The 143,185-nt window shown below is 44.1% G+C and overlaps 8 protein-coding genes across 16 annotated transcripts in view; 1 reads left to right on the top strand and 7 right to left on the bottom strand.

The window, feature by feature from the left end:
* The window catches only part of LOC135552667 (unconventional myosin-Ic-like), a 65,884-nt gene extending 49,885 nt beyond the window's left edge, over positions 1–15,999 (bottom strand). Inside the window, exon 1 of one of the 4 annotated variants that reach the window (XM_064984418.1) lies at positions 15,437–15,999. In XM_064984418.1, coding sequence (XP_064840490.1) covers positions 15,437–15,529 — 93 coding nt within the window. In that variant the 5' untranslated portion in view covers positions 15,530–15,999. Of the gene's footprint in view, positions 1–11,434; positions 11,913–15,436 lie in introns of those variants that run through there. The other 3 variants (XM_064984417.1, XM_064984421.1, XM_064984420.1) reach the window with 3 other exon arrangements.
* A 5,372-nt stretch (positions 16,000–21,371) lies between these two features.
* On the bottom strand, positions 21,372–27,501 carry LOC135552671 (14-3-3 protein epsilon-like). 2 transcript variants are annotated; one of them, XM_064984428.1, is made up of 6 exons: positions 27,278–27,501; positions 25,788–25,987; positions 25,443–25,549; positions 24,703–24,909; positions 24,437–24,573; positions 21,372–22,403 (listed from the first exon to the last, which is right to left on the bottom strand). In XM_064984428.1, the coding sequence occupies exons 1-6, from the start codon at positions 27,339–27,341 to the stop codon at positions 22,348–22,350; spliced, it is 771 nt and encodes a 256-aa protein (XP_064840500.1). In that variant the 5' UTR covers positions 27,342–27,501; the 3' UTR covers positions 21,372–22,347. The 2 variants fall into 2 exon arrangements, with proteins under 2 accessions (XP_064840500.1, XP_064840499.1); XM_064984427.1 differs by having other exon boundaries at positions 21,372–22,406; positions 27,278–27,500.
* Positions 27,502–30,266: 2,765 nt separating this feature from the next.
* On the bottom strand, positions 30,267–35,276 carry LOC135552666 (adapter molecule crk-like). Its single transcript, XM_064984416.1, has 3 exons — positions 34,745–35,276; positions 33,803–34,371; positions 30,267–31,447 (listed from the first exon to the last, which is right to left on the bottom strand). Exons 1-3 carry the CDS (start codon positions 34,962–34,964, stop codon positions 31,310–31,312), a joined length of 927 nt encoding a protein of 308 aa, XP_064840488.1. The 5' UTR covers positions 34,965–35,276; the 3' UTR covers positions 30,267–31,309.
* Positions 35,277–41,864: 6,588 nt separating this feature from the next.
* Positions 41,865–68,845, bottom strand: LOC135552665 (leucine-rich repeat-containing protein 75A-like). Its single transcript, XM_064984415.1, has 4 exons — positions 67,432–68,845; positions 60,039–60,176; positions 54,258–54,370; positions 41,865–44,522 (listed from the first exon to the last, which is right to left on the bottom strand). The coding sequence occupies exons 1-4, from the start codon at positions 67,684–67,686 to the stop codon at positions 43,700–43,702; spliced, it is 1,329 nt and encodes a 442-aa protein (XP_064840487.1). The 5' UTR covers positions 67,687–68,845; the 3' UTR covers positions 41,865–43,699.
* A 1,369-nt stretch (positions 68,846–70,214) lies between these two features.
* On the bottom strand, positions 70,215–84,222 carry LOC135552664 (polymerase delta-interacting protein 2-like). Of its 4 annotated transcripts, none has more exons than XM_064984413.1 (12): positions 84,001–84,054; positions 80,537–80,608; positions 77,413–77,494; positions 76,969–77,066; positions 76,746–76,845; positions 75,161–75,236; positions 74,760–74,867; positions 73,839–73,984; positions 73,451–73,477; positions 73,158–73,283; positions 72,803–72,882; positions 70,215–71,533 (listed from the first exon to the last, which is right to left on the bottom strand). In XM_064984413.1, exons 2-12 carry the CDS (start codon positions 80,587–80,589, stop codon positions 71,419–71,421), a joined length of 1,011 nt encoding a protein of 336 aa, XP_064840485.1. In that variant the 5' UTR covers positions 80,590–80,608; positions 84,001–84,054; the 3' UTR covers positions 70,215–71,418. The 4 variants fall into 4 exon arrangements, with proteins under 4 accessions (XP_064840485.1, XP_064840486.1, XP_064840482.1 ...); XM_064984414.1 differs by having other exon boundaries at positions 77,413–77,488; positions 84,001–84,051; XM_064984410.1 differs by lacking the exon at positions 80,537–80,608 and having other exon boundaries at positions 84,001–84,222.
* A 15,818-nt stretch (positions 84,223–100,040) lies between these two features.
* On the top strand, positions 100,041–102,220 carry LOC135552663 (transmembrane protein 199-like). The gene is made up of 6 exons (XM_064984409.1): positions 100,041–100,627; positions 100,708–100,781; positions 100,878–100,967; positions 101,104–101,146; positions 101,253–101,365; positions 101,617–102,220. Exons 1-6 carry the CDS (start codon positions 100,444–100,446, stop codon positions 101,710–101,712), a joined length of 600 nt encoding a protein of 199 aa, XP_064840481.1. The 5' UTR covers positions 100,041–100,443; the 3' UTR covers positions 101,713–102,220.
* A 6,547-nt stretch (positions 102,221–108,767) lies between these two features.
* LOC135551498 (homeobox protein SEBOX-like) lies at positions 108,768–110,179 on the bottom strand. Its single transcript, XM_064982708.1, has 3 exons — positions 110,080–110,179; positions 109,495–109,697; positions 108,768–109,388 (listed from the first exon to the last, which is right to left on the bottom strand). Exons 1-3 carry the CDS (start codon positions 110,177–110,179, stop codon positions 108,768–108,770), a joined length of 924 nt encoding a protein of 307 aa, XP_064838780.1.
* Positions 110,180–112,371: 2,192 nt separating this feature from the next.
* LOC135552661 (smoothelin-like protein 2) lies at positions 112,372–137,379 on the bottom strand. Of its 2 annotated transcripts, none has more exons than XM_064984407.1 (10): positions 137,262–137,379; positions 136,095–136,984; positions 118,972–119,053; positions 118,620–118,862; positions 118,416–118,478; positions 118,238–118,304; positions 117,951–118,094; positions 115,693–115,816; positions 114,433–114,584; positions 112,372–113,342 (listed from the first exon to the last, which is right to left on the bottom strand). In XM_064984407.1, the coding sequence occupies exons 2-10, from the start codon at positions 136,635–136,637 to the stop codon at positions 113,216–113,218; spliced, it is 1,545 nt and encodes a 514-aa protein (XP_064840479.1). In that variant the 5' UTR covers positions 136,638–136,984; positions 137,262–137,379; the 3' UTR covers positions 112,372–113,215. The 2 variants fall into 2 exon arrangements, with proteins under 2 accessions (XP_064840479.1, XP_064840480.1); XM_064984408.1 differs by having other exon boundaries at positions 115,693–115,813.
* Between the last annotated feature and the right edge of the window lie 5,806 nt (positions 137,380–143,185).

Here is a 143,185-nt window from a genome sequence, read left to right as displayed (position 1 = left end):
ACGTTAAATCCTTTGCTTACCGTCACAGACCCAGTGTAAACCGATTGAACCAGAAGCACTTGCACGAGTTGCCAGAATGTCGAACGCGGCCTTTCCCGTTCTCAGTATGGTTTCTGGACGGCCGATTCCACATCAATAACAACTGCACTGCTGCCTGACACAAAAGGACTAAATAATGGATTTCGCATACTGCTGCCAAACATCCTCTATCCAACTCCCTCTAGTCCTCTCAATCTATCCGACAGCGTATCAAATGATGGAGCCAGATCTCCCATCCCATATATCTGCCATTTCTCCTCACTGCGCTAACCGAAACATTGTTACAACATACCGCATTGACTCCCAACAGCAGACAGTGTCAGCCATGCAGCACACCCAGACTCCGATTATCGTTTGGGGTGCTCAGCTGCTCATAGGAACATATAGGACAGCAGTTTATGGACAAGGGGACAGGAGCCTAACAGAGCAGGGCCCGTACTCATCCAGTGTCTCAGTGTAAGAGTGCCGACCTCGGATCAGGTCCCCTCTCATTCATTACGATTTGAAAGGAAAAACGGATTGTAGAGCAACACTCCTACTCAGAGCTGCTTTGTGAATATGGTTCGATATGAGAGTGGCCATATTGTTCAAAGCAACGACAGACACCACACACACACACACGTTCACCCATTGGCCGACACTAGATAAAGAACGACTGTACAGGAGGGAGAATAATAATTAAAGCCACCATACGATGGGAGTTTGTGCGGGGTTTGACGTCGGAATAAATTCAGCAGTCTAGGAATGATGAAACTTGTTTGGCACTGGGCCTAACAGAGCACAGTGTAAGCATAAGCAAGCACAGACCTCTTTCCCAACGGAAGATCTCAACAGTCTGGGGACAAACACACTTCACGTTGCAACATCTCAGGAATCTTGTTCCTAACCACCCCCAGGGCAGAGACAGGGGTTAGAGCTGCTGAGATGGAAAATACACAGACAACAGCTGAGGCAATGACACACACACAGTTATTTCTCCACACACACACACAGGTGTCCGTGGCAGGTCTTTGGGTATTATTACTACCCTCGAATGACCAGACAGCACTGTAATCATTAAAACACAATGGCACACAGACAGACGAGCGCCCTCCCCACCCTCTCATTCTACGCATCACATCCCCCTAATTACTGTATACCACCCCACCCCTACACAGAGGACCTGAACACACAGGGCTTAGCTCACAGCTCTTCCAAGGGACCAGTTGGAACAGCGTTATTAGAGGATCAGATGACTGCTGACAGGAGCTTATTGAGAGATGCAGTCCTATCGGCAGCAGCGTGCGGGTGAATCGCACTAAAAGGAACAGCACCGTGCACTCAGCAGCCTATCCATCCAAGCACATAGTTGGACATCGACTTGGGGGCGGTATGAACGTACGTGTCCCATAGAGAGCTGAGACTCGTGTGATTGCATGGGAGTTCCGTGCGGACAGAGACAGACACATAGGTCATCGGGGTGAGGGATTCTTCTAAACGACGCCAGGTGTCAACTCCACCTCTTATCAAGCCCATCTCGTCGGCAGTGTTTGCATTCCTTCACTCGCACCGACTTCTCCTCCCATACGGGCCAAGCTCTTATCATGCCCTGCTCCCACACATCGGTTGCAGCCGAATGAAAAGCAAAAACTATTTAAGAGTGTGTGATATTACACTGGAATGGAGGTTTTGGAAAGTCTCGTTTGAACAGACAATACGTCAAGTCCAATTACATGTTTGAGAAGAGATAAAAACATTTTTTTTTAAAGGAGGTCTGTGTCGCTGACAGAGGAACTATGCAACGTCCTTGTCTAATTCAGAGCCCTACATTTAAATGGAGCCAATCAGTGGTTAACTCATTGTGAATTGATTGGCTAATGGGTTTGCCAATCCAGAGGCTCTATTGTAATTGCATTGACATTCAGCAACGAATTAACTGATAGACACTTCCTACTATTTTTTACTACTACCTCCCTCTACACTGCCACCGGTGGGTGGGTGGGTGGGTGGGTGGCTGGCGTTCAGATTGAAATATATGACGTAGAACAAACATGCTACACTGGTGGATCGCTCAATGCCGCGGCCAGGCTGCAACCATGCCTCTCTGACATGTAGCAGATAGAATCGGGGCAGCTTTATTTTTGACCGCTATCTGCAACATGCCACAATGTTGTGTCCTGCTGAACGCAGCCCTGTTCCGAGCCATCCGCCCTGAATAGTTTTTCCCCCTGTGACCCATACTCTCCCTTCCTCTACCACGTTGAGTCATTGACAGTACAGGGTTGGGACAACACAAGGACACACCTGGTTGGGATTGCTGTCAGCTTATGGCCCAGGCAGTCATGGAGTAGACCTGGGTAAAGGTTAACGTGCAGGGCTGGCAGGCAGGCCAATCAGGAAGGGGGGGGCAGGCAGGCACAGTGCTGCTGGCCAAGGTCCCAGCACTGACAACCACTGAAAGGAACTAAGTTTATATATACACAGTCACTGTGTACAAATGTTAATGCTAACCTGGTCCCAGATCAGTTTGTGCGGTCTTGCCAAACGTGACATGACAACACAAACAATCTGGAACCAGGCTATATCCATGCCAGGTTAACTTCTCAGGGAGAACCACAATACACACAACAGGAAGGTGAACAAGTCGGGCTCTAGCTGGTACAAAGAGTGTGTGGGAACCAACACACACAGTGGGTCACAACAGGTGGGTGTGCCAGCAGAGAGGGAGGGAATGGGCCATTTACATACAGACAGACTCTCAGGGTATGGGTGTGGTAAAGTCACATTCAAATGGGTAAAGGAGGTATGGCCGGGACAATACCAGTACCGCGATACTTGTTAGTATCGTGGTAAGAAAAAAAAACTAAACAATGGAGTTGCCTGCATCGTGTTTCCATTTTTGCTACGGACAACAACAACAAAAAAATTGTGAATCTGGTATCGTCACAGCCCTATAAAGATTTTTTTTTAAAAAGGAGGTGCAGGTCGACAGAGATCGGTCCATAATACGACAGGTTATCTACCACAGAAAGGGGCCATTTTTCTGTGAGCACATACCTCGTTCATCGGAGTGGAGCAGGAGGGCTGGAATACAACGAGACACAAGTTAATGAAAAGCCGTTATGAAGTCTCATACATGCTTATAGCAAGGAATAAAAGCATTGTACGAGCAGGTTTTAGGTAAAGTGTTGCTGAAACTACAGGAGTCTCCAGTCGGGATAGAAGGCATTGCATCCAAGTGTTGCCAACTTGTTAGAGAAGGCGTGGTGGTTATCGTGACACAAGGATATACGCACAAACCATCACTAAAATGCTTTTACTTTGTACTTCAGTCAGCGAGGTCAAAGTTAACCTTGAACAAAATGTTCATTCATAAAGGCTTTATAAAAACACCTACATCACAATAATACCACAATTCAAATCATGAACGTTATGGGCTTATTAAGTCAGATACCAATTCCTGTGTTCACTTTCAAAATGGAGTAGAAAAACCAAAGTGAAGGATTAGCGATGGAAAGAGGATCTCTAAGCCCCGCCCCCTTTTCCTTTCCCACAGCCCTTCACTCTACCCGTCTGTCTGTCCTGACGGTGAAGGCCACGGGGAATGAGAGAGGATTAACCAAATATCTCACACCATCAGGTTAATCAGTGTGAGTCACAGTGTGTGTGTGTGTGTGGGGGGGGGGGGGCAAAACAGGGATTGACATCTAAAACATGCACTGTCAGCACAGTGCCTGGGCTTAAACAGGCAAACACGGACCAGTGACAGCAGTCGGATAACCTACTGGCCTACCTTAACATTGTCTAACTTTTCAGGCAACTGTGAAGGTCTTGAATTCTGAGACATCCTACCTTGACTAGTCATGGTCACTAGGCACGAAACGGAAGAAAACTGACCGAAACAGGAAGGTACTACCCGAAACCGTATTAATAACAAAAGCACATTTTCTGTTCCAAATCATTTTGAAACGTTTTGTTACTGTGTGCCTTAAAATGAACACAACCCAGGTTTGCTTGAGCCAGTTGGGTTTCCCAGTCGGATAGTAGTTTGCTCCTGATAGGAAGCAGCAACGAGGGCAGGGCTCTCTAGTCGAAGGCCGGGACATTTCTGGTGGAAAAGCCACAGCTCGGAGACAAAACCCCAGATCGTCCAACCAGCTCAATTCATGACTCGCCGGTGTACATGCAGCACTCTACATTGACTCACTACCAGACACGCATTCTACCAGACTGACTCACTCCATATATACACACACACACACACAAACACACACCTCTCTACCCAATGCTTGACTTGGACTGAAATAGGTGCCGGTACTCCACGTTGCATGTTGCCTAAGAACATCCCTTAGCTGTGGTACATTGACCATATACCACACCTTCTCGGGACTTATTGCTCAAGCAGGCTATGGATCCCAGATATGGCATCCTCCACTGGCATCCTCCACTGGCATCCTCCACTTCTACCAGGTTGTGAAACACATCAGTTTTGCCTCACTATCGATCACAGTATTTGGTATGTTATTAGGATCCCCATTAGCTGTTGCAAAAGCAACAGCTAATGTCAATGTGTCAGTTAAGTCAATGTGGCTGTTATCAGGGCAGTTTGTCCCAGACATGCCCTCGCTCGCAGTCGCTTGGGTTTCAAACTCTGGGCACCAAGACCATGTTCAAAATAGTCACGGTCAGGGAGTGTGACACGTCATGCCTGTGAAACCATAGCAACTGAGAATGTACAGTACTTTTGCAAGTGGTCCCTAGGTCCACCAATTCACAAGGCCTGGATGAATGTTGTCAAGACAATACATTATTTGACCTAGCATGTTCCTATTTCTACGACATCTCCCTTCTCCTCTCAATCTTTGTTCATTAGTCTCTCGGACAAATCCAACCATTCATCTGTTCCAATGAACAAGGTTACCCAATAAACTGCAGTGTTGGTGACAAGTGTTTAGTGGGGGTGTCGTCAGAGGTTGACGAAATAGTTTAGAGCAGTGGTTCCCAAACTTTTATAGTCCCGTACCCCTTCAAACATTCAACGTCTACCTGCGTACCCCTTCTAACACCGGGGTCAGCGCACTCTCAAATGTTTTTTTTTGCCATCATTGTTGCCCTGCGTCACACACTACACGATATGTTTAATAAACAGAAGAATGAGTGTGAGTGTCACAACCCGGCTCATGGAAAGTGACCGGGAGCTCTTATAGAACCTCTTTATTTAACCATCTTACATACAAGAGCTTATTTGTTAATCGAAAATTGTGAATAACTCACCACAGGTTAATGAGAAGGGTGTGCTTGAAAGGATGCACACACCTCTGCAATGTTGGCTTGTATTGGAGAGAGTCTCAGTCTTAAATTATTTCACAGTCTGTGCCTGTATTTAGCGTTCATGCTAGTGAGGGCCGAGAATCCACTCTCACATAGGTACATGGTTGCAAAGGGCATCCGTGTATTAACAGTGCGATTTGCCAAAACAGGATAATCTGAGCACAGCCCAATCCAGAAATCTGTCAGTGGCTTCTGATTCAATTATATTTTCACAGAACCCCTTGTTGCAATTTTGATGAAACTCTTGTTCAGATATCGTTAAGTGGACTGGAGGCAGGGCATGAAAGGGATAACAAATCCAGTTTGTGTCGTCCGTTTCGGGAAAGTACCTGCGTAATTGTGCACCCAACTCACTCAGGTGCTTCACTATATCACATTTGACATTGTCCGTAAGCTTGAGTTCATTTTCACACAAATAAAAGATCATACAATAATGGAAAGACCTGTGTGTTGTCCTTGTTAATGCAGACAGAGAAGAGCCAAACTTTTTAATCATAGCCTCAATTTTGTCCCGCACATTGAATATAGTTGCGGAGAGTCCCTGTAATCCTAGATTCAGATCATTCAGGCAAGAAAAAACATCACCCAGACAGGCCAGTCGTGTGAGAAACTCCTCATCATGCAACCGGTCAGACAAGTGAAAATTATGGTCAGTAAAGAAAACTTTAAGCTTGTGCCTCAATTCAAAAAAACATGTCAATACTTTGCCCCTTGATAAGCAGCGCACTTCTTCTGTATGTTGTAAAAGCGGTACATGGTCAGATACCAACATGAGCAGCAGCTAAGTTTGGCTACATACGGACCGTTTGCGGGAATTCCCGCAGAGAGTAACCGTTCATGTGATTGGATATTCATTATTTGACCAGGCTACCTGTATTTGACATTGTGTTGTTATTTCTCTGAACTGTTTTTTATTTATTTTTTTGGTTATGAAACGAGGCTGCTCAGGCAAGAAAGAAGAAAAAAAACTCGCACAAATGTTTAACCCCGCTGGAAAAAATAAATGGACTGTTTGAAATGTGAAGATGAAAAATATATATTTTAAAAACACACCACACACAACCGTTCAAAAGTTTTGGGTCACTTAGAAATGTCCTTGTTTTTCAAAGAAAAGCACATTTTTTGTCCATTAAAATAACATCAAAATTATCCGCAGTTATCTACAGTGTAGACATTGTTAATGTTGTAAATGACTATTGAAGCTGGAAACGGCAGAATTTTTTATGGAATATCTACATAGGCGTACAGAGGCCCATTATCAGCAACCATCACTTCTGTGTTCAAATGGCACATTGTGTTAGCGAATCAGAGTTCACTATTTTAAAAAAGGCTAATTGATCATTAGAAAACGCTTTTGCAATTATGTTAGCACAGCTGAAAACTGTTGTTCTGATTGAAGAAGCAATACAACTGGCCTTCTTTAGACCAGTTGAGTATCTGAAGCATCAGCATTGTTGGGTTCAATTACAGGCTCAAAATGTTCAAAAACAAAGACCTTTCTTCTGAAACTCGTCAGTCTATTTTTTGTTCTGAGAAATGAAGGCTAGTCCATGTGAGAAATTGCCAAGAAAATGAAGATCTTGTACAACGCTGTGTACTACTCCCTTCACAGAACAGCGCAAATTGGCTCTAACCAGAATAGAAAGAGGAGTGGGAGGCCCTGGTGCAAGAGGACAAGTACATTAGTGTCTAGTTTGAGAACCAGATGCCTCACAATTCACCTTGCAGCTTCATTAAATAGTACCCGCAAAACCCCAGTCTCAACTTCAACATTGACGAGGCGACTCCAGGATGCTGGCCTTCTAAATCAAATCTTATTGGTCACATACACATGGTTGGCAGATGTTAAATGCGAGTGTAGCGAAATGCTTGTGCTTCTAGTTCTGACTGTGCTGTAATATCTAACAATTTCAAATCAACTACCTTATACAGACACACACACACAAGTGTAAAGGAATTAATAAGAATATGTACATATAAATATATGGATGAGAAATGACCATTCAACATAGGCAAAATGCAGTAGATGGTGTAGAGTACAGTATATACATATGAGATGAGTAATGTAGGGTATGCAAACATTATATAAAAAGTGTTGAGGATGAGCGGGGTGGAGATGTTTCCTACCCTCACCACCTGGGGGAGGCCCGTCAGAAAGTCCAGGACCCAGTTGCACAGGGCGGGGTCGAGACCCAGAGTCTCGAGCTAAATGACGAGTTTGGAGGGTACAATGGTGTTAAATGCTGAACAGCATTATTCCATAGGTATTCCTCTTGTCCAGATGGGTTAGGAGAGTGTGCAGTGTGATCGCATCGTCTGTGGACCTATTGGGGCGGTAAGCAAATTGGAGTGGGTCTTGGGTGTCAGGTAGGGTGGAGGTGATATGATCCTTGACTTGTCTCTCAAAGCCCTTCATGATGACGCAACTGAGTGCTATGGGGCGATAGTCATTTAGCTTAGTTACCTTAGCTTTCTTGAGAACAGGAACAATGGTGGCCCTCTTGAAGCATGTGGGAACCACAGACTGGGATAGGGATTGATTGAATATGTCCGCAAACACACCAGCCAGCTGGTCTGCACATGCTCTGAGGACGCGGCTAGGGATGCCGTCTGGGCCAGCAGCCTTGCGAGGGTTAACACGTTTAAAATGTTTTACTGACGTTGGCCGTGGTGAAGGAGAGCCCACAGGCTTTGATAGCGGGCTGTATCAGTGGCACTGTATTGTCCTCAAAGCAGGCAAATAAGTTGTTTATTTTGTCTGGGAGCAAGACGTCAGTGTCCGTGACGGGGCTGGTTTTCTTTTTGTAATCCGTGATTGACTGTAGACCCTGCCATATACCTCGTGTCTGAGCCGTTGAATTGTGACTCTACTTTGTCTCTATACTGTCGCTTAGCTTGTTTGATTGTCTTGCGGAGGCTGGGCATGGGCATTTCCTGTTTTAGTTTCTGTCTATAAACTGGGAGCAACAAAATGGAGTAGTGTTCAGATTTGCTGAAAGGACGAAGGAGGGCTTTGTACGCATCGTGGGAGTTAGAGTAGCAGGGAACCAGAACACAGCCAGCCCGGGTCACGCATTCAATATGCTGATTAAATTTAGGGAACCTTGATTTCAGATTAGCTTGGTTAAAATCCCCAGCAACAATAAATGCAGCCTCAGGATATATGGTTTCCATTTTACATAGAGTCCAATGAAGTTCTTTCAGGGAGGTTGAGGTGTCTGCTTGGTGGGGATATACACAGCTGTGATTATAATCTAAGTGAATTCTCTCTGTAGATAATGTGGTCGGCTTTTGATTGTAAGGAATTCTAGGTCAGGTGAACAAAAAGGACTTGTATGTTGTTATGATCACACAACGACTCGTTTATCATAAGGCATACACCCCCGCCCTTCTTCTTACCAGAGAGATGTTTGTTTCTGTCGGCGCCATGTGTGAAGAAACCAAGTGGCTGTACAGACTCTGATAACGTATCCCGAGTGAGCCATGTTTCCATGAAACAGAGAATGTTACAATCTCTGATGTCTCTCTGGAAGGCAACCCTTGCTCAAATTCCGTCTACCTTGTTGTCAAGAGACTGGACATTATACTCGGGAGCAGTGAGCGATGTGCCCGTCTACGGAGCCTGACCAGAAGACTGCTCCGTCTGCCCCTTCTGCGGCGCCGTTGTTTTGGGTCGCCTACTGGAATCCGATCCATTGTCCTGGGTGGTGGTCCAAACAGAGGATCCCGGGCAGAGTTCCTCTGTCCAGTGTATGTTATTTGGCCAATCCTAATCTTTTATTTTTATTGGCCAGTCTGAGATATGGCTTTTTCTTTGCAACTCTGCGTTAGGTAGCCAGCATCCCGGAATCGGGATGAATAGATGTTTTTTTTTTTTTATAGTTTCGAGCTAAAATAGTCATTTACAACATTAACAATGTATACACTGTATTTCTGATCAATGTTATGTTATTTTAATGGACAAAAACTGTGCTTCTTTCAAAAACACGGATATTTCTAAACACCAAACTTTTGAACGGTAGTGTACACACATATGTATGTATACATATGTATGTATACACACAAACACATTTGAAGTTTGAAGTTTACATACACTTAGGTTGGAGTCATTAAAACTTGTTTTTCAACCACTCCACAAATTTCTTGTTAACAAACCATAGTTTTGGCAAGTCGGTTAGGACATCTACTTTGTGCATGACACAAGTAACTTTTCCAACAAAAAAAAGTGAGACCTCCACAAGTCTGGTTCATCCTTGGGAGCAATTTCCAAATGCCCGAAGGTACCACATTCATCTGTACAAACAATAGTACGCAAGTATAAACACCGTGGGGCCACACAGCCGTCATACCGCTTAGGAAGGAGACATGTTCTGTCTCCTAGAGATTAACATACTTTGGTGCGAAAAGTGCAAATCAATCCCAGAACAACAGCAAAGGACCTTGTGAAGATGCTGGAGGAAACAGGTACAAACGTATCTATATCCACAGTAAAACGAGTCCTATATCGACATAACTTCAAAGGCCACTCAGCAAGGAAGATAGGAAAATAAATAAAATCTGAAATAAATCACTCTATTATTCTGACATTTCACATTCAAATAAAGTGGTTATCCTAATCCTTTTACTAGGATTAAATGTCAGGAATTATGAAAAACTGAGTTGTATGAAATGTATGTAAACTTCCAACTTCAACTGTATGTATTTTTTTTTAATGTGAATCACATTTCTATTTGGCGTACCCCCGAGGGGTAGTTCGGGAATACCTGGTTTAGAGCAATCAGCCATGTTGGCCAAGTTTGAGTAGTAAGCCCTGAGAGTTTCCTGTCAGAGATGGAAGAGGCCGAGGCAGGTGTATCCTATTGAGTCTCCTGGGGTAAGGCTCTGCAGCATTGACAGCTGGCTCTATAACAACAGGGCCACAACAAGACAAGGTCTGCAGAGCAGCCCATGTCACCACCATTCTGTTCACACACACACAGGTCACATGTAGCAGCAGATGACAAAGATGGGGAGGGCTTTAAATAACAAACAGAATTGCCCAATGGCAAAGCGATACATGCAAAAAGGATATTATGCAAACAACTTGGTGGGGTCAAGCAGTGGGTTATGTTTGGCTCTGTGAATGTCACTCTTAAGTTTTGTGAGACAGAGCTGGGAGATGCCTAATTGTCTGTAGAGTGCAGACAGCTGGGAAAAAGCTCAATCCCCAAATTATTCTGCCGTGGGCTAAAACTGGAATCCTTGTTGCGATGACTTATTGTTTTGGAGGGGGATCATAGCATCCCTCCGAGCTGGTCGAATGGAAAGTCTTGGTTACAGGTAAACAGCAGACAAAAAAAGATCTCCAATAAGTTTTTGTGGGAAACCGTATTGACAACCCCATGGATTGGTTTTAGTGCTTGCCTAATTCAACAATTGATAAACAAAAACACTATTTTATTACTGCATCTACACATACAGCCACAAGATGCGAGTGGAGATCCATGACAAATCTGAACCCTATACCCAGTTGGGTTTGGACACTCACAGTCTGCTTGACATAACCCCAGGTCACCCAAGAACACACACAAGTCAGGTCAGGGCATGGATTGGCAGCTGTTCAGGTGGTCAAGTTGTTACATCATACATGCCATTGCTTCCCTGACTGACAGCCGCTCCTTATAGCCTCAGGATCCCATACATTGACGAATTAAAACATGTATGGTAGTAGTTGCCACCAGATAAGTGTCACTAAATAGGCTAACAACCTAACTGGACTAAGCTACCTGGTGGTGTGGGTGGAGGCCTATCTATTAAAGCACCGTTTTAAACCACTATTTAAATGTTAGGCTACAACAGGTGTCTTCAGTTCAATTCATTCACCTTGGTTAATCAGACAAACTCTAAAAGGTTAGTGGTTGTTTTCACAGACTTGTTTGCACGTACGGCACGAGCACTTGACTTCAACCCAGCGTGCGACTCGTCGCAGACTTGCTACATTGTCACAAATATGACGCACGCAAACTTCCTCCCGCTACAAAATAACTTTGTTAACAGCCTGTTTCGGAAACGGAGGAGAAACAAGGTACCTGAATATATAACTTACCTACCTTCAATGAGTCGATGTCAATGCGACACAGTTGACTTCTTCGCCCTGATGTCTCGTCACCAGTAGGCTACAAACAGACAGCAAACTGCTCTCTCTCGTTAGACCAGCGCAGTAGTGAAAAGCCCAGATTCAACTGTCTTGATGTTGACCAGTCCTGTTAGCGGTTACTGATCTCACAAGCAACTCCAATCTGCGGGGCTGTAATTCTACAGGGAAGGTTTCTTCTCTCAAATACAATAGGTTAACTCTGTCCACAGCCTTTGTCGCCTAGAATATCCACCACTATTCATCTATTTTAATTAAATGAACTTTTTTTAAAGAATAACGATGTTTAGCAAATATACTTAAATTATACAACAGTAATTTTAAGCTATAAAAAAAACATGATTATATTATTCTGAGACACCGTTTTTCAGTCCCCCGGTGAGTCGTGGAACAAATGTCAGCAATTTCCCCTCCCTCTTTCAAACACGCAACAGCGCTTATGCTGCATTCATAACCAATTGGGAAGGTGGTAATTACCAATTGTGTAGTCGTAAATAATGTTGGATGACTTCAACTGCTTTGAACTCGTAGAGAAACGCCGATTGGCTAATGATCAACAATGTGTATTAACCATAAACTAAAAAAACAGCTATCATGCTTGTAAAAGCAACGCGCATCCCAAATGCCCATGAAGCCTTTGTATTTTTGTATAAATGTGTATACCCCTGTGTATAAAGGTTGTCTGTGTTATTTGGTATATTGTGTTATATTAGTTGTTAATAAAAAAATGTTTAAACAAATTATAGCGTTGAAATACCATATGAATAGATTGTTGCATATATTTATAAAAAGCATTCACATGCTCGTTGGAACTCGGAAATGGTTCCGGTTATAGTTATACACGTGCCGCGTTCAACTGGTTAGCAAGTCAGATATTTCGGAGTTTCCTAGTTCCGACTAGCATTTGACTGCGACAATAGAAGAGTCCCACTTGTAATTATGAGTTGGAGGGTAGTTCAAGTGGATTTTTACCAGGCGTATATGTAAATACCACCTTCACACTTGGTTATGAACGTATCATTGATTCCCAGGAAGTTCTCAAAACCCATCCCACAGATTTAAGGTGGGATATCGTTTGTTTTACCTCGTGCTGTCACAACTTTCTTTTAAAACTATTTTCAACGGGTGTAACACTTAATTAATAGGCTACATGGGGACTAGCATATGCAACGTTTGCATTTGATAGCCACGTGTGAACCTAATTTTGCACTGTGAGAGCACACTTCCTTGCTTTGATTAGTCTATTCAATGTGTACCTTTAGGATTGTATGCCTATAGCTCATTCCCTACGAACAACAAGGGTTGAGTGTCTGTAAATATTGTTGTACTGGTGAGAATATGCAGTTGAAAATTAACCTGAACGAGAAAAGGAAAAACCGCCGACGGCATTCAACTCACTTTCCCTTCGCTGACTTCGTAGGAGTGTTCTCCTACCCTCTACTGTCAAGAGACCTGTCACTACACTAGTCAGCGTACTGCCATGCGTTGCATGGTTCTTGAAAAGGGTATGGCCACATGCGCGTTTTTCATCAGCTCTATTGCAGAGAACTCATCAATTTGCTATTGCTGTAAATGTCAATGTTATTCAAGTCTATTATACAAAATCTACTGTCATAGTAGACTATAGGTCTGAGGCATGTACACTGTACCAAAAGTCCACTGTCAGCATGGCCTTATTATTGTCAGCATTTCTATTGGTGCATATTACACGCCCTCGTCCCATGTGAAGGTGACCGTTGCAGTTCAATTGCCTGCCTGTATGTGATAATGGACTGTAATAGCACCGCTGCCATAGTGATTGATTCATTTCTATAGCCCACCTCCCTGTTCTCTCTCAATTTTTCAATTCAATTTCAATTTGAGGACTTTCTTGACATGGGAAACATATGTTTACATTGCCAAAGCAAGTGAAATATATAATAAACAAAAGTGAAAAACAATACAAATGAACAGTAAACATTGCACTCAAAAGTTCCAAAAGAATAACATTTAAAATGTCATATTATGTCTATATACAGTGTTGTAACGATGTGCAAATAGTTAAAAGTACAAAAAGGAAAATATATAAACATAAATATAGGTTGTATTTACAATGTTGTTTGTTCTTCACTGGTTGCCCTTTTCTTGTGGCAAAAGGTCACAAATCTTGCTGCTGTGATGGCACACTGTGGTATTTCACCCAATAGATACGGGAGTTTATCAAAATTGGATTTGTTTTCAAAATCTTCATGGGTCTGTGTAATCTGAGGGAAATATGTCTCTCACTCACTCACTCACTCACTCACTCACTCACTCACACACTCTCACACACATACACCCCACCACCCACACACACTCTCTCTCTCTGACACACACACATGCACACTCTCTTAAAAAACACACCACCCAACTGTGCTATCTCTCCTCACTCTGCTTTAACTATGCTGGGAGGAAAGGTTGTATCCTGTTGACAAGGCCCTGTTCAATGGTAAGACAAACTGTACTCCAGGGAGTGTCTCTGTCTCTCACCACAGAATCTGTGTGAAACTGGAAGATGGCATTGTTCCTTTCTCGATAAGGAATTAGAAAATAGTGCATATGCGTACTTATTAACTCGTGCCTTCAGTTCACAAGTCCACATGTTCAATCACACACACACCCAAAATCAGAGGCACGCGAGGGTGATGTGAATGTGACCGTGGCGGAATGTTGGGATGTCTGGGAAATGCATGTGCTGTCCCGGAATGTCTCCATCTTTTCCTCACCTACATTCCATATACCGTTCCCGTCATTTAGCCACTCCTGCTCGCTGAATTAACATAAAGCTCAAACTAAACGTATAAAGTTAACAGCGTCTCACTGGTTGTACATTATTGAATACAAATCTTTCTTAAGATCCAAGTTGGTCGAATTTGTTTTGTGTACTCGTTCAACATTCCATTAAGCTGCACTGCTTTCTATGGCAGAGCCTGTAATTTCACCATATGCTGTCTGATTTAAAGCCCCACACCCTGCATTCCTTAGGTTGTGTGAACTGGAGAACCAGTCCCACCCACTCTCATATTCACCAGGAACTTGTGCAACAGAGATGGGAAAAAACCGTCTTGGCAGAGAATAATGCTCTCCCCATTCCATAGAGAAACATGTAACCCTTCTTTAAATTGATCATACGTTATGTTAATATCATTATTGAAGTGGCAATCAACCATTCAGTTGGTTTGGATTGTCTTATGGTTTATAATTAGTTTACTCAAATTACGCCCTCTATCTTGAAATGAAGACGGAGCCTCTCCACCGTTCATTTTTGTCTTGTATACTTTTCTGAATCTGCATTTACATTGGATGATCTGTTCACACCTGAAAGTAGCCAGCACATTATAAGCCACATGTAACTTTTTTCCGCTTGGCGCTCTGCTGAACCAGTATGTATAATCAACATCAATGGCCTAGCACTGAGTGGAAAAATCGAATGAGGATGATATTGATTGCACTCTGTCAAGCCAACTATTTGGCACAAACAAATATACCGTACATTGTCGAGCCGCTTGGATGCTGCTGAGGGGAGGACGGCTCATAATAATGGCTGGAACGGAGCGAATGGAATGGCATCAAACACATGTGTTGGATTTATTTGATACCATTCCACCTATTTCGCTCCAGCCATTACCACGGGCCTGTCCTCCACAATAAAGGTGCCACCAACCTCCGGTGGTCAAGCGAAAAAACAGTGTGAGTGGCCAAGGTAAACAACTTTTTCCCCGTGCACAGTGAACCTCTAAAAGTATACATCAGCTCTACTTCCACACAGGCAGATCCTAGCCTGGTCCCAGACATGTTCGTGCTGTCTCGCCAAGGTTAGCAAAGTTAACAAGACAGCACAAATAGATCTTAGGACCAGGCTAGGAAAATCCTACTCGAGGATAGCTAGTTATTTCAAGTGTATGAGGAGTGAGCAGGTTGAATGGATGGACTCACCTTGGTGCAGCTGTGGCAGTAGCTCTCTCCATTCTTCCCAGGGGACAGGATGATCTCACCTGTAGGGATCAACTGGATCCTCAGCTCCATCATGGTCGCTTTCTCTCTCTTTCCTTCTCTCTTTCTCAATCCCTTTCTCTCTGTCTCTCTCTCTGTCCTCCACCCACTTACTCGGTCCTTCTGACGGCGTGGCAATGACTTCACCCCTCTCACGTTTGTACAAATTCCTCCCCTTAACGTCTGCGAGAGGAACGGGGCACTTTCTGTTACACTGTCAATAGAAAGAAGGAAAGGAAAACTAAAGTAGAAAAACAGATATTTTACTGGCAGCACATAGTCATTTACATGTGTGCTTCTTTTCTCAGTTATCTAACGAGGCCAAGACAGTCAAAGCACAAGGGTGTTTCCTGCGTCTGTTCAGAGTGCTCTAGTGCGAGTTTTCCCAGAGCAGGCAAAGGATATGTGTAGATAGTTAGTGTCAGGCTCTCTTTCCACAGCCGGCCCAGCAGTATAATTGATGTCCATGCACACCAGATCGCTGTGGCGCAGTGCACTCTGGGTTAGCCCGGGTATCAGGGTTTCCTCCTGGACCCATGCATCCTGTCTCGGACGTTCTCAACATTCACAGGGTAAACACCGGAGGAACCCACTCTGCTTCCCCACATTTCCCCTTGATATACAACTGGGAGGCACGCGTACACACCACATGCCTCCCCCACCTCTCCAAAAATAAATAAGGGACTTGTGCTTCTTGTGTTTCTAGTGTCTTCGGTTTCCTCTCCCCAAGGGGTGCACTAATTAATGAAGACAGGCAGAGGAGAGTAGGCCAGGGGGTATCAGAGAGGGGCTGGAAGCAGCGACATTGTGACCATATCACTGTCTCCGGTGACAGAATGGTGTAAAAACACACACACAGATTGATGACCCCGTTGATCTTTGCTGTGACACTGACTGCCCTCAGTGCCTTGTGACCCCTCCCAAGGTTCCTGTTTGTTCCCTCGACCAGCATCCTCTCAGAATCACACCCTTTAAAAGCTGCCCTGCCTGGACCACTGACATCTTGGGAACTCAGCCATGCCACCACAAAATATGAATTATCAACACTGATACGGATGGAACATGAATGATAGATTGTGTTTTGCTGAGTCTGAAGTCACAGCATGGTTTTGGGTGTATGATTGGGGAAGGAATAATGGCTCTATATTACTGTATGTTTTGGGTCATCAATACGGTCAGTCAGTGGTGCGATTTGTGGTGAGGGCAACTGAGAATATGTATAGGAACTGATTGTGGTTGTGTTGAGTAGTGTTTTTGGAGAACGTGTTTGCGCTCTAGTGGGCAGTCTCTTCTGGAACGTTACTGTTCCTCCTTATCCTCAATCACAGTGTTCCCTAGATGTGTGTGTTCATTTCAGCCTTGTGAACATACAGCTGTGTGTGTGACAGCACGGCTATTTGTACATGTGGTGGTCGTGGGCCGTTGGTGTGTGCCTTCCTATAGTGTCTGGGGGGCTGCTGAGAGGGGAAGTGACAGTGACACACATCCTTTGACCCGCGCTCAAGGTATTCCTGATTGCTGGGCATCAACAGGAAACAGTGGCGTTGACGCAGCAAGTCCTCAGGCCGGGCTCAGCCTAGCAGACTGTTGTGGACGAGGAGAGAGAGAGAACACACACAGACGTCCCTGAAACATACTGGGAAGAACGAGAACTGCTACAGAAGGCAACCATGAATGCCCTCTAAAGCCTTAATATACGTTGTAGTTTGTTTAAAGGGTGATCGTTAGTGTACTTTTGGGAGATGTTTTTCAAGGGTATGGTTTGTTGTTTATGCTGATCACCGATCAGATCTTATATGTTTCCAATTAAACAATCCAGAAGATGGTTATTAATTAACAGAAGACAGGTTCAAGGTCCTTTGGCCGAAGGTTTATAAACACACTTCCTCCTTCTTTTTTTCTCTCAATGCAGTCCATCCCTTAACACACAAGGTGAAGGAGGCCCATCTCTCTGGCTCTATCTATCCTTCTATGCTGGTCCAAACTGTCTTTCATGTCCTATCCGCTCACACTGGAAGGGTGATATGAGGTGTGTTTGTGTGTGTGTGTGTCAGAACCTGCAGCTGGTGTTACGGTAGTGTGTGTCAAGGTGAGCCAGGCGCAGTGGGAGAACTACACAAGGGGCCAGTGTTCCTGAACTAGGCGCGGACACAACTTGTCACTGACAGAGAAGTCTGTAAGGAAGTAGAGAGGGAATTGCATCCTGTTTGTGTGTGAGAGAGAGTGAGTTATGGGACAATCTCTGCGTAAAGGGCACGTGGCCATGGCGACGAGAAAGGGCAGGGAGTGGTAGGGCAGAGGTTCAAGAACATACTGTGTACTGAAGTTAACAAACTGGGGTAGGCTAGTGCTATATCACAGTGTTGACTGGAAATAGCCACGTCTACTTTAAACCCTAAAAAAGGAAATCCCTAATATTTCCATCCCGTTTGTCCCTTCAGTCTGCTCAAAAGCAGTTATCAGCCTCCGACAACGCAGGATTCAGCAGCGCCGTTTCCACAGGAAAGCACGGGACGCCGATTAGGCTACCACTCAAACACCAGCCCAAAGAACTGTCCTCACACTACAGCGCAGACTTCACTCTTATTTCCCCAGAAATGTTCTGATTGTACTTGTCCAAAAGATGACTAAAATGTGAATTTTAATTAGATTACACAGTATTTTGGAACTCTATTTTTTTTAATTATCTTTCTTACATTTCCCCTACAGTAGGTTATATTTACCATAAAAACTTTGAGCCGATTTGAGCGAATCTTTTTTTTTTTTATCTAGCTCTAGCAATTGCTGCCCTCTTGTGGTTTCAGATAAAAACACAGATTTAGTCACACGATGAGTCTTACAATGAATGTTGGAATTAATGATGTTGTCATGGTAAATCCATTGTGCACACAAATCTGAAGCCTCCACTGAAGTTAGAAGAAGGAAATCACACCCCGCCAGTTGAGACCAGAACCCACCAATGTATAGCTCAAGAAGACTACAAGCAACTATAGGCCTAAGCCAAGCAGTTAGTAGCTAGGTGACTGGTCTCCATACACACAAGGTAAGCAACACATTACACACAGAAGAAAAAACAGTGTTTCTAATGAGAAGGACTGAAATATGAATGCTGAGAAAATCAATTTTAAAAAAAAAACTTTGAAAAGGCATATTTTAGTTCCGCAGTATACCAGGTAATGATTCTATGAAAGAACAGTGTTCCCTTTTGGCCCAATGCATAAATGTTGCCAGCACTGAAGAGCCCGGTCTTTGAGTGTTCCTCTGCATCATGGAAGGCATATTGAAGAGAAGAAGTGCAAAAAGGTGAATGAAGTACCTCTTAATCAGGCTCCATTCAAATGGTCTTTTCCGTTTTGCTCCATAGGACATTAGAGTGAATCACTCACGTATTGACCGTACACATCAGATACATAGACTGAGTGTACAAAACATTAGGAACACCTTCATTATATTGAGTTGCACCCCGTTTTACTCTCAGAACAGCCTCAATTTGTCCGGCATGGACTTGACAAGGTGTCGAAAGCCCACGCCGGCCCATGTTGACTCCAATGCTTCCCACAGTTGTGTCAAGTTGGTTGGATGTCCTTTGGGTGGTGGACCATTCTTGATGCACTTAAATCTTTTGTCTTGCCCATTCACCCTCTGAATGGCACACACATAATCCATGTCTCAATTGTCTCAAGGCTTAAACATCTTTCTTTAACCGGTCTCCTTCCCCTCATCTACACTGATTTGAGAAGTGACGTCATAATGTTTTGATAAACTGTGTACAACATGATTGGTGATAAAAATCCATCTCCTATTTTACATGTCAACTATCATCTACAGCAGTCCTAGGTCTTAATGTTTAATGTACAGATCTCCGGTGGAAGGGGGAGTGTGGAAATGAAGAGAAAAATAGAGTGCGAGGAAAAGGAAAGGATTCTGCCTGTCAGTCCATCGATATTTGACCCTCAGGTAAGGTCAGACCTATTCCTAGCTTGGGATCATAATTACAAAATATTTCCACAAGTGTCAAATTTTCACAAATGTCTTACCTGTTTTCTATTTCTGACAACGTAATATACGCACAGTCAATGGATCAGCTTTCATCTCTTCTCTCAAATATCTAACGCAGTTTAACCTGAGTCTCAGTGGAAGCAGCCTCTGTATGTACACATCTTGTCCTCCAGGGGGTGCTAAAGAAGTTGCTCTTGGATCACCCTGTGACCAGTGAGGCGGGAGAGGAGAGTCTGGACAGCATACGCACACAGTTGTATGAGCTGGAGAATGCTGTAAGACTGCCTTATTATACATTGAATACTCACTGAAGAGTTGGCACTGTCTTTAACACTACTGACTCACATTCATCCAATAACAGAGAGGTAAACACCAACCAATGGAGGCAAGGGTGTGTCCATCCAAGACGATATGTCGATTTGACCTGCCAATGAACTTCAGACAGCTGGAGAGTGGGTTAGATGGATGTGCCCCAGATCAATTCAGAATGTGAGATCTGTCATTCATTCATTTGGTGGAAGTGACAAGATTTTGGAGGTAATTCTCTTGTCTTTCTCTGTGTCCCAGCCAGGCCTCTCTCCGTAGTTTCTGTCGAGTGTGTAAGCGAAGAAGCAACCCCTACAGGAGACTCTTTGAGAAGTTTGATAAGGACAGAGATGGACTGCTTTCTCTCAAGGTAAATCCAAATCAAATGGCAAAATATAACGTGGCTCCCCCCCACCGCAGCGGGTGGCCCGAGAGGAGCCCTCGCCAGCAGGCGCCGACCCAGCAGAAACAATAGTTAGACCGACTCGTTCATGGATGAAATGTGAGAATCTAAATCCGTTTAAAATGTATAATCCTGTTACAAAATATCATGTGCAAAACAGCAGCTGTGGACAAATCTATATCGAATCACAATTTACAGACCACGTACAATGGGCTGTGTCTCTGTATTGCAGGAAATGGAACGTGGTATATGCGACCCGTACATGGCCGATGTCACCGCTGGGCACCGCCGGTGGTATTGATTGACGCAGATGCAAAATCACACTTTGACTGTGTGTCATTCTGCGCATTCATGTGCCCTGTCTGAAAGATTATTCCACTCCACTTTAAATGTCAGTCAGTCTTGTGATTGACACACAACCAACTGTCAAATGACAAAATAAACACACCAGGTGCATTCATATGAATGAGATGAACTCGCTCACTTTCGCATAAAGCACAAACAATCAAGAAAAGACCAGCAAATATATATCCTTATATTCTTGAAGGTTACTACTATTAACACTGGGTTAAATTAACACTTGAAATATCAACTTAAAATTAGCACTGGTAATACATCTGGAGGAAAAAGGTGAAAATGACCATTTGGAAGAGGCAGACTTCAGCTCACTGATGGGGAAGCTCTTCTACTACAACATTTCACCTCCAACGACTAGACCGTTGTTAATGATTTCAAGACTTAACGTGTTCAAACAAACCTAGACCAGCACCTCAAAGGGAAGTTGCAGACTTGATGGGGCTTTCTTTATAGACACTGGCTGTTGGGACGAGGGCCCCTGTAACCTAGTTGGGGTCTTACGGTCGGTCAATTTATATAAAGCGTTTAGTAGGATTATGTGTCCCCTTTCATTTGAATAAACGTATCATGTATGTTTAGGCCTACCTGTTTCCCTGGTATACAAGTATACAATTGTTTGACTTCACGTGGCCTACCGAAAGCCAATGTGCATACATCCAACAGGCAAGTATCCATTTTGCGAGTCATTTCCAACCCATGTTTAAAACACCCAATTCCATGGCTTTACGCCGACCATAAACATTCAGTCAAAAAAAAAAAAAAAAGAGTAGCACGAACTCAATCGCTTGATGAAATCAACACCAGACTTTTAGGTATGTTTAATTTAGATTGTTTAATGTTAATTCCATGCTGTGTTTCAGTACGAACAATACAGGTGCTCTATCTGTGGCTCCAGTCAGATATCCAGTAGTACAAATTAGCTTTAAGTTACACATAATGCAGCAAAAAGAAAAACATGAACAATGTAAAGGAAAGAGGCAGAAAAACTATTCATTAACTCATCATGCAGGCTTGAAATCATCTACTTAGAACCCTGTCATTTTGCAACAGAAGCCAATCGAGAGCCGTTTCCTCACTAAACGCCACAATGCTCCCTTAGATTTTAAAACCGCTACCAGCCACCATCTGAAATCAGCAAGTACGCACAATACAGTATTTTAGCACAAAGTACAATCCAAAACGTCACAATAGAATCACTATGGTGTAAAAGTTAAGCATTTTTTGCTCCACGTGGATATCAAGAATTTTGCCGACTTCCTCTGAAAAACTCAACTCAAGTTAAGAAGAGCACTTTGTTTAGACTTGCCCTTCGAAGGTTTAATGATTTGCATCTCTTTCACTAACAGAAATATTACAGCTCCCACAACTAATAGACATATCAGTAATAAAAGTTAATTTCTGTAATTACATTAAGAAAAACATTCTCAAAATACATCCAGCAACTGATAAAATATTGAGGAAAGAGCAAAAACAAAAATACAATAATGAAGATAAATCAGAAATGCTTGTACCAAGAAAAATAAAATTATCCAGGGACTCTTTCCAAAATTGTACGTGTCTCAATTAAGTGGTATTTATATTTAAATTGAATTAAAAAGGGCAACAACAAAAAAAATGTTAATGAAGAGAACTGATTATCTCTAAGACCCTGGGGGTCAGAGCTGCAGAGAGCCGCTGTCACTTGGGCGTGGTGGCTCCTGTTGGGACTGGGTTTTTTTTTTTCATTTTGGGGGAGGGGAGTGTGTGGAGGCGGGGGGGGGGGGGGGGGTCTCAAGTTGGCTGTGAGGTCTTACTGGGGCTCGTCCTCCACATCTTGCAGTGCCTCTTTGTTCTGTTGTTCTTCACCTGCTTGAAAACAAGAGAAAACGGACGGTGAGGGCTGGGCTTTCACGTTATTTATAAGAGACAACCCTCAGTCTGTGATTAAAATCAGTGTCCAAACAGAGATGCTATGGAAGTATGGCATTACTCCTGTGACAGTTTTAACCTAGTCTCCAAAGTTGCAGGTGGACAAGCCGAAATGAGCCCAGTGGTGGTTTCATTCAGTGTGCCACATGTCACATCTTAGCACATGCAGTGAAACTTCAACCACTAACTACGACCTCGTAGAGCATATCAAAACACACTCGTGTGGTGCTTCAAACAAAACAGGATATCTCAGAGTAACTAAAAAGCTTTTGAATGAAAAGTCATGTTTGGGCAATGCTTGACGAGAACCTAATAGATTGCTTCCATTTATAATTGAGAAGCAAGTTTGATTTGTGAATTTCTCCTTAGCCATCTAGCTAATGCAGTAACATACAATATTTAAATCCCTCTTAATAAATCTGCCCAACATTAGCCACTATATTGTACTGGCGTTCCGTTCCTAGTGAGACAACTGTCTATTTGTGTCATGCTACAGGACGCCAGGCAGACAGAATGACACAGCGATTACGGGACTCGATGTAGATAAATGTCACCCAGTCAAAGACAGACGGGATATCCCATACAGCCGCTCAACAACTGGTGCCATGCTGTTAGTCCTCCAGTCTCCACGATACATGGCTCACACGATAGCTACGGAGATCAGGCACCATCCATCAAAAGACCAGGCAGGCGACGACAGAGCGTCAGACTCTACACACAAACCAATGTGCTAACTTGGTGAGACACCTTGCAGCCCCACGGAGAAAGATCGTCACCTTGTACCCACAGAGCTGTCCTACAGAACCCAATAATCGGTCAGCTGTCTGAGACAAGTGGAAATCAGCATGTGAAAAAGACAATTGCTCCAAATAAGTGCATTACTGATACACCAGTGATTTTATTTAAATCTTTGCATAGAAGGAAAATTCATAAAACACACAGTGTGTGAACATACAACTTTCCCCGTGACACAAACTGATGATGGGTGAGTGGCGTTGCTGTGAGTTAGTAGTGAAGGGGGACAGAACACAAACTGATGATGGGTGAGTGGCGTTGCTGTGAGTTAGTAGTGAAGGGGGACAGAACACAAACTGATGATGGGTGAGTGGCGTTGCTGTGAGTTAGTAGTGAAGGGGGACAGAACACAAACTGATGATGGGTGAGTGGCGTTGCTGTGAGTTAGTAGTGAAGGGGGACAGAACACAAACTGATGATGGGTGAGTGGCGTTGCTGTGAGTTAGTAGTGAAGGGGACAGAACACAAACTGATGATGGGTGAGTGGCGTTGCTGTGAGTTAGTAGTGAAGGGGACAGAACACAAACTGATGATGGGTGAGTGGCGTTGCTGTGAGTTAGTAGTGAAGGGGGACAGAACACAAACTGATGATGGGTGAGTGGCGTTGCTGTGAGTTAGTAGTGAAGGGGGACAGAACACAAACGAGTCAAACCAGATGCAGAAAACACTTACAAAGTACAGATTATGGGAAATAAACGGCTGTTTTGTTCCGTTAGGATTCTACACAAACGGAAAGAGAGAGATGAGTCCGACATTATGATGAAGGTTGAAGAAGCTTCAACTCTAGAGGGGGGGGACCACTAAGCAATGCGGAAGGAACTGCAAGGTGAGAGGCACAAGGTTGGGTTAGAGACGGACGGAGAACGGAGACATTAGCGTAATGATCCACGCCAGCAGCTCTGAAAATAACCGAATAACCAACAGCACACAACTCAACAAGATTGAGGGCTACACTCTTGTGGTAGGATAGCATCCGTGTACAAACATATTGTAATGGACCAGCTTTTTTTTGTTGTTTAAATGGCAACGGCTAAGTGCTGTAATATTGTAAGCATACCTCAGACTGGAGGAATTGAGCATGCTCTCAAAAAGCCATTTCCCCCCTTCGTAATATGACCAACTTCCTCCGTGCATTCTAAAAAGTCTGAGTGAGGGGGCCTCTCACTCACGCTTACCATCTCCCTGCATGTCTGAAGTCCATAGTGTCAGGTTGTCACGTAACAACTGCATGATTAGTGTGGAGTCCTTGTAGCTTTCTTCGCTCAGCGTGTCCAGCTCTGCGATGGCGTCATCGAATGCAGCCTTCGCCAACCTGCAGTCCAAACACGAGTATTATGTCACACTTGTATCAAGAGAATAGGTCACCGTATTGAATCCACATTTAAAAAACGAGATATTTTAAGTTAGAAGCCTATCAAGGGAGAGCGCGTAAGGTACTTGCCTGCAGGCGCGGTCGGGCGAGTTGAGGATTTCATAGTAAAATACGGAGAAGTTAAGAGCAAGGCCTAGGCGAATGGGGTGTGTAGGTGGCAGTTCAATCATGGCGATGTCGCTCGCAGCTTTGTAGGCGACCAAACTGTTCTCGGCAGCCTCCTTCCTGTCGTTCCCGGTGGCAAACTCAGCCAGATACCTGTGGTAATCGCCTTTCCTGGGGGAAGAGCAAGGCGGAGGAGTATCAGTGGGCCACCGTGGTGTAAAAGATGAGCAACAAATGGATGGAGGATAAATGTCAGACAAGCCGGAATTCCTGATTTAGCAGGAGGACGCACAATCCCTGCTCTATGCTTTATTCTAGAGCCATTAAGAGTTTTTTTAGATGGGACGTTACCGGGGGTCCTGACTCTGTGGTCACTAAAGATCCCATGGCACTTAAGAGTAGGGGTGTTAACCCCGGTGTCCTGGCTAAATTCTTAATCTGGCCTTCATACCATCGAGGCCACCTAATCATGCCCCGGTTTACAATTGGCTCATTCACCCCCCCTCCTCTCCCCTGTAACTATTCCCTAGGTCATTGCTGTAAATGACAATGTGTTCTCAGTCAACTTACTGGGTAAAACAAGGGTTAAATAAAAAATATATACAAATAGTTGTGGAATACTATTCTAACAGAGTCTTTAAAAAAACACCAAGAACCATCTACCAAGCATCTATTCCCAAACAAGTGAAGAGGCTCGTTCGTACATTTTGTAGTAGAAGACCTTGGACTCTCCTGTGTTGGCAGCTGGAATAAGGTGCTTGTCCAGCACATCCAAAATGTCATTACAGATTGACTTCAGCTCGTTCTCAACCTGCAGGAGAAGATGACTCAATGAATAACTAGCCACTGGCACAATGTTAGGCACAACAAGCAACACTCAACAATACACAAATGGTATCATTCAGGCGAATTAGCCTAAATGATTTTTTATCATTCACAATTTTCTCCAGTAGAAACGCTACTCAAATGATTCTCCCATCGTGTCAGATCTCTCTCGCACCAGTTCTACACGAATGCACTCAGTGACTCAGACTTCGGGGCTTACTCACTGTTTGCCTGTATTCCCGGATCATTTTCAATTTGTCTTCTCCGCCCTTGTTTTCTTCCCTTTGTTCAATACTGCTGATTATCCTCCATGATGCTCTCCTCGCCCCAATGACATTTTTGTAGGCCACTGATAGTAGGTTTCGCTCCTCGACTGTTAGTTCCACATCCAACCCGGCCACTCTCTTCATGGACTCCACCATTTCTGTGGGGAGCAGAGAGGAAGTCGTAAGTAAGTGGGGCTGAAAGATCATAAACAAAATAAAACCACGGGACAAAGTTTGAAGACTTCAGAGATTGTTTTTCTTCCCTTTTCTACAGATTTGAATTTCTCAACCTAACAATACAATCCCAATCATACAAAGTCCTATTTACAAGCGTCTCAGTTTCTGGGCCTGTATTCACAGAGGCTCAGAGTAGATCTATGATAAATTTTGCCTAATCGATCATAATGAATGTGAATAAGGACAGGTGAGACATGATTCTAGGTCAGTATGCCTACTCTGATGTGCCAAATAAATACAGGTTCTTGATCATAAGATCTTGAAAGGTAGTGTCTGCTGAAACATTTAGGCTTAATTCTCCCATGCCGAGGCATTCATTCTACAAGACTACATCTATACTCAATCAATGTATACCCAGGGACAAGGTACATAACCATACCTTTCAGAAACAGATAGTTACATCAGTGTCAAGAATGAGAGCAGCATGTCTGTGAATAATCGCATTTAATTTGAGAGTGAAGTAAAGCAGCTAAACTGGTTTTACTTCGGGGCAAATCAAAGCTGCATGTGGCCAGCCAGACATGACCATGCCCTGTAATAACACATCTAAAAACAGCTTCTGCTTCATGCCAATTGACAGGCACGTTAGCTAGCTTGCTAACGTAGCTACCTACGTCAAAAATTGCTTATCATTGGGGCAGGTTTTGTTTCAGGTCAGTCTTCGATACGTCACACCCAGATAGCAGGCTATGGCTAACGTTGGACCACGAGAAGTTTAGTAAACTAGGGTAGGGTATTTGGCAGGCCAACAGGTTTACATATTTCGATTGCTATCTAGTACTGTAGTGTATGTTTACATTGGCTGACATTGTTTGGGAAAAGTAATCCCCACGTAGCTAGTACATATAAACGTTAGTTGGCTAACGCGTTAACTAACTACCACCCCACTTGCTTGCTAACGTTAGCAACATAGCTCTCGCACCATCAATAATCCGCCATTTTGTATTCTCTTTAAATGAATCATATATTTAAACAAATCTGGTTAAGTTGCTATCGTATTTGCTAATTAACGTTAGCTACACAGCTAGCTTGTTACGCTAATGCGATAGCTCACGTTAGCGCACTGACTTCACCGTCGAGGCCCCCCCGCAAGAGGGAGGATGAGTGAGTGCAAGTGGTAGCTACTAGCTAGCTAACGTTAGCTAACTGGTGAAGAAAAAAAATCCAGGAACGAACATGCCCCTCCATCGAATAATACAATTGTCTCTTACCGTCATATCTCTCCGCCTGTTCGGCGAGTTTTGCCTGATATACTAACTCATCCCGATCGCCCATTTTGTTCCGAGTGTCGAATAGTCTAGTTTAACTGACAAATTACTATAAAGGCTCGACAGTAGCTGCTACTAGGTCAATCTGTCGGTGGTTTCTAGAAAATCAACGGATAGATCAGTGGCGTTTCCACCCCACCGGTTGTACTGGAGTAAAAAAAAAAATGGCGAAAATCTACATCCGGGAACCTTTCACACCACACACGCATTACCTCCATTGAGGATCACCCCTAGCTCAGAAAAACCCCTCCCATTTTTACACGGCTTGGCAACCAGTGACTCCAGACATTTACATTTCCACCCACGGCACCATTATCACGATGAGCATGATCACGTTATTATTTTTTAAAGCATGATACGGCTCTCTCATTCTGTCTTAACTAGAACACATTAAACAGGCTGGCTGTGATATCTTTAACAAATCTGGGACCAAGTTTTGGTAGACAGGCCTGCAATAATAATCAGCTGTCTGGATATTTAAATACAAATACAAAACACCCAAATAGGCCAACTGGCTTTCTGTAGGTCTATGTTATGTGTAACAGTATAACTTCAGTCCGTCCCCTCGCCCCTACCCGGGCTCGAACCAGGGACCCTCTACACACATCAACAACTGACACCCACAAAGCATCGTTACCCATCGCGCCAAAAGCCGCTGCCCTTGCAGAGCAAGATTATTGGCATGCTAACGCTACTAGCTAGCTATTTCACGTCGGTTACATATGACAAGTGAGACGGGGCGGCAGGGTAGCCTAGTGTTTAGAGCGTTGGACTAGTAACCGGAAGGTTGCAAGTTCAAACCCCCGAAGTAACCGGAAGGTTGCAAGTTCAAACCCCCGAGCTGACAAGGTACAAATCTGTCGTTCTGTCCCTGAACAGGCACCCCACCGGTTGTACTGGAGTAAAAAAAAAAAAAAAAAAAAAAAAAACTGTTGCTAGGCCGTCATTGAAAATAAGAATTAGTTCTTAACTGACTTGCCAAGTAAATTAAAGACAAATTATGGAAAAAAAAGACATTGCAGTTTGATCTCACATTTATGACAATCCACAAGATTGATAGGGTACAGTATTTTCATTTGCCAATCCTTTGACTTTATTTACTATGTAGATCTTAACACATTACATGCTACAGAAAATAAATGGCAATTTCAATTGTCTTGAAAGAATATAGTGTTATAATACAATGGCACATTTTGATATCATCACAATTTCCATTTGCGGTTGCCAACCAAGCCCCATTACGAAAGGTAATGACTTCCACAGGGTTACAAAAATACAATACTTTAAAATATTTATAGGCCTGATTGACAAAACAAAATCATAAAAATAAGAGCAGATTACATAAACGGGCATGCATTGAGAGAATGAATGAAAAAGCAGACATGATTTAACAGATGTTAATACTGGAGTAACTGATTACAAAGAAACTAACTGTAATCAGTTACATTACCAGCTAAAATATTGTAACCAGATTAGTTACTTTAGAAAAACTAGTTTATTACTTGTAAATTCAGAAAGGATGTTTGCGGGGAAAAACTACATTGCCACCTTTCTGTTTTCTCAATGACATTCAATTTCACATTGAAAAAAGGTGCAAGTTTAGATTTGTTATACCTGACCGGGTCTGACCACAGGTCAGAGACCACTATGACACCCCAAATGTGTTTGATGGTTCCTTTTCATCTTTTAATGCTTATGAAGGGGAAAGTAATCAGATTGTTACTGAGTTTGGGTAATCCAAAAGTTATTACTGATTACAATTTTGAACAGGTAACTAGTAACTGATTACATTTAGAAAGTAACCTACCCAACCGTGCCCTTAAACTTAGATTGTGGCATAAATTGGCTATAAAACAGTTTGTCAGTCGGTCCGAAAGCTACAATTATACAGAGAAATGGTACAAGTTTGAGGACAATGGAAAAACCCACTGTGGTTTCATGACAATCCAATTGTCGAAAGGTTATAGATTCTATTCCTCTGGATTTTGCAGCATCTAATACCCAGAACCTACATCTGAGGACAGCAGACGGCGTATTTTGGATGAGGTACTACATAATTGGAGTTTAACTCATATAACCATACTCAAGTCTTCACACCCTGACAATTGCATGCATTTGGATTTTTCACAGCTGCATCATACATTTTGGGCTAAATTACCTTAGATTATATATATAATTTTTTTTTTAAAGCCAGCACAAGTTCTGCAACAGACAATGAACACACAGCAGAAAAGGCAAGAAAAGCAATTGGAAAGGGAGGGGCCTGAACTGGCAAGTCATTGTAAAAATGATTGACAAAAGTGCATTCTGAAAATATTTCACCTCCAGCATCCTCAACACAGACAACTGTATTGATCAACATGGGCTAAAGCTTGGAGGCAGACAAGCACTTCGGTTCACCCAGCACCTCTCTGCCTAATGCTGTTGCAGTGCACCCTAGTGGCCAGTTCTACTGAAGACGAGGTAACCCATTTCTCAAGTCACCTCTGCCTTAATCTATGGGAAACCACTCTAGGAGATGACGTTATCCAAGTGAATTTCAGGGGCACATTCAGTGGGGCGCAAAGCGTAAGAATGGTCTGTATGATGCTGTGCCAGGGAGCAAACTTAGCCAGTATCCTACATGATAGGAATAGAAAGATCATCGTCATGTGTCAACAGGTGGACTTAACTGTGATCTCTTATCAACAGAGGACACCTATTCAAAGTTGACAGTCTAAGTAATAGTGTGGTGGTTTGTGGATGAATGCAAATTAAAGTGTGTTTTTCTCACTCTATTACACTAATGAATACAGACAGACACCAATTCTCAAAATATAGTGGATGACAGGAATCTAGAACGGAAAAGTGAGAACTCACCGTGTCAATTACATTTACATTTAAGTCATTTAGCAGACGCTCTTATCCAGAGCGACTTACAAATTGGATGCAGTGCCTTGACCTTGTAACCAACGTGTACAGGAGAACAAGTACTACCGTAATCAGTATAGAATCTAAAAGCTTCCCAGGAGAAAGACAATTCATGTTACCATTGAGCTTATGTCATACAAAAGAAAATGTCATTTTAACCATCTATCCTTGGCTATGGTATTATATGATATGGCAGAACGTTTCCACAACCCTGGCAGATCATACAAAAGGCATCTCCAATATTTAGAACTAGTTAACAGCCGTGGGTGGGAAAGAACGACGTCTCAGTGATTCAGAGTAGGAGTGGAGCAGACAAAGGCTTGTCAAAGAGCACAGACAAGCAAGGCAAGACAGACACAAACAAGTAAGACAGAGAGGGTCAGCGCCTGACAATACCGCAAGCTCACAACATAGCTGACACATTTGACGAGATCGCCGCAATAGTGGTGGACTGGCAATCTTCTCAGAAAAACGAGGCCAAAAAAACCAACAAAAAAGACATGATTTTAGCATGTAATGGTTCTCAATAATTTCATAACGATATGTTCTTTTTTTCCCTTACAAAAAGACTACTAGTTACTTGGTCGTGGATTTGTAGTGAGGATGATAGTTTTGTGTACAGTGTAGTGTCATTCTAACGGCTCTCTTCGACAGCCAGAGAAAAGTGTTTCTCCATGGATCTCTGTGTGTACGATTCCAGCCCAAGAGAGCATTTCGACCACACACTCCCCATCTTCCTCTTTGTATTACACAGCCGCTGTCCTCATCCCATCAGACAAGGCCTGAGTCTTTCTTCTTTAGAAGGGGAATGTGTGTGTTTTGATAGAGCTGGCCATGGTGCTGAAGTGGTATAAATAATGGTGGTGTGTGAGACGAAGACACAGCGTAATGATGATCTAACAGGGCCAACTGAGGAAGAGGAAGTGGTGTGTGTGTGTGAGTGTGGCCATGCGGAGGCTGCTGATTGGCACAGGGCTGATGGTGGCATGTGAGGGAGTGAGTGTCTGTGTGTGTGTAAGGGCAGGGTGAGGGATGGGAGGAGCCCAAGGAGCCCAGTGTCCACTCTCAGCTCACGTCGTCCTCGGGGTTATTATGGTCCAGCAGCTTAACATGTGTGAAGGGGAAGTGGCCTCGTTTGCCCTTGCACTCGCCCTCCCACTGGCCGTTCACATTGATCTTTGTCACCTTCACCATGTCGCCCACCTGCAGGAAGAGAAGGACTCGTCAAACAGACAGACCCGGGTCATGTTCATCAGGGCAGGCTACGGAAAACATTTCAAAACACTTTAACGGAACACAAAAATGTGCATTGCTTACTGGACAAGTCCAGGGAGACGCTCCCCGTTTCAGTCCGTTTGGTGCCCAATGAACACGGTGTTCACCCTGTAATGAACTTGTTGCAGTAGTTGCAGCTTGATAGCCACTTGTGAAACTTTGTCTATGTATCACAGCGGTTCATTTGGCCTCGCAAAAACACAAACCGTGGGTGCAACTAAACACAAACCAGTATTCCAGAGGTTCATTTGTTGGTTCACCCTGTAGGCCTCTTCATTACAGTTGGACAATCCATCTAAATAGAGTGAAGTTCTCTCATCGACTAAGAGGTGACCAGGAAGTATGTGCAGGGGCTAATCATTAAACCTATATACCTCCTGAGTCATACCACTGGCAAACACCTTTATAGAGGGTAAATATCCTGTTTGTTATCATTGGAGCGCTGTGCTGACTGATTCTTGGGTGGATAGAAAATATAACCTGTCTGGGACCCAAAAGTGTATAACATTTAGCCAACATTTTCACACAAGTCCTTGACATTACTTTCCCGTCCTTGTAAGTAGCTTAACACAGAGGACAAACAGACTACTTCCACCCTGTAGCTGATTCCATCAAGACAGAAAGGCCAGAAAGTGAACATTGCGTATCTGTTTCAATGTTACTGTTCCTTCTCTCCCGTCTTCCCTCTCTCCAAGCAGGTTAGAAGGAGAGGGGGGGGGGGGCTGAGCCTAAGACCGCTGGCTTGTTGCCCAGAGGCCGCTCTGGCTCAGAATAATGTCCTCATGAAAGGAAATATTCCTCTACACAAAGTATTTCCTTCCCACAACGACCTCTGCTTTGGAAGCCCTCTTTCCCCTTCCGGACAGTTAGTTAAGACAGTCAGGGAGGGAGGGAGCCTCTGGCAGCATTCTCTAATGAGCTTTAGAGCAGTTGGCCATTGAGTTCAGACTGACTGACCACCACCCTGTATGCACTGGGTCATATTCATTAGGGCAAAACGTTTTGCTTCTCGGACAAGATCAGGAAAGTCCCTCCCCATTTCAGTCCATTATGTGTTTGGTGACTAATGAACAAGACCCAAACTACCTTCTTTAACAAGCCTAGCGGCTGGGACACAGAGGCATGCAACTGGTTAGGAAGCTGAGTAGGAAGTCACAGACAACAAGTCACAGAGGCCACATACCAACTCTTTCATTCCTTCCAGCAGTGAGCGGAAAAGTAAGACAACTTGGAATGACCCACTGGGAAGGAACCTAGGGGTAACTTGGAATGACCCACTGGGAAGGAACCTAGGGGTAACTTGGAATGACCCACTGGGAAGAAACCTAGGGGTAACTTGGAATGACCCACTAGGAAGGAACCTAGGGGTAACTTGGAATGACCCACTGGGAAGGAACCTAGGGGTAACTTGGAATGACCCACTGGGAAGGAACCTAGGGGTAACTTGGAATGACCCACTGGGAAGGAACCTAGGGGTAACTTGGAATGACCCACTGGGAAGGAACCTAGGGGTAACTTAGAATGACCCACTGGGAAGGAACCTAGGGGTAACTTGGAATGACCCACTGGGAAGGAACCTAGGGATAACTTGGAATGACCCACTGGGAAGGAACCTAGGGATAACTTGGAATGACCCACTGGGAAGGAACCTAGGGATAACTTGGAATGACCCACTGGGAAGGAACCTAGGGATAACTTGGAATGACCCACTGAAAAGGAACCTAGGGATAACTTGGAATGACCCACTGGGAAGGAACCTAGGGATAACTTGGAATGACCCACTGGGAAGGAACCTAGGGGTAACTTGGAATGACCCACTGGGAAGGAACCTAGGGATAACTTGGAATGACCCACTGGGAAGGAACCTAGGGATAACTTGGAATGACCCACTGGGAAGGAACCTAGGGTCTTCTCCAGATTATGACTTTACAACAGATGAAACCAGTCCCAGTAGCGAGAATGGCCAATTAGACACTGATATTGGCATTACAAATATAACAGTACAGACAACAATTCAGAAATGTCATTAATTCAATATCATACTAAAATCAGTTTTTTTAAGGCGTAAAAAAAAGTGTTTTGATTCTCTGGCCTCAATCTTGACATAATGCCAAAGAAAATATATGTTGTACAAGACCAGTCATTATTAGCTTCATTGCACTGAAGGCTGAGGACAAAGGAAAATCCATGACAAAATGAGGAGGATCAAAGAATCTGAGAGAGGGATGATGAATAAAGGGAAAGAGGAGATGAGAGAATGAAAGAGCACAGCTAGGTAGGTACCTCTAATGCAAGGGCGGTCTTGTCGTAGGCATTGGGCACCCTCTTCTGGATGGCCCTGGCAAAGACGGGTCCATTCTGCAGGTTGGGCAGAGGTGTGGGCTGGGCGTACTGGCTCGGGTCTAGCAGAGGAGGGCCCTGAACACTTGAGCCGTCTACCGAGCCCACCCCACCTGGACACCCTGTTCCAAGGCCCCCCGAGGTGGGAGAGGCCGGTCGGTACTTCTCCACGTAGGGCACAGGGATCATCCCGGCACGCCCCTCTAAATTCTTGGCGTTCCACCACTGCTCCTCAGGCTTCTCCAGGACCCGCAGGATGTCGCCCTTTTTGAAAGGCAGATCTTCATCGTCGTTGCCTGGGAAGTCGAAGAGGGCACGGACCATCTCGTCTTCCTGCCGCTGCGGCGGGCCTCCAGCACCTGCGTTGACGCTGACCAAGGGAGAGTGTTTGGCCTTGTTGATGGGCTCTATCAGAGTGGTGGTGTCCAGGTAGTGGATCTTGTAGAACTCCAGCAGGGAGTGGAGGGCGTCAAACTCCTGGTCCCCTATGCGGAAGCGTGGAGGCGCCTGGCCTGGGAGAGGAGGGTGGGGAAAGAGGGATGAGTAGAAAAGAAGGAAAGAACAACCGAAACCATTTCACTGGCCAAAGGTATTAGGCTTTATTAACTGCCGTGTGATTTACAACATTTCTGGCCGATTAAAAAGGCAGCAGACTATATATTTGACGTTTGGTTGAACCAAAATGTCCCTGTTTGGTTGATTCACTTGTAGGAAGTTAATCTTACATTATTTTCCAAATAAAGCCAAATGAACGTAGAGTGGCTTGCTGGATGAATCTTTATTAGCTTGCATGCATTATAGTGCATCTGGTTGCATTGAAGTCATACAAGAACGTACACCCTGAAGGTTCCTTTATTCTGCAGCCCCAAACCATGTCTCTCTTACCTGAGCCAGACTGCCGGTTGTTGCTGATGCTGTTGATTATGTAATGCGAGACTTTGGAATTCTCTGAAACAGACAGGACGTAGTCGCCAGGGCTTGTAATTGAGTCTCTCACCAAAAACACTCCGTGTCTCTGTCCTTGTAAAAGTGAAACTGCCTCCTGTCTACTTAATCTTCCCCAGTACCAACTTGCACGATCCTCTGCGTCAAAATTTCCGGCCATGACTCCCACTCCAAAGCCGAGGCTTCACGGGCCTTCCCTTTGAATCCCCTTATCCACAACCAGCATTCAACTCATACAAAAACTTTAGCGCGTAGAACACGTTTGGAAAATAGGCGACATCCGCAACTTGCCAATGCCCATCAAGTTAAAATCCAAAAGCCGGTCCTCGTACAAAACGTGTCTGATCACCCGATTAAAATATGTCGATTACAACTTACCCAACCCAGTTGTAAAACAATACGATTTTGATCAAATCTTGTAACTTGTCACAAGTAACTTCAAAAAATGAAATGGCGGATCCGGGGAAACAAAACTGACCCCATTAGCCGGATATGACGTTTTTATGCATTACGTAGAAACGTGTCAGATAAGGGTGTCCATGTTGATAAGGTCCAACATTACTTTATTTATGATAGGATATGAGATAATAATAAGAAGAAGAACAGTACACATTGTATATATTAATCCAACCCATGGATTATCTAAATTGTGGTCTATTTGATTGCCGGTCATTGTAAATAAGAATTTGTTCTGAACTGACTTGCCCAGTAAAATAAAGGTTAATTAAATTTACAAAATTAAAAACGGAATGGGGGCAGCACATATAACACACAAATAGTAAAACAATATCATACAAACAACAGTCAAAATACACATAATGCACAATCAGTAAAACATTCAGCAATAGGCAGCATTTAAGAGTCAGGGGGAAACATGCAGTTATCAGTTAAAGCTGCAATGTGTAACTTTTTGGGCGACCAAATTCACATAGAAATGTGAGTTATAGATCTGTCATTCAAATTGAAAACAAGTTTAAGAGGCAGTATATATGTTCTATGCATATATTTCTATGCTTGGTGTGCTTAAGTTTAATTTTTGCGTCTTTTACTTTTGATATTGTACACCAGTTTCAAATGGCTGAAAATACAATATTTTTGGCTATGGAAAATTTATTTCACAGCAGTTTAGATGGTACAATGATTCTCTACAGTATACTTTGTTGTTTTGTCACATTAACTGAAATTAGGCAATCTATTAGAAATTGTTTTTAAAAGTACCAATGGACACAAAACAGCTTAGTTTCATTTTTTTTTTATAAGGAAGGTCCAGTCTCCAGCAGCGGAGAATTGAAAATCAGTTTCACCAAAGATACTGAGTGACTTGAGGATTGCCAGGTTTATGTAATTGTTGGATCTCAGGGTGCTGTTGGTGGTGGGGAGTCTTAGTAGTGAGATGGGATTTGTATATGAATATGAGCCTGTGGGTTTGACGTCATACGTGTAGGGATGGCTAGTAATAGGATTAGCATGTCACAGTGATGGGTTTTGTTAAAACGGCCATCTTCAGTTCGGTGTTCGGGCACATTCTACCTGTGTTTTTTTTTGCCAGTCAGCTCAGCCCCCATTCAGAAGGTCCTACACTTATTTGAGTTCTTATTGGTCAAGGTCACACCAAGTATTATTATGTTAGCCTATCAGCAGCCTAGATTCCCGTGACATTCAGTGCAAGACCCCAGCATGGACAGGGCGGAAACTTGCTTTTCCTATCCAGACGAGCACTACGTTTTCCCTCCTGCTACTCGTCCGCCTGCGTGAGGCCTTTTGCTGTTCTGATGATTTATTGTTCGTGCAGCTAAACAGCCATAAACTGTCAGTTTCAATAGTGGTCAGACCTGTATATGTGTGTGGATACTTTCTGTCCATTAAAACCCCTTAAACTGGAATTCCTTGTTGTTCCAACCTGACAGTTTGTAGTGGTTACTACCGGCCTAAAACCAGCACTTACGTTTTTCCTCCTATTTGAGTGGTCCTTTGATTCTACAATCTACCCATATTTTTCAGGTTTGGATTGGATCACTAGTGACACAACGTATGGCAGAGTGATAAAGTAAGTCCAGTTTAAAGGAGGGCAGACTTTGGGGCCATCCCGTAGATGACATCGCCATAATCCAGCATGGGGAGTAGTCTCAATCAAACCAGCGTGTGTTTAGCAGTGTGTGAATGAGGATTTGTTCCGGATTTGACCTTTACTTGAGGATTATTGGTGTGAGTGGAATTACAGTGCCGTGTCCAGCCAGATACCCATGGATTTGTATGAGCTGACAGATCCCAGGGCAGACCCATCTAGTGAGGTTAATTGGCTCTAAAACGTCTCAATCACCAAGGTAATGGGCTTGTTTGAGTGGTAAGGCAGAAGCAATCGACTGCAGATGAAATTCGAGGAGTGAAGTCATGGGAGGTACTTCTGTGACAGCCGAAAGACGGACACTGACGTGGCTTGCCAACAGTAAGGCTCAATGTAACACGGCAGGGTTGCCATTGTTTATAAAAGTTTTTCTTTGTAATGTCTCCAACCTCCCATATCCCACACACACACAATGTAGCCTAAATAGAGAGAGCCTCAAATATCACAAATGAATTTGTACATATCCACTGTGAACATGAGCGCTCAAAGTTTGTTCTTGTTTGCGTCCCGTCTTTGCTCACGTCCTCGTGGGTCAAACAAAAACACACAAATGATTGGTTGACAATAGAGCCTTCCACAAGGCAGGCGATGGCTCAGTTGGTAGAGCATGGCACTTGCAATGCCAGGGTTATTGTGGGTTCAATAGTCATGGGGACCAGTATGAAAACGTACGCTCTCTCTACTGTAAGTCACTGGATAAGAGCGTCTGCTAAATTACTGAAATGTCATGGCTGCAAGTTGCAGCTGGGGATGAGCAAATGCAGGAGACTGAAGTTGAAATTTCATGGCCTTTGATCACATGGAAAGTTCATGTCGATGCAATTTGGACAGGTTTTCATCCCCATAATGCATCACACTTTGAAAGGCATTTGTCACCAACTTGACAAAAGTGATCCGCTCTAATGAGCCCATAAAGAACTGCAGACTGTGCCCAAGATGTCCGACCTTTGTTGGCATATGCCGATTCATGGACCATCTATATCTGTCTACTAGCACTCAGTGAGCACAGGAAGCAGCGTGAGCAACGATGTCATCACGAAATCCAAAAACATAGCAGACATTGGATCAATGTAAAATGTCAATGGTTGTGTTTGAGAGCATCAAAACCATGATGCATCATGGGTAAATTGTGACCAACTGATTTACAAATAATAATGTGTCGTTATTTATGATGCAAGGATATTCATAGAACAATCAGTTGATGGCACTTTCTTTGGGTGAAAGTGATGGAAAAAACATTGGCATAGGCAACAATTATCTGAATAATTCAATGGGAGTTTTGTCAACAAAGATGACGACTAAAGTGTCTTATTAGGAATTTTCAAATCTGACTTCTTTATGTGGCCATCTATGGAAATTGTCTTTCTGGGCCGGGGCGTCAGTTAAACTGCAGTACCGTAGCAAGGCTGCAGGAGTAGTCGAAACCTTCTTGACCAGAACTCTGGCCCCCTTGGTCTCAATTGACTTTTCAAATCAAATCAAAATCAAATCAAATCAAATCAAATCAACTTTTCACTTAAAAGGTGGCTGAACGTCCTGATATGGCTTGGTCATTAAGAAATGCAGCAGCCATGGTGAAGAAGCAAGAGTTGCCTTGGGGAGGGGGTTAATGCGGATGTCTCTTTTGTGTTTGTTCGCACTTGGCAAGCAGTCTTTGGTTTGTTCTTTCACTCTGCCAAAACAGTACACAGTTAGTCACCCTTCTCGATAACTTGAGTCTAACCAGGTCTTGTGTCTTGAACTTCTTTCGCCAATTAGCTTCAACCAGCTTGTGTGCGACTGTGGCAAAGTTAGTTTGACATTGGATAGAGGGGGTAATTATGGAACGTCAATAAATGTAAATGGAACAATATTTGCTTTGTATTGGCAGTCACTCTGTTTTCAGTTTTATGATGTTTCCAAAAGTGACCACCAGATGTCAATCTAATACCTGGGACCCAAAAGTGTATCATTATCAATATCGGATCTGGCGGAGTTCAGTTGGAGTAGTTTGCTTCCTAGCAAGTGGCACTCACAAATATCCCTTGAAGTAGCCACTTTGAGGGGCGGCAGGGTAGCCAAGTGGTTAGAGCATTGGACTAGAAACCGGAAGGTTTGAAGTTCAAACCCCCGAGCTGACAAGGTACAAATCTGTCGTTCTGCCCCTGAACAGGCAGTTAACCCACACCGTTCCTAGGCCGTCATTGAAAATAAGAATTTGTTCTTATCTGTGTTAAATAAAGGTAAAAAAGTTATATATATTCTTCCCTCCATTAAGAAGGCATTTGGGGTTTTCCCAAATAAATATCTTAGGCATCTGGGGTTCTCCTGAATTTGTATATCTGAACAGATGCGAAGGAAACTAGCTATGGTTATTGCGGCCACCTAGTGTGTGATGACCCAGATTGCCTCAGAAAACCCTGACCGTCCTCTGGGCAGAAAATCACAGAACAACTGGTTTGCTCGGGGGTCAGCAGAGCAGCACCTCCCAAATCTGTTGCCAACTAAAAACTGTACGTCTAAGTGTTTGCTCATTGTCTGTGTGAGTGGGAAAGACAGACTGCTCTAGTTATTTATCCAAGAAATAGCACTGAAACAAAATATACGTGAAGTTATTCTGGTAAAAGTGCTTTGGAGGAAATTTGGAGCTGAAGTCCAGGGCAACAATCCTAAATATTTCCAGGCAGAGAATTAGGGATTATTTACTGCAGCTCACTGCTCAGGCGTTTTCTTCATAATCAGTTACAATACAATGAGTCCAAGAAGAGGGGAAAGACTGATATTATAATAAAGAAAACATGCAGAAAAAGAAGGAGAAGGTATGTTTTCCAGAACACAGTATTTATTGTTTTTATTTCATGGCAAGACAGCAAGTCACTTGATTTTCATTTCATGGCAATACACAGAACATCCCTTTCCAATTCATCACCTAAACTGTGTGTGTGAGTGTGAATGTGAATGTGTGTTTGAGAGAGAGCAAAGTTGCATACAGACATGCTTTTAGAATCGTACAACCATTTTCCCTTTCAGAGCGAGAGAGAGAGAGAGAGAAAGAGAGAGAGAAAAAGAGAGAGCGAGAGAAAAAGAGAGCGAGAGAAAAAGAGAGAAAAAGAGAGAGCGAGAGAGAAAGAGAGAGAGAGAAAAAGAGAGAAAAAGAGAGAGCGAGAGAGAAAGAGAGAGAGAGAGAGAGAGAGAGAAAGAAAGAAAGAAAGAAAGAGAGAAAAAGAGAAAAAGAGAGAGAGAGAGAGAGAAAGAGAGAGAGAGAGAGAGAGAGAGAGAGAGAAAGAGAGAGAGAAAGAGAGAGAGAGAGAAAGAGAGAGAGAAAGAGAGAGAGAGAGAGAGAGAGAGAGAGAGAGAGAGAAAGAAAGAAAGAGAGAGAAAAAGAGAAAAAGAGAGAGAGAGAAAGAGAGAGAAAAGAGAAAGAGAAAGAGAGAAAAAGAGAGAGAGAGAGAAAAAGAGAGAGAGAGAAAAAGAGAGAGAAAAAGAGAAAGAGAGAGAGAGAGAGAATCATTGAACTGTGGATGATCCTTATGAATACACGATATACTCAATATCATAATAGCAGAATTCAAGTACACATAAAATCCTTTAATTCCAGTACACAACATTTGTTTATTTGTATTTTTAACTGTTTAGTTTGCTCCATTAACTCAGGCACATTTTGCTTATTTTGTTTTCATATTCCACTAATAATCATCCACTGGTTTGGGAGGGGAAATTGCAGCGCTGTGGGCAGTGACGAGAGAGGTGCCAGAGATGCCCAAACATTCAAGTATACAAAGAAACAAACTGCATTGTCACATCTTCTCAATATGACAGATATGGACTGAGTTCCAACGAAACATCCTCCAGTAGAGTTTTTCCTCCCAAAACCAGCCATCGAGACACAAGAGACTGCACCCAGACAGACAAAGCACTCTCACAGAGAAATCCATCAGAGACACATAGTGGGACACCGTGCAAATACAGACAGTGTACTCGTCTATTACATCTCCTATAGACCCACATACACACAACCCTGTGTTCAACTGGACCGTCTCCGGATGAAGAAAGACTTGAATGAACAAGACATGTCTCAGATAGGAGTAGACCTGAGAACAGAATACACACTTCAGGAAGTGCTTGCGAGGCAAGTGTGCAATGGTGGATCGAGTTCTGGACATGAGACCCTGGAAATGGTGGTTCTAATTGGTCTGTTAAGATACAGTATATCAACGATCTTCTCAGTTGAATACAGTATAACAGCCACACTATCAGCACAGACATCTATCTTTGTTGGGGGTGGGGGGGGGGGGGGTGGTATGATAATAGTGTTGAGGAATTACACTTCTGAGAACTGACGTTGAACCTCTGGACCCTATTGCAATCCCCTCAACTGACACATAACCCCATGTCACTGCCCTTAAAGGCATCAGGTACCTCATATACACAATTAACAAAGAAGATGAAGAGCATAATCCTAATTCTTAAAGCGTTGATTAGACCGTTGTTACAAATGGGAAAACATATGCTGAGAGCTACATAGTTACTGAGAATAAGGGCATGTTCTATAGCTGTAGCCCAGAGACAATCCCTGTAAGATGGCATTGTTGTAACCACACAACAAAATACTATGAAACGTTTTGATACGACGGTGTTAAGTGATACGTTCACTCTACATGACCAGCAGGGACGAAGGGAAAAAGCGAGGCTACTAAGGCTACCTGTCACCATATCTCCTGTCACCGTATCTCCTGTCACCATATCTCCTGTCACCATATCTCCTGTCACCATATCTCCTGTCACCATATCTCCTGTCACCATATCTCCTGTCACCGTATCTCCTGTTACAGTAGCTCCTGTCACCATATCTCCTGTCACCATATCTCCTGTCACCATATCTCCTGTCACCATATCTCCTGTCACCGTATCTCCTGTTACAGTAGCTCCTGTCACCATATCTCCTGTCGCCATATCTCCTGTCACCGTATCTCCTGTCACCGTATCTCCTGTTACCGTAGTTCCTGTCACCATATCTCCTGTCACCGTAGCTCCTGTCACCGTAGCTCCTGTCACCGTAGCTCCTGTGACCGTAGCTCCTGTCACCATATCTCCTGTCACCATATCTCCTGTCACCGTATCTCCTGTCACCGTATCTCCTGTCACCATATCTCCTGTCACCATATCTCCTGTCACCATATCTCCTGTCACCATATCTCCTGTCACCATATCTCCTGTCACCATATCTCCTGTCACCGTATCTCCTGTTACCGTAGTTCCTGTCACCATATCTCCTGTCACCATATCTCCTGTCACCATATCTCCTGTCACCGTATCTCCTGTTACCGTATCTCCTGTTACCGTAGTTCCTGTCACCATATCTCCTGTCACCGTAGCTCCTGTCACCATATCTTCTGTCACCATATCTCCTGTCACCATATCTCCTGTTACAGTAGCTCCTGTCACCGTAGTTCCTGTCACCATATCTCCTGTTACCGTAGTTCCTGTCACCATATCTCCTGTCACCATGTCTCCTGTCACCATGTCTCCTGTCACCATATCTCCTGTCACCGTATCTCCTGTAACCGTATCTCCTGTCACCGTATCTCCTGTCACCGTAGCTCCGGTCACCGTAGCTCCTGTCACCCTATCTCCTGTTACAGTAGCGTAGCTCCTGTCACAGTAGCGTAGCTCCTGTCACCGTAGCTCTTGTCACCATAGCGTAGCTCCTGTTACCGTAGCTCCTGTTACCGTAGCTCCTGTCACCATATCTCCTGTTACAGTAGCTCCTGTCACCATATCTCCTGTCACAATATCTCCTGTTACAGTAGCTCCTGTCACCATATCTCCTGTCACCGTATCTCCTGTCACCGTAGCTCCTGTCACCGTAGCTCCTGTCACCGTAGCTCCTGTGACCGTAGCTCCTGTGACCATATCTCCTGTCACCATAGTGCTTAAGCCATATTCCTTAGCCAAAACACTGCTTTTCCTCACAGCAACAAACTCCCCCCTCACATGCTTTACAATCATGAGCCTTATAGTCAGCATCTTTTCCTTTCATATTCAAAAAAATCGACACACTAGAGCATGCATATGCATTAAAAAAATGGGTAGTTAGGATTGGTGAAGAGAGCGCTGGTCAGAGAGATTCACAGACAGACATACTGTGGTATCAGAGAGAAAGATGCAATCTTGTTCACACACCAAAGCAGTCCGTGTCTACCGCTCTTCTTCTGCCTTTCTACCTACCCGTCTGTATGTCCGTCCATCCATCAGTCGTCTGGCTGTCTCTCTCTCTGACATACACAGTCTCTCCACCAAGAGGGGAACAAGTGACAGGCACATAGGCATTCATCCATCTATAGGACAGGATGAGCAGGCAGTAAAACCTGAATGAAACATCTCATACGTGCCAGCGTTGACATACTCACATGTACATTCGAAAAGGTCAATATTTTCTACATTTGATATATAATATGTCTATTACTCTTTACTACAGAGGATTGTAATCCTAATTCATAATGAAACAACAACAAGAGTTATCACAAACCTCCTCCTCTTTCAACCTGGATTGTCATCTCCCTAAACTGTACATCTGTGGACGAACAGTCCACCCAGATCAGTTGGTTATTCCAGATCCATTCCAGTAGGTTGAGATGAAAGAGTCCCTCCCCCAGATGTCCAACCCAGAAAACAAGTTCCGGTTACCAATGCGTTATAGCAACGTTCACTGTTTGCTGGTACTGCTCTCTTCTCCTTCTAGACAAAACGTGGGAGGGGAAGTTACAAGCAGAGTGGACCGGGGTTCTTGCTCAGGTTAGGTGGTCTAAGTGATCAGTCCCCTCCTCCTTCATCAGCTCAACCACTCCTGAGGAATGCTGCGATTGGCTGGAGCACGACAAGTGGGAGGACTCACTCTGTGTGTCTTCCTCCTCGAGCTCCGCCCTCTCCACCATCTTCCTAATTCCCTGTCCCCGTGTCTCCTCCTTCCTCTTTCCCTCCCTCCTCTGCTCCTCCATTGTCCACATGCTGTCCTCTATCTCGTTCTCCTTCCCCTGCACCTCCAGGTCAAAGTCCAACAACTCTTCCATCATCTCCTCAATCTCCGTCTCTCCCTCCACCTCCGACCTCAGTTCATCCATGCTCACTGTCCTGTTGGTGTCATCCCTGTCATCGTCATCATCCCCCACCCTCCCCTCGGGCTCGCTGGCCTGGCTCTCACCAAACTCCAGGATGGTGGGCAGGTTGCCCTGCTTGGGGCAGCGCTTCCTCAGACTCACCAGGAAAGGCTGGGGCAGGGAGAAGATGTCCACGTTGTTGCCCAGGTCGATCCACGTGACACTGGGGAAGCTGGCCGGGTCCTTCAGGCTGTCCGTCAGCTCCTTGAGGACGGCACGGGTCAGCCGGTTGCCGTTGAGGGCCAGGGTCTCCAGGCGGGGCAGGGCGGCCAGCGTGGGCAGGAGGAGGAGGTAGGCGTCGTCGGTGAGCTCGGTGAAGCCCAGCTCCAGGTTGCAGATGATGGGCGCGTGGCGCTGCAGGTAGGCACAAAGGCGCTCCATGTCACGCACCGTCAGGGGGATGCCCGAAAGGTCCAGCGTCCCGTTAGGGGGAGGTGTCGACAGCATGACCTTGAGACTGGGGTGGGGGGTGGGGGGGGGGGAGAAGTAATCAGTTACAAGTCAGGATGCGTGTGTTAACCAGTTATGTCCAATCCAAAATATGTATGTAAATTGTATTTTTCCCTAGCACGAAACACGGCAAAGGTCCATATATCATATAGTCGATAAAACAATAAGGGTGACGCATTAAGCTTTCAATGAGAGCCACATCCTCCAGACAGGAAGGGTATTACACAACTACACCATTATAAGAGCCTGTGATGAGACAAGGACAGCGATGACAGACAGCAGGAGCCCCAGGCGTAGCGACAGGTAGGTAGACCAATTACATTACTATCTGTAATACTGTTGTTGTCACCATTTCCTGACACTTCATGTGCTGAGGGGCAGAGAGGTGAGAAATGGGTTCACCCGCTTACATGGAAAGGTTTGCACAGAGATAATTAGAGAAGGAGAGTTGGGGAGAGTGACAGAGAGGGAGAGAGAGGTTTTAGTTTCTACATAATTATCAGTCTGCCAGTCTGTGTTGCGTTTCCATATCTGTCCCTATGATCCACACAAACAAATGCGATGAGAGTGAACAGAGAGATTTTCTGCCGACCTCATCGAACCAAACAAGTGGATCTACGTGGCAGAGCTAGAGTGTTCACGCGTTTTGGCATAAGCTTGTGTCTTAATACTGTGGGTGACACCCAGGTGTGGAGTGTCTTTGAATTTGGTCACTATGAGTCACATAATAACTGAATGATTCCAGCGATGTGAGTTCGGATGACTTCGGAGGAGATACACAACGGTCTTTTTGCCGTCAGTCAAAACACAGTAAACAACTCAGCGGCCTTGTGGTTAGAGTGTTCGCCCTGAGATTGGAAGGTTGAGAGGTCAATGCCCGGCCAAGTCATACCAAAGACTGTAAAATTGGGACCTGATGCATCTCTGCTTGGCACTCAGCATTAGGGAGACGGATTGAGGGTACGGCCTTGCGATAGACTAGCGCACTGCCCAGGGGGGGACATAGGCTCCCACTCCTATGAGCTGTTCTGGGTTTCCCAAGGCTACTTACTTTACAACAAGCAGTAAAACGCTGACTGGAAATGAGGTAGTGTTGTTTGCTCAGAACAGTATCTGTGTAGTATGGTGTGTCGGATGTGTAAACCAACACTCGAACCCTAACAACGACCACAGAGTCAAATGAGAGCTTGGAAGAAAGTGGGGAAAGACAATGAAAGAAGCGTGTCTGGATCATCCCAGACCTCAGGGGGTAGAAGACCACAAACAAATGTTCCAAAGTCAAAATGTTAGACATGCGCTCACAGCACATGGTGAAAAGAAGCACAGCAGGACTCTCGTGCTTGGCAGTGAAGGAACTCAGCAGAATGAAGGCCTGCTCTGCATTTTATCCCAATAAAAGGAAAAGTGAGATCAGACTTGAATGCCTTCCAGGTACAAATGGAAACAATACAAAAGCATTTGAGGCACAATGAGGTCCGGACCCCAATTATTACTCAAGAACCCAATAGTAAATCTCCCTCCCAATCGCTGTGTAGTGCCAGGATGTGAGCCAAAGCAGAGATTCATTTACTAGTTGGTCCAGGCATAGAATTACTAGAAGGGGACTTGTCACTGAACGTTGACTTGAAATTGAATGTCCATTATAATTATAATTCTATGGGTCAAGCACTCTGCTCTAATCCTTCAACAGTGAGACATGGTGCAGTCCCACATATGCTGCTAAATCATTCCAAATTTGGTTTTGTTATTAATAACTTTTTTTTTTAAGTTTCAGAACTTCTCTCTTGCTAATGACTTTTTATGGGAATTGGGTCAAAGCAAACAAATGGAATCACTAGAACGGGAAAATCCTTCAGACGGTGTACAATTGATAGTACAGTCACATGGCTGACGGCCCACCAAAACACGGAATGTTGACTTAAATATCCGTTCTAGTAATTCTTGGTCTCTGGGTCGAAGTCAATGATGCCTGGGTTATGACCTCATGATGAATCCCTGGCTCCCTCTCAGGATTCCCCCTGTGACTTCTCCCCTGATAGTTTTAACTAACAAATCTAAAAAGCAGAGCAGAACATAAACAAAAACAGAGGAAACGTCATACACGACATCAATCCCACACTTTCAGATTGGCTTCCAACCAGAATCCCACGGTTTAGACGAGACAAACGCTGAGCCGAGTTCTGTCCCTCTCAGAGACAGGAGTCAGGACCTTAGGGGCATAGATACTACATACCACATGGGGACCGATCTAGAGTAGATTGGCTAACAACATACATTAAAGCTCAGTTACACCCATTTGATAGGCAGTTTTATGTTAAAAGGATGTTTGGGGTGTGCAAAAGAACGACAGTACTATAGGTTTTCCTCTTCTACTGAGTGTTATGATTAGCATGCTAACTGCTGGCTGTGATTAGCACGCTAACTGCTAGCTGTGATTAGCATGCTAACTGCTAGCTGTGAATAGCATGCTAACTGCTAGCTGTGATTAGCATGCTAACTGCTAGCTGTGAATAGCATGCAGAAAGCTAGCTGTGTTGGAACAGAGGCTCTTTGATGAGGCTCATTAAGGGGGACACCAGTGACTTGGCTGTGAGGTCATCATCATGCAGTACCATCGATGCGGGTGAGACAAATATCAAGCCAAGGCCCTGCATACAAATATTCTACAAGAAATTAAACCTAAACAATAGCTGTATAATGTCCATGAGGCCACGATAATTGGACTTTAGATGATAAAAAAAGAATAGACATTTGGCAGACACTCTTATCCAGAACGACTTACAGTAATAATCTCATACATTTTCATACTGGTCCACTGTGGGAATCAAACCCACAATCCTGGCGTTGCAAGCATCCCACTATACCAATTAAGCCACGAGACGTTTCACATTAATTGAGTTCCTAATGTAAAACACAGTGAATCTGTTCATTACCCAATAACAAATAAATTATATCACATCCATGTGTGTTAATGATAACAGAGTAAATCAAAACAGTTATATCAAACTGTTTACCTTGCAATGAAACTGGAGACAAAGTGAACGCTTCTAAAGAATTTAGAAGTGAATATGGCTTCAGTTTTCTCTGTATTTAATGAACGATATCCAAAATGATGACATATCTAAACAGACAAGCACACTTGAGGTTCAACAAGGTTCCTTGCCCTGGCCATCCCTTTTCTGATAGAGGCCTTAACCTTCTCACCTACTAGTCACCTCTCCTCTCATCTAATCACTGATGTCCCTGATGTTTTCCTTCCATCCCTCTACTGTATCTATTCCTCGCTCTCATCTCTTCTTCTATTATATTTGATTCTATTCCATTCCATCCCCCCTCTCTCTCTTTCTTTCTCCCTCTCATCAATTATCACCAACACAGCAGGTGTGCACACAGTGGATGACAGTAGCAACTCTTATCTCGCCTTCCTCTTTCCTGTGAGAGAGGTGAGAGAAAGCAGACTCTCCCCACTTCTCTTTCCTCCTCTATGTGCTCACTGTGAAAGAGCAAGTTGACTTAATTTATGCATCATAGGCAGCATTCCGATTCTAGCACCCTTCTCCCAAAGTGTCCACTTGTTCAACCCTCTACGTGCATTTAAAAGCATTAGATTGGTGCGCGAATGGCTGACGGGAGTGTGCCCCATATTCCACACGAGTCCATTTGTGAACTCAGCCACAAGTCAGTGCAATGAGACACTTGAGTGCCCGGAAGGAAGAAGATCCTCTGAAAAGGAAGCTTGTTTCACTGTCTCCTCTCAAGGATAGACAATAGATGCCATCTCGTCAATCAAGTCATCCGCCTTGCCCCCTCTCTCTCTAATCTGGCTCCTCTCAAGTGAAGTATGTGTGGCAGTAGAAGTCTCAGTCATAACGGAATGGTCTCTGAAATCAGTTCAATGTTAAAACAACCTTTCACAATGTTACGGGTTAAAGTTAAACGTCATCCACGGCGAGAGCAATGTATCATTTTACACATCGGTGACTGAACGGTTGGGGACCGTGCCTTACATGATCAAAGATATCTGAATAAAAGGTTGCTTTAGCATTGCTATCATGTCCCTGATCTACAGCATATCTCTCCTTTGCAAATCCAGTGATCACAGATTAGATATGAAGGCATAGGTCTAACGCTAGGTGTGTGTGTAAAGTGTGTGTAGGTGTGTGTGTAAAGTGTGTGTAGGTGTGTAAAAGATAGATCTGATACTGATAGCACAAGAGCACACATGCAAATGAGAGGAGCCGACAAGCAACAGCCTCTAGGCAATGGTAGCTGGTCTGAAGAGGAAATGGGATTCATAAGGAAATAGTGCCAAGCAGTTTAAGTCAGAAGAGAGAGAGAGAGACAGAGAGAGGAGGGGGAGAGGGAGAGGAGAGAGGAGAGAGACAGAGAAGGGGGAGAGGTGAGAGAGAGAGAGAGGAGGGGGAGAGGGAGAGGAGAGAGGAGAGAGACAGAGAGAGGAGGGGGAGAGGGAGAGGAGAGAGGAGAGAGACAGAGAGAGGAGGGGGAGAGGGAGAGGAGAGAGGAGAGAGACAGAGAGAGAGAAGGGGGAGAGGTGAGAGAGAGAGAGGAGGGGGAGAGGGAGAGGAGAGTGGAGAGAGAGAGAGAGAGAGAGAGAAGGGGGAGAGGTGAGAGAGAGAGAGAGAGAGAGAGAGAGAGAGAGAGAGAGGGGGAGAGGAGAGTGGAGAGAGACAGAGAGAGACAGAGAGAGAAGGGGGAGAGGGAGAGGAGAGAGGAGAGAGACAGAGAGAGAGGGAGAGAGAGAGAGACAAAGCCACATACAAATTGAGAGAATGAATATTAATGGTGCAACCTCTTTTGCATATCATAACCATTATAATGGGACCCCGTCTTTTCGCTCGAATTGTGCATACTGGTCAAATGAGAAGAGAATGGATTTAGGGAGAAAGGCCGTGAACAAGGACTAACGGATGAGGAGCGAGAGTGAAAGAGAGCAGTCTGAGACTTGGGAGTCACACTGAAAGCTCCTGGTGTCAGGCCTGTCCAGGTTGTTATTGATTAGTATTGTGCAGGGTTCCCAAAATGGTGCCTCCCCCCCCTTTGGAAATCTGTTCCAAAGTAGTCCCAAGCATAATAGAGAGATACAGCATGTGTGATTGTATACAAATGTAAGCAAGGTTGGAAGTGATTATGTTTTAGTCAAATGATATATGGTAGTGGTTAGAGCGTTGGACTAGTAACCGGAAGGTTGTGAGTTCAAACCCCCGAGCTGACAAGGTACAAACCTGTTGTTCTGCCCCTGTACAGGCAGTTAACCCACTGTTCCCAGGCCGTCATTGAAAATAAGAATGTGTTCTTAACTGACTTGCCTGGTTAAATAAAGGTCAAAAATTAAATATCTGTTGGGCTTCTTGTTGTCAATTTGCAGTAAACAAATGACTTGTAATTATGTTCCAGTCCCTGAACCATCCATCCACTCAAGAAGAAGACAATTGTCCCGCGGCTGAATCGAGTTGATGATCTCTGGTATGGTGGCTCCACTCTGCAGACCCACTCTAAAATCCCTGTCAAGTCCAGCTTCATATTCATCTCTGACCCTTGGTGACACCATTGTTCAGTGACATAACGCAACCCTAGTGACAGCAGTGCCATTGCAATATAATGAGTGTAGTATTAGGTGTCAGCTCGTCCATTGACAGCAAAGATGTCACTTTTCCCCTATGTGTGTGTGTGTCACCTTGTCCTGGTCATCTGTCTCTATGGGAGACGGGCAGAGCTACGCTTGTCTCCCATTACTGCTCCATTCACTTCATTATCTCAGTCACCACACACTCTACTTCTCAGATCATTACAGCTGCCACTCATTGTTTTGTGTAGGCCTGACACACACACACACACACACACACACACACACACACACACACACACACACACACACACACACACACACACACACACACACACACACACACACACACACACACACACACACACACACACACACACACACACCCTAATTTGACAGCTGTTTACTTGGTGGCCACCAAGCATCTGTTCTCTCTTGGCTTCCAGCGGTCATCACTGACAGTTCACACAGTCTTGCTGCAGGGACCAGCGCTGTTAGTTGAGTGGGCTGTACAGTAGACACTCACTCCAATGTATAGACTGCATTAAAGCCTTTCATTTCTAAAGAACGTTATCAGACAACCGCTAGTATATATATTTTTTAATCATCTTTTCTTAAGGACATTATAGTCATTTAGCAGACGCTCTTATCCAGAGAGACTTACAGGAGTGAGTGCGTACATTTTGTACTTATACGTACTGGTCCCCCATGGGAATCAAACCCACAACCCTGGCGTTGCAAGCGCCATGCTCTACTAACTGAGCCTCACAGGACCTTCATTTAATGTCTTAAGGATCCGCCCCTTTTTTTCAATTTTCGGGCTAAAATGACATACCCGAATCTAACTGCCTGTAGCTCAGGGCCCGAAGCAATGATATGCATATTCTTGATACCATTTGAAAGGAAACACTTTGAAGTTTGTGGAAAAATGAAATGAATGTTGGAGAATAACACATTAGATCAGGTAAAATATAATACAAAGGAAAAAACCATGCCTTTTTTGTATTTTTTTGTACCATCATTTTTGAAATGCAAGAGAAAGGCCATAATGTATTATTCCAGCCCAGGCGCAATTTAGATTTTGGCCCCTAGATGGCAGCAATGTATGTGCAACTTTTTAGACTGATCCAATGAACCATTGCATTTCTGTTCAACACTTTGTATCAAGACTGCCCAAATGTGCCTAATTAGTTTATTAATACCTTTTCATGTTCAAAACTGTGCACTCTCCTCAAACAATAGCATGGTATTATTTCACTGTAATAGCTACTGTAAATTGGGCAGTGCAGTTAGATTAACAATAATTTAAGCTTTCTGCCCATATCAGATATGTCCTGGGAAATGTTTTTGTTACTTACAACCTTATGCTAATCGCACTAGCCTATGTTAGCTCAACAGTCCTGTGGGGGACCCACCGATCCTGTAGAGGTTTTAAGGTTGGTAACGTACACGCACAACCACAACTTGTTTCTATAAATAATAGTCGTCTTTCAACATTTCATACCTTGACAATCCTTATCCGTTCCAGGACAAATTCTATTCCATGTTTAAGGCCGATTCAGCCACTGGCCCAACTACAAAACCATCCTCAACATTCATCAAGCCAGCGGTTCAGTATCTAACTAGGGAAAGTTCACTCATTAGGTGTCCCAGTACTTTCTTAACCAAGACGAAATGGAGTTTGGGGGCTGGCACAACTCAGTCAAGCAGTTTCCCCTGGAAGCAGCAGTGTGTGTGTGTGCACGTGTGTGTGTGTTTATGTGTACGGTGCTTGCGTGTGTGTGTTCAGGTCTATACGTGTGTGTGGCCATATGTGTGTGTCCTTGCGTGTGCGCGGTGCGTGCTGGGGTCATGACCAATCCAGAGCTGAGGCAGAGTGGATGAGACAGCAGAGGAGGAGGAGGAGATGAGCCCTCTCCTCCAGTGCTCCTGTCTCCCATGCTAATTAGCTAGCGGCTAATGAAACCCATGGCAAAAGGCATTAAGGGCCCCGACTCCTCCACCACAGAGACAGAGGCACGGAGACCGGATTCCTTGAGATAAAGCTAAAATGATCCACAGAACACATTATATGCAGACCTGGGTTCAAATACTATTTGCAGTCATTTCAAATACTTTAGCTAGGCTCGCTCTGAGTTTGCCTTGCACAAGAGAGCCAATGGAATAGTCCCAACAGTCCCAAAAGCCCACCCCCTGTCACTCTAGGCGGACTCAAGCAAACAGTTAAAGTATTTGAAAGATTTCAAATAGTATTTGAGAAAAGGTCTGATTATATGCAGAGGACTCCGTGTCCGTGAGCGTTAGTCAGTGAGATGGAGGTATTGAAGAGGTTTCCTCTCGCTACCTCTGTAATTACGGATGGAATGGTGGAGTCAATGAGGACCCGGCAGGCATTAACATGCACAGTGTTACTCTACAACAGGACCCAGGCACTTACTTCAGACTACGTGACAAAGACAGAGTTTTCATAACTAGCAAGCCGTGTCCCAATAACCTTCTCAAAACCTTTTCAAATGACATACTGATGGGGTGACACTGAACTGGCCTTCGTTGTCTACGCAGCACAGCTGTGTATCCATTCCATAACGAACGACGTCAGACTCGGTCTGACAAACAGCAACACTGACAAACAGAACGCATCTCTCCTGAAAGACAGACACACAGACACCGTTCTGAGGGAGGACGCCCGCGAGGTTAGGTCACAGAAACATGGTGTTGATCACATTAGCACTGTACATGGCTCTCAAAAGTCCAGTGTGATTACCATAGAAGTATAATTACCAGAACAGTCATCATTTGAATGATATGGTAATCCCACTGGACTGTCAGAGACGTTTAAATATAATTATATTTCTATGGTCAGAGCCGTGTTCAGAGCTAATGTGATTAGAACCCTGCTCTGTGGGCTACCGCGTAGGCGTAGTATAGTCCCTTCTAGGAATCCTATTTCTATGGTGATTACACTGTGGAACATAGCAGGTGATAAGAGAGACTGGAGACAGAGAGTTGGGGAACATGTGGGCCGTTAATCCCTCTGCTCCCCAGTGTGTGGGTGTGTATGTGTGTATGTGTGGCCCTGCGGGAACAGGCTCAAGCTAGAACTCTGAGGATATAAACACATCACCGCTGGGCTCCTTGCAATAACCACCTCCAGGGTCAAAGGACCCATTACACGCTATATGGAAACAGACTCGCACGCACACACACTCACCAACTCACACACACAGAAGCACGCCAGCATGCATACAGCAGCTCACAAACCCACGCAGACACTACTTCCCCAGTTGCATGTGGTGCAGCAGCGGAGCAGTGTAGTACACAGCCCTGAGAGCTGGAAGATCTGGAGCTCTGACGGGGAGCGTGGCGCACACACACCCATCTGTAGGAGCTGTCATTCACTGACTCACTTAGCTGAGTAAATATGACTCCCGTTCATCAATGTCGTCGCGGGTAGAGCAGTTAGAGCTAGGGGCAGAGTGAAGGCTGCTGGGAATAGATGATGTATGAAAAGATGAGATAAGGTCTGTGTGTACAGGCTGGGTTTCTGCACAGCACTTTGCGGCATCGGCTGATGTAAAAAGGGCTTTAGAAATACATTTGACTGAATTTGATTGAATTTGATTGATACACAGAATTGTTCTAGATGATATTTATATAGAAACACACGCACAGTCACACAGTCGGATACACATGCACGCAAAAGTAAAGGCACACACAAATAGGATGTCTTGTTTTAGTTGAGTTAGACTGGACTAAGCCAAACGCACACACACACCAGATGACGTGGCATTTTCGTGACTCCCTCTGCATGGACCAATGAGGGAGGAACAGGGAAATCAGAGAGGATGCTAGGAGAAACGATGATTCAGTCTGATCCTTCGGCCCAAGATGCCACGTCAAGCCTTTTATTTGTACAAAGTAATCACATTCACTAACAAAAAAATAGGCCTGCAGTGCAAGTCTGCCGTTTGTGCATGTAGGCAAAAGAGTACGGCAGTCCACTGATCCAGAATTACATTAGGAAATGAGACACTTACATTTGAGAAAATTCCGTACAATGATCATAGCTTCTTCTGTGTGTGTATGCTGCCTTTGACCAAACTTTCTATCTAGTTCTATTGACCCCACACACACACAATGTGTCCCCTGTCTCCTCACCATGCCAGCGGCTTCCTCTTCAGTATGCCCTGCCGTCTCCACTGTGAGTGTGGGCTCAGGTGATAGGTCAGCTGGCGACACACCTTCTCCATGGCACCCAGAGAATCCTCCCCCTGACACACACACAGAGACAGAGAGACAGAGAGGCAGAGAGAGACAGGGAGAGACAGAGAGGCAGAGACAGGGAGAGACAGGCAGAGACAGGGAGAGAGCAGGGAAGTGAAAGGGAAAGAGAGAAAAAGAGACAGAATAGGTTAACATTGGCTGACAGGGGACCAGCGGAGATGAGTCGTAGCAAACAAACATTTCTTCCTTTGTCTGTGGTGACCGGAGAGGAGCTGAGGGACTGAACTAAACACTCTCTCTCCCTCATCCACTCCTTGCTGGGGAGGGAATACACTTCCATATTAAAACAGACAGAGTAGGTTAACATTAGCTAACATAAATTCATATTGTGAGTCAAGGTGCAACACCGTGGTCCTCTTATGCACCTGTTTCAATCTTCAGAAACACTAGGTATTGACGGCAGGTTTTCACAACGACAACACCAGCAAACACATCCACTAACATACCGTATATCGTGACATATAAAACAGCGGCTCAGAAAATACATCTACGGAGAACACGGGATGCTCTTACCATGACCGTCTGAAGAAAGAAGTGAAGGGTGGCACGGGTCTGGGAAGATATTAACACAGTACATTATTGTCTGTGACGTCATATCAACGCCCTATTGGTTAATCTGCTATTCTACACCTTGATGATCGGACCCAGAAGGCCAGTTGGTGCTCTTGGTGGTCAGATCACTAGAAATGAAATAGGAGCCATTATATCAGGCCACTTAGGTTTGTTATTCAGGGAGAGAGATAATTAACAGTCTCTGGTTCAGACTGGTAAAGCGGTTCAACGGTCTGCTCTGCTGCGCTGTTCCCAGTCTCTCTCTCTCTCTCTCTCTCTCTCTCTCTCTCTCTCTCTCTCTGTGTGTCTCTCTCTCTCTCGCTCTCTTTCTCTCTCTGTGTCTCTCTCTCTCTCTCTCTCTCTCTCTCTGTGTGTGTGTCTCTGTGTGTGTGTGTGTGTCTCTCTCTCTCTGTGTGTGTCTCTCTCTATGTGTGTGTCTCTCTCTCTCTCTGTGTGTGTGTCTCTCTCTCTCTCTGTGTGTGTGTCTCTCTGTGTGTGTGTGTGTGTCTCTCTCTCTCTGTGTGTGTGTGTCTCTCTCTGTGTGTGTGTGTCTCTCTCTCTCTGTGTGTGTGGATGCCAATAATACAGCAACATATAGGATTTCATAGCTGTTTTCTTTAAAAAATATATGCTTATTTAACTGCAAATTCCTTTGATCAGCTGTGGTCACCAGTGCTAGATGTAACAATATTGTTCAACATTTTAATCCAAAAATAGGTATTTACAGTAATACGTTATTAGCCGTTCTAAGTATGAATCTATATTAATTTGGCGGTGTAATAAACCTGTTTATGGTGTGGAAAATGTGGAATTAAAAGCCTCTCTCTGTCTGAACAGTAGTTTGTGGGAGGAGGGGAACAGGAGGTGGGCAGGGAGGTATCGACCCGTCTGTTAGTGATTATCAATACTCTGCACTGGCGCTAACTCTCTGCATCCCAAATGGCAACCTATTCCCTACATAGTGCACTACCATAAGGCTCTGGTCAAAAGTAGTGCACTGTGTAGGGAATAGGGTGCCATTTGGGATGTGACCTCATCTCCACTGTTCTGATACAGGCAGCAGAATAGCAGCATATGCTGGGCTACTGAGGGATTCCTCTCCATGCTGTGTCCACAGGCCTACATATGTCTACAACAACCAGCACTCTGTCTCAGACAGCCAGACAGACACGTGTACAGGATTACACTGTACTGTGGCAAGATACTATTCTGGTAGTAGGGTAGGGAGAGGCAGCTATTTACATATATATGGGGCTCATTCAATAGTGTAGTTATCTATCAACTGTACAGCACTGTATCAAAAGGAAACATCGCACACATACCTTGAGATGCAATCTGCACTGTAAACCCCTCTCAGGTTCTGTTCTATTTGGCTTCCTGACTTTTACAAACATAACAAGGACAATGAATTCAATAGCTACCGACTCCCCGCTGTCTCCTCTCCTAAGACCCAATCAAGAACTAGCTCAAAGGAAGTGCAGTCAGTGTGATATGGCTGGCTGTGTGTAGTCACAGGTAGAGCAGAGCTAAGGGCTCGAAGAGTCTGAATACACATATATATATATACGCACGCACACACACACTTCATTCGGAAAATATTAAGACCCCTTGACTTTTTCCACATTTTGTTACGTTACAACCTTATTCTAAAATTGATTCAATTGTTTTTTCCCCTCATCAATCTACACCCAATTCCCCATAATGACAAAGCAAAAACTGCTTTTTAGAATTTTGGGCAAATGTATTACATTTGTAAAACAGAAATATCACATTTACATAAGTATTCAGACCCTTTACTCAGTACTTTGTTGAAGCAGTATTAGCAGTGATCACAGCCTCGAGTCTTCTTGGGTATGACGCTACAAGCTTGGCACACCTGTATTTGGGGAGTTTCTCCCATTCTTCTCTGCAGATCATCTCAAGCTCTGTCAGGTTGGACGGGGTGCATCGGATGGTGCCGGGGAATTTAACCCCGGTCTTTAGTGGGGAGAGGGGCGACCTGTCTAAGTCAGCTGCGTTTAACGCTAGTCCACGGGCTCTGCACGACTTGCAATCATTTTTATTAAGTATATGTTGGTTTAGATTTTAGATTTTTTTTTTATTCAAATCACCCCAGAATAATTTCTTACAATGTGGCTGTGAGGTTGAGTGGGTAAAACGTAAATGAAAAGTACCATCGTACTGCCCCTCCCGATTCTAATCTGTCAAAAATAAATCATAAAATAATCAAGATAAAAAAGAATATTCTCCATAGGCTCTTATCATGAATCAATACTTAGGATATAAACCATTTCAATTTGTAAACCATTGATTGTATGAAAAACAACGTCTTGGGGTTTTGATGCTGCCTTTTACAGCACTTCATTAAAAACACCAATATTCAGGTTGAAGAGCCACTTTGGGCGTTTCAGAGTCCTACATTTCTGTTTTAAAACTCTTTTTTTTGTGTGTAAGGAAACACTTATATTGGGTTTACATTCAAACACCAGATGTCAAGCTTACCGGCACTACATTTCACGGTTTCACTACACAATCATGGTGTTTTGAGACCTTCTATTTTTGCAGTGCACACGAAGACACACTCTCTCTCCAGCCCTCCTTCTCACCTACTCCCTCTCCTTCTTCCAGCCTTCCGTGCTCGCTTGCTTTTCTCTCTCCCTCTCTCTCCAGCCCTCCTTCTCACCTACTCCCTCTCCTTCTTCCTGCCTTCCGTGCTCGCTTGCTTTTCTCTCTCCCTCTCTCTCTACTACATCAACACATAAATCTGTTTCTCTCATCAGCACCCAGAAACAAAATAGTCTCCCTCTTCGTGACGCAGGTGGACTAGTCATTTACCCATGGTGTTATGCGTTGTCATAGTGTTATCAATAACATCCTTCCATCGCTCATCCTTTCGGGTTACCACGAAGCCTAACTGTGTGAAACACTCTGCACAAGCAGTTCCCGCACAGGAAAAATAAAATTGTTTGCATTTAAATGTAATTTAAATAAATAAGCTACATTGTTACAGGGCTGAAAGCGGCAGCAGACTGGGAAAGAAAAAGAGCCGTCGAAAATAAACACCTGGGTTCACAATCTGTACGGGTTCAAATTGTGGCAGAGCAGTAACAGGAGGAATGTGGGCTGAATCGGTCTTTCAGAGACTTTTCCTGTAAGTTTTAAGTCGCGTGAACAAGTACAGTGAAATACCTTTCTTGCAAATGCTTTCCCAACAATGCAGTAATCAATATCAGTAGTACTGTATAAAAAAAATAAAAAAATACTGGTTACTACACAAATATAGATGTTTACTGTCTGTGCGTGTGTGTGTGTGTGTGTGGTAATATTGTGCTGGATTCGCTCCATTGAGAGCAGCAGCAGCACTGAGGCTCGGAAGGCTGCCAGTATTTTCAGAGTGTGACTCATATAGGAGAACAAGGCACTGCTGGTCTGTCTGTCTGTCATTCCCCCTGCCGTCTGCCTGCCGTTCCCCCTGCCGTCTGCCTGCCGTTCCCCCTGCCGTCTGTCTGCCGTTCCCCCTGCCGTCTGTCTGCCGTCTGCCTGTCGTTCCCTCTGCCGTCTGCCTGCCGTTCCCCCTGCCGTCTGTCTGCCGTTCCCCCTGCCGTCTGCCTGCCGTTCCCCCTGCCGTCTGCCTCTGCCGTCTGCCTGCCGTTCCCCCTGCCGTCTGCCTGCCGTTCCCCCTGCCGTCTGCCTGCCGTTCCCCCTGCCGTCTGCCTGTCGTTCCCCCTGCCGTCTGTCTGCCGTTCCCCCTGCCGTCTGCCTGTCCGTTCCCCCTGCCGTCTGCCTGCCGCCGTCTGTCTGCCCCCCCTGCCGTCTGTCTGCCGTCTCCCCCTCTGCCGTCTGCCTGTCCCCCTGCCGTTTCCCCCCCCTGCCGTCTGCCTGCCGTTCCCCCTGCCGTCTGCCTGTCTTTACCCTGCCGTCTGTCTATCGTTCCCCCTGCCGTCTGTCTGCCTGCCTGTTCCCCCTGCCGTCTGTCTGCCGTTCCCCTGCCTGCCTGTTCTCCCTGCCTGCCTGTTCTCCCTCCCTCCGCCTCTCCCTCCGTCTCTTGCTGTCCGTCTCCCTGCACGACATGTCTCTCCTTCCATAATGAGAATCTCTGTCTCTCTTTCCCAGTCTCCACATCCATCTACCCACCAACAACTCTTTTCATCATCTCACTCGGTGAGCAAGACAGAATCACGCCTGTTAGTGAAAGCAAAGGATTAGGCACGGGTGTAATCAAAAGGTCTAATCCTTCTTTATCCATCGTAACTATCTAATTATACATCTATACAACTAAAACAGATTGAAATCCTTATGAGAGGAGGTCATTTTAATCCTTCTGGGCACGATGATGCTTTTCTAAAAATGCAGAGAGTTAATTCACGCCGTGAGGGGTCTTAAGCCAATCTAATAAATTCTCTGACTTGGGTTGTTAATGAGTGGAAGACTCGCTGAGGAACTGGTGGATGAGAGCGAGAGCATGACCTTCCTCACATCCCTATGGGCATTAATGTGAGTGCATTTCCATTTCAACTACAGCATCTCACCAGCCGATCATCAGTACACTGTACTGTAGAGAGAATGGCCTCAACACAGAGTTCTGATAGTCATTAATGTCCTTCCCTCCACTCCCCTGGCTCAAATTGATGCTTGGATGGTATATCTCTGTTGCTCTCTCTCTCACACACACACACACACACACACACACACACACACACACACACACACACACACACACACACACACACACACACATCATTACATACACAAACACACTCAGAGCATATCTATAACCTAATTTCCGGCCCAAAGACAGGAGGAAAAGAGATGGCCTCATTGCACACGGAATGAAATACGTCTAAGAGTTAATGTTGTGATGGGGGAGCGTATCTGAGAGGAGCACGTTATAATGGATTAATAACAAATTGCGTTTACATGCGTTTTGTGCACGAGGCCTCAACGCACTTTACATTTAACTCATCCCATCCAACAACCACAAATTGTAGCCACCTGTATATGTATTTTGTGTGCGCACGTGTGTGTCTGTGTGTGCATTCGTGTACTTGCACGCGTGTGCGTGTTCACACGTTCCTGTGTGCATGGAGTGTTTCGGTGTCCTACCGGGCCTGTCTTGGGGGGGCACTGGATGTATCTGGCCAGGCTGATGACGAGGTCGTGGGTGATGGGGTCCACCAGGTTCCTGAAGCTGGCGTAGCGGTACAGCACGTCATCCAGAGACGTGGACTCCATCCCCAAGTCCTACACACACACACAGAGAGAGAGAGAGAGAGAGAGAGAGAGAGAGAGAGACAGGAGAGATGTGGAACCGGGTTACATGATTATAGCCAGCGGTTTTCACCAACCGTGTGACCCGGACCAGCAAAAACCATAACTCGCCTTTACCTCGGGCCCGGAGGTTATACTGCCTTGTCAAGACAACCTCTGGGCCCTACAAAATACACAGAATTCACCTCCGATCCGATATATCAATATTACGTTAGTTTATGTGACAGTGGCTGACTGGCATACAGGAAACTAGCACACATCCTTATTGACTTGCACTCGGAGGTGGGATGAACAAAAGTGCAAACACTCACAAATGCACCACTGCTAATGCAAACTTAACACTGAAACCTGCTGATCCAGTAGCGTTGACTCAAACACTAACAGATAGATACTTCAGCACCAGGAAAGGGAGTGTCCTTTCCACATGTCAGCAGCCCGACCGGCAAATTGAACACGACTTTTCCTTCAGGCGCGGGAAGTCTTTGTCAATTCATGCAAAGACCTTGGATTTGCTTGCGCTCCCTAACGTAGAAACCTGTGGGGAAATAGTGTTTTTATCTGAAGCTCAATCCATGGCAGATGATGGATTGCGTTTTGTCCTTGCAGCTATCTTGTGGTTTAGCTACTGGGTCGGGAAACTCTCCCTCTCTCTCCGAGAATCAGAGCCTTGACACAGGTCACGGACACCCCTCACCTGCGTTCTCCTCTCTGTGAGAGACCAACCACTTCAGAAGAGGTTTAGACAACTCAAGTCGCTACTACACATGTGCTTGACTTCCAGGAATATGCTGTTTACCCTAGCATTGAGGCCACATCATGAACAACGTTAGAACTGTGTGGCGTGCGGCCATTTGAGTGTGTGTGTGTGTGTGTGTGTGTGTGTGTGTGTGTGTGTGTGTGTGTGTGTGTGTGTGTGTGTGTGTGTGTGTGTGTGTGTGTCTGCATCCATGACAGCTGGATGAGTCACAGGACATGAGGGAGGCAATTCCCCCAGTGCCCGCCGAGCAAAGCAGTAAGAAATCAAGCAGCTCTACAAATAGATAACCCCTAAATGGAAACGCATCTGACATCTCTGTGTGTTATCTTCGGCACAGCACAGCAGGTTTAGGTACCTGCAGTTACAGATTTGGCCGCAAATTGGTGAGGGGAGAGGGGTGAGGGGTGGAGGTGATGGGGGCGGTCTGTGGTTCTAGCCGATGTAAAAACAACACGGCAAAGGCAGAATGAGACCGAGGTGGACAGAGAGAGACGGAAAGAAAAAAAAGAGAACATTTGAGCAGCAATTCCCTCGAGCAAAGAAAAGGCCATGCATTTTTTATGTCAATTGTCCGCTATTAAAAATGAACGGCTATGACAACTAAAGCTGCAAAATGATTGGAACTGTGAAGTGGTGGCGTGAGGGGGGGGGGGGCGGGGGAAGTGAGGACAATACATTGTCTTTCATTAGAGTATTCCTCCCACAGCTTTTTTTCCAGTACATTAGGGGTTAACAGAGCTGCCCCTTCATTAATCAATTCCAATTTAATGGGAAATTCCATGGTATCCGGGCAACAACGGGGTGCACCTGGTTGCCAGTGAACTGAGATGCTTCTCTCAGTCTCTCCATCTTTTTCGAAGAACAGGCACTCTCTCTCTTCTCTCCCTCTCACTATCTAAGTCTCTCTCCCTCTCTTTCTCTACCTAAATCTCTCTCTCTCGGTGTTATAACCCCAAATGAACTGGCAAGACAAACAGTAACAGCATCAGAATCAACAGTTTAGTTTCTAACCAACCTGTTGCTGTGTGGACTGAGGGCATGGTGATTATACTATATTATACAACAGGTGGGTCTAATTCTGGATGCTGATTGGATAAAACCGTATTCCAGCAAGTGTCTATTCCACAATACATTTGATCACTACTATAAAAAGCATCTTTTAGATTAGCATTTGGTTTTCAACTGCAGAGATTTGTATAATCCTTGCTGTCTGTCTCTCGGACATTTGCAACATTGTTTCAATATTCAAATTTGATCTCTAGCTGTCCCATAGTAATGAATGTGTCGGGAGTCATGAGGAGACAGGCAGCTTTTCTCAGCCAGTCGAAATTATGATTCAGCCATTGATGTAAATGACTATCTGTCATCTAAGTTGACTTAATATACATTTTAATGGAAATATACAAAGGAATGTCAATAGAAAACAGGTCAAACTAAACAAAACGCAGCTACTTCGCAGTCTTTCCAGCTTCAGTTTGAAGTGATTGTGTTTCTGTAGCGGTGTTGTTGGCTAGCTCCTCTGAACAACAGTGTCCTGACTAGTGAGCACATTTTCTATGCCAGACGAAATCTCGCCTCATCAGCTTATTATGGATGTTTCCAAATAAATATCACTAGAAAACAGTTTAAACAAATGAAATGCAGCTACTTTGCTGTTATTCTGTCTGCACTGTTTGACATGACAGTAAGTTAGCCGTAGTTGGCTAGCTAGCAAGAGATAAGAACGTTGCCAGCCAGTATGGCAATGGAACATTTAGAATAAACGACTGGGTCGAGTCCATAGATACAGAACAAAAAGACTGAACGACTGGGTCGCGTCTCTGGTAAAACAAACGACCAGCTGGCTTGGGTAGCAACCCTAGATTTGTGTTGGGACTATATCTCGTGGAAGGATGAAATAGTATGAATACATTTATCGAAACATGTTTTTTATTCAATCATTATTTGAAGATGTTGGTAACCCGTTGTATAAAAGTGTTAATAGCCTCAAAGCCAGTGTTTGGAGGATATATTTTCACGGTTTGCCAGATCTTGACCTCGTCTCTGGCCTAACAACACCCATGCCAATATATCCTCCAAACACCGGCTTCGAGGGCATTATAACGTAAGTGTAGCGGGTGTGTTTTGAAACGGAGGGCCACACTCTTCGAAAAAAAGGTGCTATCTAGAACCTAAAAGGTTTTTTTAGTCCTACCTGGAACTAAAAAGTGTTCTCCTATGGGGACAGTCGTTTTGGAACACTTTTTTTCTAAGTGTGCAGAGCCAGAGCTAGAAGATTGATAATGACATGATAATACACTGTGTGTCCCTCCATGGCTTCATCTCAGCCTGGAACAATAGTTACAAAGTGTCTCAGAGTAAGAGTGCTGAACTAGGATCAGGTCTCCCGTCCTTATAATCTAATTCAGTCTGGTCGACAATACAAACGGATCCGAAATCATCACTCCTACTACGAGACACTTTGTAAACAGAGGCTCTGATCTCTGAACAACAACCAGCAGGGATTTGTTTTTTTTATTCAAGCAGGGAGTCATGCTGAGACCACAGTGTATTTCGCAGATGAGCCCTGCATGAACACATCAATTACACTATACATATCTGTATACACATCAATTACATATAAAGCAAACACAAAACACAAAAAGCAAAACACAATCATATGAAACAAGCACATTGTTATGATTGAAACAAACACATGGTCCCTCTAACATCTGCCTGCATTGCACCAACTTTAAGGAATTCTGGGGATCATTCCACATAAGGCGTAAAAATAACAACTCAAAGCAGATGAACTCGGTGGAGATGGAAGGGAGTCCGGGTCTGGTCATTTATAGTCAATAACCATAGTCAATAACCAGAATGAATGTTGACTGAACCATTTGTTTTCCGCTAGTTAATGAAAGACACGACCGGTTCCTAAAGAAGTAGCCTATTTTAATTTCTAACTCGTCAACATGCTTTTTGAAAGAAAGCTTTTTGTCAATCCAGATGCTGAGATATTTATAAGCGGGGGAAACGATCAATGAGTGCACCAGAAATCCTTAAATGGGTGAGGATTGTCTGACCTCACCAAAATGATCCACAGGTTAACCCTTAAAGCCTTCAATTTACACAGCTGGCGCCGTCAACCTGGAACCTCCATCTTCTGAGATGGGTTAGCACATGGATTGAATGGTACATAGCCTCTATTTCCAGGCTTCTATTTTGGCAAAGCTCTAAATGTTTACAGGGAAGGCGACAATATGACGGCTATGTGAGACTCATTTGATCGTATCAAATTATACCGAGTGTTGAAGTAATGAAAATCAATAACCCTCGAGGGTGATAGATCAACAAAAGGAGTGAACCAATCGATGAAATCCTGTCCGATATTCAATATAAAGTGTATAGGTCTGGTGGGATCTGGCGGATAGAGCTTCATGTGGGCCTTAACCACATCGCGAAGTTGGATGCTTAGTGAAGTTCTCTTTCTTAATTATGACTGGAGATCAATGTTATGAGGTAAAAGCACCTTAGTAGGAGAAGCTCTTTCTACCAAATTCGCCCTATCCCTCTTTTCCTCCACTCTCCCTACTTACCTCCAGTCCCTCCCTCTTTCCTGCCCTCTCCCTCCTTTCCTACTCTTTGTCTGTCCTTTCCTTTCCTGCCCTCTCCCTCCATTCCTACTCTGTCTGTCCTTTCCTTTCCTACTCTTTGTCTGTCCTTTCCTTTCCTGCCCTCTCCCTCCATTCCTACTCTTTGTCTGTCCTTTCCTTTCCTGCCCTCTCCCTCCTTTCCTACTCTTTGTCTGTCCTTTCCTGCCCTCTCCCTCCTTTCCTACTCTTTGTCTGTCCTTTCCTTTCCTGCCCTCTCCCTCCTTTCCTACTCTTTGTCAGTCCTTTCCTTTCCTCCCCTCTCTTTCCTTTCCACTACTTTTCCCACGTGGTCCAAACACACCAAGACGGTCGTGAAGAGGGCACGACAAAGCCTATTCCCCCTCAGAAAACTAAGAAGATTTGGCATGGGTCCTGAGATCCTCAAATGGTTCTACAGCTGCAACATCGAGAGCATCCTGACGGGTTGCATCACTGCCTGGTACGGCAATTGCTCGGCCCTTGACCGCAAGGCACTACAGAAGGTAATGCGTACGGCCGAGTACATCACTGGGGCTAAGCTGCCTGCCATCCAGGACCTCTACACCAGGCGGTGTCAGAGGAAGGCCCTAAACATTGTCGAAGACCCCAGCCACCCCAGTCATATACAGTTCTCTCTACTACCGCATTGCAAGCGGTACCGGAGTGCCAAGTCTAGGACAAAAAGGCTTCTCAACAGTTTTTACCCCCGAGCCATAAGACTCCTGAACAGGTCATCAAATGGCTACCCGGACTATTTGCATTGTCTGCTACTCTGTTTATCATATATGCATAGTCACTTTAACTATACATTCATAGGCCTCCCGGGTGGCGCAGTGGTTAAAGGCGCTGTACTGCAGCGCCAGCTGTGCCATCAGAGACTCTGGGTTCGCGCCCAGGCTCTGTCATAACCGGCCGCGACCGGGAGGTCCGTGGGGCGACGCACAATTGGCCTAGCGTTGTCCGGGTTAGGGAGGGCTTGGTAGGGATGTCCTTGTCTCATCGCACCAGCGACTCCTGTGGCGGGACTGGCGCAGTTCGCGCTAACCAAGGTTGCCAGGTGTGCGCGCTAACCAAGGTTGCCAGGTGCACGGTGTTTCCTCCGGCACATTGGTGCGGCTGGCTTCCGGGTTGGATGTGCGCTGTGTTAAGAAGCAGTGCGGCTGGTTGGGTTGTGTATCGGAGGACGCATGACTTTCAACCTTTGTTTCTCCCGAGCCCGTACGGGAGTTGTAGCGATGAGACAAGATAGTAGCTACTACAACAATTGGACACCACGAAATTGGGGAGAAAAAGGGGTAAAAAATAATAATAATAAAAAAAGAAGTACCATACATTTATGTACATACTACCTCAATTGGGCCGACCAACCAGTGCTCCCGCACATTGGCTAACCGGGCTATCTGCATTGTGTCCCACCATCCACCACCCCCTCTTTTACGCTACTGCTACTCTCTGTTCATCATATATGCATAGTCACTTCAAACATATCTACATGTACATACTACCTCAATCAGCCTGACTAACCGGTGTCTGTATGTAGCCTCGCTACCTTTATAGCCTCACTACTGTATATAGCCTCACTACTGTCTTTTCACTGTTGTTTTATTTCTTTACTTACCTATTGTTCACCTAACACCTTTTTTGCACTATTGGTTAGAGCCTGTAAGTAAGCATTTCACTTTAAGGTCTACACCTGTCGTATTCAGCGCACGTGACAAACACACTTTAATTTGATTTTCTCCACTCCCTCATTCCATCCTCTCTCCCTCTTTTGCTACTCTCTCCCTCCTTTGCTACTCTCTCTTTCCATTCTCCCACAGGCCGATCAAGCCTGGCTGAATGGCATCACAGAGGAGCCATAAAGTGTGCCACTCCTCTAATTGCATCAGCAGCGAAGGCGAGCCGAGCCTCTGGGCATCTGTTTCAGCAACATGACACAGGCCAGGAAGAGTTACGCTCCTCACAAACACCATTGACAGAGGGGCAAAGGAGGTGCAGGGCGGGAGGGACATGAGATTCGCAGGATGCATCTCATCGGCTTGTCCCTACAAGAGCAGATACTGTAGATAGCTGTTGGTGTAAATGACTGTCATCTAAGTTGACCTAATATCCTTTAGTCATTTGACTGTATTCCAATGCTGGGTCATATTCGTCAGGGCACACCGAAGCAAAACATTTCATAACATTGTTCAACGGAAAACGACAACAACGACCATTTCATATTGGTCAAGTTCAGGTAGCACCTCCCCGTTTCCTTCAGTTTCGTGCCGAGCGAACACACAACCCTGGTGCGACATCGAAGACGGGTGTCGTTTGAGTTGGTCTTCCTTAGCATCCACGTCCTCACCTCACTCAGACAGACGGTCCCTCTAGTTATTGTACGTCCCTGAAAGTGCGGTGGGCACACGGTGTCGGCGTGTCTGTGGTAAGAGCTAATCACGACCTAACTGAGAGAAAGCACATGCAGCTTTCTGACGATCACACCTCTCTACCCGTCTCTGAAACAGTCCATCTGTCTGCCCTCCTCTGTCCTCTGAAACTCACCTCCCTCCCATCTGTGTATCCCGGGCCGAGTGAAGGACTTGAACAGAGTTGATGTAAGCTAGACTCAGACTAGGATTTAGCATGAATTGACATGAGATTTGAGGTTATAGTAGATGAAACGCACACGTGCACACACATAAATACACACACACAAACACACACACACGAACACACGAGCACAAAGGTGCACAAACACAGGCGCACACACATACAAACACACGCACACAGGAACACACACAGGCACACAGTCAAGAGCATACTATAAACACACACACTTACATATAAACACACACACACACACACGTACACACACCTGCCGGAGTGTCTGCAGCATCTCTGTGGCCTTGTCCTGTTTGCCTTGCTTGGCCATCAGCATCATCTCCTGGATCATGCTTATCCGGCGCTGGTAGGGCGGAGGGGACCCTCCACGACTCAGCCGGTCCCCTGACCTCAACATGAAGGAGGTGAAGATGTCACCCCTCTCCTTGGTAGGGGTCCGTTTCCACCCGTGCTGTGGGCTGGCCCCAGCCTCTTGGCACCCGGCTCCTTTGGTCTGTTTGGTGCCCATGTTCAGATGTTAGAATCTGCTGTAAGAAATGACTTGCTCCCCAAGGCAGTCATGCAAGGCTGACTTGCATAAAAATATTTGTTTTTGCACTAAACATTAACCCCCCCATAAAGGGCTTAAAGTCAACCTCTGGGTTCCTCTCTCTGGTTCGTTCTCCACCTGACTCTCTGGACAACACACCTGTCCCCTCGTGAATAGTACACTGTCCAGCTGTTAGAGTGCACTACCAGTAGGGGAAACAACATCCAACACATTCATTCAGATTTTAATACAATGCCTAAGCTTGAGCGAATTGGCTGCTATGCGTGCCGACTTTAAACACAAACAGAGAAACACTTAATAACCCCATAGGCCTACACTACCCAACCCGGGACACAACCCATAACTTTTGTTCCGCAATTCACGGAACATAGTCTATAAATAATTACATGTTTTCCACAGAATTTTGTTAGGATACAAATGTCAGAGCTATGTGAAATATGATCAGCTCTCTCTGCGCAGAGTTCTTTAGCAAATGATGAAACAAATATTGCAAAAAAGCCTCGGGAATAGCCGTCTTCTAGACAACGAAATCATTTGAACGAATTCACTGTTATAACAATCGGCTGGTAAAAGCCCCTCAAGTCGGTGAAGAGCTCGGAGGATGCTTCCCGCAGCATGGCCGCAAATACGGGGAACAGCAGTCCCGCAGATCGCCAGCAAACTCCGATCGGATGCACTCGCTCACAGCGCTATCCTGGAGACGACTTAATTTCTGTCCTTCATATATAAACGGCTATCTTCTGAAGGGCCGCTCCTAAATTGATGTGACTCTCATTGTCACGAGTGTCTCCTCTCCCGTCCACATTGGAATCCTCTTCCCTTTTAATCAATAATTCCACCTATTCTGCGTCTGTGCAGAAAATGAAAAAGAAGCTAAACGAATGTGGTGGTGGCGATGGAGACAGGGCATGGTAATGTTCATCTTTATCTGCTCCGTTTGTTTATACATCTCTGCTTTTCCAAATGACTCACGTGTGATGTCAACCTTTTCCTTTGCAATAAATTGGATTCGTTGGTCCCATGTTCCGCTCATCGAGGCATGTCCTGTTAGAACGCCCTCAGCAGTAGCCTCGGGTAGAGTCCGGGAACTGGTCGAGGGTGTCTCGTCTGTACTGAATTATAGGCTGCGCACTGTCGAAGGAGCGGACCAGAGCAGGCGGCGTGAGTACAGTGCGTGTGAGCGCTTCTCTCCTCAAGTCCTGGCACTGTGGGATGGGGTTGGGCAGACTGCTCCCCACTACAAAGACGTCCTGCCAAGAGGATATTGCAACTGTAGCTAGGCCAACATCCATGATATCTTTGCCTTTTCTTCTGAACGGTGTCTGGGGATGGGGTGGGATAATGTAATGGTACTCTAGTGCTCACAATAACCTATAATAATTAATAACACTCAGTCCTATGACACGTAAATACTTAGATAACATTAGGACCTTGGCTTGTACATTAAGCACATTGCAAAGACTTCAGACACTTTTACTCTCGTAATTGCAGACTTTCAAATGACAAATCTGCAGCTTTGGTCTGTTTACATGAAGTGCAAATCATTGTATTGCGTTATATGGACCTCTAGTGTTGGCTGCGTGGAATTACATGTTTATTTTAGGGCCATAAGATTGTTTTATAGCATAGTATGAAACTATGGAATAGTATAGTCGTTTCTCTAAATATGTAGGTAGCCGATTTCTCAGATTTAAAATGAATATAAATCCCTGCAGCTGATAGGCGACTCACTGTCATCAGTTAGATTTGAATTGGGAGTCAAAATTATATTCAGTATCAAATAACCATCAAATAACATTTCATGTTCAATAATTTAAAAAAGGACCTCACCATCATATGATTTCAAGATGCGCAAGAACCAAATCACAGCTCATAGATACAAGAGGAAAAATGGGGGCATGTTTGTAGGGGTTTTTGTCTAGCAGTGTGCCCTCAGTGATCATAACTGTTCAGCATAATCTAATATTTACCATTTGTTTACTCTAACCTTCCCTTAGTAGGAACTACACCTATGGCAACAGTGTATGCTATATGTCAGCTAAGCTAGTTTCCCTATTCAAACGCATTAAAGACTATTAAATTAATTTTCATAGTGTCGGCTCATGATGGCTTCAAAAACTCAAATCTGAGTGACTGCCTGGTTGCCATGTTACTGGTTCTTTCAGTTATGAGGCTTTTAGACGACCAGTAAGAGGGGGAGGGGGTGTCCTTTTATGCTGAGTGCACACAGATCCATTTCTCAGCCAAAATGCCCCACTCTCCTGCAAGGATAGACCATCATTTCCCAAACTCAGTCCAAGGAGTGCACGTTTTGGTTTTTGCCTTCACACTACACTCAAAGCTTGATGATACATTGAATCAGCTGTGTAGTTCTAGGGCAAAAACAAACTAAACATGCACCGCTTGGGGTCCAGAGGACTGAGTTTGAAAAACCCTGGGGTAGACAAACTGTCCATTTGCTAATCAATACAGTAAATACCTGACCATTTCTTTAAAATGTACATTTATTTGTCTTTACAACTTTGTCACGGAACATCATTCAACCATTACACAGTCATTTCAAATCACCTATCAAAAAAAGTTTCTCTTCCCTAAACAAGGCAAAAATCAAACTTTGAGACTTCAACCCACAGAACTGACTCAAAGGGTTGGATACGACAGACTCGAGCAGCATAGCACCCGGTCAGTCTCCCAGACACCTCCCTCACCACGGTCAAATAACAACATGAAATGTTCAGATCTAAATACAGTGTGGAACAGACATGATTCGCCGTCATGTCGAATGGGGAACCATGTCTGCTCTATGCATGATATTCATACCTGAAACAGATCACTCTCCTGAACCCGGCCCTCATATCAGACAAAACCTACAGGTTGGTAACATCAATGGGGGTCACTATGACATCCTTAGCTCACTGACTCCTCCTGTATTCCACTTTCTTGTTCCGTTCAATGGTAACATCCCAAACAGCAACCTATTCCCTATATAGTGCACTTCATAGGGAATGGGGTGCCATTTGAGACATAACCAAGGTTCTCTTTCCCTTTTCTACATTTCACCACAGGCCCCATCAGGGAGGCTCAGAGTGACAGACAAGCCAAACAGGCACAACAGAGTAATCTGCATAATACTATACATCAGAGCAACATGGGAGGTCTAGACTTGACTGAGGTCTCTTAAGAGTAGGGCTCCTATTGGACACGTTCTATTTGGCTTTAGTAAAGTCCTTTCGATGGATTCCCACCAGGTCTGCTGATTTTAACCATTTAGAAACACCAATAAAAACCACCAAGGAAGCCTGGCTTTAGACGTCTACCTCTGGGTCAAGCGATTATGGCTGAGAGAAACCATTGGAATAATTAATTCCCACTCATAATAATAAATGCAAATACCATCAGTGCTCACCGTGCCATTCTGCCTATGCAGAACGATCTCAAGCAACAACCTCTTGTGACCGAACGCTTGTCCTTCTCCTTCCCACTAAAAAAGCAAAAGTTCTCATTAGCTACAAATGTTGGGAGGCCAATTTTTGTCCCTTTTCATTGAACATCTCATTTCAATGCGCTCAAATAAATCAGTTTCTTAAAATATCAATGAGGAAGAAGTAGCAGAGGAAGGGTTGAGCCGTTCCTAAGGATGGCTTGGCTGTTCGACTGCGCTGAGGGACAGGGCCCTGCTGCTGCGTTGCCTCAGAAGGTGTAGCCAGCCGGGGGAGCCTTGTCATCCTTGTTGCTCTCCAGGGAAAACGGGGGAATGCGCACATCAAAGTGGGAGCCGTCCGTCCTCTCGATGCGGAAGGTTCCCCTGCACACAGAGCATCATTAGAATCTTGACCATCACACTTCTGTACTAAATGTAAGAAAGGTTGTTATTTATTTTTGAATTACTCTTGCGTTTAAGATTGTTTACTTGCCTGTAAATCTGTGCAAGATTCAGTCAAACATCAATCAGTATTTTCAGTTTCCCCAGCTTATTTTTTACCACAAGTACAAATAGCAAAACCGGTTGAACCTCTTTTGGCTAGGGGGCAGTATTTTGACGTTCGGATGAAAAGAGTGCCCAAAGTACACTGCCTGTTACTCAGGCCCAGAAGCTATGATATGCCTATAATTGGTAGATTTGGATAGACAATACTCTAAAGTTTCAAACGGTTGAAATACCATATGTGGGTATAACAGAACTGAATGCAGGCGAAACCCTGAGGACAAACCATCAAAAGAAAAAGTTCAGCCTACCAGTGTTTCCAATTGCTGTCATGTTTATTATGAGGCGAAAGCCTCCCAAATTGCAGTTTCGAAGGCTTCCACTAGATGTCAACAGTCTAGAAAGAGTTTCAGGCTGGTTTTGGAAAAATTAGCAAGAATGTAGTTTTTCTAAGTGGCTCCTATTTTGGCTGTAGTGTTTTCATGCGTGTGGATGAGAGCGTGTTCTTTGTTTGTATGCATTTTGAAGGAGGGAAACTGGTGGATTATTGAATGAAGTGCACCAGCTAAACTGAGTTTTTGGGGTTATAAAGAAGGACTTTATCGAACAAAAGGACCATTTGTGATGTAGCTGGGACCTTTTGGAGTGCCAACAGAAGAAGATCTTCAAAGGCAATTATTATATCACTATTTCTGACTTTCATGGCGCACCTGCCTGGTTGAAAAATGTTTATCATGCTTTTGTATGCGGGGCGCTGTCCTCAGATAATCGCATGGTGTGCTTTGCCGTAAAGCCTTTTTGAAATCTGACACTGTGGCTGGATTAACAAGAAGTTAACCTTTATTTATATGTATGACATTTGTATTTTCATGAATGTTAAATATTTATATTTCTGTAATTTCAATTTAGCGCTCTACAATTTCACCAGATGTTGTCGAGGCAGGTCGCTAGCGGAACGACTGCGCCAGAAAGGTTAATAAGTCATTCTTAGACCAGAACAGCCATGAACCTGCATTACTGGTACAGCAGTGTGTGCTGCTTCTACCACCTACAGTAAGACGTTTACCACAGCAATACTCATGTTAATAATGCCGTTCCTTTGACATGTTACTGTGTGTAGAAGCCAAGGGTAAGCTGGGAAGAACTTACCACATGTGTCCACTGGGTGCTTGAAGGGAAACATGGCTGCTGTACTGGAAGGCTGGCTGCTCTTTGGACAACACTGGTTCCTGGGGACAAAAACGGTTGGTTATGGCCTCTACTCAGTCGTGGAGGTAACATACTGCATGAGTGGCTGTACATGCTTCCTCTGTCCTTGTTCCCCCTTGAAGCTCATTGGAGGTTGCCTGAAGAAGGGACCTTAGATCCTCTCATCCAATTGGCTTGGAGAGGAATTGAGGAAACAAGGACAGAGGAAGCAAGTATTTTGCCAGCTGGTAAAGTTTCCAGACACAGCCATTGAGCGTTTGTAATTCCATTGTGTGGAGGCGGTTGTACTACCGACCCGGCCTACGACCCCCCGTCCCCGGACCGTCTCCAGCGTGCCTGACAGGCTGAAGATCCTCCAGTGTCTCTCCCTCAGTTGCACCACCTCACTGCCCATGTTCTCCAGGCGGATGCAGTACCGCCACTGTGAGACACACATTTTGGTGAATTTGGTACACATTATGTCGCCGTTCTGATGGTCTGCATTTGTATCCTCGACTGGATATACGAGGCCTACATCATACATTGGTAAAAGTTGAAATTATTTGTCCTTTTTCAGGGAATTGTAAAAATAAAAATAAACTTACTTACCCAATACACATGAGAATTTTGAGCATCCTGAGAAAGAAAATACTGTATTTGTTCTTTGTGCGCAGGTAGATTCAAGTTCATCATAAGAATCACACAGCAGAGTGGGAGGAATCAGGAATGAGCAGAACATTATTGAAAGAGCTCATTGGACCGTGTATACCATTTATTTGATAGGAACTGACAATTAAAACACTGTGGCTTTCTCTCAATGTCTTAACCTGTCCTCCCCTTCATCAGCACTGATTGAAAAAGACTCTAGGTGAAAACAACATGGTGGCTTTCACCAGGTCAGTTCTTTCAGATCAGTGCAGTAGAAAGAAGCGGCAATGAGAGGACAGATATCTTTTGAGAAAGAGCCTCACAGTCCCAACAGCAACATCGTTCTCACCCTCATGCCCATGTAGAAGGGGATGACGGTGACCCGGATGTTCTCCGTCGTCTCTCTGTGCACGTCGGACAGCTCCAGCCAGGGATGATTCTTCTCCTGCCATGCCTTCAGAGTGTCCCTCGCACTGAACGGGGGAGCTGGGGTGGCTGGACACACGGTTTACAGTCATATACACTTGTGAATGCTCACAAAATAATTGGATATATTGTATACTAGATATATTGATATACAGTACCTGTGAATGTAAAATAAACATTTGAACACATTATAGTACTACTGAATATTTTTAGAAACTGAAAAATTGTATACTTTAGAGAAGTTAATTTGTGAATATTCCTCAAAATAACTGGAAATGTACACCGAGTTTAGAAAACATTAAGGACTCCTGCTCTTTCCATGACAGACTGACCAGGTGAATCCAGATGAAAGCTATGATCCCTTATTGATGTCACTTGTTAAATCCACTTCAAATCAGTGTAGATGAAGGGGAGGAGACGGGTTAAAGAATAATTTTTAAGCCGAGACAATTGAGACATTGATTGTGTATGTGTGTCATTCTGAGAGAGAATGGGCAAGTCAAAAGATTTAAGTGCCTTTGATAGAGGGATGGTAGTAGGTGCCAGGCTCACTGGTGTGTGTCAAGAACTGCAATGCTGCTGGATTTTTCACACGCAACATTTTCCCATGTCTATCAAGAATGGTCGACCACCCAAAGGACATCCAGCCAACTTGACACAACAGTGGGAAGCATTAGGGTCAACATCCCTGTGGAATGCTTTCGACTCTTTGTAGAGTCCCTGCCCCGACAAATAGGGACTGTTCTGAAGGCAAAGCGGGAGGGGGTGGTGCAACTCAATATTAGGAAAGTGTTAATGTTTTTGATACGTGGAAACTGGAAAACAGAGAGTGGCTGGCGCTTACTTTTGTCAGGGTTGAACATGAGGAAGCGCTCAAACAGCTCGTGCTGGATGGGGACCTGCTCTGTGGAGTTGTAGGGCAGGATGTCTTCATGACTCACATAGTCCAGACCTGAAACATACACAATGACAGCCAGGCAGAATGGCAGTCAGTCAGGAGGCTGGCAAGGACAGAAGTAGTACAAGGAAGTAACTTGGGTAGTAATGCAAAAATCACCTGGAAGCCAAAATTATATACACACACTAACAGTGCCATTTGCGGATAAGAACTCAAAGCATTTTTGTGGGATTGAAAAAAAAAAACTATTATTTTAAAAACTCTGCTAGCCAGTTGTTCTGTTTGAAACTAAATCAAAGCATGTAGCCATTTACTACCCAGGGAGCAGCAGATCATGTGTCGTTTACCTGGGATGGCATAGAGGGCTCTGCTGTCGTCGTGGTTCGCCAGGAACGTCACTGCTTCGGTCTGAGACCTCTGAGACTGTCAACACAACAGGAGAAACAACTAGAAGACTGGCAGATGTCATCATTTAGGCAGAGTCAGTATGTACTAGAGGTCGACCAATTAATCGGAATGGCCGATTAATTAGGGCCGATTTCAAGTTTTCCTAATAATCGGAAATCGGTATTTTTGGGCGCAGATTTGCAGTTTTTTTTTTTTTTTTTTTACACCTTTTTTAATCTTTATTTAACTAGCCATGTCCGTTAAGAAAACCTTATTTTCAATGACGGCCAAGGAACGGTGGGTTAACTGCCTCGTTCAGGGGCAGAAAGACAGATTTTCACCTTGTCAGCTCAGGGGATCCAATCTTGCAACTTTACAGTTAACTAGTCCAACAATAACGACCTGCCTCTCCCTCATTGCACTCCACAAGGAGACTGCCTGTTACACGAATGCAGTAAGCCAAGGTAAGTTGCTAGCTAGCATTAAACTTATCTTATAAAAACCAATCAATCATAGTCACTAGTTAACTACACATGGTCGATTATATTACTAGATATTATACATTTACATTTAAGTCATTTAGCAGACGCTCTTATCCAGAGCGACTTACAAATTGTGTCCTGTGTTGCATATAATCTGACTGAGCATACAAGCATCTAAGTAACTGACATAGCGGTGGTAAGCAGAAGCAGGCACGTAAACATTTATTCAAACAGCACTTTCGTGCGTTTTGCCAGCAGCTCTTCCTTGTGCGTCAAGCATTGCGCTGTTTATGACTTCAAACCTATCAACTCCCGAGATGAGGCTGGTGTGACCGAAGTGAAATGGCTGACTAGTTAGCGCGCGCTAATAGCGTTTCAAACTTCACTCGTTCTGAGCCTTGGGGTGGTTGTTTCCCTTGCTCTGCATGGGTAACGCTGCTTCGATGTGGTGGCTGTTGTCGTTGTGTTGCTGGTTCGAGCCCAGGGAGGAGCGAGGAGAGGGACGGAAGCTATACTGTTACACTGGCAATACTAAAGTGCCTATAAGAACATCCAATAGTCAAAGGTTAATGAAATACAAATGATAGAGGGAAATAGTCCTATAATAACTACAACCTAAAACTTCTTACCTGGGAATATTGAAGACTCATGTTAAAAGGAACCACCAGTTTTCATATGTTCTCATGTTCTGAGCAAGGAACTGAAATGTTAGCTTTTTTACATAGCACATATTGCACTTTCTTCTCCAACACTTTGTTTTTGCATTATTTAAACCAAATTGAACATGTTTCATTATCTACTTGAGGCTAAATTGATTGTATTGATGTATTATATTAAGTTAAGTGTTAATTCAGTATTGTTGTAATTGTCATTATTACAAATACATTTTTGTAATTAAAAATAAAATATATATATTTTGTAAATAAAAAAAATCGGGCCGATTAATCGGTATTGGCTTTTTTGGTCCTCCAATTATCAGTATCGGCGTTGAAAAATCATAATCGGTCGACCTCTAGTATGTACAGTACGAACATTGCATTGGTAGTGTTCAGCGGTAACATACTATGTGAGGGCAGTCTCGCGTGTCGATGAGGACCTGGTAGTAGGTATGAGTTCTCCCCTTCACCTCTTTTGACCCGTGAGAACCAGGAGGCTCTGGCTTGCTGAGCGACAGAACATGGGTGTTAAAAATGATAAGACAAAATTACCCAATCAAATTAACATAGAACACACATCAACAAAATAAAATAACTCCTGGCCCTACCGCTGAGAGATGTGATACGCACCTGTCAGACATGGGAGGAATGATATCCCGGTCATAGATACGGGCGTGCCAGGGGAACAACACGATCCCTCTGTAGCCAAACACACTATGAAGGAAGAGCTGAGGAGAAAACATGGAGAAACATAGACTTGAGGTCGGAAAGAACTTTGTGACAAGGGCAACTAATATATATATATATATATATATCACCTAGGACTATTGTACAGGGCCACCATTCACCGAGGACCGGTTTCCCCCAGACACAGATTATGAATCGTCCCGGACTAAAAAGCAAACACAATGACAAATCTTTTTTTTTGTCCAAAACTAAGCATAATCTGTGTCTGGGAATCAAGCCGGCCCCTAATGTTTAGGCCTATGACAGCAAGGCAAAAGATGAGGAGGGAAGGCAAGGACCAATAGTTCTGGTCTGGGTAGGTAAACCGCATGGCGCTGCCTCTCTTACCTGGCCTGTTTCATATTTGCCGTGCTGCTTCAGCGCCTCAAACACTCCCACCGTCTCCAGAACCTTCCCCTCCGGCCTGTTCCTGCCAAACACAGGCCACACTATGACAAACTGGAGCAAAATCACATCACACTAGAGGTGTTCACAGGTCCACCCGAACACCTGAGATCCGACCCTATTTGTTAACCAAAAGAGCAACTTGGCTGATAAACATATATATTTTTGTGTCACTCGTGTCCAAATCCCATGTGTAACTTTGTGTGGATTTTGTCGCACTGCTTTGCTTTATCTTGGCCAGGTCGCAGTTGTATATGAGAACTTGTTCTCAACTGGCCTACCTGGTTAAATAAAGGTGAAATAAAATAAATAAAGTTAGGGTACGGGTCTAGGTCTGGTTGTCATCGGGTCCAGTCGGGTTGGGTCTGACTGTTCCACTTTTTAATTTAATTTAAAATGATCAGGTCCAGGTCTGATGGTCCCTGGGTCCACCTTTATGGAGCCAAGAAGACCTGTACATCACACTAATGTAGTTATACAGTCTCAAATAGCCAAGTGTTGCAGCAGCTTGGAAAAGGACCAAGTACACACAATACACAACATGAGCACTGGGATGACAGGAACACACGGGTCATCGCCTAGTCAACCCCTTGGACTAAAGCTAAATCTCAATCACAAATCAGACAAGATTAAATAAAAACACATTGTTTGAACTTTGATAAATCAAACATAAATACCAAGTCTAATCTCATCATTCCGTTTGACTCTTCACTGAATTATAATCAACAAGGTACTGTGACCAACAGCTGGCTGTGTTCAAGTCCCTCATACATTTATGGATCTATTCCTCAAAACATGGGGGGTAATAATGCGTGGCTCCTCAATACATCCATATTATTATCAGAAGGTATGGAGGTGGAAGAGCTCAGCCCGAAGGCTTGTATGTTCATCAGCTGCGTTGGCGATTACTGGCAGAGGTTGTCCCTCGGATTATTATACTGGTCACTGACAAGAAAGCACGACCAGGCTGGTGAAATGCCATAACAAATACATTGTTAAAGAAATGGAGGGTCAAATCGTTAACATGTTTCCTCATTTCATGGAGATTTCATCATGACAAAAATAAGTTATCATTCAGGGAGAAAAAGGTGAGAAACAGGACAGTAATATCTTACATAAAGGGTTATATAAACTAAAGTCAGAATTACAAGCTGGATCGGTCTTCCAATTGCTAACCTTCTGGGCTCCATGTCAACGCAAGCCCTCCGCGTTCACTCCCTTGGCATGAGGGGCGCAAAGGACATTGGACCCATTTACTCTGTGCCGGCTCAAGCCAACCTGCTCCCTTATATAGTCAACAGCAGATAGGCCCAAAGCTCTCTAAGTTCTTCCACTCAGACAAAAAGTGAACTAGCTAATATAGGCCAGATATGTTGCCAACTTTCTACTAGTGTGCCAATGTCACGTTTTCTAGACAAGTGGCTTAGTGTACATGCAGGTCTACACTCGAGGACTTCACGGGTCAACCCGGACACTCGAGTGGGCCTGGGTCCGAAATTCTAACTTTTCGGTTTTCGTCCTGTTCGATTGTCATCGGGTCTCTGGAACTACAGCTGATAGACCCAAGTGGACCGGACCACAGCTCTGTATAGCCCATAGCATATGTATTTTATGCTAATAAAGTGCATTTATTGACTTACAGAAAGCCTAGCCAACATATAGATCTATTCGTTTATCAGCCTAGCTGCTCTTCTGGTTAACTAAATGTTGTCACTCGGGTCTGGTCCTAGACCCATTAGAACACGGGCTGATTCGTGTTTGATAGTTCTCTTTTTGGACCCGAGAAGAATTCTACAACACTCCCACTTTGAACTCAGTCCGAACGCAACCATGATTTCAGCCAGGGCTGGCCTCATTTAGTAGACTGGTTAATTGTTTGGTCGATAGGCTGTTGGTGGACCGAGATTTCTTTAGTCGAGCAGTAGCAAAGAAAAGTGTGTACAAGACACCTCTGATTCGCATCTGCCTGATTGGAATAATCCATTGTTGAGGCCATGGGAATGGCACAGTCCATCATTAAGATGTGCCTGTGAAATTGTATATGGTTATATTACGTAAGAACAATGGTGCAAATAATATTTTATAACAAATGCACTTTCTCCCGCATTGGATAGCGGTCACTGTCCGTGGTTCTGAAACACATTGGTGCGCTGTTGAATTGGCGCCTTTTCCTAGACCATGTTGCTATATGCATAAAATCTAAGTTACCTGGCATATTGGTGTTGAGAATAATACAGTGGAGGCAGCAGATGGGAAGAGACAATTAAGGCAAGGACTAAGAGGAAACACCAATTTAATTAGGTTTATAAATCAATAGCCAAACTGTTAAATATACCTGGCTTCATAAATGACCCATATACATCTACAGAAATAAGACAGATCATGTTTCTGTTGCCTGTTTAATAGCCACAAATTTGGCAGTTTCTCTCTTTGCTATGCTGTAATAAAAGCTTTCCACGTTCAGCCTCTCTGGTATAATTTATTTAGCATTGCTTACATTTACAAATTGTAAGAAATTATATTCATAATAATAACCCTCCCTATTCTTGATCTCCTTATTGTTATTACTATTATGACCATTATAACAATAAAAAATAATGTAATTATGATTAGTAAGCTTAGTATAGCAGCCTTGTATAACCACCGTCGACCTGTAGGCCTCATAACAGTTCAGTCTTAATAGCGTTACTTACTTAGGCCTCTATTACAATACTTTGATAGGCTACAGTAGTAGTGTATCAATAAAAAATGTACTCGTTCATGTCGTCACTCAGCATACGAGTCACTTATGATTTGAAAGGCAATCAAGGATTTTAGTTTCACAATAAAAGAAATGATGCGACCCTTGAATAATTAGTGTACATAAATAAACCATTCCATTTTGGAAATTGCATTCACGAATGAGACTGCTTTTAGCCTTTGCTGTAATAAAGGCTTTACAAAAAAAAATTGTTACAGAATCTCTGGTATGTTGATTTATATTGTTCAAAATGGTCAGGAAAATTATATTGTAATCTAACAGCACCTGTTTGGCATACATAATATGCACGCAGCACTTGCTACTTACATTTTTCTTGAGCTCCAGTATTTTCCACAACTAGTCAAATTTATTCCACACATCCGACTTTCCCATCACCTCCTGAACAACCAGTAAACATTCCCGGTTATTTGTCATGTCCTCAGCATCCATCAAGCTGTCAACGATGTTTTGTAGTTTGTTACAACCAATTTATTGATGCAATTATGATATGCTATAGGTCAGGCCTTATTGGTCCTGTGCATGCAATGCATACATGTGTCATGTGAAGAGAGCAAGGGTTGAGGGAAAAGAGGATGTTTTTCCTAAACAAATCAGGGATTTCTGAGCAGTATAATAAGAGACTGGTAGCAGCAGCCGTTATGTGCATGTTTAATGTATGTACAGTTTACAGTGATTTCGGAAAGTATTCAGACCCCTTGACTTTTTCCACATTTTGCTATGTTAGAGCCTTATTCATAAATGGATTAAATTAATGACAAAGTGAACCGGTTTAGAAATGTTTGCTAATTTATTAAAAATAAAAACAAAATACCTTATTTACATAAGTATTCAGACCTTTCGCTATGGGACTCGGGTGCATCCTGTTTCCATTGATCATCCTTGAGTTGTTTCTACAACTTGAATGGAGTCCATCTGTGGTAAATTCAATTGATTGAACATGATTTGGAAAGGCACACACACCTGTCTATATAAAGGACCCACAGTTGACAGTGCATTTTCAGAGCAAAAACCAAGCCATGAGGTCGAAGGAATTGTCCGTAAAACAAGACCGGATTGTGTCGAGGCACAGATCTGGAGAAGGGTACCAAAAAATGTCTGCAGCATTGAATGTCCAAGAACACAGTGGTCTCCATCATTCTTAAATGGAAGAAGTTTGGAACCACCAAGACTGGAGCTGGCCGCCAGGCCAAACTGAGCAATCGGGGGAGAAGGACCTTGGTCAGGGAGGTGACCAAGAATCCGATGGTCACTCTTGACAGATCTCTAGAGTTCCGTTGTGAAGATGGGAGAACCTTCCAGAAGGACAACCATCACTGTAGCACTACACCAATCAGGCCTTTATGGTAGAGTGGCCAAATGGAAGCCATGCCTCAGTAAAATGCTCATGACAGCCAGCTTCGAGTTAGCCAAGAGGCACCTAATGGACTCTCAGACCATGAGATACAAGATTCTCTGGTCTGATGAAACCAAGATTGAACTCTTTGGCCTGAATGCCAAGCATCATATGCAGAGGAAACCCAACACCATCCCTACGGTGAAGCATGGCGGTGGCATCATCATGCTGTGGGGATGTTTTTCAGTGGCAGGGACTGGGAGACTAGTCAGGATCGAGGGAAAGATGAATAGAGCACTGTACAGAGAGATCCTTGATGAAAACCTGCTCCAGAGTGCTCAGGACCTCAGACTGGGGCAAAGGGTCACCCTCCAACAGGACAATGACCCTCAGCACACAGCAAAGACAATGCAGGAGTGGCTTCGGGACAAGTCTCTGAATGTCCTTGAGTGGCGCAGCCAGAGCCCGGACTTGAACCCAATCAAATATCTGGAGAGACATGAAAATAGCTGTGCAGCAACACTCCCCATCCTACCTGACAGAGATTGAGAGAAACTCCACGAAATACATGTGTGCCAAGCTTGCAGCATCATACCCAAGAAGACTCAAGGCTATAAATCTCTGAAAATGGTGCTTCAACAAAGTACTGATTAATGGGTCTGAATACTTGTGTAAATGTGATATTTGATTTCTTATATACATACACATTTACAACAAACAAAAGTGTTTAACTGTTTTTGCTTTGTCATTATGGGGTTGTGTCCAGATTTAGGTGGGAAAGAAAACTTAATTTAATCAATTTTCGAATAAGGCTGTAATAACAAAATGTGGAAAAATGGAAGGGGTCTGAATACTTTCAGAATGCACTGTGTGTGTATGTATGAATGAGTGAATGTGTGCTACGGTGCAGAGAATCAGAGTCGGTGATCTGTCCATTTCAAGTGTTCAGCTGTCTGATGGCTTGAAGATAGAAACTGTCTCGGAGTCTAGCTATGAATACTGAAAATATGCACAGCTCTGCTTGCAAGTTAAGCTCTGTAAACTGTGTGTTATCAAGCGCAACAAAGTGCCAACATATGACACTGTTTGATATGTAAGTTGGGATATACTAAAAACAATTAGATTTGTCTGACAACAGGAGCTTGTGCAATGTGACAATCATCATTGCTCTCGTCAACATATCTGCCAATCATATATTATAGCTGGGCACTTTCATGTAAGTTCAGTTCTGCAGGTTTCTAGCCAAGCTGACTTCTTGCCAAGTCTTGCACAGTCATGGTTAACTTAATCAGAGCATTCATTTTCCTACATTAACTAGCGAGATTACACACACAGTCAAATCAAAAGTTGACACCTACTCATTCAAAGATCTTTATTTTTACAATTTTCAACATTGTAGAATAGTGAAGACAAACTATGAAATAGCATTTGTTATCATGTAGTAAGCAACAAAAGAAAAGTGTTAACCAAATCAAAATATATTTTATATTTGAGATTCTTCAAAGTAGCCACCTTTTACCTTGATGCCAGCTTTGCACACACTTGGCATTCTCTCAACCAGCTTCATGAGTTAGTCACCTGGCATGCATTTAATTTTAAAAGTACATTTTTTTAAATTTCTTTCCTTAATGTGTTTGAGCCAATCAGTTGTGTTGTGACAAGGTGGGGGTGCTATACAAAAGCTAGCCCTATATGAGAAAAGACCAAGTCCATGTTATGGCAAGGTCAGCTCAAATAAGCAAAGAGAAATGAAAGTCCATCATTACTTTATGACATGAAGGTCAGCCAATCTGAAAATGTAAACAACTTTGAACATTTCTTCAAGTGCAGTTACAAAACCCATCCAGTGGTTTGATGAAACTGGCTCTCATGAGGACCACCACAGGAAAGGAAGACCCAAAGTTACCTCTGCTGCAGAGGACAAGTTCATTAGAGTTACCAGACTCAGAAATTGCTTCAGTGTTCAAGTAACAGACATCTCAAAAGCAACTGTTCAGAGACTGAAGCTGATTGAGATAATGCCAAGAGTGTGCAATGCTGTCATCGCGGCAAAGGGTGGCGACTTTGAAGAATCTCAAATATATTTGGATTGGTTTAATACTTTTTTGGGTTACTACATGATTCCATATGTATTATTTCATAGTTGTTGTCTTCACTACTATTCTACAATGTAGAAAATAGTCATAAAAACCCTTGAATGAGAAGTTGTCCAAACTTTTGACTGGTACTGTATGAGAGAACTGAAGTGCATTGCTTGTAAACTCAGCCAGGTAGCTATGGCTAGCTTAACTAGCTGACAATCTTAGAGTTAGCGGCGGCAGCTAAAGTAGTGGAGGCATGGCAGCATCAATGATGCAGCATTCAAGACAGTGGACAGACTTGCTAACTTACATTAGCTAGCTAGCTAGGACATATTAGCTTAGAAGGTACCCCTTACCGTGACGACATGAACCTCGTCTGCTGAATGTTGGGCAATCCACATGCTAAACACGGTAACCGGGGCCTCTTCACCTCAAGTCCACTACTCCCTTCAAGAACACCCAATATTCTATGTGTCTGTTTCTTGTTGTATTTACTGACAACAGTCAGAAAGCCTCGTCGTATTGCACAAGCAGCCATCTTTCCTACTTCTGCACAAGCACGCCGGGGCTCACGTGTATAAACGCGTGCGAATTTCAAAGTTGATTTAAAGGTTCAATGCAGCCGTTTTTATCTCAGTATCAAATCGTTTCTGGGTAACAATAAAGTACATTACTATCAAAGAGACATTTCTCAAGCGAGAATTTAACTAGGACTGTCTAGGGGTGTTCTTAGAGGGGAGTGGAAAACGGAAAACTAGCTGTTTTTGGCAAAGAGGTTTGTAAATTCTCTCTTGTTGGTCTATTAAAGTATTTACTGCAAAACTCAATTGTTCACAATTTCACAGTATTATGCCAACCTTATAGTGTGGAAATATATATATAAAACATAAGAATATCACCTTTTTGACTGCACTGGGCCTTTAAAAAGTTTAATTTTATCTTTGGCACACGATTTGGGATGACAGTTGAGGCCGCTACATAACGTCACATAGCGATCTGATTATAATGGACCAATAATCGTTCATCTTGCGTTTGTCTATTCATTTGATATTTGCATATGTACCCTCCTACTCTTGAATGAGAGAGGGCCTTCTTCTGTAAAAAACACATCTTGTCCAAAACTACTGTGTGGATATAAAAAATAATGACAGCTCGTTTGATTACTCATATTTTCATCATGCAAAGTGAAGCTACAGCTTTCAATAATTTGTTGCCTTGAATTCAACTGGTGCCATCGACGACAGAGCTCAGTCAAGAAAGTCAGAATAAAAATTCATGCCGAGTGAGAATGATGGTTTAGCTTACTTTCAGTCTTTTGCTATGAATAATTCATTCATACTCAGGTAAAAAATGACTAACGTTATATTTCACTGCACCTATCCGCTGTATGTTACAATTTTTTGCTGATGCTACATTTGCATAACTTTTTTGTTCAACTGTATCAAGTTGTTTGCTTTGCGAGCTTTAACGAACATCGTTAGACTTCAGCCACCCAAGCCATAGACTGTTCTCTCTGCTTCCCGCACGGCAAGCGGTACAAGTCTGACAACAACAGGCTCCTGAACAGCTTCTATCCCCAAGCCATAATACTACTAAATAGCGAAGAAAATGGCTACACAGACCATATGAGTTGACCCTTGTATAAAAAAATATATATAAAAAAACACTTTCTATGCACACTCACACTCCAACACACACATAACATGCGCACATTTTTATTGACTCTACACTCACATACAATCTTCATTTACGCTGCTGCTACTGTTTTATCATACATCATGATGCCTAGTCACCTTACCCCTATACATATCTGCCTCTGTTACTCCAGTCTCCCTGCACATTGTAAATATGGTATAGGAACTGACCCTGTATCATAGCTTCTTACTTTCTCATGTTCCTCTTATTTAAATGTGTCGTGTTTTTGTTCTAACTTGTTATTTTAGTACTACGTTGATATTGACCACTGCATTGTTGGGTTTAGAACTTGCAAAGAAAGGCATTTCACTGTACTTGTGCACGTGACTTTAAAACTTTAAACTGTTTGTTCACCCTCGTTGATTCACAGATGGAGCAGAGGCAACTTTATTGTTCGTCAGTCATCTGCATATTATTGGTTCGTTGGCTAGCTGACAGGCAGCTGCATACTATACTGGTTTCCACTAGATGGCACAAACACAGTCAAAATTGGCTATAAGAATTCATGATAACTTCACATGAATTTACGGTTAGGCACAATATTAGGTTTAAAATCACATTTTATGGCAGGGTAACTAGTGACGACCCTGCATACTAGCTAGTTAGCTGGGTTAATGTTGATTGCTCATGCGTTTGCTACCATCATCTTTATCATTATTCTCAATGTTTCATAATCAATGTGGTTCGAATGCTAATCGAAACATATACGTCAGTGGTACAAACGGGATGTTATTATTGTAGCTGTCTAAATTGGCTACACATTACGTATAGCTAGGTCGTTGGTTGTACATTAAACTACGTACGATACGTCGTAACACGGAACAAAGTAAAGATTGCGCCAGAAGAGGTCTGTTTTTTTCAGCTCGTCTCAAACATTTGTCCATTGCCTTGTCAAAGTTTGACGCTAACATATTAGTTGTAGGCACATTCGTTTTCATTGCAGCCCTGTTTGAACGCAGTTACGCTAACGTACTGGTATTGTGAGTTTCCATCGTTTCCCAGTCGATGTAGAGCTCAGATAAAGGTGGTTAGTGGCAGTACGTCGTGACAACTTTACTGTCAAGGCAATACCTAAAAAGAGGTGTTGTTCCTACTGTCTTCGCGTGGAACTGGCAAATTCAAAAGAGATCTGGCGTTTGGGAAAGAAGACTGAAACCTCCTGCTCCGACTGAGGGGGATGAAGAACACGGTGCGCTGCCTATGGACTGTGCCGTCTCTGATCCGGTCCAGAGCATGGGCCAAGCCAGTGTAAATGTACTTGTTTATTTACTAGAAGCAAAATAATAATTTGTTTATCTACGACATGTATCAATTTGTGCTGTAGTGAATATCAGTTTGTGTGGAGCTTGTATTGGCTTTAATTAGGCAATGAGTAACAGGGGTGGGGGAAAGAAATCAAGTAAACACAGTACAGCCAGAATGCAAGATTGAATACAATGTTAGAGATGTGTAATTAATTAACTGAACTGTTGAACATTTACTGAAATGTTTTTTTTTTAAACAAATCTATTCTACTGTAGATTTCTTCACAAGAACATCAATACATATTTTTCATAAAACCACTAAACTTGGCACCCATGCAGGGGATCCATTCAGGTGTGAGAGACACTTCTGCAAGTAGTGGTAAAAATAAGTGGTCAACCTTCCCTCTTATAGTTTAAGCCTGTAGATCTTTAAATATCCTTTCAACTAGGATGTCCTCCTGTGCACAGATGACAAAGTCACACCAGCTACTACCTGTGAGAAGGATTTTACCTTGCACCTGCCAGTAGTAAGCATGAGATCTCTTCAACTTCAGCTCTCCATTCTGTATCTTTAGGTAAGGGCAGTCAACATAACTTGACCTCTAAGAGTCCAAAGTGTGGTCTCACACTGGGATCAAATATGATTCCATCTGGAGAGGATCCTAACCACGGAGCATCTTGGTGCACTACGTAGCCACACGGAAAGAAGTTAACATTCTTCAGTGTGCAGTACTCCTGTACAGTCACTGTCACTGGCTCCATGGCTAGCCCCCTCTTCATCTCCATGGTCTGTATACCAGATCCCTGTACAGCCACTGGCTCCATGGACCAGAGCCCCCTCTTCATCTCCATGGTCTGCATACCAGATCCCTGTACAGCCACTGGCTCCATGGCTATACCCCCTCTTCATCTCCATGGTCTGCATACTAGATCCCTGTACAGCCACTGGCTCCATGGCTAGCCCCCTCTTCATCTCCATGGTCTGCATACCAGATCCCTGTACAGCCACTGGCTCCATGGCTAGCCCCCTCTTCATCTCCATGGTCTGCATACCAGATCCCTGTACAGCCACTGGCTCCATGGCTAGCCCCCTCTTCATCTCCATGGTCTGCATACCAGATCCCTGTACAGCCACTGGCTCCATGGCTAGCCCCCTCTTCATCTCCATGGTCTGCATACCAGATCCCTTGAACATCCGCTCAGCTAGGTGGTTAGCTGAGGTCTCTCCCCAGACATGGCAAACCTCTCGGAAACGAAAGGATGTTATTCTCATTTTCCTGAGCTGATGCCATTCCGGGCTGCTGCTCTGCTCCCTTGTAGCAACCTCGACTTTGTGACATCTCGTAGGTTGTCTCTAATGCCTTGAGGTGGAACTGCTCCTGATGGCTAAGGACATAAGCACACTGGGAAGCCTGAAGCCAACTAATGGAAGTATTGGTGAAGAGGCATTGGCAATCTTCACAATTTCATGGGTCTTTGGCTGTGGAAGCTGATAGGACAGAACACTGCCGCATTGCACTGGCCCAAAGGAGGACTCAACCAGGGGCACGTCAGCTGACATTTCCATTGTTGTCACAAGAGGGGCAGGAAGTGGAGAAAAGTTGGCATACGTTTCTGAGATGCGGAGAAAGTTCATGTCAGGCATGTATCCATTGAGTGCTTTGTAGAGAGAACTATCACTGGTACGGAGTGCTTTAACACCATCTGAAGATAAGTGTGATGAAAGACTGAAGTGAGAAACAAGAATGATGCGGCCCATAAATAACAATAAACATAGTAGTGTCTAGTCTTCTTAACTACGGACTCATTTAACTATACAGGAATAGATTGTCTCTCAGTAACACAATTACCAAACACTGCACCAACAGATCTTTACCAAATAACCTGTTAAGTGGGCAATTCTAAATTGGGATTGGGACCCATCATTAATATCTATCTACTGATAAGATTAAACGTTGATACTGTCTCCAACACATTTTGACCCCGATGACAGTGTCTCACAGCAGATGTTTAACAAGGTCCCTAGTAGCTGACCTTTCCCTACTCTCATGCTGTGCGGCTTTTCACTCTTCCTCATGGACCTGTGACAGGCAGCCCTCACGGTGATCTCCCCATGTCAATGTATCTTTGTTAGATACTGTGTAGAAGACATGAATAACAATTATTTTTAGCTAGCAAATATAGCTAGCAACCAAGCTAACGAAAATACACATTCTCAGGTAGATTCTGTCAACGTTACATAATTGTACGAAGTAACTAGCTAGCTACAGTTAATTGTTAAATTAGCTAGCTAATGATTGTAGCTAGCTAACGTCATATCTGTCATTGATTTGGTACTCACCTTCATAGTTGTCTATGTAGCTTCCTATATACATCTTGAACCCCTTTTCATTCTTGCGAGCTGGAGTCTCGGAGGCTGATTTAACAATTCAATGTACATCATTAATATTAATTTGAGGCAAGTCCTGAAGACCCCTAATAAAAAAACTGCGACATAGTGGTAGTAACGTTATATCGTCGATAACAACTAGACTGACTGGAAATTGCCAAACTGTGTGTTTAGAACGTTCGATCATGGAATGTGCATAAGGGCTATTATGAAGTTAAATGTTTTTTTTAAAAATCTAGCTAGTTATCTTGTGTCTGCCAGTGCTTGGTTTGACTGAAAGCAGGCTAAGTATTGGGCAGGCAACCTCTGTAAATTCCAATGTAGTTTACGAAAGTTCAATCAGGAAGACTGGTCTGAATGCTCGTTTAACTTTCCCAGCAAAAGGGCACCAGCATATGTCATTAGCATTCATCGGAGATGAGGCCATACCCCATTAAGTAATTTCCATATTGTATTTTGTCTCTGTCACGTTATTTTTTTATCCTTTATTTAACGTGGCAAGTCAGTTCAGAACAAATTCTTATTTACAACCACTGCCAAACCCAGACGACGCTGGGCCAATTGTGCGCCATTGGGACTTCCAATCACGGCTGGATGTGATACCAGGCTGTAGTGTCGCCTCTTGCACTGAGATGCAGTGCCTTAGAGCGCTGCGCCACTCGAGAGCCCAAGCTTGTACTTAATTGAATTACATCTGCAGCTGTCAACAGGCAATAACCAGCTATAGGAGATGAATGAATACATGTTTAACTGTAACCTATTTTTCTGGAATTGGTCTTTCAGCATAGAAAGAACCTGCCTCTCCTACACAAGTGAATCAACGAGGATGAACAAGCAGCACCTTTGGTATTTTGTCCAACCTTATGATAATAAATTGGATTACTATGAAAGCTCAGGCTTTGTGGTCAGATTGGTAATTAAATCATCCTGTCTGGTCTAGCTGGTTTGTGACCTTACTACTTACAGGAAAACACAATCATACATATTTCAGTTATGGACTATCATATATTAAATTGTTACATATTTTCCCCCAAAAAATTGGGATTGTAAAATGTTACTTTGTCACCTTGAAAACAGGTTGATAACTGCACAATTCCCTTCCATTCATGATCCCATTTCTTATGTATGATAGTTGTCATGCCATGTTTCCATAGGAGTTGGCTAATATAGCACAAACAGATCAAAGAACAAGCTAACATTTGGTTGATTGTCAGAACAGAAAGAGTGAAACTTCAGTGTACTTGAGGATGACTCTAGAAATGGTTTATGATGTAAATGTAATGTAAATGTAAATGTTTACTTTGTTACAGGAAAGATAGAAAGGAGAATAAGATGTGGTTTGCTTGTTTGTCACCTGAATGCGAGGGCAAGCAGTTGTGTTGGATGTTACGGTTATGATAGTAATGAGGGCTCTAACATGCACTTTGTTATCAGGTTTGAATGAAAATATATTTCCCTAACCTTATTCTTTCAATAAAGTTATTTTTAATTAATATTACATTTCTTGTGTATGTCTGTCCTTATCATATGTAGGACACAATGCTTTCTGTAATTTGTTTTGGTGCAGATATGTGTTTTAATATACTATCTCGATAAGAAAGTTTCTGATCATGGGACATGTCATAGAATTTTTGAAAAGTGCCATCAGTCACTAAAACAGGTGTAATTTTGTAAGGATCAGAATAGAAATACCTTTTAATGTGAACGTGTTATACCTTCCAGAGCTTGATTTCTAAAACAATAACTTGAAAAGATACCCAGCTAGCAGATGTGATTCTGTTGGTCAATTTCTTCAACAGATGTTCAGGCCTATATAATTATCAAACTTATATATTTGGTAGTAGAAAGGAAACACAGACTCTTTGTTGAAGTATTTCGATTCTTCTTTAGTAATACAACTGCTGGTACAGAGTATAGTATATGATGGCTCTCCCCAGGTTCTGCGAGGTGTCGAAGACATCCTGCAGCTTATATAGGTATAGGTTCATATCAAGGTGACATTTCACAACAAGTCTAAGCATCTTCTGCCAGGTGGTGGTCTCCATCAGGCCTGACTTGGCCTTGTGTTCTCAGAACCTCAGACAGTCACAGTGGGACCCAGACAGGAGGAGTATGAGCGTAGGCAGTTTCTGCTTTCTGATAGTGTCTGCAGGGCACATCACTCAAATTGTGTTAACACACACACACACACACACACACACACACACACACACACACACACACACACAGAGGTTCTCCTAAGAGAATACCCTACAGTTTATCATAACACAATTTATTAACCAATTTATTAACGTTTTTAATTTCCCATTAGTTCTGGGAACGAAGCCATGAGTTTCCTGACAGGTAAATATTAACGTTTTTTAAATGTTCTGAGAATGGAAGTGAACATTTCGCCTGTTCTGATAATGTTTATTTTTAGGTTGCAGAGAGGTTCTGAGAATGTTTTACTCTGGTTCTATTAAAGTTTTCCTGGGAGGTTTTATTAAGTGTTTGCATGAGAACAGAAATGAGAGGTTATTTGGAGTTTTTGAATAAATTCTTAACTTACACTGAATGTTTCAATAACGCTGATTATTAGCTTATTTTGGGTTAACTTTTTTGAATTCCAAGCACATTTAGAAAACATGGAAATTCATTTCCTTAGGCGTGAATCATGCAAACACTTTTTTTATTGTGACAGCATCAGTGAGATTTGAACCTAGAGTAAAGTACAGATACCCCACCCCCCAAAATGACTTAAGTAGTACTTTAAAGTATTTTTACTTAAGTGCTTTACACCACTGGGAATTAGTCCACAGCACCACCAATATTGAGCTAGCATGCCTTGTTTCTTTACTCATACAAAGCTGTTCAAAGTCTGTCCAAACAAACCTAATTTCAAAGAGAACAAGAACTTATTAAGATCAGGTTTGGCCATTTAGTGGGCGAGGCCAACACACCCGAAAACACTTAACAAGATACAGAACTGATGCTGAGAATGGAATGTATATGTTTTTCAATAACATTTTAAGAATGTTCTCTGAACTTAACCAAAGTTTTCTTAACAGTCTGAGGACAGAATGTATGTTTTTAAATAACATTCTTAGAAAGTACCACCCTGCATCCCACTGCTGGCTTGCCTCTGTAACTTTGCAGGGTTAGTCCCTGGATTGGATACCAGATGCTGTTGGAGTGCCAGTAAGAGGCCCTCTTTCCTCTGGTCTAAAATAAAAAATATCCCAATGACCCAGGGCAGTGATTGGGTACATTGCTCTATGTAGATTCCGTCTTTCCGATGGGAGGTTAAACGGGTATCCTGTCTCTCTGTGGACTCTAGGGGTGTTAACCCCGGTGTCCTGGCTAAATTCCCAATTTGGCCCTCTTACCATCATGGCCACTTAATCATCCCCAGCATCCAATTGGCTCATTCATCCCCCTGTAACTATTCCCTAGGTTCTTGCTGTACATGAGAATGTGTTCTCAGTCATCTTACCTGGTCAAATAAATCAATGCAATGTACAGTAGTAGAAATAATAGAATGAGCTATGTTAAGTATACAGTTTTCAAATACGCAGTACAAAACACCATGGCAAAATGGATAGAATTCCAGGAAGTTAGCTTCCGGACCACAATCTGTGATATAAATATATACAGTGTCTTCGGAAAGTATTCAGACCCTTTGATTTTTTCCCCCACATTTTTTTAGGTTACAGCTTTATTCTAAAATGGATTAAACCATTTCCCCCCTCACCAATCTACACACAATACCCCATAATGACAAGGCAAAAAGTTATATTTTTTCAAACATTTAAGGGGGGGTGAGAAGGATTACTTTATCCTATCCTAGGTATTCCTTAAAGAGGTGGGGTTTCAGGTGTCTCCGGAAGGTGGTGATTGACTCCGCTGTCCTGGCGTCGTGAGGGAGTTTGTTCCACCATTGGGGGGCCAGAGCAGCGAACAGTTTTGACTGGGCTGAGCGGGAACTGTACTTCCTCAGTGGTAGGGAGGCGAGCAGGCCAGAGGTGGATGAACGCAGTGCCCTTGTTTGGGTGTAGGGCCTGATCAGAGCCTGGAGGTACTGCGGTGCCGTTCCCCTCACAGCTCCGTAGGCAAGCACCATGGTCTTGTAGCGGATGCGAGCTTCAACTGGAAGCCAGTGGAGAGAGCGGAGGAGCGGGGTGACGTGAGAGAACTTGGGAAGGTTGAACACCAGTTTAATGGCACAGGCAGGGAGCCCAGCCAACAGCGAGTTGCAGTAATCCAGACGGGAGATGACAAGTGCCTGGATTAGGACCTGCGCCGCTTCCTGTGTGAGGCAGGGTCGTACTCTGCGGATGTTGTAGAGCATGAAACTACAGGAACGGGCCACCGCCTGATGTTAGTTGAGAACGACAGGGTGTTGTCCAGGATCACGCCAAGGTTCTTAGCGCTCTGGGAGGAGGACACAATGGAGTTGTCAACCGTGATGGCGAGATCATGGAACGGGCAGTCCTTCCCCGGGAGGAAGAGCAGCTCCGTCTTGCCGAGGTTCAGCTTGAGGTGGTGATCCGTCATCCACACTGATATGTCTGCCAGACATGCAGAGATGCGATTCGCCACCTGGTCATCAGAAGGGGGAAAGGAGAAGATTAATTGTGTGTCGTCTGCATAGCAATAGGAGAGACCATGTGAGGTTATGACAGAGCCAAGTGACTTGGTGTATAGCGAGAATAGGAGAGGGCCTAGAACAGAGCCCTGGGGGACACCAGTGGTGAGAGCGCGTGGCGAGGAGACAGATTCTCGCCACGCCACCTGGTAGGAGCGACCTGTCAGGTAGGACGCAATCCAAGCGTGGGCCGCGCCGGAGATGCCCAACTCGGAGAGGGTGGAGAGGAGGATCTGATGGTTCACAGTATCGAAGGCAGCCGATAGGTCTAGAAGGATGAGAGCAGAGGAGAGAGAGTTAGCTTTAGCAGTGCGGAGCGCCTCCGTGATACAGAGAAGAGCAGTCTCAGTTGAATGACTAGTCTTGAAACCTGACTGATTTGGATCAAGAAGGTCATTCTGAGAGAGATAGCGGGAGAGCTGGCCAAGGACGGCACGTTCAAGAGTTTTGGAGAAAAAAAAGAAGGGATACTGGTCTGTAGTTGTTGACATCGGAGGGATCGAGTGTAGGTTTTTTCAGAAGGGGTGCAACTCTCGCTCTCTTGAAGACGGAAGGGACGTAGCCAGCGGTCAGGGATGAGTTGATGAGCGAGGTGAGGTAAGGGAGAAGGTCTCCGGAAATGGTCTGGAGAAGAGAGGAGGGGATAGGGTCAAGCGGGCAGGTTGTTGGGCGGCCGGCCGTCACAAGAAGCGAGATTTCATCTGGAGAGAGAGGGGAGAAAGAGGTCAGAGCACAGGGTAGGGCAGTGTGAGCAGAACCAGCGGTGTCGTTTGACTTAGCAAACGAGGATCGGATGTCGTCGACCTTCTTTTCAAAATGGTTGACGAAGTCATCTGCAGAGAGGGAGGAGGGGGGGGGAGGAGGATTCAGGAGGGAGGAGAAGGTGGCAAAGAGCTTCCTAGGGTTAGAGGCAGATGCTTGGAATTTAGAGTGGTAGAAAGTGGCTTTAGCAGCAGAGACAGAGGAGGAAAATGTAGAGAGGAGGGAGTGAAAGGATGCCAGGTCCGCAGGGAGGCGAGTTTTCTCCATTTCCGCTCGGCTGCCCGGAGCCCTGTTCTGTGAGCTCGCAATGAGTCGTCGAGCCACGGAGCGGGAGGGGAGGACCGAGCCGGCCTGGAGGATAGGGGACATAGAGAGTCAAAGGATGCAGAAAGGGAAGAGAGGAGGGTTGAGGAGGCAGAATCAGGAGATAGGTTGGAGAAGGTATGAGCAGAGGGAAGAGATGATAGGATGGAAGAGGAGAGAGTAGCGGGGGAGAGAGAGCGAAGGTTGGGACGGCGCGATACCATCCGAGTAGGGGCAGTGTGGGAAGTGTTGGATGAGAGCGAGAGGGAAAAGGATACAAGGTAGTGGTCGGAGACTTGGAGGGGAGTTGCAATGAGGTTAGTGGAAGAACAGCATCTAGTAAAGATGAGGTCGAGCGTATTGCCTGCCTTGTGAGTAGGGGGGAAGGTGAGAGGGTGAGGTCAAAAGAGGAGAGGAGTGGAAAGAAGGAGGCAGAGAGGAATGAGTCAAAGGTAGACGTGGGGAGGTTAAAGTCGCCCAGGACTGTGAGAGGTGAGCCGTCCTCAGGAAAGGAGCTTATCAAGGCATCAAGCTCATTGATGAACTCTCCGAGGGAACCTGGAGGGCGATAAATGATAAGGATGTTAAGCTTGAAAGGGCTGGTAACTGTGACAGCATGGAATTCAAAGGAGGCGATAGACAGATGGGTAAGGGGAGAAAGAGAGAATGACCACTTGGGAGAGATGAGGATCCCGGTGCCACCACCCCGCTGACCAGAAGCTCTCGGGGTGTGCGAGAACACGTGGGCGGACGAAGAGAGAGCAGTAGGAGTAGCAGTGTTATCTGTGGTGATCCATGTTTCCGTCAGTGCCAAGAAGTCGAGGGACTGGAGGGAGGCATAGGCTGAGATGAACTCTGCCTTGTTGGCCGCAGATCGGCAGTTCCAGAGGCTACCGGAGACCTGGAACTCCACGTGGGTCGTGCGCGCTGGGACCACCAGATTAGGTGGCCGCGGCCACGCGGTGTGGAGCGTATGGCCTGTGCAGAGAGGAGAGAACAGGGATAGATAGACACATAGTTGACAGGCTACAGAAGAGGCTACGCTAATGCAAAGGAGATTGGAATGACAAGTGGACTACACGTCTCGAATGTTCAGAAAGTTAAGCTTACGTAGCAAGAATCTTATTGACTAAAATGATTGAAATGATACAGTACTGCTGGAGTAGGCTAGCTGGCAGTGGCTGCGTTGTTGACTTTGTAGGCTAGCTGGCAGTGGCTGCGTTGTTGACACTACACTAATCAAGTCGTTCCGTTGAGTGTAATAGTTTCTACAGTGCTGCTATTCGGGGGCTAGCTGGCTAGCTAGCAGTGATGATTACGTTACGTTACGTTAAAAGAACGACAATAGCTGGCTAGCTAACCTAGAAAATCGCTCTAGACTACCCAATTGTCTTTGACAAAGACGGCTATGTAGCTAGCTAGCTACGATCAAACAAATCAAACCGTTGTACTGTAATGAAGTGAAATGAAAATGTGATACTACCTGTGGAGCGAAGCGGAATGTTGACCGGGTTGTTGAAGTTCTAGTCGGTAGATGTTGGCTAGCTGTTGGCTAGCTAGCTAGCAGTATCTCCTACGTTAAGGACGACAAATAGCTGGCTAGCTAACCTCGGTAAATTAAGATAATCACTCTAAGTCTACACACTCTAAACTACACAGTTATCTTGGATACGAAGACAGCAAAGACAACTATGTAGCTAGCTAACACTACACTAATCAAGTCGTTCAGTTGAGTGTAATAGTTTCTACAGTGCTGGTAGACGGTGGACGTTAGCTAGCTGCTGGGCAGATAGCAGTGTAGACTACGTTAGGACGACGAAATACGATAATTACGCAATTATCTTTGATACAAAGACGGCTATGTAGCTAGCTAAGAAGAAATTGCTAAGATTAGACAAATCAAACCGTTGTACTATAATGAAATGTAATGAAAAGTTATACTACCTGCGGACCGAAGTGTAGATGCGACCGCTCGCTCCAACCCGGAAGCAGAAAAAAAATATAACATTTACATAAGTATTCAGACCCTTTACTCAGTACTTTGTTGAAACACATTTGGCAGTGATTACAGCCTTGATTCTTGGGTATGATGCTACAAGCTTATCACATCTGTATTTGGGGACTTTATCTCATCCTTCTCTGCAGATCCTCTCAAGCTGTCAGGTTGGATGGGGAGCGTTGCTGCACAGCTATTTTCATGTCTCTCCAGAGATGTTCGATCGGGTTCAGGCTCTGGCTGGGCCACTGCATTGTCCAATGGGCTCCCGAGTGACACAGAGGTTAAAGGCACTGGATCTCAGTGCTTGAGGTGTCACTACTGACACCCTGGTTCAAATCCAGGTTGTATCACAACCGGCCGTGATTGGGAGTCCCATAGTGTGGAGCACATTTGACCCAGCATCGTTTGGGATTTGCCGGTGTAGCCCGTCATTGTAAATAAGAATTTGTTCTTAACTGACTTGCCTAGTTAAATCAAGTTGTAGAAACATCTCAAGGATGATCAATGGAAACAGGAAGCATCTAAGCTCAATTTCCAGTCTCATAGCAAAGGGTCTGAATACTTAAGTAAATAAGGTCAAATACCTGTATTCACTTTGTCATTGCGGGGTATTTATTGTGTGTAGATTGCTGACCATTTTTATTTAATGAATCCATTTTAGAATAAGGCTGTAACGTAACAAAATATGGAAAAAGTCAAGGGGTCTGAATACTTTATGAAGTTTCTGTGTGTATGTCAATGGTAAATAGAAAATGTCTGTACAGCAATAGTTATATAGGATGAGCCATGACAAGAATACAATATATACATGTGAAGTGGGTAAAACTGTATGTAAACATTATTAAAGTGACCAGTGTTCAATGACTATGTACAATTGAAGTCGGACGTTTTAAATACACTTAGGTTGGAGTCATTAAAACTCATTTTTCAACCACTCCAAATTTTTTGTTAACAAACTATAGATTTGGCAAGTCGGTTAGGACATCTACTTTGTGCATGACACAAGTCGTATTTCCAACAATTGTTTACAGACAGATTATTTCACTTATAATTAATTGTATCACAATTGCAGTGGGTCGGAAGTTTACATACATGAAGTTGACTGCCTTTAAACAGCTTGGAAAAATCCAGAAAATTATGTAATGGCTTTAGAAGCTTCTGATAGGCTAGTTGACATCATGTGAGTCAATTGGAGGTGTACCTGTGGATGTATTTCAAGGCCAACCTTCTAACTCAGTGCCTCTTTGCTTGGCATCATGGGAAAATCAAAAGAAATCAGCCAGGACCTCAGAAAAATAATTGTAGACCTCAGCAAGTCTGGTTCATCCTTGTGAGCAAATTCCAAACGCCTGAAGGTACTACATTCATCGGTACAAACAATAGTACGCAAGTATAAACACCATGGGACCACGCAGCCGTGATACCGCTCAGGAAGGAGACGCGTTCTGTCTACTAGAGATGAACGTACATTGGTGTGAAAAGTACAAATCAATCCAAGAACAACAGCAAAGGACCTTGTGAAGATGCTGGAGGAAACAGGTATAAAAGTATCTATTATCCATAGTGAAACGAGTCCTATATCGACATAACCTGAAAGGCCACTCAGCAAGGAAGAAACCACTGCTCCAAAACCGCTATAAAAAAGCCAGACTACGGTTTGCAACTGCACATGGGGACAAAGATCATACTTTTTGGAGAAATGTCCTCTGGTCTGATAAAACAAAAATAGAACTGTTTTGCCATAATGACCATCCTTATGTTTGGAGGAAAAAGTGGGAGGCTTGCAAGCCAAAGAACACCATCCCAACCGTGAAGCACGGGGATGGCAGCATCATGTTGTGGGGGTGCTTTGCTGCAGGAGGGACTGGTGCACTTCACAAAATAGATGACATTATGAGGCAGGAAAATTGTGTGGATATATTAAAGCAACATCTCAAGACATCTGTTAAAGTTTGGTCACATATAGGTCTTCCAAATGGACAATGAACCCAAGCATACTTCCAAAGTTGTGGCAAAATGGCTTAAGGACAACAAAGTCAAGGTATTGGAGTGGCCATTACAAAGCCTTGACATCCATCCTATAGAAAATTTGTGGGCAGAACTGAAAAAGCGTGTGTAAGCAAGGAGGCCTACAAACCTGACTCAGTTACACCAGCTCTGTCAAGAGGAATGGGCCTAAATTCACTCAACTTATTGTGGGAAACTTGTGGAAGGCTACCCAAAACGTTTGACCCAAGTTAAACCATTTAAAGGCAATGCTACCAAATACTAATTGAGTGTATGTAAACTTCTGACCCACTGGGAATGGGATGAAATAAATAAAAGCTGAAATAAATCATTCTCTCTACTATTATTCTGACATTTCACATTCTTAAAATAAAGTGGTGATCCTATCTGACCTAAGACAGGGAACTTTTACTCAGATTAAATGTCAGGAATTGTGAAAAACGGAGTTTAAATGTATTTGACTAAGGTGTATATAAACTTCCGACTTCAATTGTACATAGGGCAGCAGTCTCTAAGGTGCAGGGTAGAGTACTGATAACTGTTTAACAGTCTGAAGGCCTGGAAATACAAGGGGTGTATCAGTTCCTTGGTTCCAGTTTTAATGCACCTGTGCTGTCTCCGGCTTCTAGATGATAGTGGGGTGAACAGGCTGTGGTTGGGGTGGCTGAGCTTCCTTGATGATCTTCTGGGCCTTCCTGTGACACCGGGTGCTGTATATGTCCTGGAGGGCATTCTGGTGACCTATTAAAAACAGTACAACAATGATATAGCAAATTAAGATGTGTGATGTATGCCTTTTGTTTTGAAGAAAAAAACAAAGGAGCACACACACCACGTGCCTTTTTTTTTTAAGTGGTAAGGGGGTGGTCTCTAGAGTCTTCTATCAGCTAATCAGGGCTCTATATGAAAATATATTAACATTTGTATCCCGTGCTGACACTGTTGGACTGAGCTCAGGGAAATATATTAAGAAAAATATATTTTTTTTGTTATATTTTTTTTAAATAACACACACAGTGATTTATAAACATAAAATATGTTTAAAAAAATGTAAACTACCTGGGGGCTGTAATTATTATGTATTCATTTCAAAGCATTGTCATTGAACTTGCAACATCATTATTTTATTTCCCATTTCATTAACCACAATGCAAAGCGGCAAAGAAATATAAATAAATCAATAGAAATAACTATATTTGAAAACGATACTTGTACAAAAATCAACACGATAATAATTTCGATTGTGTACAAACACTATATTATTAACTATGTTTGAAAGTACAGTATTTTTGGTATTTTTTATTTATTTATTTATTAGTATTTTTGGTATTTATTTTTGAGTGGCAGTAGCTCCTACGTCAGATCCTGTCACAAGGTAAACATAGACGCTTCAAAGTCAACTCTGGCTACTTCCTCTTTCTGTTGTCGTTACTGCTCGCTAGTAAAATTAACGAAACGGTCATCATTGTCGGACAACTTAAAATGGGTAGTTGATACGATGATTAGATGAATGCTAAATGTATCAATTTGTGAAGAATTAGCAATGGATAATCTGTATAAACTGCCAACGTTTCCTCCTGGTCGTGGGTTTACTAGCTAAAGACGTTAGCCGCTTGCTATCCTTGTAGCTAGAGCCTTCTCCGCTTGCAGCTAGCTAGATCAGCTGGCAAACTCAGCCAGCTACGGGAGAATAACAATTAGCTATTACAGCCACTTGTCAGCACAGTTCATTGTAGCTAGCTACATCAGTTTGACAGTTAAGGGTATCTAAAGAGAATGGCGTCGTCTTTTGTGATTGGAAGCACATTTCGAGAGAGGGTAATAGACTTGCTGGAGAACGATGAGTTTTCAGTTCCAACGGAGCTACAGAAAGAAGTGAAGGATATTCTTCAACAGGAACCACCATCAACTCTGTCCTTCAGAACTGCTAGACAACTTAATAAATGTCTGCAAGACAATGGTATCTATAAACAGTTCTACAACACACATCTTGCATTGCATGAATTAAGTACTAGCCTGTGTGCTTTTCCTTCTTCTCAGGTCAACCTTTCTACCTTCATGAGTTGTTGGAGGACAGCTCATTGCACCTGCCTAAGGTTGAAATGCCCCCCAGAGTAAGTAAGACCTCGATGTATGGTTATTCCTTCAGTCCCTTCATTTTGTCTCCATCTCGAGGACAACATTAAAGTCGTACACCCTCTTTGTGACAGAACCCTATGCTTGTGGCTCGTCTGGAACGAATCAAAGCCAAGTTGGCCAATGAAGAATACAACAGGATCACACGGAATGTAAACACTCAGGTGAATTGCACAGTGCACACTCAGAATGTAGCCTACTGTATGTATTCAAGTGACATGGCAGCCATCTTAAATACATGATAGTGTTTAATGTTTGGGTTGTTGTTGATTCATGCGAGTACTTCTCTTCCCCCCCCAGCAAATTAATCGTCGTGATACACTGGCGGACTTTGGGAGAGAAGGTTGTTATGGTTACAAACGCTTGCATGCAATCTGTCTCCAAGTTTCTTACTATCCTCGTCATCTACCTTTACCTCAACCCTCCGTGTGTGTGTGTGGTCTGTCTAGTGCGCTCAGCCAAAGCTGCAGTTGTGACGGTCTTAAACTTCCTAGTGACAGTGGCGGCGACGTTCGCTTGCGCCTATCTCGGCAGTCAATACCTCTTCACAGAGACAGCGGCGGTAAGAATCCATACGAAAATCCCTCACTCTTACAAGCTGGGCAAGTATAAACCCCTATTGCCTGATGAGATTAATCGTGTCACTTAACCTCGATTGCATGATAAGCAAGGGTTAAGCTAGTACTGCATTGTGTTGTACATGGACAAAAATATTGTTTGAAAATGTAATCAAGAAGTAAGCTTCATTTCGAAACTCTTTAACCCTGTTTAAGAATCAGTATCTTTGTTGACATGTTTGCTTGTGTGTTTCAGAGGGTGATATCTGCAGTGATTGCTGCGTCCGTCGTCGGCCTGGCAGAGCTGTATGTTCTGGTACGGACCATGGAGGGAGAGCTAGGAGAACCATAGCACCAGTCAGTGTTCTTATCAACAAAAGACTTTCCTGGAGAACAATGCCCTTATCTGACCCACCAGTCGACTTCAAAATAGAAATCAAAGGGATTGAGTGGAAGTTGACATGACCACAAAACTATTGATAAGAATTGTCTCAGGTCGTTCGCATATTGAAAACGGATTAGTGTCAAGATCTTGAATGTGACCCAGATGTAAAAGTTGTTTGTGTTTTACCATCGCTGCTTTATGATGAAGTTAACGCCATGTTTCACAACTCATTTACTAATGTGGACTAACAAAGTTGGGATATTTATCTATTTATTTACATCCAAGATGCTTTTATAGGGCCTGTTAAATTAGCCCCTTCATAACATTGGTCTCACAATTTCCTACTTAGATGGAACAGGGATTCTTTTTTTTTCATGCAATAGCTTATTCATACTGTACTTTCACGGTCTTTCAGTATGTCTGTATAGTCGGTATTGTTTGTCTATTCAATAAAATTAGCGCCCAGGTAATTCAACTGAGTTCAGTTTCATTCAATATAAATATACAGTACCCGTCAAATGTTTGGACACACCTACTCATTCAAGGGTTTTTCTTTACTTTGACTATTTTTGACATTGTAGAATAATAGGGAAGACCTCAACTACGAAATTACACATGGAATCATGTAGTAACCAAAAAATTGTTAAGCAAATGGTTGGCATTTGAATAAGGAATTATCGGTAAGGTGAACAGAACTTGAGTTCCTGTATGTTAATCATGAAGCATACACCCTCCGCCCTTCTTCCCGGAGAGATGTTTATTCTGTCGGCACAACACATGAAGAAACCCAGTGGCTGTACAGACTCCGACAACATTCGGAGTGAGCCATGTTTCCATGAAACATAATCTATATTATGGATTCTTCAAAGAGCCACCCTTTGCCTTGATGACAGCTTTGTGCATTCTTGACATTCTGTCAACCAGCTTCATGAGGAATGCTTTTCCAACAGTCTTGAAGGAGTTCCCACATGTTGAGCACTTGTTGGCTGCTTTTCCTTCACTCTGGTCCAACTCATCCCAAACCATCTCAATTGGGTGGAGGCCAGAACATCTGATGCAGCACTCCATTACTCTCCTTGGTCAAATAGCCCTTACACAACCTGGTGGTGTGTTGGGTCATTGTCCTGTTGAAAAACATGATAGTCCCACTAAGCGCAATTTGACCATGAAGGCCTGATTCATGCAGTCTCCTCTGAATCGTTGTGTCTGTTACTTTATTTGGACAGCAATTTCTGAGGCTGGTAACTAAAGAATTTGTCCTCTGCAGCAGAGGTAAGTCTGGGTCCTCTTTTCCTGTGGCGGTGCTCATGAGAGCCAGTTTCATCATAGCACTTGATGGTACCCAATTTGTTATACTTGAGTAAAAGTATAGATAACTTAGGAAACCCTGTTTTAGCATACAGCTAAATGCCAGATGTGGTAGACAGTGTTGTCTTCGACTGCTGATCGGCATTCATTTGTTTTGAGGTGAATTAAAGGGCAAGATGGATTTTACAGGACAGAAGCAAACAACCAATTACAGATGGGTATCTGGAAGCTGTGTAGTACTTAAATCCCTTCCATGACAACACATATCTGTTTTCACGATTCAAAACAACTTTAATACGATATCTGACTATTTGGCTTGTGTTATGACTTCCCCCACCTACACTGTATCTCTGGACAATTTCCTTTTAGGTCTGTCCCTTCATATCAGTTGAGAGATTAAAGGATGTAATTGCATCTGCAAGACTAAAACGTGTCTGAAAGATCTGAGATTTGACACCGGTATTAAGGGTTTATTGAAAGATTATTTGGGATTAAAGATGATTATGATATGCAGAGATCACTGTCCAGCAGGCCAGGTTGAACTGTCATAGTGCTCCTGTCACATCTTGACTGTATTACTCACATGTAATATTTCACTGGAGACCTTAAACCCAGCTAGAATTAAAGAGTTGGTAAGCTGATAGACCCTGAGCTTCAGTTTTAATATATTTCTTCTTATTCATTTTTTTCCTCTATCCTTCCCATGTATATGGGGGAAAATATTTTTTATTTGGAAAATAATTATATCTGTCGCGGTATCTGGCCACAAGGAATAATTTTAATCTGGATATTTTGAAAGATAATACTCCCGGAAACATGAAACGTTGAATCAAATCGGCCGAGGCTGATTCTATGTCAGGTAGAATACCTAATACCTCAGACAACAACTACTGAATGTAACGTTACACTATGTTATGCATATTTGTCCTCTTGTTCTCATAGCAGAAAGCTGCTTGTCCATCAAAGACCCTACAAAACAATACTATGAGAGGGCTATCCTATAGGTAACCCCATCTCTGTAACCATGTAGTATTATTTGACTGTTTTAACCCTTGTGTTCATGTTTTTGTTATTCACCCACTGTTTGCAGGTTTTTAAAACAATACAGCCATAACAGTTAATGCAAAAATATTTCATACTTCGGTGTTGACTCATTGGCAGCATACGTGGTTAATATTTGACATTTACCTCTGCTAGATCACAATTATCCAATCTGGGTTCAGCACCATCCAGATGACAAATGCGTTGTACGCTAAGATGTTGAAGAATATCACAAGTGGCCAGCGTCGGGTTCTTCTTTTACAGTTGTAGACAGTCACCAGCTTGTCTAAGTTGTCCACCCCTCTTTTTGTGGCATTGTAATACATTATGATTTCTCTTTTTTGATGTTCCTGGCCACAGATTCTCCCATCCCTATGCAGCGTACTCATGAGTACCACAGTTTTGTCTGTCTTTGGCACGTAGGACACTAGGAATGTGTCGGGCGTGAACACAGACTTAGAGGAATTGATAGGCCTGTTCCGTGCATTCAACAGCTGAGGTGGAAGCTCTGGCTTGTTTTTTCATACTGCCATCGTCAGCTTCATCTTGAGGATCTCCTGTCCCAGCTTGTGCGAAGTAAAAAAGTTATTGCATGTGATGTTGTGGCCATGGAGTCCCTGTGTTACGTCCAGGACGACCCGCATCCCTTGGTTGCTCTCAGGAGCTCCTCCAACTGGTTTCCCTGTATACACTTGCAAGTTCCATGCATATGATGAAGCAGCATCACAGGCAGCCCAGATCTTGATTCCATATTTTTTAGACGGTATGTACTGTCTGAAGGGGCAGCGGCCCCTAAATGGCTTAAGCTGCTCATCAACAGTAACGTTGGGTCCAGGGTTGTAAAACAGGGGAAGGCAGTCCACTCACCTTTCCCACACTGACCTGATTGTAGCTAGCTAGTCTCAATGCCGCCGAGCTGGTCTGGTGTCTCGGGTTATCAAAGCGGATAATCCTAGAGATAAGGTGGAAGTTTTCCAGAGACATTATTATTGCGCAGAAAAGTTCTCTGCCAGTTTCTGCATCCCACATCGATTCTGTGGATTCCCCATTGGATCTGAACACCAGCAAGGATAAGAACCCCAAAGTATGCATGTACATGAGTTTGGTTCATCTCCTTCAATCTCTCTACAAAAACACGCCTTCCCTTCAAATGAGTGCAGTCCAGAATGATTTTCTGGATGGTGTCTGGGATGAACAGATGAAAAGAAGACTTTATGTCCTGCACATGAGTAACCGCCATCCGCGTCGGCCCTGGTTGCATCCTTATCACATTGGCAGCCATGCGAGGTGGCTCGTTCCTTGGGTAAGAAGACTATTTAATTTCACTATTTTTTGACATGCATATTTCTCCTGCAGGCTGCAGATGAGCTGGTTGCTGACGGGCTGGTCCTGAGGCTGGCTGAGGGTCAATCTCAACCTCTTCTTCCAACTCACTGTCAGACTTCGAATTGACAGAGACATGATCCTCATATTTTGAAAATTCTTCATCTTCAAAAGTGGAAGACGCTCATTCCACACTAGCTTCTCTCTCTACAAAAATTATATTCAAGGCCCTCTGAGCAAAGATTATTTTTTGCCATACTGATTGATTGTGGTAAGGAGCCACACATGCAATGTTATTTGCTGTTGTGTCCCTCCCCTAATTTGCACCTGGCTGGGGTAGGGTGTGGTAAAATACTGACTTTTTTTACAATGTATTGTAAAATCATTGTGCAGGTTCCTGCAAGATATTTTGTAGTTTCACACACTACAAAAGGTAAAGAGTGCAAGAAAAGCAGGAGACAGGCAGACAGGCAGACAGGCAGGGTGACAGACAGGTTCTTGGTGCTATGTTGAAACAGCAGGCCCAGGGAGGAGGAAGACAGAGTGAAGGCACACAGCAAACCTTTTTGTTTCATTTTTTCTTGTTTTCACCTACACACACACTTTTCCACATTTTTATTACCCTCAAGTCCAGTGGACCCGAACACCACATATGTAATAGAAATGTGTAGGCAGTGGTGTAAAGTACTTAAGTTAAAATACTTTAAATGCTAGTTTTTTTGGGTATCTGTAAGTTACTTTACTATTTATATTTATGGAAACTTTTATTTTTACTTCACTACATTCCTAAAGACAATAATGTACTTTTTACTCCATACATTTTCCCTGACACCCAAAAGTACTCGTTACTTGTTGACAGGAAAATGGTCCAATTCACACACTTATCAAGAGAACATCCCTGGTCATCCCTTGTTCCTCTGATCTGGTGGACTCATGAAACACAAACGGTTCATTTGTAAACTATGTCTGAGTGTTGGAGTGTGCCCCTGGCTATCCGTCAATAAAATATATTTTTTTAACTGTGCCGTCTGGTTTGCTTAATATGAGGACGTTTAAATGATTTGTAATCTATTTTTGATACTTAAGTACATTTTAGCAATTCCATTTACTTTTGATAATTAAGTATATTTAAAACCAAATACTTTTAGTCTTTTACTCAAGTAGTATTTTACTGGGTGACTCACTTTTACTTGTGTCATTTTCTATTAAGCTATATTTACTTTTACTCAAGTATGACAATTGAGTCCTTTTTCCACCACTGTGTAGGGGGGTGCACTGTGCGCTCAATGAAAATGTGTTATTTTACATGTTCTTCACAGAATATGAGCCAAGGCCAATGAGTGTCAAGTTGGAAAAAATATTAATTGTATCATTTTTCTTTTAGTAAACACCGAACATGGGTCCCACAGACCCGAACACCACACAAAGGTTAACAATGTCATATTGAACTTCTAATCAATCATTACAATGGTGAAATTAAATCAATGTATTACTCCTTGGATGATGTAAACATACATATTACAATTATTCACAAAGCTAATGAAAGATACAAGATCCACACATTTAACAACAAAATAAAAAAAGAAACAAAATGTTACAATTGGTCACAAAACACAAGTACAGTGCCTTCTGAAAATATTCACACCCCTTGACCTTCTCCACATTTTGTTGTGTTACAGCCTAAATTTAAAATGGATTAAATTGAGATGTATCATTGACCTACACACAATATTCCATAAAGTCAAAGTGTAATTATATTTTTTAGACATTTGTACAAAAGCTAAAATGTCTTGAGTCAATAAGTATTTAACCCCTTTGTTATGGCCTAAATAAGTTCAGGAGTAAGAATTTGCTTAACAATTCACAATAAGTTGCATAGACTCACTCTGTGTGCAATAATAGTGTTTATAATGATTTTTTGAATGACTCATCTCTGTACCCCACACATACAATTAGCTGTAAGGTCCCTCAGTTGAGCAGTGAATTTCACAAAGACCAGGGAGGTTTTCCAATGCCTCGAAAAGAAGGGTACCTATTGGTAGATGAAAAAAAATGATAGAGAAAAAAGCAGACACTGAATATCTGTTTGAGCATGGTGAAGTTATCAATTACACTTTCGATGGTGTATCAATAGACTCAGTCACTACAAAGATACAGGCATCCTTCCTAACTCAGTTGACGGAGAGGAAGGAAACTGCTCAGGGATTTCACCATGAGGCCAATGGTGACTTTAAAACAGTTACAGAGTTTAATGGCTGTGATAGGAGAAAACTGATGACGGATCAACAGCCAGGACTCGAACCAGGGTGTCTGTAGTGACACCTCTAGCACTGAGATGCAGTGCCCCAGACTGCTGCACCACTCGGGAGCACAAAAAAAGAGTGCAAAGAAGGAAGCCAGTACATAATACAAATATTCCAAAAGATGCATTTGTTTGCAATAAGGCACTAAAGTAAAACAGCAAAAAAATACAGCAAAGAAATGTACTTTATGTCCTGAATACAAAGTGTTATGTTTGGGGCAAATCCAACACAACAACACATCACTAAGTTCCACTCTTCATATTTTGAAGCATGATGGTGGCTTCATCATGTTATGGGTATACTTGTCATCGGCAAGGACTAGGGAGTTTTTTAGGATAAAAAGAAACTGAATAGAGCTAAGCACAGGCAGAATCCTCTAGGAAATCCTGGTTCAGTCTGCTTTCCAACAGACCCTTTCAGAAGGAGAAGGCCAAATGTACACTGGTGTTGCTTACCAAAACGACATTGAATGTTCCTGAGTAGCCTAGTTACAATTTTGACTTAAATCATCTTGAAACTATATAGCATGACTTGAAAATGGCTGTCTAGCAATGATCAACAACCACCTTAATAGAGTTTGAAGAATGTTAAAAAGAATAATGTGCAAATATTGTACAATCCAGATGTGCAAAACTCATAGAGATTTACCCTGAAAGACTCACAGCTGTAATCACTGCCAAATTTGAGTCTAATATGCAGTATATTGACTCAGGGGTGTGAATACTTATGTGAATGTAATATTTCTGTATTTCATTTTCAATAAAATTGCTAAAATGTCTAAAAACATGTTTTCACTTTGTTATTAGAGGGTATTGCACGTAGATGGGTGAGAAAAAAAAGTATTTCATCCATTTTGAATTCAGGATCTAACACAACAAAATCTGGAAAAGTCAAGGTGTGTGAATACTTTCTGAAGGCACTGTATTGGGCAAGCGGTATAGGCTAGTGGTCCCAAATATGTTTGTGTTGTTTTGCCAATACCTGGCAAGACAGCACAACCATAGCTGGGACCACCAGGCTATACAATAGGTAAGCAGGGGCAGGAAATTAGAACTCCAGGAAGTTGGTGACAATAGCAGCATTATAGATCAGGTCTGAGATGTATCCGATGGAGGTCTGGGGGCCCACCTGAGGATGATGACCCTCTCCTTGAGTCACATCCCAGTACATCTGCTGCGGATGGGAGGGGACAACCTGGTCCACTGAGGTTTGATGACCATATCTTGCCTGTGAGACAGCTAGAGTCTGTGGCTTAAAGTTCCTATACCCTGAGGTGCCCACGCAGGGCTGGTTGAACCCATCCCGGTATGGCCGTGTAGACTGTGCTTGGCTTCCAACGGGTGCCGTGGTAGTAGCAAGAGATCCCAGGTGAGAGTCTTCCTCCCACAGTAGGGATTCTGCCAGGTTTGGGGAGACGGGTGTAAACTGATGAGACACAGGGTTGCTGTAGAGACGGATCCAGTCGGAGTAGAACTGCTGAACATCATCACACTGAATCTGGTCTGATCGGAACATTTCCCCCATTGTGGTTGGGGTGAAGGAGGGACCAGGGGAGGGGACTATTGGGCGAGGTAGACATTTTTCACCTCCTCTTCCAAAAGTTGTATTGGTAGATTTGGTGAGTCTTCCACTCTTGATACTTCTTGCCCGTCTGTTTTGGAACCATACCTGTGAACAATGAGTGGAGTCAGATAAATATGTTGTTGTAGCCTCAATGCATAGATGTATACGGAACGTGTAAATATCTAACCTTAGTTAGTATCACTACACGAACCTGTATCTTGCTTTCAGGTAGATGTGTTTGTGCGGCCAAGCGTTCACGGAGAGTGATGTCTGGGTACGGCGTCAGAGCGAAAGCTTGTTCCAACTCAGACAATTGTGCGCGACTGAATATGGTTCTTTTGCGCTTCCTTTGGCCCTCTGTAAACGCGCTTCTCTCAGGTTCGGGTGATGAAAGTCCATTGTCATTCCTCAAGTCTAAAAAACAACAAAAACAACATTTTTGAGAATTGAAAATCGAAGTAATAAAATTGGGCCAATCATATGGTTCGTAGATTATTATTTAAATAGCCTAAAATACCGGTGTAGCGTTTGAAAAGTATTAAAGACAATTGAGGAATTAATAAACGAAGTGTACCATATATTTTCTTCTTTTTTCATCTGCATTTCTGTTTATATCAATAGATATCTTTCTATATATAATAACCTTATGGTTTTATTTGTTTCTTTGTGCGCTATTTATGTCCGGCAAAATCTAGACAGAATATTGATAATTAAATGAATATATGCTAGTCATAATAAAATAATCATAAAGGAAACTATAAAAGACAATAGACAAATATAACTTTAACTAGCCTACCTTTACATTGATCTTGGTCTCCAAAAAGTGCAGTAAAATCCATATATTTATTGTCAGTCAGTCTGTGTGCAGTGACTTCTTGATTGATGAAGAGAGACATAATTCCATGTACCTCTACAGCTTGGTCTGGTGATGCGTAAATGATGCGCTCAGCGCTGGGCAGCCGTGCCCTCTTAAAGGGGGAACTCCCCTTTCAATCCCATGCCGCCCACGGTCCGCACCAAATTAATCTAGGCACGTTCAGGTGTTATAGGCCTATAGTGGTGCCCAGTGCCCACCTCTCTAATCCTGAATTGCAGATGGTGAGCGGCAAGAAACAGATGAAAGCGGCAATGGTGTATAACCCCGCTGTTTCCGCTGTCGCTATTGTCTGACACTCCCTGGGTCAGACTGTCAGATCTCGTCCCGGGGCAATCGACTGCAAAGAGGATCCCCGTGGAGATTGGAGCGCAGGGCAGGCAGACCTTGTTGGACATGCAGAGTCAATCTACATAGGCCTACGGTATCCTACCACGCTCGCTGCGAGAGGGATATTTGTTATTCAGCAATCATTTGCTGTCCTGTCATTTGGCATATGCCTACTATACATTAAGTGCCAAATTGTGCTTTATCTATTTATTTATTTTTTACACTGTCTTCCCAAATTGATTTGTTGAGTTGGGCCTATAGAAAGGTACTTGCTTACTCTCTTTCTCTAATATTTTGATGTTTTTTGTTCCGGGGCGATTAGGATGAACGAAAAGTAAACTATAACCTAACTATTATCTTATGCAGAAAAAAGCCTGACAACTTCAAAAGCTGGTTTCACACTTTCTCTTCCTGTGTATTGAAATCAATTAGCCTAGTGGTCGATTTACATTCCCTTGAACACCCGTTCAATTTCTGAGTGAAGCTCTAAATACGCCAACGTACACAGATCCCCGAATTTACATTTCTGAAAGAAGCTGGAAGGGTTTAGAGGAATACACATTGTACAAGAACCAACTCTTTATCTTCTCTTTTTTTTAATGAGCCAATTAGTAATGATTTATATTGGCCTGCCCTACCCCTTTCCTTTTTTTGTGAAGGGATCATGCTAAATAATCATAACATTTTTGTCCTCAAATGTGTGCATTTATTGCTAAAGTAATCCCGAAGACCATTAAATATATATTAAATAGTTATATCAAAAATAAAAAATGCAATCAAGTTAATTGCAGGATTTTGTCGATTAACCCTAAGATTTGTCGATTAATCACGGTTAATCACAAATTCAGAATTTGCTCAAATGGAGCTGAAATGTAAGATTTTTTTAAATACAACAAGTATTACAACCCACTGGGCAAAACCTGGTTGAATCAACATTGTTTCCAAGTAATTTCAACCCCCCAAATCTATGATGATGTTGTGGAAAACTGATTGGATTTGCAAAAAGTCATCAATGTAAGGGAATTTCACATTTTTTTCACCCAACGTTTAACCTAAATCCAATGACATGGTGAAATGTTTTGTTGAGTTCACGTTGAATTCACGTTAGTTAACAACTCAACCACATATAAATCAAAACTACATGTTGATCTGACTTCTGTGCCCAGTGTGAAGGGCTTGATTTTGTCCAAAGCAGTGGTGAATTTAGGTATAGGCAACATGGGCAGCCGCCCAGGACGGCACGGGGCTCCCGCGCCAAAACATTGGGAATGGTGACATTTGCGCGATCGGTTTTCTATCGCTCATTTCACACGTCACGTCAATGATATCATGTCACCGTGTGTAACTGTGGGTCAATTAACCTTGTCAGACATGTTGTTGCCTTTTTTTCTGGTTTGTGCGAAATCGTTCACAATAATATAAAAAGAGTCTGCACACCACCAAGGTGAATTGGTTTAGTCTTGACTTGGGGTTGACAGCGTTGAGGGATGGGTAATGTATCGATGCTCGAGTGCCAAATCAACACAAATTTGTTTCTATTTGTCTTTATTACTTCGTTTTATATTTATGAGTCTTTTTTTAAATATATTTTTATTTGTGTTTTTTCTTACCTCGTTTTTATATTTATGAGTCTTATTTTATATATATCTATTTGTGTTGTTCCAAATGTCTGAAAAAAAGTTAGTTAGTGCAGAATGGTGGGTTTTTTTTGGGGGGGGGGGGTAGTTTATTTTCAATGCTTTCAGACGATTTAATCACATTTAAAAAATATTGTGGACTAAAATTACGAAAAGTAAACTCGAGTCAATGAATTAACTGACAGGCCTACTATAAAATAATGACGTAAAAAAAAGTTAGGAGTGTGTGAAACAAGTGACAATTTATTTTTGTCTTTTTTTTTTGTTGTCTATGAAAATCAAATAAAATCACAACCATAACAAGAACACTATAAGAACATAGGCCGTCTTACCTTTGCACCGAGTTGATGCATATGTGCAGTTCATCTTTGCAGTTCTAGCTCTTTAAATAGCAAACCATTCAACTTTATAGTGAGTGTACTTTGGGTTCCTCTGTTCAGCTGAGGAAAAAGCTAACTTTGGAATAGCTTTTAGTTTGTGCTGCAATGCAAGGCCTTTTGTGGACACATTCAGGTCTGAGAAACCACAGTGGGACAATAAAGTAAATGAAGCCTGAACAAATACATATCTAGAAGGAACCAAATGATAATAGCATCCTATTTAGACTGATTTGTTTCAATCCTCAGGATCCTCAGTCCTTTGTCCAGTCTTATAGGCCTACTGTTCAAGACCTCTTGCAGCTTCTTCAATGGGACTACTTTTTCTCCACAGCAAAGAGTTGAATCTTCCATTCTCTCAAACAGCAACTGTGCCAATATAAGCCTTAAAAATGGTCGGTCACCAAAAAAAAAGGGAGAAAGATCCTTCCCCTCTCTCTGAAATGTAACACAGACTTCCAGGGAATAAAAACCCAGCCACTCATCCACAAACAGGAATAATATAGCCTTTTCTATCTGTGAATAGCTGTGAGCACTCAACATAGCAGAGTGAAACATCTCTCAAACTGAAGAAATACTTGTAATACTCTGTCCATTCCAGCAGGGGGAAGTGTAGTCTCTCAGTGTGCATTGCTGCTGTCCCTGAAAGCAAGTGAGTGATGGTGGTGGTGGGGCGGTGATGTTGTCGAGTAGCTGCCAGGTCATCATCGTTCATCACTCAAACTTGCGCAGGTGGTTGTACATGGACTGGACATAGGTAAAGACACACATGGGGTCAGGCTTGCGCCCCATCACCATCATATCGTCCACCTCGATGAGCCGGTCACAGCCCGCCTTCTCCCTGGATCAGACAGAGAGCACAATACAAGTCAGGAGGAGTCTAGGCCTATCTATGTCATTCCTTAGTTAAGGGGGCTGATAGGTCATTAGCCTGATCCCAGATCTGTTTGAACTGTTTTCCCAACTTATATCTATGGTCAATCGATGTTGTTGGCAAGACAGCACAAACAGACCCAGGACCAGACTAATAGATCACATGGAACAATGTGGACTAATTAAGAAATAAGTCCCGAGGGGGTGTGGTACACGTCCAATATACCACGGCTAAGGGTTGTTCTAAACATGACGGTCTGGACACAGCCCTTAGCCGTGGTATATTGGCCATATACCACAAACCCCTGAGGAGCCTTATTATAAACTCTTTACCAAAGTAATTAGAGCAGTAAAAATAAGTGTTTTGTCATAAACGTGGTATATGGTCTGATATACCAAGGCTGCCAGCCAATCAGCATTCAGGGCTCGAACCACCCAGTTTATAATTTGTGGCATAGTACAGAAGCTCATGTGTTAGAACTATCTCTGTATGTGGTTGGATGCACACACGGTTTTGATCTTTATTTTGTCTGTGCTCTGCATGTATCCATGTGTCAAGGAGGACTTTGGGAGGCTGTGTTGCAGCAGCGGTGTTCTTAGTAGTGAGGTCAGGCTGGAGGAATGTGAGAGGAGAGGATGGAAGCAGACCAGAGGGAAAGGAGGAGGCGGTTACTGCGGGGACCCGGGGAGAGGAGAGGGTATTCTCTGGCAGCGGCTGCCTCGCTGGCGTGACGTGTGGGCTACAGACACTCTTCACCAAGATGCATCAGGAACATTGTAAGATCATCTCAGTGGTACAACGTTTTATGTATCAACGCCATTTATGCCATTTCTATTTGTGTGGTGGCCAGGGACACTGTGACTCTATGTATTTACGCAGGTAACTTGAGGAGAGCGACATTGGAAGTGCAAACGAATAGGCTTATAGTTCTCTAGTCTACATAATGAATAGATGACAGGAGTGCATGGAGAATTTAAGCCATTTCTCAGCGCATAATGCTGAGAAACACTATACAGGATGTATGGATAACGCTTGTTACAATGTAAAAGTCACTTACTCCGCTGTTCCGAAGGCCAGCTCAAAGTTGTGTTTGCGGTCGGCAGGCGTCAGCACGTTGTAGTCAAACTCAGTGGGGAAGAAGGAATGGACCAGGGCACAGAAGGCCATGCCGTCACTCCAACTGGACGAGAAGTTCTGGATGTCTATGTTCTGGGGACGGAGAGACAGAGCTAGGAGTGTGTGGTTGCGTGTGCGTGCGTGCGCGTGTGTGTCTGGACTGTAAACGTCTCTGAGTGTGCATGGTGTATTTGCACGTATGTTTAGCGGGGGGGGGATACAGAGACACTGTGAAAGAGACGTAAGAATAAACCAGACATACAAAAAAGACCTATAAAAATGATTGGCTACCAATTCTAACTTTATGAAATGACCTCTCCCAGGTTTCTCTGTCGGTCCCACTGTCATAACGGGGGAAACAGAAGAGGTCTGCTGAATGGTTCTCTATCCTCAATTCCTCTCCCTGCGTTCCTTTCTCTCCAATTGGACATGCTTTCAGAACTGTGTCATTTCACTTTCTTTGTGTGTCCTTAGACTAGTCTATAAAAGCCTCAGAGTGTCAGTGGGAAAATCCAGCTTGTCATGTTTGTCGAGTGCCAGGCGAGTCTCTCGTTTGAGTGTGAGGAGGAGCAGCCTGCGGGAAGCGGCCGGGGCTGCTTGCTCTGCTGGGCCGGCCTTGGCCCGTGACAGCTCTCTGTTTAACCAGAGCCACATGGACAGACTGGCACAGCTGCTGCTGCAGAGTGAAGCCAACAGCCCTAGCACTGAGCCGTAAACTCAAACACTCACGCATGCACAGACAAGGATATGCATGCTCACACACAGACACATATACGCATGCACGCGCGCACGCGCGCACACACACACATACACACGCACAAATGCACACACAAACATTCAATATAATACAATAATACGCTAAGTTCAGTATGCAGCATAACCATGGCAAGGTGCATCTCATTAGCACATTAACGCTCTGCTACATGCTAATGGTTTAAGCCATGGAGAAACTAGGGGAGTCATTTCACTACCCTGTTCAGGAACTAGCAAAAACGACACAGACTGCTCCTGTGTAGTGGGTCCACTTCAGGTGAACAGATGACAGTTCCATATTCATTATCTTTGTTCCTGGCTGCTATAGAGCTGTATTCATAACGGGTGGACCTGATCCTAGATCAGCCTCTAGACTAGTTTGTGGTTTGTGAATACGGCCCAGGTCTTTGTTCCGGTGTGTAGCCGTGTTCTGTCACCACGGTCTCACCTGGTATCCTATGGTTTTGGAGCGACACCACTCTAGAAGAATCTGCTTGATGCTGCTGGCACTGGACACACCAAAGCTCTGAGAACGCTTCAGCTTGGGCTTGGAGTCCATGGGCTTGGGCCTACTGAGAGGAACAGGGACAGGGGTCAACACGATGAGCCAGCAAACATGACAGAAGTCATGTCCCCATTCGCTCTTGTCTCTCCCCAAGTGTACACAAGCACACTCCCTTTGGTTAGGCGGTGGTTTTCCACCATTGTTAAATCCACTATGAGAGAGTGTGCAAGTGTAGAGAATTGTAATCCAACCCGATGTATGAGATTTATTTGTATTTAATAGTTATTATGGATCCCCATTAGTTCCTGCCTTGGCAGCAGCTAATCTGCCTGGGGTCCAGGAAAATAAAGGCATTTTATACAATTTTCAAAACATTCCAATACATTCACAGATTTCACAACACACTGTGTGCCCTTGGGCCCCTACTCCACTACCACATATCTACGGTGCAAAATCCATGTGTATAGTGCCTATGTTAGTGTTGCTTCACAGTCCCCGCTGTTCCATAATGTGTATTTTTATCTGTTTTTTCAATCTAATTTTACTACTTGCGTCAGTTACTTGATGTGGAATAGAGTTCCATGTAGTCATGGCTCTATGTAGTACTGTGGAATAGAGTTCCATGTAGTCATGGCTCTATGTAGTACTGTGGAATAGAGTTCCATGTAGTCATGGCTCTATGTAGTACTGTGGAATAGAGTTCCATGTAGTCATGGCTCTATGTAGTACTGTGGAATAGAGTTCCATGTAGTCATGGCTCTATGTAGTACTGTGGAATAGAGTTCCATGTAGTCATGGCTCTATGTAGTACTGTGGAATAGAGTTCCATGTAGTCATGGCTCTATGTAGTACTGTGGAATAGAGTTCCATGTAGTCATGGCTCTATGTAGTACTGTGGAATAGAGTTCCATGTAGTCATGGCTCTATGTAGTACTGTGGAATAGAGTTCCATGTAGTCATGGCTCTATGTAGTACTGTGGAATGGAGTTCCATGTAGTCATGGCTCTATGTAGTACTGTGGAATAGAGTTCCATGTAGTCATGGCTCTATGTCGTACTGTTGAATGGAGTTCCATGTAGTCATGGCTCTATGTAGTACTGTGGAATGGAGTTCCATGTAGTCATGGCTCTATGTAGTACTGTGGAATGGAGTCCATGTAGTCATGGCTCTATGTAGTACTGTGGAATAGAGTTCCATGTAGTCATGGCTCTATGTAGTACTGTGGAATAGAGTTCCATGTAGTCATAGCTCTATGTAGTACTGTGGAATAGAGTTCCATGTAGTCATGGCTCTATGTAGTACTGTGGAATAGAGCTCCATGTAGTCATGGCTCTATGTAGTACTGTGGAATAGAGTTCCATGTAGTCATGGCTCTATGTAGTACTGTGGAATAGAGTTCCATGTAGTCATGGCTCTATGTAGTACTGTGGAATAGAGCTCCATGTAGTCATGGCTCTATGTAGTACTGTGGAATAGAGTTCCATGTAGTCATGGCTCTATGTAGTACTGTGGAATAGAGTTCCATGTAGTCATGGCTCTATGTAGTACTGTGGAATAGAGTTCCATGTAGTCATGGCTCTATGTAGTACTGTGGAATAGAGTTCCATGTAGTCATGGCTCTATGTAGTACTGTGGAATAGAGTTCCATGTAGTCATGGCTCTATGTAGTACTGTGGAATAGAGTTCCATGTTGTCATGGCTCTATGTAGTACTGTGGAATATAGTTCCATGTAGTCATGGCTCTATGTAGTACTGTGGAATGGAGTTCCATGTAGTCATGGCTCTATGTAGTACTGTGGAATGGAGTTCCATGTAGTCATGGCTCTATGTAGTACTGTGGAATAGAGTTCCATGTTGTCATGGCTCTATGTAGTACTGTGGAATGGAGTTCCATGTAGTCATGGCTCTATGTAGTACTGTGGAATGGAGTTCCATGTCATGGCTCTATGTAGTACTGTGGAATAGAGTTCCATGTTGTCATGGCTCTATGTAGTACTGTGGAATAGAGTTCCATGTAGTCATGGCTCTATGTAGTACTGTGGAATAGAGTTCCATGTAGTCATGGCTCTATGTAGTACTGTGTGAGTTAAGAATTACCCAGAAGAAAGGAGGGATAATATAAGGGAAAAGGAGAGGACCTGTCAGTTTAGGGATGGATGGCATGGAAAGAGAAATGATGGTGGGAGGAGAGAGGGTGGTACCTGCTGGCTTCAGAATCCAGCCTTTCAAAGATGGACCGGCGGGCCTGAGCTCCAAGGTTGCGCGGCAACGTTTGTGACCTCACCAGCTCCCGCCTCCGCTCCACTCCCCTTCCAAAAGGCAGGTCCCCGCCCGCATCTTCCACCCTGCGGGTCAGAGAACGGAGGAGTGTCACACATCAACTTGGACCACAATGAGGCCATTCGAAATGGCAAGTGGGTTCTGGAATGTGGGTTAAAGCATGGACTATCTCACTTCTCTAGGACTGAGTAAAGAATAGTTCACTCACCTGTCTGTGTTGTGTTGGATGAGGCCAGAGTAAGTCACTGACTTCGGGGGAGCGGACAAGGACTTTTCTGCAAATGACAAATCAAAGAACAGAGAAGGAAACGGTGGAAATAAAACATGGTGTGAGTCTGGTTAGTTCCAGTTCTAGAAACAAGCCTGACTTGATAGATCCCTCTTACCTGACAGTCGAGGAGAGCCCAGACCTCGGCTGAGACTGGGGGTCCATGTCTTCATAGACGACACTGAGCAACAAAAGGACAAAGAGTGCAACAAATCAAAGGATATTAATGCTTACGGAGCAGAAGAACCATAGAAAGATATGAAAGTCTAGAGTTCAAATATTTGGTCTGGACAGCTTTTAGCTGATGTCTGGTCCCTCTTACCTGGTTGAATTGGGGATTCTTGGATGGCTTGAGGCTGGTTGTTGGCAGTAGGCTCTGATACAGGCGAGGGCTTAGAGCGTACGGGACTGGCGGGAGATTCGCACTTCATAACTGAGGGGTCAGCCGTTTTGGTTGTGGCGGTGATGGGTAGGTGTGGCATCCGCATGGCAACAGGGGCCGTGCTTTCATGAGGGACGTTGTTATTGGCTGGCGAGCTCGTTCCATGGGACACTGTCGAGTTTTCTGATTGGACAAGCATTGAGAAAATAAATCCCCTCATACAGTACATGGACGGTGTGTATGGTTGTATTTCTACTGCAGCTGAGATGGGAGAGAATAGAACAGGCATTACCTGGGGTAGTAGAGTGTCCATTCTCCAGTCCAGGGGATACAAGGTCTGGATCCACCTCTATCGGCTCCTCACGTTCAATACTCTACAGGAGACAGAGAGAGAACCACATGAACACCCCACCCCACAGTGCTCAGGTGTCACAATATCTTAAACAACAGTCTTTTGAAGACAGGCCCTTTAAACATATGAAAATCTCCCGGATGACATAATATGCATGTTATCTGAGACATCATCAGATCAAGTCATTTCAGAGTGCAGACATGTTTCAACTTCCCATTGATGGCATCCATTTTCTCCGTTTCTATCTCATTGACCGTGTTCCTACCACGCCACATCTATGACTTTCATTAGTAAGTGACTGGGGCTCAGTACACTGTGACCGAGGGCTGTGTGATTTGTCTGTGGAGGATGTGTCACGTTTCTGTCTTGTTCCTTCTTGCTCTTTCCCTCTCTCTCACACATACTCACACATGCAATACAAGTTATTATATACAGTTATTATCAAAGAAATTGTACATTCCTCCCAGTGAAAATAAAGTCAGTAATTGAGCTGTAGGGGAGAGAGGAGCCAGGTGACCTCAGCAGAGAGGAATGCTGCTGCTGCTGCTGGGTTGTGTGTGTGTGTGTGTGCGTGTGTGTGTGTTACAGCATTAGGAGGGCCGATGGGAGCAGAGAGCTGGGAACAGCTGGCTGTCCCACTGGGAGAAGGTGATAGGGGGAGACAAATTTCCCCCACTCAACCATGGAATCCCCTGAGCCCCGATCAACCCTGATGCTCTGGCTGAAACTCAAAGCTCCTCCTGTCTTGGTGTGTCCCAGCCATGGAAACTTTCTGTACTAAGTCACACTTCTTCTCCTGTCTGAATGGGCCACCAGACACGTGTGTGAGACTGTGGTGCTCTGGGCCTGAAGATAAAAGTAGGTAAATCTTTTCGGGTATAAACGACCGAACGTAGAGTGTACCACCGGCTATGTTGAATCTGATCTTAGATCTCAGAAATAGTTCTGCAGCTAAACTGTATTGAGAACGGAAGGAAGGCACCTTTCAAATCATCTCTATTGTGTTTGTGCATTTCAGACAAAGTTAAAACAGTGTGGAGCTCAACCCAGTGTGTGCAGTCAGATCTGCTGTCATGAGCTGCCCAGAGACAATGCTATATTAAAAAGGATGACCCGGAATCAAGGCAAACCCCACAGTGCAACACCAACACTTGCACCCATGCACGCACACGCACAGGCAGGAGCACACAAAAGCCCCTTTCTCCGCTTTCCTGGAACAACAAATCCCCCAACCCTGAGAGTGCGTCATCGAATTATCAGTGGAGAACTATAAAATATTAGGAGGAAATCGTGAAATTAAGTAGAAAATGTGGAAAAGCCCTCAGTCTGCTACACAGACTCACGAGAGAGGGGGGGGGGGTTCAGTCTTAGCCTGCAGGGCTGAATGAAAGATGAAACCCCCTGTCCTGTGTGTTTAGTTTCTACATTTGCGTTGTCTTAGAAGCAGTGTTGCTGGGCACACACCAATGTAGCCATTCTAGGAGCCTCTACTCTCTCTTCTTCCTAGTGAGGCACACCTGACCTGAGAGAGGATCTCTCTCTACCTTAGAATCTCCCCTTTCAGCCCTCCTCAGCAGGACTGTAACCCCACCTTTAAACACTACAATGCATCTGCATCTCTCTCTCTCTCTCTCTCTCTCTCTCTCTCTCTCTCTCTCTCTCTCTCTCTCTCTCTCTCTCTCTCTCTCTCTCTCTCTCTCTCTCTCTCTCTCTCTCTCTCTCTCTCTCTCTCTCTCTCCCCTCCCTCCCTGACGTGCTTCAGCACAGTACAGACACAAAGCATCAGGGCCAACACAGCACTCAAAGGAATGAAACTAATATAGGCTGTGGTGGTAGAGTGGGACAGTGGGTTCTTCCAGGTACATGGCTATTTCATATGGGTTTAACTATCACAGCTGTCCCATGTGACCTTGGCCAAAAATGCCATGGGTGGGAATTTTTCCTACCTGGCAACGTGCCATAGAAATGTTGATGCGCAAAACACAAGATAATCTAAGTGGATTGTTATATCGCGAGTCTTGCAGTTTTCGATGAAGTTTCTATGAAGGGGTGCAGCGTGTTACAAGGCTGACATGCCATGTAACACGCGTTAGCTAGGTGAAGTCCAGTCGGGACGGAGTTGGAGATGAGGCGGTTGATTTTGAGACGATTAGATGAGAGGATATTCAAGCCTGTTTCCCGGGACGACATTTGACATTCTTGTAACATTGAGTGGTTGTGGAATGGAACGTGGAAACAATGGAGGCATGCTGTGAGAGAACACTGGGCCTGGGGAGTTGAGTGGGGGTATGACAGTATGTTGGGCACAGCGTTGGGCACAGAAACAGAGATAGACAGCTCTTATGGACAACAACACCACCCTGCCATACAACGAGCCTCACTAGTACAACTTTTCCCCATTTTCCATTGATCACATACGAATCCTTTGTTCTTTGAGCGCTTCACAACATCGCTGTCTCAGTCACCATTTCCACACAAAAAAACACACAAGCAAGCACAATAGAAGGAAATATCTTATGCATAAACAATGCTATTGTAGTCTACGGTAAACAGCATGCAAACACATGCTTTCAATGTACCATCACGATGATTTAATAAGACAATTAGAGGGATAGAAATATATTGTGACTAAAAGGTACATTACCCGTTCAAGCGTGTACAATACATGATCACATATTTAACTAACTCTGCAACCCCTTCTGAAGTCAAGTGAACAACACGCACACACACACACGCACACACACACACACACACACACACACACACACACACACACACACACACACACACACACACACACACACACACACACACACACACACACACACACACACACACACACACACACACACACACACACACACACACACACACACACAGAGTTATAAAGGGGTCTTTGCTCTGTAATTTGCACACAGGAACAGGGAAATCCTCACGGAGGGAGAGACACATAAAAAAAACACCTGTTCCTCAAAAGACCCACAAAGCCTGCAATTTAGCAGGGAGACCCAGGCCGGCGCCTTGGTCCTACAGAAATGGAGGGGGCCCTTTGAACACTTTCTTTACATCACCTGACTACAGGGGGGCCCTGCCTTATCTGATGGGGGTGTGTGGGAGCTAGGATGTTTGGCCGAGCACACACACACACACACACGTGCGCAAGCACTCACACACAGGCCCTTGTATTAAATTCACTGGGCACGCATACCCTTTCTCCTCTACTCCCCCTCTACACCTGCTTCAGGATCACTCCTCTGTTACTGGGTTTTTCCAGGGTTTCAGTCACAAGGCAGGGACCATAAAATGCTGTCAAAGGTTAAGAATAGATATACTAAAATGTCACTGACATACAGATAAGACAACCTTATGTTCCCGGCTGGATGTCACGGAAGACCATGTACCACTGAGAATGTGTGACCACATTCTGCATTATTTACATTTGCAGTGAGAGAGTGGGATGATGACTTGAGCAGCCTTCTGTGACACACTGTCTGTCCTGTCCTGTCTGTCCCCCTCTCCGTCTCTCCTGTCCGGTCTGTCCCCCTCTCCGTCTCCCCTGTCCGGTCTGTCCCCCTCTCCGTCTCTCCTGTCCTGTCTATCCCCCTCTCCGTCTCTCCTGTCCTGTCTGTCCCCCTCTCCGTCTCTCCTGTCCGGTCTGTCCCCCTCTCCGTCTTTCCTGTGTCCTGTCTGTCCCCCTCTGTCTCTCCTGTCCAGTCTGTCCCCCTCTCCTGTCCTCCTGTCCCCCTGTCCCCTCTCCGTCTCTCCTGTCCGGTCTGTCCCCCTCTCCGTCTCTCCTGTCCGGTCTGTCCCCCTCTCCGTCTCTCCTGTCCTGTCTGTCCCCCTCTCCGTCTCATGTCCGGGCTATCCTCCTCTCCGTCTCTCCTGTCCTGTCTATCCCCCTCTCCGTTTCTCCTGTCCGGTCTGTCCCCCTCTCCGTCTCTCCTGTCCAGTCTGTCCCCCTCTCCGTCTCTCTTGTCCGGTCTATCCTCCTCTCCGTCTCTCCTGTCCTGTCTATCCCCCTCTCCATTTCTCCTGTCCGGTCTGTCCCCCTCTCTCCGTCCGGTCTCCTGTCCAGTCCGTCCCCCTCTCCGTCTCTCCTGTCCGGTCTGTCCCCCTCTCCGTCTCTCCTGTCCGGTCTGTCCCCCTCTCCGTTTCTCCTGTCCGGTCTGTCCCCCTCTCCGTCTCTCCTGTCCGGTCTGTCCCCCTCTCCGTCTCTCTTGTCCGGTCTATCCCCCTCTCCGTCTCTCCTGTCCGGTCTGTCCCCCTCTCTGTCTCTCCTGCTGGCTATGGAACGGTCAGGGGGTCAGAAATAAAGTTTAAACTGCTCTGGGGTAGGGGGACGGGGAGGGAGGGTGTGAGGGAAGGGAGATGGGACCGTCTCCCGACTCCCCAGGACAGCACAGCAGTTGGCACCTAAGAACTCTGACATCTCCAAGATCTGAGAGGTTTAGTAGTCTGCTCTCGGGTTACAAGGCACCAGCTGTGGAAGACATGGGTATACCAGCCTCCCAACACCAAAACAAATCAATAAAACCTGGTGATATGATACGGTTGTCTGATGATTCAATCAGTTAAGTTAGAGGTGATAGGACACATGCTCCGATCTGACGCTTACCCTCTCTAGTCCATACAGTATGGCTGCATGAAAATGCGTGGAGTCAAACCACCGCACAAGTCTAATACAACCCCCTAATTCGTACTATACATTTGCTGTTCTTGTCTGTCTGTTTGGAAAATGTCAAATGTAGAGGGCCCAGGGCCCTCTAGAACGATGAACGTAGAGGGCGGTGAGGTCGTCCACTAAACAGTGAGTTATTAACCTGTAACCACGGAGATGGAAATACAGGGCATTGTATGGAAGTAATTAGGAGAGCCAGGGGCAGCCTTGGAGGGGAGCGGCCAGCCAGCCAAGCCCGGCTCGCATGCCTCTCTCAATCCCCCTTCACCCCTGACCCTGGCCTCTCTCTCTTTCACTCTCCTGTTCAATCTCTCTCTCGCTCAAGCTCTCTCTCGCTCAATCTCTCTCTCGTTCAAGCTCTCTCTCGCTCAAGCTCTCTCTCGCTCAAGCTCTCTCTCGCTCAATCTGTCTCTCGCTCAAGCTCTCTCTCATTCAAGCTCTCTCTCTCGCTCAATCTGTCTCTCGCTCAAGCTCTCTCTCCTTCAAGCTCTCTCTCGCTCAATCTCTCTCTTGCTCAATCTCTCTCGCTCTCTCTCTCCCTCCCTGGGTCTGTCTCTCAGGCTGAGCTCCACTGTATTAATAGCCATGCTGAGGGGTTTGTGCCAGGAATCTGGATCCCTGGGCTGGATGGCTGGATGGCCTGGCCCAGGCAGGGGACACACAGTCAGGCAGAGAATAAAAGACCCTGCTCCATTGTGGGAAAGCTATGGATTTGGGAGGGGAGTCTCTGTGGCTGTGCTGGAAATGTGAAGCGTATTTATCATGGGGATAAACACAGACGCACACAAGCACGCATACACACAGGCTTGAACGCACACAGACACACACGCACTCACGCAGGCACGTACACACTCACACACACACAAGTGCTCTTGAAAGACTTGTGATGGGAACTTCCAACTCTGGCACGTAAAGTAGAAAGCATACACCGGTCTAATTAAGTTCCCAAGGCATTGTCTGAGAATGTGACCATTTTAATAGGGAAAAGAAGCTGAGTTGGAGCTGTTTGATGTTGCTGAGTTGCTCCCATCATGTTTCTCGCTTTTAAAGGGCCCGAGTGGAGAGATCTGGTGTTGGGGGCAAGAAGGGGTCAATGATGCCATGACGGGCAAGATCACATCTCTGAATCTCTGAGAAACAGATGATTACCCAATGCTGGCCACTGTGGAAGCTGGTGAGGGGAGGACGGCTCATAATAATGGCTGGAAAGGAGTAAATGGAATGGCATCAAACACATGGAAACCACGCGTTTGATGTATTTGATACCATTCCACTCATTCCACTCCAGCTATTACCACGAGCTCATCCTCCCCAATTAAGTTGCCACCAACCTCCTGTGGTGGGCCAAAGATCCGCATCAGGAGAGGAGTGTGAGATGTGAGGTCAAGATGCATTCCTCTGGGTACCATGGAAGAGAATAGTGTGTATGTGCGTGTATGCATGCTTGTACAACTTACGCGTGTGTGTGCCACAGGAGGTTGGTGGCACCTTAATTGGGGAGGATGGGCTCGTGGTAATGGCTGGAGCGGAATAGGTGGAATGGTCTCAAATACGTCAAACACCTGGTTTCCATTTTGTTTGATGCCATTCCAGTCGCTCCGTCCTCCCCTCAGCAGCCTCCATTGCTGTGTGCATACAGTGGCAAGAAAAAGTATGTAAACCCTTTAGAATGACCTGTATTTCTGCATAAATTGGTCATAAAATTTGATCTGAACTTCATCTAAGTCACAACAATAGACAAACACAGTCTGCTTAAACTAATAACACAAACAATTATACGTTTTCATGTCTTTATTGAACACATTCACAGTGCAGGGTGGGAAAAGTATGTGAACCCTTGGATTTAATAACTGGTTGACCCTCCTTTGGCAGCATTAACCTCAACCAAATGTCTGTAGTTGCGGATCAGACCTGCACAAAGGTCAGGAGGAATTTTGGACCATTCCTCTTTACAAAACTGTTCAGCAATATTCTTGGGATGTCTGGTGTGAACCACTCTCTTGAGGTCATGCCACAGCATCTCAATCGGGTTGAGGTCAGGACTCTGACTGGGCCAATCCAGAAGGCGTTTTTTCTTCTGTTGAAGCCATTCTGTTGTTGATTAACTTCTGTGTTTTGGGTCGTTGTCCTGTTGCATCACCCAACTTCTGTTGAGCTTCAATTGCCGGACAGTTTGCCTGACACGGAACCCGAACCGGCTACACGCGTGTGCCATCGTGCATAAATTTAACGCAATCATGACACGCAGGTTAAAATATCAAAACAAACTCTGAACCAATTGCATTAATTTGGGGACAGGTTGAAAAACATTGAACATTTATGGCAATTTAGCTTGCACTTGCTAGCTAATTTGTCCTATTTAGCTAGCTTGCTGTTGCTAGCTAATTTGTCCCCGGATATAAACATTACAACGATGACCGGCAACACAGTTCGTCTTTCAAACACCCACGTGGGTATAACCAATGAGGAGATGGCATGTGGGTACCTGCTTCTATAAACCATTGAGGAGATGGGAGAGGCAGGACTTGCAGTGCGATCTGCGGCACAAATAGAACTGACTTCTATTTTAAGCCTTTGCAACGCAGACGCTCGTTGACACGCACGAGCGTTGTGTGTGCAATAATTGATAACATAGATAACATAGATTAGATTTCAACATTTATTTTGCAATGCTCGCGCACGCGACGCTCGCGGTGTAGTCAGCCTGTTACATTCTCCAGCAAAATGTCTTGATAAACTTGGGAATTAATTTTTCCGTTGATGATAGCAAGCTGTCCAGGCCCTGAGGCAGCAATGCAGCCCCAAACCATGATGCTCCCTCCACCATACTTTACAGTGGGATTTTTTATTTTTTTATTTCACCTTTATTTAACCAGGTAGGCAAGTTGAGAACAAGTTCTCATTTACAATTGCGACCTGGCCAGGATAAAGCAAAGCAGTTCGACACATACAACGACACAGAGTTACACATGGAGTAAAACAAACATACAGTCAATAATACAGTATAAATTGGCCAACGTAACAAGTCTATATACGATGTGAGCAAATGAGGTGAGATAAGGGAGGTAAAGGCAAAAAAAGGCCATGGTGGCAAAGTAAATACAATATAGCAAGTAAAACACTGGAATGGTAGATTTGCAATGGAAGAATGTGCAAAGTAGAAATAAAAATAATGGGGTGCAAAGGAGCAAAATAAATAAATAAATAAAATACAGTAGGGAAAGAGGTAGTTGTTTGGGCTAAATTATAGGTGGGCTATGTACAGGTGCAGTAATCTGTGAGCTGCTTTGACAGTTGGTGCTTAAAGCTAGTGAGGGAGATAAGTGTTTCCAGTTTCAGAGATTTTTGTAGTTCGTTCCAGTCATTGGCAGCAGAGAACTGGAAGGAGAGGCGGCCAAAGAAAGAATTGGTTTTGGGGGTGACTAGAGAGATATACCTGCTGGAGTGTGTGCTACAGGTGGAAGATGCTATGGTGACCAGCGAGCTGAGATAAGGGGGACTGATGATTCCTCCGTTGCCGACTTTACCTAGGGGTCTTGTACCTAGCAGGGTCTTGTAGATGACATGGAGCCAGTGGGTTTGGCGACGAGTATGAAGCGAGGGCTAGCCAACGAGAGCGTACAGGTCGCAATGGTGGGTAGTATATGGGGCTCTGGTGACAAAATGGATTGCACTGTGATAGACTGCATCCAATTTGTTGAGTAGGGTATTGGAGGCTATTTTGTAAATGACATCGCCAAAGTCGAGGATTGGTAGGATGGTCAGTTTTACAAGGTTATGTTTGGCAGCATGAGTGAAGGATGCTTTGTTGCGAAATAGGAAGCCAATTCAAGATTTAACTTTGGATTGGAGATGTTTGATATGGGTCTGGAAGGAGAGTTTACAGTCGAACCAGACACCTAAGTATTTGTAGTTGTCCACGTATTCTAAGTCAGAGCCGTCCAGAGTAGTGATGCTGGACAGGCAGGTAGGTGCGGGTAGCGATCGGTTGAAGAGCATGCATTTAGTTTTACTTGTATTTAAGAGCAATTGGAGGCCACGGAAGGAGAGTTGTATGGCATTGAAGCTTGCCTGGAGGGTTGTTAACACAGTGTCCAAAGAATGGCCAGAAGTATACAGAATGGTGTCGTCTGCGTAGAGGTGGATCAGAGACTCACCAGCAGCAAGAGCGAACTCATTGATGTATACAGAGAAGAGAGTCGGTCCAAGAATTGAACCCTGTGGCACCCCCATAGAGACTGCCAGAGGTCCGGACAGCAGACCCTCCGATTTGACACACTGAACTCTATCAGAGAAGTAGTTGGTGAACCAGGCGAGGCAATCATTTGAGAACCCAAGGCTGTCGAATCTGCCGATGAGGATGTGGTGATTGACAGAGTCGAAAGCCTTGGCCAGATCAATGAACACGGCTGCACAGTAATGTTTCTTATCGATGGCAGTTAAGATATCGTTTAGGACCTTGAGCGTGGCTGAGGTGCACCCATGACCAGCTCTGAAACCAGATTGCATAGCAGAGAAGGTATGGTGAGATTTGAAATGGTCGGTAATCTGTTTGTTGACTTGGCTTTCGAAGACCTTAGAAAGGCATGGTAGGATAGATATAGGTCTGTAGCAGTTTGGGTCAAGAGTGTCCCCCCCTTTGAAGAGGGGGATGACCACAGCTGCTTTCCAATCTTTGGGAATCTCAGACGACACGAAAGAGAGGTTGAACAGGCTAGTAATAGGGGTGGCAACAATTTCGGCAGATAATTTTAGAAAGAAAGGGTCCAGATTGTCTAGCCCGGCTGATTTGTAGGGGTCCAGATTTTGCAGCTCTTTCAGAACATCAGCTGAACGGATTTGGGAGAAGGAGAAATGGGGAAGGCTTGGGCGAGTTGCTGTGGGGGGTGCAGTGCTGTTGGCCGGGGTAGGAGTAGCCAGGTGGAATGCATGGCCAGCCGTAGAAAAATGCTTATTGAAATTCTCAATTACAGTGGATTTATCAGTGGTGACAGTGTTTCCTATCTTCAGTGCAGTGGGCAGCTGGGAGGAGGTGTTCTTATTCTCCATGGACTTTACAGTGTCCCAGAACTTTTTTGAGTTAGTGTTGCAGGAAGCAAATTTCTGCTTGAAAAAGCTAGCCTTGGCTTTTCTAACTGCCTGTGTATAATGGTTTCTAGCTTCCCTGAACAGCTGCATATCACGGGGGCTGTTCGATGCTAATGCAGAACGCCATAGGAGGTTTTTGTGTTGGTTAAGGACAGTCAGGTCTGGGGAGAACCAAGGGCTATATCTGTTCCTAGTTCTAAATTTCTTGAATGGGGCATGTTTATTTAAGATGGCATTTTTAAAAAATATCCAGGCTGACGGGATGAGATCAATATCCTTCCAGGATACCCCGGCCAGGTCGATTAGAAAGGCCTGCTCGCTGAAGTGTTTCCGGGAGCGTTTTACAGTGATGAGTGGAGGTCGTTTGACCGCTGACCCATTACGGATGCAGGCAATGAGGCAGTGATCGCTGAGATCTTGGTTGAAGACAGCAGAGGTGTATTTAGAGGGCAAGTTGGTTAGGATGATATCTATGAGGGTGCCCGTGTTTAAGGCTTTGGGGAGGTACCTGGTAGGTTCATTGATAATTTGTGTGAGATTGAGGGCATCAAGTTTAGATTGTAGGATGGCTGGGGTGTTAAGCATGTTCCAGTTTAGGTCGCCTAGCAGCACGAGCTCTGAAGATAGATGGGGGGCAATCAATTCACATATGGTGTCCAGAGCACAGCTGGGGGCAGAGGGTGGTCTATAGCAGGCGGCAACGGTGAGAGACCTGTTTTTAGAGAGGTGGATTTTTAAAAGTAGAAGTTCAAATTGTTTGGGTACAGACCTGGATAGTAGGACAGAACTCTGCAGGCTATCTTTGCAGTAGATTGCAACACCGCCCCCTTTGGCAGTTCTATCTTGTCTGAAAATGTTGTAGTTTGGAATTAAAATTTCAGAATTTTTGGTGTTCTTCCTAAGCCAGGATTCAGACACAGCTAGAACATCCGGGTTGGCAGAGTGTGCTAAAGCAGTGAATAGAACAAACTTAGGGAGGAGGCTTCTAATGTTAACATGCATGAAACCAAGGCTATTACGGTTACAGAAGTGGTCAAAAGAGAGCGCCTGGGGAATAGGAGTGGAGCTAGGCACTGCAGGGCCTGGATTCACCTCTACATCGACAGAGGAACAGAGGAGTAGAATAAGGGTGCGGCTAAAAGCAATAAGAATTGGTCATCTAAAACGTCTGGAACAGAGAGTAAAAGGAGGTTTCTGGGGGTGATAAAATTGCATCAAGGTATAATGTACAGGGATGGGGTTTTGATGTTGGTGTGCTGTGCCTTTTTTTCTCCACACATAGTGTTGTGTGTTTAGTTTAGTTTCATCTGTCCACAGAATATTTTGCCAGTAGCGCTGTGGAACATCTAGATGCTCTTTTGCAAACTTCAGACATGCAGCAATGTTTTTTTTTGGACAGCAGTGGCTTCTTCCGTGGTGTCCTCCCATGAACACTATTCTTGTTTAGAGTTTTACGTATCATAGACTCGTCAACAGAGACTCGTCAACTTTCTCCATTTCTACACAATTTGTCTTACTGTGGACTGATGAACATCAAGGCTTTTAGAGATACTTTTATAACCCTTTACAGCTTTATGCAACTCAACAATTCTTAATCTTGGGTCTTCTGAGATCTCTTTTATTCGAGGCATGTTTACATTTACATTTACATTTAAGTCATTTAGCAGACGCTCTTATCCAGAGCGACTTACAAATTGGTGAAAAAATTGGTTTCACATCAGACTAGGCTGAATAGCAAACAAAAATGTTGTGAGTGTTTTTTATAGGGCAGGGCAGCTCTAACCAACATCTCCAATCTCATCTCAATGATTGTACTCCAGGTTAGCTGACTCCTGACTCCAATTAGCTTTTGGAGAAGTCGTTAGCCTAGGGGTTCACATACTTTTCCTAACCTACACTGTGAATGTTTAAATGATGTATTCAATATAGACAAGAAAAATACAACAATTTGTGTGTCATTAGTTTAAGCAGACTGTGTTTGTCTATTGTTGTGACTTAGATGAAGATCAGATCTCATTTTATAACCAATTTATCCAGAAATCCAGATCATTCCAAACGGTTCATATACTTTGTCTTGCCAGTGTACGTGCACACCGCAGGCCAATGATCACAAATAGTAATCTGGCTTGGAGCAGAATGAGTACTTTCCCCCCACTCATACAGTCTATCCATCAGACTATACTAGACCGTGACGAACACGCACCCACAGCACTGCAACGTAAGCCGAGCAGTCTGTTAGTAAATTGCCTGTTTGAGCAGCAGTGCAGAAGACAGAGGTTAAGTAATGTTAACAGTGCGAGTCGGGGTCCTGTGTGTGTGTGTGAGGGATTTTACGTGTGGCAGTGACAGGGAGGATTGGTTGTCAGCTGTCAGCTGATTTTAGGGGTCTTGATAAAAGGATTTTAGTCCTCTCTGCTTGTACTCTATATCAGTATGTGTTTGTATGTGTGAGGTGTGTCTGTGTTTGCTCACGGTGACAGTGTGAGCGTGCTCTGACGGAGTTTCCACTGATAACACCTCACACACACACACACATCTTATCCCCCCACCCCTCCCCTCCTGTCGGTTCACATGGCCTGGAGATGCCTCAGTCTGAGAGAAGACACACACACACACAGCTCACATGACACAACCCAGCCCAGGGCAGTGACAGGGCAGGGACCTAAGGATTCACACTGTGGTCCTGTGTTATGTAGTTGTGTTACATTAACTGTCAAAGATAACATTGTGACCTGGGTGGAATCTATCCAGTTCATCTTATAACAGGGCACAGCCGCTCTCTCTTCAACTTGAGTACACTGAGGAACGCAGTGAATGTGAGGTTTGAGGCGTGCAGGTGTGGTCTGTCTGAGAAAGCATGCCTGTGTGTGAATTCTACCGCATGCTACAAGGGAACAGATGTGAAGAGGTCTGTGAGAGGAGGGAATGGGGGAGTGGAAGAGGGGGCCCTGACTCACTCCTGAAGCCCAGAGAAGGCGTGTGGAGTCTGGGGATGGCTGGGTCTTGTGTGACCCTCTCCTCTAATCCCCTCCTCAGTCAATGTACTTCAAATGAGGTAGAATGTCGACACAATAGTCCTTTGAGACCACAGCTATGTTGGAGTAATTGGCAACAGGCAGCATTGTGTGACTCCTCGGCAGAGACCGGACAGACTGACTGACGTAGGTGGCCGTGGAGGATGAGAAGGAGGACGGAGGAGGAGGAAGAGGAGAAGGAAAGGAGGGGGAGGAATAGGGAAAAGTAGGGAGGAGGAGGTTGGAGGAAGAGGAGGAGGGGGAGGAGGAGGGAGGAGGAGGAAGAGGTGTAGGATGGGGGAGGAGGAGGATTCCTGTCTAGGGAGTTTTTCCTAGCCACTGTGCTTCTACACCTGCATTGCTTGCTGTTTGGGGTTTTAGGCTGAGTTTCTGTACAGCACTTTGAGATATCAGTTGATGTAAGAAGGGCTATATAAATACATTTGATTTGAGTATCAAAAAGCCCAGTGAAACCCACTGCCTGTCCTCCTCCGACTCTGGGAGAGCTGGGGGAACTTGTGATGAACTGTGCTCAGCCAAGTAAGACTCAATAAAAACAGGGCCCAGTTAGGACCAGAGGGCTCTATAGAGGCTCTGCACATGAGAGAGAGGGAGAGAGAGTTGGGGGGTTAAAGAGAAAAAAAGAGATAGAGAGAGAGAAAGAGAGAGAAAGAGAGAGAGAGAGAAAGAGAGAAAGAGAGAGGCTCACTACTGCATCAGAGTGTCAGGTGTCCAAGGCACAGTCGAGCACAGGTGGAGACGTACTGTAAACAACCCTATAGTGAAAGTGCAGACCCAGGGCAGGCCCGCACACATCCCAATTGGCTGTGCTCTTTCAGTACGGTGACGCTTAACTCCAGGGCTGCAAAACCATCTTCAGATGTGCCTGGAGGTCCCCAGTACAATCAGCTACCTCCCTCAGACCTGCTGAAACAGCCCCATCTGACTTTATGAGGTCAGCATACAGTCTCTGTACAGTCTCTCTCTATCTCTCGTTGACTGTGTCTCAACTTGACAGTTCATGTAGATTTTGTATTCTGGTCATGGAGTTCTGGTCATGGAGTTCTGGTCATGGAGTTCTGGTCATGAAGTTCTGGTCATGACGTTCTGGTCATGGAGTTCTGGTCATGGAGTTCTGGTCATGAAGTTCTGGTCATGAAGTTCTGGTCATGGAGTTCTGGTCATGGAGTTCTGGTCATGGAGTTCTGGTCATGGAGTTCTGGTCATGGAGTTCTGGTCATGAAGTTCTGGTCATGGAGTTCTGGTCATGGAGTTCTGGTCATGACGTTCTGGTCATGAAGTTCTGGTCATGGAGTTCTGGTCATGGAGTTCTGGTCATGAAGTTCTGGTCATGGAGTTCTGGTCATGGAGTTCTGGTCATGACGTTCTGGTCATGGAGTTCTGGTCGTGACGTTCTGGTCATGAAGTTCTGGTCATGGAGTTCTGGTCATGGAATTCCGAACACATCTAGGCCTACATTTAAATGTGTCTATCGTGTCCACATTATGTCTGGATTCCCTTTTCCCGCACTATATTTAAATGCAGTATGCATTCTGCAAATGGTGGAACAGGCTAAATCTGATAACACAACGACAACAACTTGATGGCGGTAGCCATCTACAGAAGCTAACTAGCCAGCTAACCTCTGAAACTAACAAGCAAGCTATCTATCAAAGCTAGAGCGTTTGCTAACATTTTAGCATAACTCTTGCCAAGCAATTTTTTACCCTTCTAAATAAGCTAGCTAGCTAGCATTTATGAGGTCAGCAAACTCGTTCCTCACATGCTAGGAATGTATTTCATCCAACGTTTAGTGAAAAACGTTGCCTTGCACTCCCAAAACACACTTTTTCTGGAGACTTGTGGTCAGAGAGCTGATGACGTCACCCACTGTATGCGCTTTCGGTAGCCTGATTGCATCCGCAAACAATCAGTCCCTGACCACCTCCTGATTGAACACAATCAGGCCACAAAGCGACTTTTGTACGTCTACACCTGTCTTTTCAATGCGATCTTCGTACTCTGATAGCAGAAGTCCGATGTAAGTGTCAAGTGTAGACATGGCCATTGAGGCTGAAAGGTGTAGATGTGGCAGTAGGGGAAATCTGAATAGGATAGCGTTTCCCTGTTGAGTTCCCAGATTAGATTCAATTTACACACACAAGCACACACACACCAATGAATAGATTTGCGTTGGATCAATAGATGAGGAACTCACATTAGGTTGCTACAGTATTATGATCCAATCTCTGTCTGGTTGTTCGGAAATTTGGAGAATGTGGAGAAAAAAGTTTTGGCCACGAAAAGGGGATCTCCAGCAATGTATTATGAGAAACAAAGGACTTCTGTTTCATACTAACCAACATATTTACATCAGATAAGAATCCTCAGATGCTTTACAACATACTTTGTTAAGATGAGGCGTATGACATCACCCATTTGCATACATGTTTTTGGGTTTGTGTGTGTGTGTGCACCTGCGTATGTGTGTGTGCGCGTTTGTTGCATCTGTGGCTGTGTGTGTGTGAGCAGTCACAGTTAACAGTCAACATCCGTGCCAGACTATCAAGGGTCAGTTTGCTACAGAAAGCAGCTGTGAGTTTACAACCAAGTACACAGCAAAGGAGCTCAGTGCTGAGAGGAAAGGCTGAGAATCAAATAAAGTGAAAATCGGAATTATAGACCTTATGAAAGTAATCATTCTAGTTTCCAAAGCAGCGTAGCCATAGGGCCTTGTGTTGGGATACAGTCAAGAGAAACCTCTGGTCTTTTCAAACAGACACTACTGTGGTTTACAATACACCAAGAACTGAGATGATAACTTTCCCAGACTTATCACTGAGTTCCCACCCAAACCTCATCAACAAGTGTCAAACTGTACTGGACCTTAGAACTGACCAACTATGTCAGCATTAGCTTCTCATCAGCTGTACCAAAGTACACGTGTTTGTCTTTCAGTCCCTCGCTTGTTAGTCAAATGTCCCAATGACAGTCCGGATAGAGATAAGTAAGAAACAATGTACTGTGTTTATATTTGTTACTGGTAAAACTGAAGAACAGGATTGAATCCATTCTAAAATGTTGTGCAAGCTGTGGTGCCACTCAACAAAGAGTGTAGTGGGAGAAGATTCATGAGCAACAAGTTGTCAGAAACATGACAACAGCAGTGGTGTAAAGTGCTTAAGTAAAAATAGTTGATTTTACAGGAATTTTTTACAACTTTTACAACTTTTACATTTACTTCACTTGAAGAAAATAATGTACTTTCTACTCCTTACATTTTCCCTGACACCCAAAACTACTCATTACATTTTGAATACTTAGCAGGTCAGCAAAATTGTCTAATTCACACAGATATCAAGAGAACATCCCTGGTCGTGCCTACTGCATCTGATCTGGTGGACTCACTAAACACAAATGCTTTGTTTGTAAATGATGTCTGAGTGTTGGAGCGTGCCCCATTAAATATCCCTAAATGTAAAAAATAAGACAACACTTGGTTCGCTTAATATAAGGCATTTTCAATTATTTATACTTTTACTTAAGTGTATTTAAAACCAAATACTTTTAGACAAGTAGGATTATACTGGGTGAATTTCACTTACTTACTTGAGTAAGTTTCTATTAAGGTATCTTCACTTTTACTCAAGTATGACAATTGAGTACTTTTTCCAGCACTGGATAGCAGTATATGAGTGCAAAAGAACCATTCACCGCAGAGAGCGAAAAGAGAGAGAAAAAGGGAGAGAGAGAGAAAGAAAGAGAGACTCTTCCCATGATCTATCACACTCAGGAAAGAGTGGTCCAATGCCAGGAGAACAGCTTCTTTCTCAGACTGCAGAGGCAGGACGGACATTAAAATAAGCAAGTACTTCTCCCAAAAATGTTCAGCGATAGGAAATTATCCTGATTGCTTTCATCTGGTATCTACTCTGCTCACGTGTCTAAATATTAAGTTGAATATGACCCGAGTTTCCCCACCGCTGTGAAAGCTCTGACATCATCTCTGTGACATGTTCAAGAAAGTCTGTTCAACCCCCATATTATGATTTAGTTCAGACACACTCTGGATGAATCATTGCACAATCTTGACAGTCTTTCAGATCCACATACAGTCACCACCACAGAATCAAATACAACACTTTCATTTATCCCTGACCAAGATGTCTGCCATTCTCACCCCATTCTAGAGTTTTGAAGGTTCATGACACAGTCTACTGCTCTAATGTATCTATGTTCGCCATGACCCCAACCTAGTCTCCCCACTGTATAAGGCTACTCACGTTAGTCTTGCTGGACACAGCGAAGGTAGCTCGGCTGGAGAAGCGGGCGGCAGTGGGGCTGGAGGCTGAGCCCGAGGCTGACCCGGTCAGGGCTCCCATGCTGGGGCCACCAGCAGGGCTGGTAGGGGAGGTGGAGGGAGACCGGGGGCTCGCCCTCTCCTGGCTGCTGCTGTGTGTCTGGGCCTGGATGGATGCTAGCTGGTGCTGGTGGTGGTTGTTGTTGTTGTTAGTCATCAGGGCGCCTCTGTCGCACACTGTCCCAGTGAGGAGCTCTACCTGTCGGGTAAGGGCCTCCAACTGGCTTCGGAGCTGCCGGTTCTCCTGCTGCAGCTGCGCCACAGCCCGGCCTAGGGGGCCCTCGCTGGGGTGGGCCGTCGCCTCCTCCAGACGACGCTCCACACCCTGCTTGAAGGCGCTCACATCCACGTGGATCTCACACACGGCATCTCTCAGTGTGGCCTCGTAGCGGGCGAGCGCAGCGCACACCGTCTCGCCCTCCGGAGAGGAGCCCCCACCCTTGGCTGTCAGAGGACCTGCATCCATCTCTGCTCCACTGCCTCCAGTCCCTGTGTTCCTCACTGGGTCTTCTCTGCTCTCACTGGGTCTTCTCTGCTCTCACTGGGTCTTCTCTGCTCTCTCTGGGTCTTCTCTGCTCTCACTGGGTCTTCTCTGCTCTCTCTGGGTCTTCTCTGCTCTCACTGGGTCTTCTCTGCTCTCACTGGGTCTTCTCTGCTCTCACTGGGGCTGCTCCTTCCACACTACTCCTCCTGTCTGAGTGTCTCAGACACATCCACTTTGAATGGAGATTTGGGAGAAGTCAGTCTTGTCAGCTGCAGCCGAACCTTTCAGATCCCATCTGTCTCAGGAAATCCCTCAGGGTGTCCTCTATCCTGCAGAGTGAAAGCTCACTTTTACAAGCCTGCTCCGAATGACAGTACCGAGGTCTATCGAAAAGCAAACATGACAGACTCTAAAATAAGTGAAGTGAATCAGTAGATAAGTAAAATGACAATCTGTGTTGAAGCCAGGCATGTGACAAGGCTGTTGTGAATTAAACCAGTGAGGTAATTGTAACTTAGTTTCAGCGAGTGTACAGTGTGTGTGTGTGTGTGTGTCAGAGAGAGAGACAGAAAGAGAGAGACAGAGAGAGATAGTAGGAACCCATACCTAAGTTCACCTCTGGAGCTCCGGTATAGTATTCCCCCTCAGTGCTGGACAGCTATGAGTGTCTGCTCTGCTCTGCCCGGCACACTGCTTTAAAACACTCCTCTCTCTCTCACACACTCACTCAGGTTAATCTCCTTCTTCTCTACTGGTCAGGGGGAGGGAGCAGGGATACAGAGGGAGGGAGGGAGGGAGGGAGGGAGGGAGGGAGGGAGGGAGGGAGGGAGGGAGGGAGGGAGGGAGGGAGGGAGGGAGGGAGGGAGGGAGGGAGGGAGGGAGGGAGGGAGAAAGAGGCAGGCAAGATTTTGTCATTAGTTCAATTCAATTCAATTTAAGGGCTTTCTTGGCATGGGAAACACATGTTTACATTGCCAAAGCAAGTGAAATAGATAATAAACAAAAGTGAAATAAACAATAAATAATTGACAGAGAAAACATTAAACTCACAAAAAAGTTCCTAAAGAATAAAGACATTTCAAATGACATATTATGTACAAATAGTTAAAGTACAAAAGGGAAAATAAATAAACATAAATATGGGTTGTATGTTTGTTCTTCACTGGTTGCCCTTCTCTTGTGACAACAGGTCACAAATCTTGCTGCTGTGATGGCACACTGTAGTATTTCACCCAATAGATATGGAAGTTTATCAAAATTGGGTTTGTTTTCAAATTCTTTGTGGATCTGTGTAACCGGAGGGAAAAATGTATCTCTAATATGGTCATACATTTGGCAGTTTAGGAAGTGCAGCTCAGTTTCCACCTCATTTTGTGTGCAGTGAGCACATAGCCTGTCTTCTCTTGAGAGTCAGGTCTGCGTACGGTGGCCTTTTCAATAGCAAGGCTATGCTCACTGAGTCTGTACATAGTCAAAGCTTTCCTTAAGTTTGGGTCGGGTATTCTGCCACTGTATACTCTCTGTTTAGGGCCAAATAGCATTCTAGTTTGCTCTGTTTTTTGTTGTTGATTCTTTCCAATGTGTGAAGTAATTCTCTTTTTGTTTTCTCATGATTTAGTTGGGTCTAATTGTGTTGCTGTTCTGTGGCTCTGCTAGGTCTGTTTGTGTTTGTGAACAGAGCCCTCCCAGCACTCTGTTGAAAGGAATCATCTGTGTTCATGTTGCCTTTCCCCTTTCCACATCTCCCCGCACCTCTCTGATTCAGACGGGTTGGGTTAAATGCGGAAGGCACATTTCAGTTGAAGGCATTCAGTTGTACAACTGACTAGGTATCCCCCTTTCCTTCTCCTCCTAGTGTATTTGTGTCACTCTCTCACCAAGGAAACTTCTAACAGCAGGACGTTCAATCAGCATTCTCGTTCTCTCTCTCTCTCTCTCTCTCTCTCTCTCTCTCTCTCTCTCTCTCTCGTCACGGGAAACATATGTTTACATTGCCAAAGCAAGTGAACTAGATAATAAACAAAAGTGAAATAAACAATAGAAATTTACAGTTAACATTTACACTCACAAAAGTTCCAAAAGAATAAAGACATTCTTTCTCTCTCTGATCTAATTTCTCTTGGTTCCAAGTCTTGTCAATCACGCTGGCTGCCTCCCTCTTTTAGCCGTGCTGTCATACATCAGGGGAGAAACGGATGCTTTCTTCCTCCCCCCATACCTCTCTCTTTCTCTAATGGTATTATTATAGGTGGGCTGACAAGATAAGAGAGATAAGACCGGACAAATAAACTTGTGAGATTACTTTTAATGAGAGAGAGATTTACAGGCAAGATAATGACTGGCTTCGGGTAATCTGTGAACAAATCTGTGAAACTCAGTACATTCAAGTAGTGGAAAAGGCCCGTCTCTGTGAGAATTCCATTGTATAGTTGTATTGTGACGTGAACAACTATTGACCAAATTGTATTGTCAAAGTGGGTAGTGATAAAAGCTGGGTTTGAGCCTGGTGAGTGAAGGGTGAAGGGCTGCACCCCTCTTCTCTTCCCCTCCCTCGTGTAACAGGACCCTAGCAGAACAAACATTCCATATCAGATTGGAGAGTGAGTGAGTGGTGGTCTGGCTGGGTTGGAGGGGGCACAGTGCTTGACAGGCCAATACTGCCCTGCACCACCATCACGATGAGAGTAGATGGACAGACACAAATACCTTTACATTCCACCCCACTGTTTACTGTAGACACAGGGGGGTTTGGGGGGGGGGGATATTTGATGGCATATAGACTGTCCCTCCCTCCCTCCATCCCTAATTCCCTCCCTCCCTCATACCCCAGGCCTTATGTAAGTCTACCTGGCTGAGACAGCCAGCTACCACAGGGACCACAGTCTACAGTAGCCTGGTTAAACCAGACAGAATGCTGTGCTCACCAATGTTTCAATTCAAATCAAATCACATTTTATTTGTCACATGCGCCGAATACTACAGGTAACCGTGAAATCCTTACTTACAAGCCCTTAACCAACAATGCAGTTCAATAAATAGAGTTAAGAAAATAATTACCTAATAAACTAAAGTAAAAAAATCAAATAAATAAAATAGCAATAATGAGGCTATATACAGGGGGTACCAGTACCGAGTCAATGTGCGGTCGAGGGAATTTGTACATGTAGGTAGGGGTAAAGTGACTATGCATAGATAATAAACAGCGAGTAGCAGCAGTTTAAAAACAAAGGGGTGGGGTCAATGTAAATAGTTTGGGTGGCCATTTGATTAATTGTTCAGCAGTCTTATGGCTTGGGGGTAGAAGCCATGTGGTAGCAGAGAGAACAGTCTATGACTTGGGTGACTGGAGTCTTTGACAATTTTTGGGGCCTTCCTCTGACACAGGTCTCTGAACTCCTCCCTATAGGCTGTCTCATCGTTGTTGGTGATCAGGCCTACTACCACCGTTGTGGAAAACTTAATGATGGCGTTGGAGTCGTGCTTGGCCACACAGTCATGGATGAACAGGGAGTACAGGAGGGGACTAAGCATGCACCCCTGAGGGGCCCCTGTGTTGAGGATCAGCATGGCAGATGTGTTGTTGCCTACTCTTACCACCTGGGGGCAGTCCGGGATCCAGGTGCAGAGGGAGGTGTTTAGTCCCAGGGTCCTTAGCTTAGTGATGAGCTTTGTGGGCACTATGGTGTTTAACGCTGAGCTGTAGTCAATGAACAGCATTCTCACATACGTGTTCCTTTTGTACAGGTGGGAAAGGGCAGTGTGGAGTGTGATTGAGATTGCGTCATCTGAGGATCTGTTGGTGCGGTATGCGAATTGGAGTGGGTCTAGGGTTTCCGGGATGTTGGTGCTGATGAGAGCCATGACCAGCCTTTCAAAGCACATCATAGCTTCCGACGTGAGTGCTACGGGCGGTTGTTATTTAGGCAGGTTACCTTCGCTTTCATGGACACAGGGACTATGATGGTCTGCTTGAAACATGTAGGTATTACAGACTCAGACAGGGAGAGGTTGAAAATGTCAGTGAAGACACTTGCCAATTGGTCAGCGCATGCTCGGAGTACGCGTCCTGGTAATCCGTCTGGCCCAGTGGCCTTGTGAATGTTGACCTGTTTAACGGTCTTACTCACATCGGCTGCGAAGAGCGTGATCACACAGATGTCTGGAACAACTGGTGCTCTCATGCATGCTTCAGTGTTAAAGCAGCATTCAGACTGCTTTAACCAGGCTAGATCTACAGGGGTGAGAAGGAAGAGAACTCACAACAACTCCTATCCTGTCAATGTGTGTTAATTGAATATCTGGATAAATCATGGCAAATACATTTACTTCACCGATACTTAAAATTGTATTAGTGGGCTGGTCATGAGCAAAATCCACTTGACATCCTCCAAACAATGTCTCTCACTCCCTGAGTCGCTGGGCCAAGAGCAGCTGTTTCTTTCAGTGTTTTCATAATGAATAAATATGATTGAGCTCCTGGGGTGACGTCAGCCATGTTGCACCACTCGACACTTGTAAATGTCGGACATGATTAGTGGGACGAACCAGGGGAGTACACAGACTTTGTTGTGCTCTGCCTATCTACAACAAGTGTCTGTTATTGTACTTGAATCCCTAACCTTCTAACACTCTAGTCTGCTGTGAAGAGTGGCTAATGACGCGTGACGAAATGAACTCACGGATGTTTGTGGTTCGTGGTTCAGCTCTGGACCACACCGGGCTGCTGAAGAAAGGGCTCTTTTGATGTAAAACTGAGATCCCTGATAGCGATAAGTTAAGTATTGCGCAATCAAGTCGTAGTGACACAAAAGCAGGAAGTCAGAGAGACAAAAAAAGCATGCATAGTCACACGCCTGTTCCTACACTCTACTCTGGCTTCATTTCAGGGAATTGTGTTGGGCCGCACATGACATGATGACACCAACTCTCATTGATGCTATACAGATAGTGGGATCCAGAGATACTCTAAGTGCTACACCAGGTCTTCACACAGAATTTCAGTTAGCTTTGGAATCCAAACCCGAGTCCACACTATTAGTGAAACAATAGTGAAATGTGGCATGGATTCAGTAGCAGGAGCAGAAATAGTCAAGATTTCGATTCCATGTCAGTCTGGGGATCAGTAAGAGAAGACAGAGGAAAAAGGTTGTGTGTTGTGAGGGGTAAAGTATGGTGACCTCTGACCTCAGAGTACTGGAAGCAGGTCAGTTGCTACAGTACCTTTGCTATTCTATTCTTGACTTCAACACGTCAATATATCAGTCAACATATTATCAAAATTCGTTAAGTTAGTAATAACCTTGTTTCCCATCCCGGATCCGGGATCGTGACTAAAGCCTCAGGCTCATTAGCATAACGCAACGTTAACGATTTCTGAAAATCGCAAATAAAATGAAAATAATGCGTCTGCTCTCAAGCTTAGCCTTTTCTTAACAACACTGTCATCTCAGATTTTCAAAATATGCTTTTGAACCATAGAAATTGACTAATTTGTGTAAGAGTATGCAAAGCTAGCATAGCATTTTGAGTAGCATTTAGCACGCAACATTTTCACAAAAACCAGATAACCAAATAAATAAAATCATTTACCTTTTGAAGAGCTTCTGATGTTTTCAATGAGGAGACTCTCAGTTACATACCAAATGCGCAGTTTTTCCTGAAAGCGTCTGTGTGTAGGAGAAATCGTTCCGTTTTCTACATTGCGTCTGGCTACCGTGAACCGAAAATTCAGTCACCTACAACGTAAAACTTTTTCCGAATTAACTACATAATATCGACAGAACATGGCAAACGTTGTTTGGAATCAATCCTCAAGGTGTTTTTTCACATATCTCTTCATTGATATGCAGTTCGTGGGAAGCTTGCTTTCCTCTCTGTATCCCATGGAAAAATACTGGCAGCTGACTTTTGCGCACCAATTTCGGCGCAGGACACCGGGCGGACACCTGGTAAATGTGGTCTCTTATGGTCAATCTTCCAATGATCTGCCTACAAATACGTCACAATGCTGCAGACACCTTGGGGAAAACAGAAAGGGCAGGCTCATCCTCTCTTCACAGCCATATAAGGAGACAATGGAAAACAGAGCCTCAAAAATCCTGCTCATTTCCTGGATGCCGTCTCATCTTGGTTTTGCCAGAAGCTCACGTTCTAGGGCACGCACAGAAAATATCTTGGTAGTTCTGGACACATCAGAGTGTTTTCTTTCGAAAGCTATCAATTATATGCATAGTCGAGCATCTTTTTGTGACAAAATATCTTGTTTAAAACGGGAACGTTTTCATCCAAAAATGAAATAGTTTTGAGCATCAACAGGTTAACCCAGAACTAAAGTCTTGCGTAATTGGTCAGCTGCGAAATGAAGTTCGGGGCCCATACGTGTTAAGAGATGCTAGAACCAGGAGCGGAACCGTAATGAGGAGCTCCACCACCTCTCTCTTTCTGCGGGTAAGTCTATGGGCCGAATGTCCCTGCCCCTTTCTGAAATTCGAAAGATGCTAACACAAGCGAAGCCGTGATTTGTACAAATA

The sequence above is a fragment of the Oncorhynchus masou genome, chromosome 13 (genome assembly GCF_036934945.1).
Source record: "Oncorhynchus masou masou isolate Uvic2021 chromosome 13, UVic_Omas_1.1, whole genome shotgun sequence".
In the NCBI taxonomy this organism is placed as follows: domain Eukaryota; kingdom Metazoa; phylum Chordata; class Actinopteri; order Salmoniformes; family Salmonidae; genus Oncorhynchus; species Oncorhynchus masou.
The sequence above is the reverse complement of the archived record's forward strand: the minus strand, read 5'-3'. Positions and strand labels throughout refer to the sequence as shown.

Excerpts from the sequence above, each read along its gene's own strand:
- LOC135552666 (XM_064984416.1), bottom strand. The coding sequence starts at position 34,964 with ATGGCCGGAAATTTTGACGCAGAGGATCGTGCAAGTTGGTACTGGGGA. Across the intron at positions 34,372-34,744 it reads CAACCGGCAGTCTGGCTCAG|GCCAGGCGCCTCCACGCTTC; the intron begins GTAAGAGAGACA and ends CTCCTCTCCCAG. Across the intron at positions 31,448-33,802 it reads AGACCGCCCTTGCATTAGAG|GTGGGCGACATGGTGAAGGT; the intron begins GTACCTACCTAG and ends CTCTTCCTGCAG.
- LOC135552664 (XM_064984410.1), bottom strand. The coding sequence starts at position 84,182 with ATGGCTGCTTGTGCAATACGACGAGGCTTTCTGACTGTTGTCAGTAAA. Across the intron at positions 73,985-74,759 it reads CATGTTCAACCCTGACAAAA|CCACCCCAGCTCCCCCGTTC; the intron begins GTAAGCGCCAGC and ends CCGTGTGTCCAG. Across the intron at positions 71,534-72,802 it reads GCACCCAGTGGACACATGTG|GGGAACCTTCCGCATCGAGA; the intron begins GTAAGTTCTTCC and ends CTCTGTGTGCAG.
- LOC135552671 (XM_064984427.1), bottom strand. The coding sequence starts at position 27,341 with ATGGGCGATCGGGATGAGTTAGTATATCAGGCAAAACTCGCCGAACAG. Across the intron at positions 24,910-25,442 it reads AAGGTCTTCTACTACAAAAT|GAAAGGCGATTACCACAGGT; the intron begins GTACGAACGAGC and ends CTCTTCCCCCAG. Across the intron at positions 22,407-24,436 it reads TTCAGACATGCAGGGAGATG|CAGGTGAAGAACAACAGAAC; the intron begins GTAAGCGTGAGT and ends CTTGTTTTCAAG.
- LOC135552663 (XM_064984409.1), top strand. The coding sequence starts at position 100,444 with ATGGCGTCGTCTTTTGTGATTGGAAGCACATTTCGAGAGAGGGTAATA. Across the intron at positions 100,968-101,103 it reads CACGGAATGTAAACACTCAG|CAAATTAATCGTCGTGATAC; the intron begins GTGAATTGCACA and ends TTCCCCCCCCAG. Across the intron at positions 101,147-101,252 it reads GGCGGACTTTGGGAGAGAAG|TGCGCTCAGCCAAAGCTGCA; the intron begins GTTGTTATGGTT and ends TGGTCTGTCTAG.
- LOC135551498 (XM_064982708.1), bottom strand. The coding sequence starts at position 110,179 with ATGTCTCTCTTCATCAATCAAGAAGTCACTGCACACAGACTGACTGAC. Across the intron at positions 109,698-110,079 it reads AGACCAAGATCAATGTAAAG|ACTTGAGGAATGACAATGGA; the intron begins GTAGGCTAGTTA and ends GTTGTTTTTTAG. Across the intron at positions 109,389-109,494 it reads TACCTGAAAGCAAGATACAG|GTATGGTTCCAAAACAGACG; the intron begins GTTCGTGTAGTG and ends CATTGTTCACAG.
- LOC135552665 (XM_064984415.1), bottom strand. The coding sequence starts at position 67,686 with ATGGGCACCAAACAGACCAAAGGAGCCGGGTGCCAAGAGGCTGGGGCC. Across the intron at positions 54,371-60,038 it reads GCCCCCCCAAGACAGGCCCG|GGGGAGGATTCTCTGGGTGC; the intron begins GTAGGACACCGA and ends TGTGTGTGTCAG. Across the intron at positions 44,523-54,257 it reads AAGAGGAAGCCGCTGGCATG|TCTCAAGGTCATGCTGTCGA; the intron begins GTGAGGAGACAG and ends CCCCCACCCCAG.
- LOC135552661 (XM_064984407.1), bottom strand. The coding sequence starts at position 136,637 with ATGGATGCAGGTCCTCTGACAGCCAAGGGTGGGGGCTCCTCTCCGGAG. Across the intron at positions 118,479-118,619 it reads AGAATCCCCAATTCAACCAG|TGTCGTCTATGAAGACATGG; the intron begins GTAAGAGGGACC and ends TTTGTTGCTCAG. Across the intron at positions 118,095-118,237 it reads ATCCAACACAACACAGACAG|GGTGGAAGATGCGGGCGGGG; the intron begins GTGAGTGAACTA and ends TCTGACCCGCAG.